We start from the raw sequence: 144,179 nt of genomic DNA, 5'->3' as shown, positions 1-144,179 counted from the left end.
AAATTGTCTAGAACCTTTCTTCACCTTTGCAATCATTGAAGGGGTGAAGGGATGAGTGGTCACGACATCACTTACTTTATCATGGTTGCCACCTTTGTAGCTGCCCGGGTGCTCAACTTTGCTTCACTTTATAAAAAAATAATTTTGTACTTGCCTTGATTTCTCCTCCCATGTATTATACAAGATTGCCTTGCACCTTCATGATTTGAGATCTCTTTCTATTCCTCAATTTAATTCTTTGCTTTGCACGCCTCTTTGCTTCGTAAATGCAGATGAGATGACGCAAACTACCATGTCCACTTCAAGCTCTGGCTCAGAGACTCATTGGTTCGAAAATGTAGTTGTGCTTGATCTGGATCTCGAGGGACAAGAGGTCAAAAAACAACCTGTTGTAAATGCTCCATCCACTCCATCCACTCCAGCTCGCACCACCCGTTCTCAATCTCTTACCCGCCTAGGCATCCAGCAGAAGTTCACGCACCCAAAGTCGCATTTGCAGACCACAGAAGCTGATGTTGTCGATTTTGATGGTTCTGATGATCCTGTAAGTGCTTCATTCCATGCTCGTGAAATAATGAACTTGGCAATGCTGATAGAAATAATTAGTATCAACCTCTGAATTGGCCATTCAGAAAGAAGCTGATCACTACATTTGTCTATGGCTTGTTCACTATGACTTCGACCTGGGCAAGTTCTGTATACAGTCCTGCTATTAACCAAGTTGCAGCTGAATTTAACGTTGCACCTGAGGTTTGTTACCCCTGGAACTATGAGAAGCTAAAGTGAATGCCATTAACAAAGAGTAGGTCAGTCTGCTGGGTGTAAGCTTCTTACTGCTGGGATTTGGATTTGGTGAGATATTCCTTCACTAGCATAAAGTGAATAATCAAGCTAACTGATCTTTGTGATGCAGGTCCTCTGCTATGGGCTCCTCTTTCTGAAATGTAAGTTATCGGAAAGTCAACTTCGGAGTCATGTGTGCTGTGCTGTACTGCTGCGATACCAACCAGGTCAATTCACCCATTTGTTTGTTACCAATACTAACAGCCGATTAGTTATGGCAGAAAGGCTGCAGTCTTAACCCCAGGTAAGTAATTCTGTTTTGCAAGTAGCCAAAAGCTTAGCCTGCACTCTTGTCCCTTCACCATACAGAACCACAACTAATGTGTCAAATAGTTTTCATCTCAGCATGCTTTTCATTTGGTTCTGCCACAGCAAAAGACATCCAGACGCTGCTCTTGACACGATTCTTTGCTGGTATCTTCGGAGCTGCTCCTGTAAGAAACCTCACCTCGAACTCAACAAACTCCTCTGACATCTTAATTAGGTAACAAATACTGGCGGCGTCCTGTCTGATATCTGGGCACCCCAATCACGCGGAACAGCTATAGTCGGATATGCATTTGCTGTTGTTGGTGGTGAGTACGTGCATCCTTTCCATATTTCCAATTCTCACCAATTCAAGGTCCAACCATGGGTCCCATTGTGGGAGGAGCCATTACATCAAGCTATCTAGGATGGAGATGGACAGAATACGTAAGTCCCCAGCCCCCTAAATTATGTACTTCTTGCCTCTAACTCCTTGAAAGATTACCGGAATCATGCAAATGGCAGTCTTACTCCTTGGTGCTCTTGTCCTTAACGAAACCTATCCAGACGCACTCCTGGTCGCCAAGGCTCGCCGTCTCCGTCACGATACTGGAAATTGGGCTTTACATGCCAGACACGAAGAGCGCAGTTTCAGCATTAAAGAGATGGTAAACAAGTTCTTGATGCGACCATTTCGCTTACTAGGGACCCCGATTTGTTTTCTTATGGTTTTGTATGCTTCATTTGTTTATGGCATTCTCTATTTGTAAGTCAGAACCGAGTATTGTTTTTGGACATCCGTTAATGGATTGCTAGGTGCCTGGCTGCGATTCCCGTACAATTTGCATTGGCTAGAGGTTATGGACCTGTAACTTCAGAGTAAGTTTGCCTCCGACTTGACGATAAACATATGGCAGATGTTATTCTAATCTCTTTCCTCACAACAGACTTCCATTTCTTGCACTTCTCCTAGGTACAATCTTCGGTGGCACTGCAAACATTCTGTAAGTTGTTGATCTATCTTCAAACCATATCTACTAACCAACGAACCCCAGCAACAACAAGTTCTATACCCGCAAGTTTAAAGCAAATGATAACCGACCCGTCCCCGAAGCTCGCCTGCCTCCAATGATGATCGGAAGTGTATTCTTCGCAGCAGGCCTCTTCGTCTTCGGCTGGACGTCCGCCCCAAGCATCCATTGGGTAGCTCCATGCATCGGCCTCATATTCATGGGATTTGGCTTCTTTACCATTTTCCAATCTGCGCTCAACTATCTCATCGACACTTTCTCCTCGTGTGCAGCAAGTGCGGTTGCGGCCCAAACATTTGTACGAGCCATCTTTGCTGCCTTGTTTCCCCTGTTTGTTACTCCCATGTTTCAGGGTTTGGGTATTGAATGGGGAAGTAGTGTGTTAGGTTTTGTAGCAACTGTGCTTATACCCATCCCGTTCTTGTTTTATGTCTATGGTAAGAGAATTAGAATGAAGGGTAAATTCACCACCAAGTAGCTAGTGTGAATGCATTCACTATACTACGATGACGGAGAATAATTGCTCGGAAATCGTCACTACCTGATTGATTATAGTTGAGAATTCGGTGTCCTATGGATACTTGATTCATTTTAGATAGGTTCCTAGACAGCTTGACCGATTATGGTTGATAGTCTAGCGCTCTATAGATACTTGTCTCATCAATATGGAGAAAGCTTGATTGCACATCAGCAACGTAAGCATAGAATCTCCGGGATATAAGAATGTAACTCATAAAGTCATCCAAGCTCGTTCCTGAATATGTACTTGTGCAGAATGCTCCTCGCATGTGCTCTCTACTAAACACAACAAGTCAGCCGGGTGTCGCGAACATGTATGACAAAAGACTCAAACCATCACATAATACTGAAGCGTCAGAGCCAAAGCCAACGCTCGTGAGGAGTGAAATTAGTCATTGATCCCAAGGTCATAACTATACAGACATATCAACATAACCACTTTAAGCCCATCCAAGCTTGCCCATAACTCCAATCCCATGCGTAAGCTGTTCGCAGCATATTATACATATCTAAACCGCTCCATTTAAAGTTCCAATCCACAATTTCCACCCTCCAAATATCTCCTTAATCCCCATCACTCGGCCTTCTCATATAACTATCAATCGCCAAACTAAAAGCCGCGAACCCCGCACACCCGACTGCGGCAGCTTGTGGTCCCGCCGGGGCCGCCAGCACTCCTCCGGTAATACATCCTGCAATAACCCCATTCTTCAGATCATTCTTTGCTCTGAAACCTTCAACACAACACTCTGTGCCTGCAAAGATAGCGCCTACTTTGCCGAAATTCTTGGCCGAAGAATAGGAGCGATTACCCATGTCTTTGAGACCTCGTTTGAGTTGTTCGCGCAAGGGAAGCGATGTGATTTCTGCAGCTGTGGAGGATGTGTGAATGGGAGTGTCATATTGCATCTGTGTGGGAAGGTTAGTCATTGACGTAGGAAGAAAGGTAGACAAGGCGGGGCAAAACATACAGATGCCATGAAGAGACCAAAGGCACCACCGAGGGCAAATCCCATTACACCCGAGACGACAGTCTTACCCGGACAGGACTCCATGATTATTTGCATCTATCAGACATTATCAGTATTCATTCAATTCACTTTGACAGTTTCCCATGGCAAGGCTCTGCTTGTTCCATGCAGCAATGCTAAATATAACCGGAGAGCAAACATACATTTTTAACAGCAGCAGCGGTCGAAGGGTCAACACCCTGCTGGCCCCCTCCTGGAGGATTAAATGCTGGTCCATTCATTTTGAACGATAGTAGTTGCGATATTCTTCGTCAAGGGAAAAGGCAGAATACAAAGATGGGTTTCCTTGAGATGTAATCCACCGAGAATTTTTTTTGGCGAGGCTGACGGTTGGCCTTGCACAGTCTGAAGCCTTGCGTTCTGCACAAGTACCCGAGTCTTGCCAAGTAGACTGTATGATTTCGTCTCGCGAAAAGGGGGATGTCTAGAGATATTCATTACATCATTTTGGTTATTTTTAGGATTAATTAGGACCATGGGCTAAGCTAGCTTTTAGTTGTCGGTATAATTTGCTAGGCTCTTTAGACACAAGGGCGACCCTAGGTACCTAGAGATTTCACATCAGAACAAGTATAATCCTTTACTTCATTACTGCTTTCCATAAGCTATCTATCGATACGGGCTTTGAGTATTCATATAAAATCTCATCTTAACCTCAACATGAAGACAGCATTATCGCTCCTGTAAACGCGATTTTCCTGGTTTAATCCCGTCTATTCCTATCCCAATTGCGATTTCCCGTCAAACAACTTTTCCAATACCAATATGCTCTCAAAGCAATTGTATCACATCCGTTCCCATGAACATCACGCTTTCATCTTCACCCAAGATTGGAATTCGAAGATTGTGAAGCTTGGTATACAGTGAAGTTATTGAATTGCCAGTAAGCATCAGCGAATGCCGTTGCGTTGTTAGCGACGTAGTCAGTGCAGGTACCGGGACCTATTGTATGATTAGTATGGAAATATCAAAAGATGCCAGAGGAGAGCGTACAATCAACATCATATACACTTGGGGCACCTGCCCAATTTCCGCACAAATCTATGTTGACAATGATACTTTGATTCTTGAAGTGATTGCCAATGTTGCAATCCGTGCTGGGGAAATCGGCAGCAGCTTCCGACCAAGTCGATGGATCTGGGCTACCAGATGAAATATCGTTTGGAATAGCATCTCGTCCGAATTGCCACATTCTGATACCCGCAGTACGTAGTTCCATCGCCATAACTCCACCTCCATTTGAATTGAAATCCGCACCGAAGGTTCCTGCAGAGTCATGCACACCACATCCAGCGTTGAAATTCGTGCTATTCAAGCATGAAGATTGAATGGGTTTTCCAGTCTCTTTGCGCTTGACGTCCATGGAGCACCCTGACGTAGTATGGAGGGTCATTTGATTTTTTTTAGAGCTCACAACGTTGACCGCCTCCATGATATCGATCTCTCCATTTGTTGGCCAATTGTTTGAATCAGTTAGCCACAGTGCAGGCCATGTAGCACAGCCAATGGGTGTGTGGACAATATCGAAGATGAATAGACCGTCAGTGTATTGTGTCTTGGACTCAATTCGAACAGAGAAGCGGCCAGTAGATGCATTTGGGTTACTGTCAGCTGTAACAGATGTGTCGACTCTGATAACTGCAGAACTTGACGAAGCATATGTCAAATTGTATTGAGCGGCAACTTCGGAATCAACATAATGAACGAAACCGACTGTTGGGTCGTCGGTATTGAAGTAATCGAAGTTATCGAAAAAGGTAGTCCCTGAGTCTTTGGTGGATGTTAGCAAGATGCACTATGCCAGGGCCATCTCGTTCAATCTCCAGTCACACAATCATAGGGATAGGTCTAGAACAACCACCGCTAACTCCACTTGGAGGTGATGAAGCCTTACTTCTCGGGTATCAAAAGTGTTGGTGGATCTGAAGTTGTTGGGTGTGCAACATCACACAAAAGAAGACAACTTACAAGTATCCTTCAGTGTATAGTTCAATTGTGAGTAATTTGGATAAGCATTCTTTTTTGAACCTTCCACAGCAGCCACCACGATGATAATGATTACTACAATGATTCCTGCACCAAAAATTGCCCACTTCTTCTTACTCCACGCTCTCATATCCCACCATCTTGGTGCCAAGGAACTTGGATCATCAACCTCATCTTTGGGTGGTGAGCCTGACGGGACATTCGTATTTCTCATCTTCCCAACTGTAGCGACTGATATTGACTTTCTATCCAACGATCGTTTATCTTCCTTTGATTCCGGAAGTGATCCTTCGACGTCCAGTCTGAATGTTTTGTTTCCAAGAGGAGGAAATCAAAAACTACTTTTTATGTCGGATATGCTTGACTAGCTTGAGTGGTTTCTAAAAATGCAAAATCAAAAAGCCGTAATAAGTTTATGATGAGCGACACACTTGTATATGTACCTTGTCTGAACAGCCTACTTTGTCTTATCTAACCAACTCCAAAAAGGCCGGATAATTATGGAGATTAGAGCTGTGAAAGATACTCGTAGGCTGAGCCGGTGAGAAAATTAGGTCTCCCCGCTTTGGGACCTGTAACCTGTACCAACTTGGCAGGATGTTTTGGTCGCAATCAGGTAGGTACCTAGAAGGGATACGATGGCGAGGGTGGTTGGGAAAAGAAGGTTTGATGGATATGCAGGCCGACGTGTAGTGAGTGAAGCATGGGGCGACGCGGACAAAGCGAACGTAGCGAACATCCGAACTTAAGCTTGTAGAGTAGCTAGCAAGCTTAGAGAAGGAGTAATCCGATGGAAGTAAGGAACGTCAAGTTGATCAGATTCGAACAGGAAAGAAGCATATCACCTAGCTTTTGAATTAAGCTAAACTAGCGGATGGACTGTATTGTAAGATAAAGATCGATCACAGCTACACAACTCAACATGAGAGTTATTGATCTCCAATGCCAAAACTGTTGTTGTCTCGACCGTCCCAAAATAACAAACCTTTCTAACATGTGCCGCCAACAAACAACTCGGTACTTTCCAATGTCTGTCAACCCACTCCTTCCCTCGTCAGGACTCACTCAGTACAGGGCTCTCCCCTCCAACGACGAATTATCTGTTCATACTACTCGAGAACTGTGGGGGGTTCATGAACTTCAATCAAGAATCATGATGTTGCCATGTTGGAAGACGAAGATCATCAAGTCCGTTCGGCCAATATAAATGTTGATAGAGAACATAAGTCGGGATAAATATTGAGTATTGTTTCAATGTAAGACGAAATGCGAACTCAGACTTCAATTGGGTTTAAAGTCGGAGATATAATACGAATACTTTGTTTTCCTTAATAATTCAGATACGCAAAGATCTAATCATGTTTTTCTCTTCTTCAGTTGAATGGAGTAGGTCCAGTTTTGGTGGTTCTAGCTCTAGCTCCATCCAGACCCTATTTTTAGTGAGTTGTGAAAAGTCTTGGCAGGTAAGAGTTCTGGAACCTACTCACCGCACATATAACACTTTTCCGGCTAAAATATACAATTATTCAGCTTTTTATACCCTGATTTATTTAAAAATATATAAAATTAAATTGAATATAGTAATACAAAAAGATTCAGAATTACTTAAATTATCTAAAAAAAATATGTCATTTATTTTTAAATATTTTCATAATAATATTTTTGAAGAATTAAAATTGAAAATTCGAAAAAATTCAAAAAATTCACTTATTTTGTATAAGAAAAACATTACAAATTAAAATTCTGAATTTTTTTAATTAAAAGCTTATATAACTTTCAATTAAAATATTTAAAAATAAATTAGAAATTTTTTATATATAAAAAATGATTCATATTATTTATTGAAAAGTTTTGTAATTCAATATTAATAATTATATTAATTATATAATATTTTAATTTATATAAATTAATATGAAATTTGCAGGGATTATATCACAAACATTACGGTGTGCGATGAGTATGTTCGATAACTCTTACGAGTCTGATAGAGTGAGCAGGGAAGGGCAAGGAAGGGCAGGGCAAAGAAGGAGAAAAGAAAGAATTACTATTAGTTGAATCATCTGGTTGGGAAATGTCTGTATATATGTATAGCAAAACCTCTCTATAAAGATTCTCTTTATATGGATAATCTCTTTATAAGAATATTCTTATATTTCTTAGTTCTAGGATTATATGTATTTTATTAGATTAGTAAGATTATCAGAATTTGAATTATTATACGATATAAAGAATTTAGTTATATTTTGTAAAAATAGAAAAAATCGAAATTATTATAGAATATGATCTGATTGGAACCAATCGGAAGGAAATTATTATTATATTAAGATTCAGTAGAATCTCTATATAAAGATATCTCTATATATCCTCAAAAAAGACTACAAAAACCGGTATCCTTATAGAGAGGTTTTGCTGTATGCATTACTTCAAGACTCAAGAGAGATACCCTGCTTGCTATCGAACTACCGGCTGTCATACGGAGGTTGATGGGATATAAGTCGTATAAGCCCAATTTTTAATAAAAGTTACTGTTTTACGAAATTCCAATGCTGCTTTTACTAATTTTATTAGATATTCAGTTATTCCCCCTAGATTTCGAATTTGAATCCCTTTTATTCGAATTTTTAACTCTTATAATTTTGAAGCTTTTAAAGTATTCAATAAATTCTAAATAAAGAAAGAATAATATTTCTAAAAAGAAAAGTATGAATTTTAATAAATTTGAATGATTTTGCAAGAATTAGAATAAATTTACAATACTTTCATTACCTAAAGTTCACCATATAAATTTTCAATCAGCATAATGATATGATTGGTCCCAAATGATAAAAATAGGGAAAAGCTCGGTTGCTTTTTTGGTGTGTTTTACAATACTTACACCGTCAACCTCCGTAGTGACATTCCGAGGCCAACGACTAACTATCCACTATTTTTGGGGAATAGAAAAAGCGTTTTAACGATTCATATAACACGCGTATAATGTTACCCAGTAATTGAGTCTACGGGGAAATGTAAATTAGAGATACGTAAGTCGGTACAGTACAATAGAGAAAGACGTATGGGTACAACAAAGCTTTAATGCAAGGATCTCGGATTCTGTATGATAAATGTCCTCCATCGAAGTGTAGGTGAAATGAAAGCTTGGGTGTAGTTGGGAGATTTGGGGTATATGAGCAAGAATTCATTATATACGAATATGGTCCGCTTGAAGTTGGGCTAACACATCTGACTACTCGAAGTTGGATGATGCTTCTGAGAGATCTTGCATGCTGTAGTATGACAGACCAATGTGCTTGGAAATCTTATTATTGAGAAAGTAGATTCATCAACAAACTCTCTACCAAAGGTGCAAAATAAAACACAAAAGACAATCTAGAATCAATTAAACACGGACATCCATTTGTCAATGTACGAATATCAAGGCCATGCTTTATACACGGATTGCCCCAATCGTATAGATTATCTATAAATACAATGCTGTCCATGCATTCCCATGATTGTCCATCCATTTAATCATCGTCCTCATCCACTCTTGCCCGTTTGTTGGACCTTCCCTCGCCTTCCTGTAACCCATACTCTCTTTTATTAGAACTTTCACCGACCTTGCTCAGAAAATCGTCGACATTGAAAACATCGCCAGCATCCTTTTCAAACTGCACCGGTCCCTCCCTCGCCTGTTCACCCCTCAAATTAGCTGCATCCCCACTCGTGACCAAGGGGAAATTTCTTACCTCAACATCTGCTGCACCTTGAAAGGTTCCCTTTCCAAGGGCATCCGCAAACCTGTTACTTTTCTGAATCTTCGCCATCTCACCCTCAGCTGCTGCTTCATCATCATCGTCATCCATATTTTGCCGTGGTCGATAAATGCTACTAATAGCATCTTGGGCCGCAAAAAGAGGTTTATCATAGGCTTGATCCTCGTTGAATCCACTATCAAACCCACTTGTCCGGTTGAACAATCTGGAATCAAACATAGTTTCGGTTGATTGCGTAGGTTTTGCTAAGCCTAAAGCGACCTTTTCTGAGATATCTCGATTCTGCTCTCGCGCCATCATTTGAATCCTCCTCTCTGTGCCCATGCGCGACTGTCGTAATTTTCGTTCTTCATCCCTTCGTTTCTCTTGGCGCATCTTTTCTCGCTCTCTGAATTCTTCATCGTCGCTGTTGGATCGATCAGACTCGGATTCACTATAGCTTCCAGAACGTGATCTTGACGATCTCGAGTCTCGCCTTCGGGAGCCAGCGCCGGCTCCAGCCCTCTCTTCTCGTGCCTTCTGTGCTAACATACGAAGATGATCTTCTTTTTGTGCCTTCTCTTTCTCTGCTAGCCTTTGTTGCATTAATGCTCTCTGCTTGACTTCTTCTCGTGCGTGCCTATCTGCCGTGAAGAGAGCTTCTGCAAACTGTGCGAATTTATCATTAATAGTAACGTCCTGTAATCCTCGTCCATCTGCAGCCAATCTTTTGTCAAGTGGAACCGTGTAACCCTTAGGATTCTTCCAGTTCGATACAGGAGGTGGAATTTTCCAAGCTTCTTGATCCTCTGCAGTCAATTTTCGTGGAGGCGAATGCATGACCGGAGCCGGAGGGCTTGGAGGACCACGGGGAATCTTCTTATGCTTGAATTTGGGAGGCTCCATAGGGTCCTGCTGTCTTTCCACAATCTTCATGATTCGATCATTTTTCCTCGAGTTATCCCCCATCTGATTCGCCGGGGTATATCTGACATAAGTAGGGTCCTTTCTTGCTCCGACATTTACGTTCTTAGGTTTTTGTGCAGCTACCGCACCGCTGACCAGAGTTGCCAAGGCATTCTTCGTTCGCTCGGTAGAAGCCGCAACCTCTTCTTCACTTGGTCTATCTAAATTAATGTCGCCGGCATCAGCTCGCTGTCGAAGAGGTATAAGGTCCTTGAAAGAGGCGTGTACTATTCGTTTATCATTATGGCCTTGCCGTGCTATAGCGTCGTACTTGACTTTCCCCTCGCCGTCGACTTGAAGGGCCAGCGCATTATTCGATGAAGTAGATTTGCATCCCATGTCTAAAGGATACTGTGCGACTGGAATTTCTGGGAAAGCACCTCCATCTCCAAAGTCTTCTTGTCCTCGTGGCCGCCATCCTGTTCGATTACCATATGGTGGAGGTCCGGTTTTCTGTGAATGTGATGTATTGTTAGAAGAAACCTCTAGTTGCTCAAGATTTAAAAGACCAACCTTTAACACAATTTGGGTATCATCCAAAGCGCCTGCGCCTAGGATTCGAGGGCCTCTCTGTTGCGCATGTTGTGGAATATCCTCTTCGTCACCTGTATATTTTGGTTTTGGCAATGCCCGTGATAAAGAAGCTGCCATTGATGCGAGAATATGTAGACAGGCAGGATCTGATCGTGTTGAGGTGGTTTGGAAGATACAAAAACACGAGATTGAATTGGTTTTATAAGCTTGTGCCTATCGTGAATCGATAAATGTCAAATTGTCGCGATTCTCATCCATGCTACGTCACGCTAACCTAATTGACACTAGTTTATACATGTGTGTGAGATAGAGGTTATACAATCCTATATATATAAAATGCCTAAAAAGTAGCTAATGAATAGTAAAATGATAAATGATACATGATTGACTTGCATATCTAGCTAAATTGGTACGATAGCTTACCTATTTAGTATTGTCGAGTACTGTCGAAATGTTCAAAAGTCTTGTGTGTTTAGACAAGGCATTGGAGACTATGAATTAATTCACACATACTTCTAATAGACATTGGGATGGAGTAATACAATCAATTAACTTGACTTTAATCATATTGAGCGTCAATTTTGTTAAGTGTTTTTAGTACACAGAACCCCTCTTCGGACCCAGAATCATTTCAACCATCTTCAAAGCCATCCCAGACCCAATTCGTTCAAACATAACCCTTTCTGGCACCCTAATCCCTATCGTTAGAATCTCTCTGTGTATATTGAAGTTAGGAATGCGTACCTGGAAGAAGAATCGAACAATAAAGACTTGTAGCGCAGCCATGCACATCATCATCAAGCTTTCAATAACACTAAAGTTGAAAATCCTCCTCTCAGTACTTCTCACTGTGCTAAAGTTGCGGTTTTCTCTTGTGCGGAAGTATTTTTGGTTTCTTGTAATGGTAGAGAGCTGGCCTGAGAGCTTAAAGATAGATTCTTCCAATGCCGACGTTTGTTCGGGAGTTGTGCCTTGTTTCGAAGGTATCGAAGCTCGAGGTTCGTTCTCAACCTATAGCAGTAATGGACATGTCAGTGATAGTTTCTGGATTCGCAATTCGCGGAGTGTAAACGTACAGCAATTTCGAAGTCGACAAACTTTTCTGCGAAAGTACTCATTTGATTGTTGAAGCAAAACCTGTATTCTCCGACCTCTGTGGCAGTGAAGACGAAGTCGCCTTGTCGCTCTTTCTCTTCCTTCATGATAACTCTTTCGTTTGGACCTACAACCTCATAATCCACATCAAAAGATCCTCCAGCTTGAACCTATATAATATCAAATGTCAGAGATGTTCATCTAAATATCAGAGGCCAGGCGCATCGTACAGCGAAGTAAAAGGCTATTTTGGCACCTTGTTTGTCGACGTTGGAGTAAAAGCATGCCTTTTCATTGGCGCTAAGCTTGTATGTAAGGGCAGTGGCAGACACAAGAGGAGAAATGCATGCCAAAAGGCTACACCAGATCAAAGATGGCTTCATGATTTAATATTGTGTAGTTGCAAAAGTAATAGACCCTTGACATTGACGCGCTTTTGGAGATATGTTGCTATCTGTCAGTCGGATAATCCTCGGGCGCAGTGAATCTAGCGAGTAACTCCTCCTTTCCTCCAAGCCAGGGGTTAACCGATATCCCTACATCTTGCACAACCCTGTATCTTGCATACTTTTACTTCTTTTTATATCAATATTCTAAATTCAATTTATAATTAACAAATTATTATAATTTTTTAAATTTTATAAAATAAATAAAATAATATATATTCTTTATTATAAGTTAATTAAAATATTAAATATATTAATATATAAATTTAAATCTTAATTTTAAAAATAATTATATAAAACTCTTTATATTGATTTATTTAATATTATAAATAAAAAGAATATCTATTTTTTAAAAAATTATAAATTCTAATATATTTCAATATATATAATTAAGAAAAGTAATCTTTTTTATTAAAAATTCGAAATTATATTAATATATATTTTAAGTATAACTCTCTACAGGGAATAAGATGGAAAGCATAGGGTAGAAAGTGATGGTATTAGAAGGATTAGTGTATTAAGTATATTCTTTTACTTTCGAGAGGAAAAGCTTTATATAGGATAGAGCTCTTATTAGTATTAATTGGGGCTAGCTCCCCCTACTCTATGATTACATGAATCACACCTTTCAATACTCCCTCTTAGGTCAATTGTAATAATCTATCATTCTCAGCATTTTTATGAACTTCTTGAATACATTCTTAGTTAATAATTTTATTAATCCATCTATTATCATTTTATTTATAAAAATATAGTTAATATTGATCTTTCCTTTTTACTTGAGATCCTGTATATAATGATATACAATATCAATATATTTTAATCTGTTAATTAGTTGTATATTCTTGATTAGGGCTATAGCTCTTTAATTATTTCTCTTCATATCAATAGTGGATCTGTTCTTTGTAATAAACTTTCTGTATCCCATATCTCGAAGTATTTGGGCTAATTACTAGCTTTGCTTTGCTGTAATTGATTGAGCTATATATTTTGATTTAGTTGTTGATATTGATATAGAGTTCTGTTTTCAACTTATTCAGAATACTAATCCTTCTCCCAAAAGTGCAATTACTCTTAATATGCTTTTTCTATTAATCATATTACTAGTATAATCTGTATCGGAATAGATTATTAGATTTTGAACTTCCCCTGGTTCGAAATACAGTTTATAACTGATTGTTATTTATAAATAGTGTATTACTCTTTGTAATTAATTTATATAGAACTCTACTAAATCTTTTATATATTAACTAAACTTTTTTAAACCAAAAACTATATCAGATCTTAAGTATACCATTATGTATATCAATTCCTCGATTATATAGTTATATTTAATAGGATCTGCTCGTTTGTTATCCTTTTAAGCCGATCGAAGTACTTTGTAACCATCCATTAATATTGAAATAGATCTAGATATTCTCTTTGTGAATTTATATTTACTTAATATTTTCTCGAAATATTGTTTTTGGTTAATATACAAAGTTCTGTTCTTTTTGTTTCTAATAATTCTTATGTCTAAAAGCTTTGAGTTCTCGATCTCCTCTAGATTCTTGGTATTAAAGATAGAAGTAAGTTATTTGCTGAATTATAATATATTATCTAAATTCCGTATTGTAACGGAAAGATTATCGATATATAGCAATATCATAATCCCTTTGTCAGAATGGGTGAACAAGCATGGATCAATTAGGCTTTGTACAAAATTTCATTTAATAAATCGTTTCTTTATAAGATCATTCCAATCACGAGCTACTTGCTTTAGTCTATATAAACTACAAAGGACTTCAAGAATATATCCTTGTTTGATGTTAACTCCTTATAGTACAAATAGAAAAATCTTTTCTTTTAGCTCTACCTCAATGAATACATTCTTTATATCAAAGTAATATACCTCAAGATCCTGTAATACTACAATGAATAGAAATGAACAAACTATTACTGATTATACCATAGATACAAATATATCGAAGAAGTCCACTTCGTACTTTTATATAAAGCCTCTTACTATTAGTCTAGCCTTAAATTATTCTAATGATTTATTTACATTCAGTTTTGTTATGAATATCCATTTTATACTAACTAAATTGTTTATTCCATTATTATAGATTTGTTGTTATATTTTATTCTTTTCCAATTCCTTGATCTCCTGATCGATAGCTGCTTGCCACTATTCGCTATAGATTGGATTGCTTATTGCCTCTTTATATATTTTCGGGATCGGTATATCCCTTGCTATTATATTTATAATGATTATCTTTAAAATAAATACATAGTTTTTGCTTTGTTGTTTTATGAAAAACTCTTGATTCGGTTTCAAGTTTGTAATAATAATAAGGAATACATATAAACACTTAGTATTTTGAAAATCAGTTTTATTATCTTATTCTCTTAATCTCTTTCTTGTTATTAATCCGATATCCTCTTCGATCTCTATGATCATATCCATTAGATCGACATCCAATGATTATATTATACGCGGAATAACGACTTGTGGAATAGTTTCTGATCTTGATATAAATATTTTAGTAAGATTTGGGACTTTATCCTCTGAATTACGTTCAACTGATTCAATAAATACAGGTTCCGTAGATACTATGCCTGTAGTTTCAATTGTGGTCTTGCAAGGTCTTCCTATTAGTCGTCGTTCCAATAAGATATTTTATACTCCCTATCCTTTTACAAATTCTCCCCCTAAAGTGATAGAGTATAGTTTCAGATTTATTTTATCTCTTAGTGATTCTTTAAAGAATATACAATTACTTGTTTTTATTATTGTGTGTCTATTCGGGGTATATATCTATAATTGCTTTATTATATAATCATTATATTCAATAAATACATCTATTCTTGCCCTATCTACTAACTTGTTTTGATAAGCATCATTAGGGTGAGATACTGGATCAACATGAGAGTAGCACTTCGATTCCTATATCTTGATATATACTATTAATAATACTATTCCGGTTTATACCTTATATAACAACACTTGCTTTTTCTTTGCTTATATAGTCATATCCCACTATTAGCTGATAGATATCTCTTTACATCTTTATTTAACCTCGAATTTATCCACCCATAATTCTATATATATTCTGTTTCTAGTATATATATCTGTCTTTACTATATAATCCCAGAATTCAATTAGCATTTCTGAGTCTTTAAGTATTATACAAATATTCGATTAAATAATTTGAATTGCCTATTCAGCTGTACCATTTTGATTTGAAATATATATGTATATCGATTATTATTGTATGCCCAGCTTGTTTTGCTATTCCTGTAATACCTTTTCGATCTCTAGAGTATTATTGATATATATTATTCCAATCAGGAATCTATTCTCTCATTTTATATCAACTCTTTATTTCTCGAGTTCTTCAATAATATCACTTTTCTTTTCCAGATATATTATCTAAATCTTTTTTGTTTAGCTATAGATTATCTCTACAAAGTATTACTTCTTTCAAAATGATGCTGGAAATGGTCCTGATACATTTAGTGATATGAAAACTAATAATCGTTTTTTATATTTTAAAAGAATTGTATTATAATACTTCTTTATTTTTGTTATTATATATACCTTACAAGATTCTAGATCTACAGATAACTTGATATTCTTCTCCAGAATTATAATAAGATATAGTTTATTCAAAACTTTATATTTTATATATCCAAAGCAACAATACTATAGTCAATACCGATTTAGGCAGTTTTGTTATTAAGTATCTGTTTTATCTGTTTTATTTTTATTATAAATAATATTCTTAACTTCTAATAGAATTTCTTTATCCTCCTCTATAACTAAAAGTATAATATCAAAGTCACTAATAATAATATTAAACAAAAAGACCATTGTTCTCCGTAAGGAGTGGCTGGCTCAATGGTAAAGTGATTGGTGCCCACTTCTGCTCAGAGCCATATCCCGATCGATATCTATCTTTTCGAAGCCTAGTCACCTACGAATCCACAGCTTATCATCTGTATATGATCAAAGAAGGGCGTTGTGCCCTCTTCCTGATCTTCTAGCCCCAATATGGAGGAGCCTCCGCTCCACCGCTATCTCATCTCCCCACTAGAAAAAGTGGTTCCACCCGTACCCGAGCGGTCACAATATATCTCCCTCTCTCGACAATAATGATCGCCTGCTTACAGCAGCCTACAATCGCCTTAGCCTTCAACAGTCCGATCACTCCGGCCTTACCAGCCTATGATCACCCCAGCCCTTACCGGCTGACATCCCCTGCCTTTTCACAAAGGCCCCGAACAACCCCTGGACTCTTCAACATGAAGTGAGTTGGACAGCTCGAACTTGTAAGTTGGAGTGGAGCGGCAAGAGTGCTCGTAGCGTGGCCGCCCTGCTCGCCACTAGCATCACAGCCGTAGAAGAACGGAACGCTTGGCTATACCAGCAATTGTATGTATATAGAATTGTTAGTTTAGTCCATCCCTAGTACCCCCTGGGAGGTCGTGGCGAGCCCCTGTGGCTTGCCCCCCGGATGTAAAATAATAAATAAATAAATAAATAAATAATAACAATATTAACAATTATATAAATTCCATGAAAATTGTTTGCAAATAGTAGGACTTTTCCGTTTCTATAAAAATATATCTTTTTATCATTGAAGGCTCTCTTAGCATTGAATTCCTTGCAAAACGATTTTACAAATAATAAGCTTGCTTCTAATCCTGGAATATATAATACCTTCAATTTATATACTTTTTCATTTTATTTTATCTCTATCATTCCATACTTTCTCACAATCAATTCTCCCCCTTTAACCTTTATCTGTCTTAACCTAGAAAGTGGCTTTAAGCTAGATAAAAGGTAGGATTGATCAGTTATATACGACAAACAGTCAGTATCTACAATCCATTCTCTAGTATTGCTGTAGAAGGATATATATGCAGACTCATTTGAATAATAATAAGGCTCTTCCTCATTCGAGGTCTCAACTATAATGTAATTGCAATCACATATAAAGCGAAAAGTTAAATTGCTAAGGAAAGATTTACAGCTTCTCCAATTTAAGCTTGCTTGATATCTTAGTAGAGATAATGACTTCTTAATCGGATTATTCTTAATATAAATTTAAATACCTTTTTTATATAAACAATTTCATACAATATAATCTGATTCATTATAATAAAAGTATTCTTTTCCTTTGCTTGAATTATAGGATCTTCTCTCAAAACTTCAGCGACGGCCTTTATTATATCATCCACAATCTTGGTGGTTTTATATAATCATTGCCATACTTATATCTCTGTCCTTATCCATTAAGATAGCATTTCTGAAAACAGCTGTTTTGTTTATAGCTTGAATCTTCTCAAACTTGATTATAAAATCAAGATTTTAAATATCAATTGCTTCGATAATGATATTGAAATGCTCCGGTAATCCTTAAATAAAGAATCCTAAAACAACATTCTTAATCAACAAATCCTTTTGTACTACCTCTACTTTAACTATTTCCTTTTGGATAGAATATATCTCGCCCCAGCCTTCTTTGACTGTAGCACTCTCCTTCAACTTCTATATTGTCAATTGTATAAACTTGTTTCACAATTCTTAAGGAATAATGCATTTGTACTTTGCCTTCAGTTTGACCCACTTATTGTTAAACTCGCCAGTATCTTCGATAAGTTCGTTATCTACATTATTAATATACTAAACAACGAAAAGCTCTACACCAGCTTGAACCTTCTCCATCTTGTATATCGCATTTATCAATTCAATAAAATCTGTATAGAATACTCTATACATAGCCATATTATTTATAATAATATAACCCCATCCTTTCTTTACAAGATATAGCTTTATTGTCTTAAACCAATAATACCAATTCTTTCTGTTCAATATTGGGATCTTTGACTATCTACTATCGGAATCATCTTCTATAATTACAAGTGTTATTGTTAGTCTTAATTTTAATATATTACAATATAAGGATATTTATTTGCTTTCTCCCTTAATATGATTTGAGTTTTCATATAGAATAAATATATCTTTTTTAGGAATTTCGATTTTATATTGATAAGAAGCCTTTGTTATAATTCTTTCGATTTGATTTAAGCCTTTACTTTTCTCTTATACCTTTACAATTTATTCTCTTTATTATATAAGTGTGTGAACAAGGGAATTCACTTCAAAAGAATGACTTCAATATAATGGCTACTGTATCAAAGGTATTTAGGCGAATGCGAAGGAGACTAGCTCTTTCAGTAGTGCCTATATAAGGCCTACTACTTCCCCTCATTAGCTAGCTCTTTAGACAGAATACAATACAGACATTTAGGGGCCTACTAATGATAGTGGGAACCACGTCTCCCGTATTCCTGATCTCATTATTGAACCAACAATAAGCCTCTACCTCTCTCTTGATTATATAAACCTTTGCCTTTTCTCTTACATCTCTATATATTCCTTTTTATCAATAATTTCTAACCCAAATGCAAATCCGGGCTTATAATCTGTTTTAAGTATAACTCTTTATAGGAAATAAGATGGAAAGCATAGGATAGAAAGTGATAGCATTAGGAGGATTAGTATATTAAGTATATTCTTCCACTTCCGAGAGGAAGAGCTCTGTATAGAATAGAGCTTTTACTAGTACTAATTGGGGCTAGCTCCCCCTGCTCCATGATCACGTGAACCACACCTTTCAACAATATATAGGATATATAAATGAATTAAATAAATAGTTTTAGTAATTATAAGAATGGGTATTCCAAAGGAATATTAGGATTAATATTGTAGGGTTATATTATATAATGAATTCTGTGATATATTTTTCAAATTGCTTAATACTTTAATAATTATATTAAAGAATTTTATATAATAAATAAAGGAAAAAAAAATTTTGATTATAAATAATATAAGTATTGATAAATACTTTGTTTAAGTAATTACTGTGATTTTATTTGTTGAAAGACTTATTTATTAGATAAAGGAGTATGAGGTGTATAAAATATATAATTTTTTAAGAAAAAGAAAGAGTGAGTTGTTTTGTTATTTTGGAAAGTTGTAGAGAGTAATAATTTTGAATAAGGGATTTTAATTTATAGGATTGCTATACCAAATGGTTTGGATTGTATTGATTGTTATGTGGTTGAATGTTTGTATTAATTGATTTAAAAGATTTATAACATAACGTATGGGGAACTCGGACATATGAGGAATTCGGATACTTTTTCAATTATTCTATACGCGATCTTGTTCTACGAGCCACACAATCCTCCAATTCCAATCTGAATCACTTGAACTATTCTCTAGTTTTTCTTTTTCAATTTCTTTTCTGATTTTTCAATTTAGATATTTGTATAACCATTTTTATAGCTTTTTCTTCTTCGGTTTTTCCTTCACTTTATATATTATTTTCAATATTTCTTTAATACTAAAAACAAATTAACCTTATAATTTAACTCTTTTGTCTTTAGTTCTCTTCTTTCGAATCTCAATTACTTTCTGAATATTAGAAAACTATTTCCGAAATAGAGTTATCTCAGTATTTTGAGATTCTACAAATCTAGTTACAAAAGATATCGATTATACAGGTTATATAAGCTATACTACACTTCATTATAATATATTCTAGAAATAGCCCAAGGGGCTTATTATGATATCGTCAATATGCGGTTATAAGCATCCTGTCACATCACCGAGCATGCCGGGTTGCAACCCCGATCGCTCCTATAACGATGATGATAACCATAACAATAATTAATATGGGAGGAGATGATATATATAATTTATTTATAAAGTAATAATCGATCAATTTTATAAGGAGGACAAAAAGCAATAAGTGATCTTAAAAATCGTGAGTGTGATTGATATATATATTAAAAACTTAAGTAAAATGGAATTGAATTATATTAACAAATTAAGATCTATATATATCAATAGTATAATCAAAATTACAGAATAAGCTGGATCTTTATAAAAGGTTTTTATATCAATTATAAAAGTAATTATAAAGAGATCTATTAAATCCTATATTAATACACTCAAGATTGGGGAAGCGCCTTAGATATTAAAAAGTATTAAGGCGAGTATACTTAAGATAATAAAGATATTATAGAAATAAAACAATTATATAATTCTTATAAAAATAGGAAATAGATAATAATGATTGCTAACAACCCCTTCGAATTATACTAAAAATAAAAAAAGCAATTCCTAGGCTAATGTCACAGTCAATCCGCGTAAGGGCTGGCGAGAACATGTGAGTAGCCCTGCGGGCCTACTCCGGGCCAACACCAATCTGCGCACAATTATAAATTGTAGAATTTTTATAGTTTAAAGGAATTAATAAAAAGTCTTTATACTACATTACACCTAATTGATTTATTATTATTATCTATTTTAATAATTCTTTTCATTCTATATATAAAGTAATCCATCAACTATTTTTTAGTTGAGTAACTATCAGTACCATTATAATTTTAATAAGAAAAACATCTATCCCAAGGGGAGAGTAGGATATTTACAGTACAATTCAAGATCAATCTGATGAAATTGTTGATCAATTTCTGTAGGGTATTAATAGCAATACTCATTCAATTTCATTACGCCCCTTTAGTAATAGCGAGGATATATTGTTAACCCAATAATTTCGAGAAATGAAAAAAGAAATAGTAGTTATAAGAGAAGCTTATAGAGTGGCTATAAACTGTATCTTATATATAATCATTTTGATTGAGTATAACCAACCTGCAATTATATTGAATGTAATCTATCAGATTATTAATTTCAATTCGAGAAAACTATTGAAGTTGTAGAGATTAAAACAATATAAAAAAAGAATATCGAGAAAGCTAAGAACTTCTTTTTCCAGACAGAAATTATATTTCAAAACAATAATGGATATTATTTCCCTACTAATACAAAAAAGATAGAACATATTATTCAATATTTCGAAAGACAGTCTCTAGCGATTTGGTATTGATATATAAGCAAATCGAATTATAAAAAAATAAACTAGAAAAACTTTAGGGAATATATATATAATATTATTATAGACAAAGGAACTAGATAGCAATGAGTAATTCAAAAGATTGTATATATAAGGCAAAGGGAAGAAGAAATTGTAAATATATTTGTAACCTATCTAAAAGGCTTTGAAGAAGATATCGAGCAGGAAGCAGAGAATATTCGGGTTGAGAGGCTTTTAGCAGATCTATTACCCAGTATAGTCAGAAAAATCTCGGAATCCCTACAACAACCTGAATTATATAGTGAGCTTATAAGATAAGCCTATAAATTAGAAAGTATAGAGAAATTGTTTCGAGGAAAAGACACAAGGGAGCCATAGCGACCCTGTAAATATAATCAATTACCCTTTCGATATCGAAATCTTTTTAAATACCTCTATTTAGAAAACAATCTAACCCTAACTGCTAAATCAAAAGCTCAAGAATTCAATCAACCCTTTCGAGGGGAACTCTTTAAAGCCCTAAAATATCCCGTTGAAGTACTATATACAGATTGTATTTAGAATGCTATATATTATAGATACTAATAAAAGGAGTACTATGCTACAACCTATTGGAACAATATTATATATAAATATTGTAAAGAGAGATATAAAGAAACCCGATTGTCAAAGTAACTCATCTGAGACTATCCATATGGGAAACGCCTAGACCCAGTAATTATAATAAGTGTCCTATTGATATTGGGTTTATATAAGGAAGGGTGGATAATCTTTATAATTATAATAATCTTAATAACAATAGTAAACCGATAACGCTTCAGTATCTCATTGACTCAAGAGCACAAGCCAATATTATATAGCAAAGCAAGTGTATTGAGTGAAACTGGATTTTTATTAAGAAAAGCACTTCCTTTGTATTAGCAAATGATATTGCAATTATATTGTATAAGGATCACGAATTTCCCATTGAAGTAAAAAATGAAAAAGAGGAAAAGAGAATCTACACTCATAGTTTTATATTAATAATACTAGACCTATTATGGATAAATACTATCCTAGGTTTTCTATAGTTACAAATAATCAATCTCGATATCGATTAGAAATCGATATCACTTTAATATCGTTATACCTTAAATAAATTTGAAATCATTCTTACAAAAGAATTTTATTAGAAAATAAAAGAAAGCAAAGCAATCTTTATAATCTTCCCGAATAAAATGATATTGTATCTAAAGATAAAAAAAGCCGCCTAATACTTGTATTAACCTTATATGAGATATTAAAGGAATTCCAAGAATACAAAAAAGCTTTCTCTGAAAAAGAAAATAGCCTTTTGTCTGAATACTATCCTATAGAGTATCGCATTAATCTCAAACCCAATTCAACCCCTTTGTGAGGCCCAATTTATTTCTTATTAAAGAAAGAGTCAGTAATATTACAAGAATATTTAGATAAGTATCAAAAGAAAAAATAAATAAAAAGATCTATCAGCTTGGTAAAAGCTCCTATCATATTTATTCCAAAGAAAGAAAAAGGTTATTGATTATATATCGATTATCAAGAGCTTAATTAGATTACAAAAAAGAATCGAATTCCCTTATTTTTTATTAATAAATCTCTAAATCGATTCTGATAAGATACTATATTCACTAAATTAGATCTGAAAAATACATACCATCGCATCCATATAAGAGTGAGCAACGAATGGAAGATAGTGTTTCGCATATAATATAGCTAATATGAGTATAAGATAATGCTTTTCAGTCTTACTAATGCCCCTACAACATTTCAGATATATATCAATTAAATACTAGCAGGGTTAGTGGATAATATATATATAGTATACCTCGACAATATCCTAATCTATTCTAAAAATAGAACTATATATATAGTGGATATCCGATAGGTACTTGCACATCTTATTGAATATAAGCTTTTTGCGAAGTTAAAGAAATGTATTTTCTATATCAACAAAATCGAATTCCTAGGATTCGTTATTTCAGCTGAAAGGGTTATAATGGAATCCGGGTGTGTTCAAACTATTACAGAATAGTTAACACCTAGTAGTCTGAGGGATATACAAATATTCCTTGGCTTTGCGAATTTTTATCAATAATTTATTAAGGTCTATTCAGCAATGGCCTATGGTATAACCACATTGATGAAAGAAATACAAAAAGGGAAAACAATGGTCGAGTTTAAATGAACTAATAAAGTATAAAAGGTGTTCGAAGTATTGAAAAGAGCTTTTATATCGACACCTATTCTCTGGTATTTCGACCCTTTACTCCACATAATAATCGAAATCGATACTTTGATCTTTATATTAGATTATATATTATTATAGCTTTTCTTGAAAAAGATTAAAGATGTATTAATCCAACAATAACATTCTATTACATTCTATTCAAGAAAACTAAACCCAATGGAATAATGATATTTCATTTATGATTAAGAATTATTAGCAATATATACTGCTTTTGTATAGTGGTGCCACTATGCGATAGAGAGTCGATATACTATTGTAATTAAATCGGATTATAACAGTCTCCAGCATTTTATAACAAAAAAAAGCCTGAATAATCAATAAGTAAGGTGGATAGAGATTTTGGCTATATATAATTTCGAGATAGTATATAGAATAGGAAAATTGAATCCTATAAATAGACCATTGCGTCATCCCGATTATACTATCGATATAGAGGGTATTAATGATATACTTTTGATTCTTTAGAATAAACTAAAAAATAAATCAATAATTATGAAATTGTTTCAAAGTTTCCTTATTAAGAAAACGAAGCCTCTGCATAACATCATAGGCCTCTTATAAAGAGAAGGGTATAGCCTACTGTTCCATGAATAATCGAGTTCACTAGTTAAAGCTGATTATAAACAATTAATACTATATCGAATAGCTTACATTTTAGTAAAAAACGAAATAGTATTTGAGCTAATATCGGAGATAATGAGAAATGCTTTATTATAACTTTAAGTGAATAACGATTTTATAAAGAATAAAGAGTATTTAAATCAAAGACTATATTCTATTAGAATTGCCTTACTTTAATAGATAAATGCCGATAGGCTTTTTAAATATAATAAAAACACCTACATACCACCAGATTCTGTTTTGAGAGTAGAAATCCTGAAAGCTTATTACGATGATCCTATAAGTGAACATTGGAGTGTTTCTAAAACTCTAGAAATCTTAAGATCTAAATACTTTTAGCCTTCAATAAGAAAAGATATGAAAACACATATTAAAACATATATAATATACTAGTGGATTGCTATTAAAAAATATAAACCTTATAGCGAGTTGCAAATCCTTTTTATATCCCGTAAACCTTAAAAAGAAATAACTATGGATTTTATTATAAATCTACCCCTATCGAAATTAGATAAGAATATTTACAATATAGTTTTAGTAATTATTAATAGATTTATGAAAATTGCCCGATATATATCCATTAACAAAATAATCACTTCGCCAAAGCTCGTATAAATACTAATACAAAATATATTCAAAGACTTTGGAGTACCAGAAAATATTGTTTTGAATAAGGGATTGTAATTTGCAAACAAGTTTTGAAGTAGCTTTCTATTTTATTTCAGAATATAATATAAGCTCTCTATTGCATTCTATTTTCAGACTGATGGGCAAATGGAATAGCAAAATCAGAATCTGATTTACTATATTAATTGTTATTCTAATTATTGATAGAACAATTAGGTTTCACTATTATTATTTATAGAATTCATTTATAATACTATATGGTATAGTATAATAAATACAAGTTCATTCCAAGCAATATATGGATTCCTATTAATATTCCACAATATCAGCAAAAACACTGATACCACAAGAAAAGCACCAGCTATATACAAGTAAATCGTTTTCTTTAATAAAGAAAAGAATAAATTGAAAGAATTGTGGTAAGCAGTTATAAATTGAAAATCGAAGAATACAGAGAGTATAATATCTTAGTGATATAATATCGGGAATAAAGTGATATTAAGTATTCGAAATATCAAGCAACTTTAATCCAAAAAGAAGTTTTCGAACAGATTTATAGGTTCTTTTCGAGTAATAGATATAAAAACTAGTGGTTAAGTATATGAATTTAAGTTATTATCTATTTATAAGATTTACAATGTCTTTTACGTTTTTTTACTGGAATTATAGCATGAACGATAGGGTATCGCTGACCTACTACTATCAAAGGAGATAGACGATTATTTGGAATACGAAGTAGAGAAAATCATAGTATATAAAAAAAAGGATAGAAGTATTTAGTATCTAGTTCGATAGAAGGGCTACTAGCTAGTGGAAGATATATGAAAAGCCTCCTGCAATCTGGATAATACGAAAAAAGTATTAGAGGAATATAATAAAAAGGGGAAACTATTAATACAGAATTCGAAAGAAAAAAGGAAAAAGCTACAAAACAATAGGGTTACGCTGTGTATTTATAAGCAAACCATCAGCAAATCAAAGCTGTTTACAATATTCCTTTCTTTATTATTTTCTATTCTAATAAAAACAAAAATACAACCCTTTACTTATTGGTATACTATATATTACTACTAAGTGTACTAATTCATTTTGATATTTTTTAAATACTTCAGACTTCAACTCGTAGATATCAGAATCAATATTAACTAAATCCTTATTGGTACTCGGCATATGGGATTGTTGCTATTCCTTCTATAAAGCCTTATTTCTTATAAGGATACGCCTTTGATTAGTATGAGAACGCCATTGTAAAGGTATTGTTACATTAGCGTATTGAAAGGGTTCTATAACAAGAATTAATCCTTTCACTCTATATATTAAAAGGATTTGGTATAGAAAGAAGAATACCAAAAATAGTATTATCTATATTGCTATTATTATACTCACCCTTTCCATTAAAAACATATTAACTTTATTTTTATCCTTACTTTCCTTTTCCTTTATTTTTATAGGGGTTTTGCTGGGCAATCAACTCTTTGTCAGCTAGTTGTCAGTAATCTGCTAATATTTACAGGATTAAATACTTTTAGGAGAATCTATATAAATATCAGACTTTTCAATATAGATATTATGATTTATAAAGGGAATCTTAGATTTTTGTAAAATATTAAGATTCCGATATTAAGAATTAAATAGAGAATCGGTAGTAGCCAATACTGTCTTTTACTTTAGAATTATTTGGGAAGCTTTGCGAGGAGGGAGGATAGTTTGAGGGATCAACCTTTTGGTTATAGATCGATAAATAGAAGCTGTCGAATTCTCAGAAACACGCTTCTTTATTTAAGGGATGATAATATTAATATTGTTTTTGAAGATACAGGGAATATTGGAGTGTTGAGGGGTATCAATAGTTTGGTGAAGAAAAGCAGTGCTATTACTACTACTAATATTATCCTTATTATTCTTATTAGAATTGAAAAGGGACTCCTTGGGGTATCTAATTCGATCTTTCTTATATATCGAGAAATAAATATGGGTATAAGGATGAGACAACAATTTAGTATTGGTACAAGGGGGTTGACAGCCTTTCGAATCAATTATTATATTCACAGCACCCAAAGCCTTACCCCTTGTGGGAGTAGGGAGTAGGGTGGGAGTGATAAAAATGTGAGGGTGAATAATCGGGGTAAGGAACTCGCTTTTATTATTCGAATCCATTATGAATATTAATTTCAGAATGGAACCCGGAACAGCAATATTCAATACAGACAAATTATTCTAGAATTCAGGATATTAGCAAAAAACAACTCTATAAAGGAATGAGGGGTAATCAATAATAGCTTGATAGAAGTCTACAAAATGCTCTATAAGATCACCTATTCGATTTAGTTTTTTTACAATAAATAAAGATAATACCTCTACTGACTTTAGCTTTTTAATATTACTCTATTTATCTTTTTTCTACAAAAAGGCCTTTATATTCTTGATATAGTATTCACTCTAATACTTTAGTACATTTTCAGTATTCTGTTTCTCTTGACTATTGATAGAAGTAGTTAGCCAAAAAGCTTGAGTTTGATATATAAGATTGATATTGGGAATATATCGCAAAGGTATTGGCTAGCAGACTTTCTTTTGGACATGGCAATAACTATAAAGGGAGTTAGGATTCTTGTTATAGTGACAGAAATCTTTAGGGGTAGAGATTGTAATACATTTAAAGCAATGAAGATATATAGGAATAATTAGATTAGCAGGGTCTGCTGTGGATCGAGCTGCAATCGCCTGAGGATTAACGGATTGAGGAGCGGCCATAATAAGATAAGAACTAGAAAAAGAATAAATAAAAGAATGATTTATTGAAAGGAAAAATGCACTCAGAAAAGTAAAGGGAATTTATAGGGCTTTTAGTAATCTATTGACGAGAATGGTGAATATATTGGAATGTTGTTTATTGATTATTTGTGACTTTATAGCATTCTTATTTTCTTTTGAAATACAGCCCGAACGTAATCACACAACACCTCATTTTCTTGTGTTACATAAACCGATTTCGGAGGTAAATATATACATTTTGAGGCGCGACATGCAAAATAGGGAGCTCTATCACAGTCAATCCGCATAAGGGCTAGCAAGGACACGTGAGTAGCCCTGCAGGCCTACCCCGAGCCGACGCCAACCCGCACACAATTATAAATTGTAGAATTTTCATAGTTTAGAGGAATTAATGAAAAGTCTTTGTGCTACATTACACCTAGTTGATTCATTGCTATTATCTACTTTAACAGCTAAGGCTTAAACTGATCCTCTTGTTTTATTGCAATAGGACAGGGTGAACTCTGGAATGCAAGGTATTAGAGAACTGTAAAAATCTCTTATAAGATAATAATTGTATAAGATTAATCATTATGCTCGATGTAGATAATGCTCAAGCCACGAAAATCTAGTATAATTATATTATATCTCAGATCCCTTATAATATATTAGATACATTTATAATACTTCCTGATACAGTTATTCAAAAAGAAATCAAGGTATAAACAGGAAAGGATCCGATTCAATATAGAACCTCTAAGTATAGAGTGAATCCTTTTATAAAAAAAGCTAACTGAATTATTAGCTTCAGAAAGCTAGTAAAACTATTTTGATTATTTAATATCAATAAATACTTAAAGCCTTTTGATAGATCGCAATACCCCCAATCACAATAGCACTCTAATAAGTGTTAGTTATATTGCAATCTGTATATATGCTATTGTCTGATATACTGTTCTAGGTGTAGCGAATTGGCTACTAAATATATCAACAGAAAGATTCATAAGCAATACTAAAACGATGCTTAATGTGCAGAATGCCTTGGACCCTTTTGATCCGCACACAGCAACTGCCCAGCAATATCGTGATTAGTTAATGGAAAACTGATTAGGCTTATATATTGATAAGTGAGAGAAGTCAGAATCACTGGCTAAAGGAAGATCTAGGAAATATATAAGGGAAAGGTGCCTGCTATAATGCTAGATAAACAGCTTCAAGTGATTATCCTTAGATCTTCTATATTGGGAGCCTGTATCACTGTTTATAAAAACGAATAGCAATTAGTAGATCGATTATCTAAACAGGCCTGACCAGGGGAAGGCTTCTTTAATAGTCCGATTTATATTCTGGGCTATAATCCTCCATACTGTGCTAATAAAAGGGTAAACTATAATATAATAGTTATAACTGAAAAGCCCTTTTCACTTTCCGATTCTGAAATAAGCAAAAGAAGTGAGTCAAACACTAACAAAGCTGCCACCATCTTTGTATGAGTTGTACAATTAGTGTGAATTTAATAGAAGAGAGAGGGCTCATGATTATATAAGCGAATATAAAGTACAAACACTTCAATCATATTATTCTTCTATAGGTTGCTGGAGAAGCTGATATGGATATCATTTGTATCCAAGAACCCCGACTATATGATAACTCGGTAACCCAAAATCATATTACATATAATCGATATTAGCCGATCGATATTTAGGGGGCAGCTGATAATTCTAAATATAGATCATAAGTGATTATCTATATATGAAAAGGAGACGACTTGAAGATCAAATAAATAAGGCAGATCGGAAACAGGGATCTACTTTGGATTAATGTTAATAGATACTCGATTCTCAATATCTATTATATCCTGTTTAATCTACTAATAATAAAATATATATTCGGACTAGAGATTGCCCCAGGGATTGGTATAGTTATTGAAAGTGACTTTAATGCTAAATATAATCTGTGGAAATTTGGAATAACAATTACTAACCAAAACAATATGCTTATACAATAAACTGCTGAATAGGGAATAGAGTATATCAGGATTCTCGGTGCCCCTATGTATACAAAGGGATATATTCTGGACCTAACCTTTTCCAATCTGGCTACTATTACGATAGTAATCGATAACAATCTGTATAATGATTTCGATTATATTATTTAAGTTACTATTATTTCGGATAGAGAAATCTCTAAATACAAGTAAGCGTATATCCGGATATGTAATTCAGATTTACTTTGTTTAGTAGATATAATGGCTAATTGCTTAGCAAACCTTTAAAACCCGAATCTTTGGTTTATCTATAATGTTAACAGACTGATTGTTAGACTTACAAGCACACTGAGTGTCTCTATAAAAGCTATGGGGCAGAAAGACTATAAACCCTATCGATCATTCTTATAGTAAATCGATAAGTATAAGAAGGCATATTGAATATATATACAAATCAGGAAAATTAAAACTGCTAATAGAATAGTAATTGTTTAGCAGGATTTATAAAGGGTTGTGTGAATATCAAAACGAGCTTATTGGATTAAGCATCTGGATGATATATAGGATAATTAGGAATTATACAAAGTTATGAATTAGTACAAACTGATCCTAAAAGCAAGCCTTAAGGTTTCTCCTCTAATAATCAAAGACTAAGAGATTATTGATATTAAAGAAAAAGCTGAAACACTTTTTATAATGATATTTGATTATTTCAAAATATTGGATAATTTATAATATAACCTTTTACAGAAATAGAATAGCTAGATAATTTTATTATAAAAAAGAACAACTATTATAAAGAAAATGGAAAAATATATAATAGGAGTTAGGAGCATATTATCTGAAGTTGATTAGGCAATTATTTGTTTTCTTAAGATATATTAGTTTAATATGAAGAGTATAATATATAAGATTTTTGTAATCTACCTTAAACTCAATTATTATTCTAACAAATAAAAACTTGCTGAAATAATTATACTATTTAAGATTAATAAAAAGAATAGAATGTTCTCGAGATTATAAAGACTAATTGTATTGATATTATATATCAGAAAAGGATTAGAAAGATATATCACCAATCAAATTATATAAACGGCTATGAGATATAATATTATCAGCCCTTAGCATTATAAAGCACTACCAAAAAAAGCCAATATTAATCTTATAGCTGTCTTTATTTATAATATTAAGCTTGCTTTAGCAACTAACAAAATAGTTATATTGATAATAATAGATATATAAAACGCCTATAATATACTCCTTAAAAGATAGTTTTTATAATATATAAAGAAATAAAGTTGATCTATAGTATTCTTACGATTTGTTGATTTATTCCTGATTAAGAGATATATGCATATAAGACTTGAGAAAATTATAATATAGGATTTTCTGATTATATATAGTATTTCTTAGAAATTATTATTCTTCCTAATTCTATATACTCTCTATTTTGCTAAGCTTTTCAATCAAAATAAAGTATAGTATTTCGAATATACTAATGATATAGTTATATATTATATATCTAAGGATCTATTCATAAATACATGTATACTCCGCCGAATTGTTTAATACATTTTATAATAAGAAGATTAAAATAAGATCTTTTTCGCTTTAAAAAAGTTTAAGCTTTTTTATATATCGAGAAAGTATGAAATTGCAAATCCAGTTATAAGGATAAGTCAGGATCTAATTATTATATCAATCCTTTTAGAATTTATCAACAAAGTATAATCAATCTTATATTGACTTGGTGTCTTTTTTAATTGGTATTTAATATTCTTATAATATATCAAAATGCATATTACAAAAGCTATACATATTGTATTCCATATTTAATCAATAGTTTATATAGCTTATGGACTATCTATAGCCTGCCTGCAAAAAGCAATCATTATTTATATACTCCTTATTACTCTTTTCGGCTTTGAAATATAATTCGATGGACTATATAAATAATACTCAAATACAGGTTATGTTTCAATCAGTATTGGGATTAAGAAATATATCGATTTAATCAGCAAGACAATTCACAATATAGCACAGGGAGCTTTACTTGTTTACAAAACAATCTCGATAACTATACTCCTTATAGAAATTAGTCTTCTAATTAGAATTATTGTATTAAAGCAAGCCAGATTAAGGTTTGTATTTCGGCTTTAGATAGTAGATATATAATACCTATTTGTAAACTGATTGAAGCTATATATTAGAAAAAGAGAATAAGATATTTTTATTTATTTATTTATTTATTTATTTTAATTTATATCCAGGGGGCAAGCTGCAGGGGCTTGCCACAATCTCCCAGAGAGTACTAGAAATGGATTATGCTAACAAAGGTGCTGGTATAGCCATACATTCCGTTTTTTTATAGCTATAATAAAGACTGGGAGAGAAGTGGCTAGGAATACTGCACATACTCCTGCTGTTTATTTTCTGCTTGTAATATCAATACTATTCAATTCACTTTATACTGAGTAGTTCAGATTTGCAGCTGGCCAAAGAGCTCTATATTGTTAGTTTTTGTTTAATACAATTTGTATACAGCGATAAAGAGGGGAAAGTGATTCTAAAAGGGGTATAGCCCCAATTGGCAATATGAAAATAGAAGATCAAAGGATTTCTAAAGAGACTGAATATAATTATTCAAAGTGATTAGTGATTATTAAAAAAATTACAAAGTTTATTAAAGTTTTCAAAAAAAAAGAGAGATAATCAATTGCACTTTTTATATCTTGTAGAATTAAGCTAGATTTGTTTGGCTAATTATCGAATTGGATACAAAAGTGTTGGCAAAGCATTAGGTATTCAGGCTCTTTGCTATATTCACAAAAGCATTCTGAGGTAGTATTGTTATATTGAAAGCATTGATAATAGAACACAAAGTCCTTATATCCAGTTCTAAATATTACTAATCGCTGAAGAATAGAATGGAGGAGAGCAAGTTCCTTAGATTCCTTGACTTGATAATTGAAATGCTAATAACGATATCGGCTGGCAAGAGTAATCTTATTTCGCTTCCATCATTTCTATTCTACCCCTTATCTAAGAGTTCTGGCTGTTGAGCTTATCCTATTGATAATAAGGAATGATAAGTTATCGTTTTTGATATGATCATTACAAACACCCAGATTGGCAAGCTAATCGGCCTTCTTGTTTCCAAGGATTTCAGTATATCCAGACAACCATCGGATCGCTACTTGCCTATTCCTTATAATCTTATAACAATACAGAAACACCCATTAGAATAAATCAGAAACATTACCCCTAATATACCAGATAACTGAGGTACTATCGATACACATAATGATCTGCTCAGCCAGCTCTAGTCGGATAGTACACTCCAAACCTTTTAGAGCACCCATTACCTCAATGTTGAAAACATACGAGAGCAGGTTGATCGCTTCATGGCTAGATGCTACTGGAAATTGTTCCCGGTAGATCGTGTAGCTGTAGCCAACTATCTTTTGCCTTTAGTAGTATTGTTCAGTGCTGTCCGAGAAGACTGTAATATAGCTGTCAGGCAGATAGTTTCATTATTATATGAATTCAAATACAACTGCTTCTTTTTTTATACCTTCTATAGGGTTGTTACAGCTCCCTACAAAAAAGTGCGGTGGGGAGAGTATTAGTCTTAATGCTTTTGAAATCAATCCAGTTAGTCTATGGAGATTAATATTATTTATCTTACATTAAGATGCTTGTACTAAATGAATTACTAATAAGTAATTTTCGTTTACCTTGCAAAATCGAAGCGCGAATCTTATTCGTACCTGTTCGAATACTAGCTCGTCGGGCGGTAGTCTAGAGTCTCTCAGAATCACAATAATTGGAGTTGTACACCAAGCGGGTAGAATTCCTCTTGCTATTAAAACAATTACTCAATTGATCTTGGTAATGTAACTGCCCAGTCTTGTGCTTATTATTATGCTACAAACAACTTTTCCCACCCGGTTTGGCTTTATTCGATTTGTATACTATATCTCAAATCTATAAAGAATAATAGGGAGGATATAGGTAATTACCACCTTGCATAATGCTACAGTTAGCGGGCTGTATTATATTTGTATAAGCTTTTTGATATACCTTACAATCTTGTAGACTTTTGCTTTTTGTTTTACTATATATCTTTTAAAAGAAAACTTCCAATCAAATCAGACTTCTAATTAATATAAAACTGATTGAATAGTTTTGTTGCTCATCTTATTGATTAAATAAATTATTATTTTATTGTTTACCTTCAGGTACAGGATATACACCTTTCTCCTTTAAAAGAGATATATTATTTCTAGCTTTTCCAATATAAATATTATACAGTTTCGTTTATTCCACTAGAAAATCTGGTGGAGATCATATTTGAGGAAATTAATGTTTTTGTAAATATTCTTGAATGTACAATAGATACAAATATTGTTAATATACCCGAAGTACAGCTTAATATTTTGATTTAAAAGCTCAATAAGGTATAGAATATATAATATAAATAAAAATAAAGAGCCCTACAGGATACTACACTTAACACAACTATATTCTATAGTTACGTTTTCTAGCCGAATTCTCACTAAACAGTCGCTTAGAAAGGCTTGGACTAGTTGCAGGAGGGAGCGGGGCCACCCTTACTGGCGCATGCGTTCCAGTAGCCTGTTCGGCAGGCAGAAATGAATTATATTATAACTACTTTCTAGAATATATTATAATACAAAGTAGGTTCGCTATACCTATAAATGCTTTCCTGGCTTATTTATGATAAAGCCACTAGTACTAGGCTTCTGTAGAATCTTCTGATTATGTTAAACCACTTATTGTATAATTACTTTCGGAAGTTCCGGCTAGGACCAAAACTATTTCTTTATACCTCTATTCCTGTTTGCTCCTTAAGCCTATCTAATACCTCTATCATGCCCTCTACCCTATAGTATCCGATTATAGATTGACATATACATCCGTTCTTTTGAGCTATATAGACAGTATTATTATTACTATTATTATATACTATACCTCATAGCTAATAGCTATTTTGTATTACCTTGTCGGATCTCTCCTACACAACAAAACTGACTATATCTCGCAGACTTACTATTTCAAATCTCTAGCTAGATAATCCTTTTATAATATTCCCAATCTATTAATTAAAGCTCTACTTGTAAAATCCATTTCCTTAATATATAATTTATAATCGAAAATAAAATACTAGGAATATATTGTATATATATATTATAGGATTAGCCTTTACCTGAAATCCTCCACCACCATAATACCGATCGAGCATTATCGAATATGGCTTACTAAAAGCATCCTTCCTATACTAAAGCTCCTCCACCACCATACCACTCCCATACACTTGAAAATAAAATACTAAAAACATCCCTCCTTCTATTTTATATATACTTCTACCAGCCCTAATAAATATTATCCTAGTCTTTATATACTTCCTATTACTTTTCTTATTATTTATAAATATTCAATCTAATATACTTACAGATCATATATATTATTAGATTGTGAAAACTCTACACACTAACATCTCAGAAATATTCTATCGATTTTTGTTTATCAAGTTAAAGATATCAACCCTACTCCCAATATAAGCTTCAGTCAAACTCAATTATATTATAAAAACTTCATTATCTACTATTTCAAAAGCTAATTCCGTTTTGCAAACACTCTACCACAATATACTCTGACTCTACTCCCCACACAGATTCGTAAAGGTATAATTCCATATCAATCCCATTCTCATCTTCCTTCCACCATTAAATGGTTTTTATTTTTGTTTTACTAATAGTTCTCTATTCCAAGCATTTTTACAATCACCCTCTAATAATCAGCTACATATATCTTCACTCCCAATACAGCCTCCGATTAGTATACAACCACCACCCGATTCCAGCTGATTCTACTTAGCTCTCCGATCGCATGATCGAAGGTTTGTAGGATACACCACATACAGGTGAGAGTCATCGTATCCCAGAGAATAAGATATAAGTATACTGAAAGATTCTATTATTAGATTGTAGAGAATGGGATAAGCAATCCCTATAACCAAATGTTCTAGACTCCTACAACTACACTTCTCCTCTGAGTGCTATACTAATCCAACTAATAGTATAAGCAAAAAGAATGTTACAAAAGTATTTAAAGATTGATAAGATCTAATTCCCTAAGAAAACTATTCTGTATTTTCAGATGGATCCGAATAATACAATAAATATAATCACCACATAGAATACAGTTTTGCGATTTACTATAATAAGCAATAGATTAATAATGGCTATGGCTGTGTATACAAACAATTATATATCTTTAATACCGAGGCGATCGGCGTATGACGGGGATTAGAGTGCCTCCTGAATATTATCAAATGTTTTTATCAAGGCTGAATATGGCTATATATTGATAGTACCTCAGTGATCTAGGGAATACAAAGGAATACTACTGATTCCTTCTAATGGGCTTATTATAAATATTATCAAGCAATGCGATATTATAATATTATAATCAAATAGTTCTTTGGGTATACCGAGATAGAGGGCAACGAGGCAGCCGATTGCTTTACCGATCAGGGTACAATTGGATCATTTGATCCTAGCCTATTGTGCCTCCCTATTATCAATAACTCTCGTTTTGTTTTATATATCAAATATCGGTATTTAAAGAATAAATAATGGAATATGAAAAGAAATCTGATTTTCGAAATATATAATGTATAAAAGCCAGTATATAATATTTCGAAGTCGGGGAGCCTCAAGCTTTTTTGCAAAGTATTATACAGACTTATAGCGATATGGATTGAATATAATGATTTTGCAGCTTATTATACTAAATTCAATTATTTATTTATTTATTTATTTATTTATAGTGATTAACATCTAGTGGAGGACCTCCCGAGGGGTATGAAAGACGTGACTAGATCTAGAATTACAAATACAGAAAGGCACTAATACGCACACTAATAAAACCTCATAGGGTAAACCCAGTTCCTTCTATATATCCTAAACAAACCAGTGTAATGATCGCAAATAAGACCGTTTTTTGATTGACCCCATATTCCTAGCGCTTCCTTCTGCTCATAGAGAGGAGCGCTCTGATTGTACAATTACTTCTGTCATAGAACCATATTTTATAGACAGGAGCAATGTGTACAGGTGTACCGCTTCAAAGAAGCGGGTGTGTGTATAGTGGTGCTCTAGAGGAGCAAAAGGTTCGGCTATTAGGCCGCTCAAAAGGAGCAACCGGAACAATAGTTCTGCTTGATAGCGGAGTAGCACATAAGCGCAATAGTAATAGCTAGAAAGGGGATCACTAGTTCCTTCTCAGCACTTGATCGATCGCTTTTGCAGCCTATAATAGAGAAGCTCTATTAGGGTTAGCAGTAGATTATCGAAGCTCAGAGGAGCTGTGTTATGAGGTCCACACTAAGGTGACCTATGAGGCAATATATAGAGTGGATCCATATAGATCCCAAAGATAGGGATTAGTCTATATATATGAAAATTTCGTTGCTATAGCCTTAAGTCGTAGAATAGTGGGAGAGTGGCCCGATCACTTTACCACTGAATCAGCCAGGCTCCTTGCGGAGGACAATAGTCTTTTTGTCCTAAATTCAATTATGAAAATAGTATAAATATTTGTATATATAGAATCGAGAAAAGCTCATTATACTTTTTTCGATGTTTAATCAATAATCAGATATGTAATAATTGACTACTTATATTAAACCGATTACAATCCGAATAAAATATAATAGTATATATCAATTGTATTCTATAATTACAATATAGCTTTACTGACCTTCTTACTAGATCCAGATTCTATATTAGAATATGCCCAAACTATATATAATCATATAGATATCAATCTGTTTTAGTATTTCGAAAATAAGTTTTTTATTTCAATTAATCTAAGATCTGCACTAACTAGTTATAAATGCTCCAAGCACTCTCCCGATCAATAGCGGTTAATCTAATTATCCGCTAATATCTAAACGATATACAAAACAAGGCCTTTTAGAATAGAATTACAAATCTTTAGATAGAATAGCTACAGGATTGCTATAAGCAATATTGAATAGGGAAATACTAGAGGCAACAAGCTCCTGATTAGCTAACATTATATTACTATAAGCGGCTGGAATGCTAGTGGCCTGTAGGCCCGCTCCTTAGTACATCTAGAATACCCCTTGGGAGATCAGATATTAGACATTAATCACTATAAATAAATAAATACAAATCTAGTTATTCTCTTAGTATATCAATAAATTGGTGATACAAAAAAATTACTATTTATTAGAATTATATTAAAGATTTAATTTGCTTATCTTAGTTTTGTTTTATTTAGAGAAGAACTTTTGAATATAAATAAGTTTAGGTTTTGATTAGGGATTCTCATTTATAGAATAGAAGATTACTAGAAGGAATTAAATAATAATGAATTGAGTACTTTTTGTAGAGTAAAAGGTATTAAATTAGTTTCTCTTCAATTAGCTTTAATATTAAAAGAATTCAATACTTTTTTTCTAATATTTTGAAAAAGTTCTATCCATTCAGCTCTCTAGATTTGTTTTATATCAGCTCGAGAATATCGATCGACCTTTAAAGTATAATATCGTTTTATTAGTTTATATACCATAATATCAAATAACTAAAGCAAATAAAAACAATAAAAAGATAATATAAATAAATCGATATCTTTCTTTATATAAAAAGCAATAAAGCTACTTATAATATAACTTGAATAACCATCTATAATCAAAAGTCGAGATCGATTATCTAACACTTTCTTGGATTTTGGTTTGAAAATCCTTTTTAGCTATTCTAATCTATAATTATTTGAGGTTTATCTATTCATATTAATAAAGAACTATCAGCTTTAAAGCATATCCTTTGAAATCCATATAGAATTCGTATTCTAAGCCTTGAAAATAATTATAAGTGATAAAGCCTTTCTAATTATATTAATATATTCAATTACAGTTATTTATTCTTGCTTATTAGTTGTAACTTTTCAATTCGATTTCTGAATAAAATCGATTATAATACATATACTTTGAATACTTCCAACTCCAAATCCGGTTTCGTTTATATTATATATATCATCTAATTCATACTTTTATTCAATAAGATATATATAAAATATATCAAACCAAACCTGAATATTCTTTGAAGTTACCTTTTTAATCCGATTAGACTCTAATTAATATAAATAGTATATTTTAAGTTCTGGATATTGTTTTTGGAATTTATAGATTCATTTGTAATCTATAAATAGAATTTCTATTGAGATAGGAATTCGAAATAATACAACCTAAATATATCGAAAACGAATTTCGTTGATTATTTTCTTCATTAATATAGGTATAGCAGGGAATCCAGTAATAATAAGTTGTGAAATCCATTATATAAAAGTATTTTCTTCTGTATTTGAAAGAATTTGAGCCATTTTATAGGTTTGAGAATGTGTTTTCTTTTCAACTAGTTTATCAGCTAAAATAGATTTAAAAACTTCAAAATGCTTTGCAGCCTTTTTAATTGATTTAAATTCTTTTAATTGAAGTGAAATTATAGTCTTTTGAAGTTTCTCTTTAATTTGAGCAAGTATAAAAAATAATTGGATATATATAATAAAAGTTATTACAGTTTCAAATTAGTGATAGGCTAAAAGTGTCTGAGTTCCTCATATATCCGAGTTCCCCATACGTTACGTTATATATAATGCTTTATAGTAGTGATAGATTTAAATGAAATATAATAGAATTCTGGGAAAACTTATTTAATTAATATAAATATAAGAAAAGGATAATTCTCTTTTTTTAGATTTATATTTAATATTTTCATGACTTTATTATTTACTAAATACATTAAAAGACTCGAATCATTCCACAATTATCAAAAACAAAAGTCGGATACTAGCTATATTATAACAAATCATATTGAAGGAATCTTACAATATCATAATATCGTTAATATGTGGTTGTGAGTGATCTGTTGCGTTGCCGAGTGTATCGGGTTGCGATTCAATTGCTTCAATGACGACGACGACGATTATATCGATAACTGAAGCAAATGGAGATAACGATATACAGTTTATTTATAAAGCAATAACTAATCAATTCTATAAGGAGGATGGAAAGCAATGAGTAACCCTAAAGATCACGAGCGCGATCGATGTGTGTATTAAAATTTTGAGCAAAATGGAATTGAGTTATGCTGATATACTGAGGTCTGTATATATCAATAATATAATCAAGACTATAAGATAAATTGGGTTTATATAGAGAACCCTTATATTAATTACAAAAACAACCCTAAAGGGAATTACTAAATCCTATATTGATATACTCAAGACTAAGGGAGTGTCTTAGGTATCGAAAGGCGTTAAAATAAGCATACCCAAAACGATGAAGATGATATAGAAATGTGAATGATGGGAGCGAAATAACTGTACAATTCTTATAAAGATAGGAAGTGGATAATAGATAATTACTAATAATCTTTTCGAATTGTAATTGAAGATTATAAAAGCAATTTCTAAATTAAGACTCAAACTAATCCCCTTGCTTTATTGTAGCAGAATAAGGTGAACCCTAGAATACAAGATACTAGAGGAATATAAAAACCTTTTGTAAAACGAAAATCGTATACGGCTAATCACTACGTTTAGTATGGATAATACTCAAGCCACGGAGACCTGGTACAATTATATTATGCTTCAGATCTCTTACAATATACTGGACATGTTTATAATACTTTTAGACATAATCATCCAAAAAAAGATCAAGGTGTAGGCAGGAGAGAAACCAATATAATACAGAATCTCTAAGTACGGGGTGAACCCTTTTATAGGGAGGGCCAATTGAATTATTAATTTCAAAAAGACAATAAAATTATTCCGATTATTTAATGTCAGTAAATACTCGAAGTCTTTTAATAAATCACAATGCCCTTAACCATAATAGTACTCCAACAAATATTAGCTATACTGTAACCTGTATATGTATTATTACCCGGCTTATTGTTCTAAATACAGTAAACTAACTACTAAATATATTAACAAAAAGATTTATGAGCAATACCAAAACAATATTCAATGTGCGGGATGCCTAGAACCCTTCCGATCCGCGTACAGTAATTGCTCTATAGCATTATAATCAATCAATAGAAAACTGATTAGGCTTACCTACTGATAAATAAAAAAAGTCAGGACCACTGGCCGAAGGGAGACTCAAGAAGTATGTAAAGGAAAGGCATCTGCTCCAATACTAGCCAAACAGCCTCAAGTAATCATTCTTAGATCCCCTATACCAGAAGCCTGCATTACTATCTACAAGAACGAATAACAACTAATAAACCGATTATTCAAACAGGCCTGATCAGGGGAGGGCCCCTCCAACAATCCGATTTACACCCCGGGTTGTAACTCTTTATACCGTGTTAATAAAGGGATAAACTATAATATAGCAGCTATAGCTAAAAAAGCCTTCTTATTTTCTGATTCTGAAATGAGTAAAGAGAATGAGTCAAACACCAACAAAACCACCACCACCCCTGTATGAGTTATATAATCAATACAAACTTAACAGGGGGAAAAGGGCTCACAATTGTATAGGCAAATATAAAACACGAATACTTTAATCATATTACCCTTTTACAGATTGCTAGAGAGGCTAATATGGATATTATCTGTATTCAAGAACCCCGATTGTACGATAATTCGGCAACCCAAAATCATATTACATATAACCAATACCAGCCAATTAATACCTGGGGAACGGCTGATGGCCCTGAGTATGGGCTACAAGTAATCATCTATATATGAAAAGAAAGCAACTTGAAGATCAGATAAATAAGGCAGACTGGAAGTAGGAACTTACTTTAAATCAATATTAATGGATATTTAATTCTTAATACTTATTATATTCTATTTGATTTACTAATAATAGAATATATATTTGGATTAGAGATTGTTTTAGGAATTAGTATAATTATTGAAGATAACTTCAATGCTAAATATGATCTATGAGAATTTGGAATAGCAATTGTTAATCAAGGTGATATGCTTATATAATAAACTGCCAAATAGGGAATAAAGTATATCAGGATTTCTAGTATCCTTATATATACAAGAAAACATATTCTGGATCTAATCTTTTCTAATTTGATTATTGTTATAATAATAATCGATGATAATCTGTACAACAGCTCTAATTATACTATTTAAATTACTACCATTTTGGATAAAGGAATTTCTAAATATAAGCAAGTGTATATCCGGATATGCAATTCAGATTTATCTTGTTTAATAGATATAATAGCTAATTGTTTAGCGAACCTTCAGAACTCGGACCTCTAATCTATCTATAATATCAATAGACTGATCATTAGACTTACAAGTGTATTGAGCGCCTTTGTAATAGTTGTAGGGCAAAAAGGCTATAAACCTTATCGATTATTTTTATAATAAATCGATAAGTGTAAGAAGGCATACCGAATATATACACAAACTAGAAGAACTGGAATTGCTGATAGAATAGCAACGGCTCAGTAGGATTTACAAAGAGTTATACGAGTATCGAAACAAATCTATTAGATTAAACGCTTGGATAATATATAGGATAATTAGGAATTATATAAAGTTATAAACTAATACAAACTAATCTCAAAAGCAAGTTTCAAGGCCTCTTTTCTAATAATCAAAGACTAAAAGATTATTAATATTAGAAAAAAAGCCAAAGCATTCTTTACAATAATATTCGATCGCTTCAAAGCATTGAATGATTTACAGTACAACTCTTTATAGGAATAGGACTGCTAGACAATCTTATTATAGAAAAGAACAATCATTGTAAAAAAAATGGAAAAATATATAATAAGAGTTAGAAGTATATCATCCAAAGTCGATCGGATAATTGTTTATCTTTTCAAGGCGTACTGATCTAACACGAAGAGTATAATACATAAGATTTTCGTAACCTGCCTTAGGCTCAACTATTATTTTAATGAATAGAAACTCACTGAAGTAGTTATACTGTTCAAGGTTGGTAAAAAGGACAGAATATTTCCGAGATTGTGGAGGCTGATTGTATTGATATTGTGTATTAGAAAAGGATTAGAAAGGTATATCGCTAATCAAATTGTATGAATGGCTATGAGATACAATATTATCAGCCCTTAGTATTACAGAGCATTGCCGAAAAGAATCGGTATTGATCTTACAGCTATTTTTACTTATAATGCTAAGCTTGCTTTAACAGTTAGCAAAATAATTATACTAGTAACAATAAATGTATAAGGCGTTTATAATATATTCCTTAAAAGATAGCTTCTATAATATATAAAGAAATAGAATTAACCTATAGTGTTTTTACAATTCATTGATTCATTTCTGACTGGGAGATATATATGTGTAAGGCTTGAGGGGATCACAATACAGAATTTCCCGGTTGTATATAATATTCCCTAGGGATTGCTACTCTCCCCTATCCTATATACCCTTTATCTTACTGAGCTTTTCAATCAAGATAGAGTATAGTGCTTTGGATATGCTAATAATATAGCTATATATTATATATCTAAGAATCTATCCATAAATATATATATACTTTGCTGAACCATTTAACACATCCTATAATAGGAAGATCAGAATAAGGTCTTTTTCGCTTTGGAAAAGTTTGAGCTATTTTATATATTAAGGAAACATGAAATTGCAAATCCAATTATAAGAATAAGTCAGGATTTAATTATTACACCAATCCTTTTAAAGCTCATCAATAAAGCACAACCGACTTTATACTAACTTAATGTCTTTTTTGATCGATACCTAATATTCCTATAGCATATCAAAACGTACATTGTGAAAGTTATGCGTATTGTATTCCATATCCAATTAATAGCTTATATAGCTTATAGACTATCTATAGCCTGCTTGCGAAAAGTAATCATTACCTATATACTCTTTATTGTCCTTTTTAACTTCAAAGTATAATTCAATAAGCTATATAAATAATGCTCAAATACAGGCTATATTCCAGTTGGCATTAAGATCAAGAAATATATCGATCTAGTTAGCAAGACGATTTATAATGTAATATAAAGAGCTTTATCTATCTACAAAATAACCCCGATAACTACATTCCTTATAAAAGCTAGTCTCCCAGCTGGAATTGTTGCATTAAAGCAAGCCAAACTGAGGTTCGCGTTTTGGCTTTAGATAGTAAATGTACAATACCTATTTGTAAATTGATTAAAGCTATATATCAGAAAGAAAGAATAAAATACAGATACTCTGAAAGGTTCCAATATAAAACTATAAAGAATAGAATAGGCAATCCCTATCACCAAGTGCCCCAGACTTTTATAGCCTCACTTCTCTCCCAAATACTATACCAATCCAACGAATAATATGGACAAAGAGGATATTGCAAAAGTATTCAAGGAATAATGGGATTTAATCCCTCAAAAAGATTATTCTATATTTTCAGATAGATCTGAACAATATAACAAACATAATCATCATATAGAATATAGCTTTACAATCTATTGCAGCAAGTAATAAATCGATAGTGGCTATAGCCGTATATACAAACAATTGCATATTTTTGATATTAAGGTAATTAGTATATGGCGGAGACTAGAATGCCTCCTGAATATCATTGATTGCTTCTATCAGGAACGAATATAGTTATATATTAATAATATCTTAGTAATCTGAAAAATATGAGGAAACGCCACTGCCTCCTTTCAATAGGTATACTACAAGTGCTATCAAGCAATACAACACTATAATATTATAATCAAGTGATCCCCTAGGTATACTGAGATTGAAAGTAACAAAACAGTCAATCGCCTTGCTGATCAGGGCACAGCTAGGCCGCTTGACCCTGGCTTATTCTGTTTCCTTATAATCAATAGCTCTTGCTCTATTCTATATATCAAATATTGGCGCTCCGAGAGTAGATAATGGAAGGAAAAAAGGGGTCTGATCTTCGAAATGTATAATGTATAAAAACCAATATATAATATCTCAAAGCCAGAAAGCCTCAAGTTTCCTTACAGGGTATTATACAGACTTATAGCAATATGAATCAAATATGATGACTTTACAGCCTATCATATCAGATTCAATCACAAAAATAGCACGAATATCTATATATATAGAATTGAGAAAAGCCTATTATATTTCTTTCAATATTTAATCAATAATCAGATGCGTGGTGACTAACCACTTGCATCAAATCGACTTCGATCCGAATAGAATGCAATAGTATATATCAATTGTATTCTGTAAATACAATATAGCTTTACTGACCTTCTCGCTAAATTCAGATTCTATATTAGGATATACTCAAACTATACGGAACTATACGAATTCCAATCTATTTCAATATTCTGAGGATAAGCTTTTCACTTTGATTAACCTAAAACCCGCACCAAACAGCTATAAGCACTTCGAACACTCTCCCGATCAATAATAATCGATCTGATTATCCGCCGATACCCGAATAGCATACAAAACAAGGCCCTCTAAAACAAAACCACAAACCCTTAGACAGAACAGTTACAGGATCGCTATGAGTAATATTAAGTAGGGGAATACTAAAGATAACAAGCCCCTGTTTAGCTAACATTATACTATTATGAGCAGCTGGAACACTAGTGGCCTGTAGGCCCGCTCCTTAGTACATCTAGAATACCCCTTGGGAGGTTAGATATTAGACGTTAATCACTATAAATAAATAAATAAATAAATAAATATTTAATATTTTCAATATATTTTTTTATTATACTTTTTTCTATTAGAAAGTTTTTTAACTTTATTAATTACTTTAAATATTATATAAATATTTCATTGTATATATTATTTAAGGGTAGTATTTAATTTGGTAAATCGAATATTTAATATGTTTATAGTAAATTGTTACCTTTAGCTAAAGTTCGATTAGTTTATTTCGAAAAACGGGTTTGTAGATGTAATTATTCTTTAATAAATATCAGCAAAATTTAGAAAGTAATTTTTTGAGAAAAGTTGAGAGTATTTGAATTTATCAAATTGATATTAAAAAAGTCCGCATAATAATTATTTTAATTGATTATAACAATCCTTTTATCAACAATAAAAGTAATAATCATTTTTCTGATATATCTTCAAATAACGAAAGTACCTTCTTTTCGGAATTATCTTCTTCTTTAAACAATTCTAATTCTACTTCTAGATCCGATAAACAACAAACTCCTACTCAACAAGTTTATTGAGAAAGCAAGCAGAAGGGTTCCAGGTATAATCTGAGAAATAAGAATGCAAAAAACACTGTTTCCTTATACAAAGTATATTTGTTTTTTTTTCTAATCAATATAAAAAATATAATAAATATTTCAAATAGAAAAATACTTTTTCTCTTTAATATTGGAAATATATAATTTATATTTATATTTCTTTTTTAATCTATTTAAGACTTTTAGCAACTCGATTATTAAAGCTATATAATTCTAAATTTATAATACTTTTTGAATAGGTATATATTAATCCTTATATAATTATAATCTACTGATATACCTTTTAGAAAATTGTCCTAAATTAAAAGTCAGTTTATATTACAATAATAATTATATTGATAATAACTAAAAAGAATAGCGAGTTTATTGATATCGATTTGTTCTTATTATCAATATAGATTATATCTCCTTTTTTTATTCAATTATTATAATCATCTATTTATCCTTTTTCTACTACAAGATTATTACCTCTTTTTTTGATTAGAAAACAAAAATCTTCTTTTACTTTTTAATTTTTGGTAATAAAATATATAAAGATTAATATAAGAATTCCTATAACAAATCCTAAGATTCAGTTATAGCCTATTTATATTGTTTTAAAGAATAAAAAGAAGAAGATTGAGTTTGATATGTATAATAATAGTGATCTTGATGATAAGTATAATACTATTAATAAAAAGAATATGATTGATTTTAGTAATAAGTTTGTTGAAAAAAAGTGAAAGTGTCACGGGGTGACACTAAGCCCTTTCTGTCCTGTCCTGTCCTGCTATATATGTGAGAGTAAGGTAGAACTTCCAGTTCTACCTCCTAGTCTTTTGGGCGTTTAGCTCAGCGGTAAAGCTTCTGAATACTCCCAGAGGTGATCCCGTGACAGAAAGTTTAAATTAATATAATTCGAAATTGAATTTGCTATAAAGAAATATACTTTTAAAGGAAAATATATTATTTGATCTTATTAATCCTAATGCTTATATTTTATAGATTTAGAAGAGATATAAAGTAATTGAACTTTTGTTGTAATAAGTTTTTAATTAATTTATTTATTATCATTTCTATTATAGGTAAATATATAAAATAGAAATTATTCTTTGAATATTCCTAATATAGTTATATATTCTGTATATCGATATATCTCAGTTTAATAGTGATTCTCTTGTTTTCATCAATTACTAATTTAATTATTTACTAATTATTATAGAAGATTGTAATAAATTATTTAATTATAAGATTTATTTCTTTAAAGAATTGAAGTATAGTTAATATCTCTTTTGATATATATTCAATATCTAGTAATTCAGCTTTGATTATAAAAGTAATAATAATATCTTATTTTGAAGCCTTTTATATTACAAATCCTTTAAATAAGGAAATCAAAAATCCTTAAGATAATTTTTATAATTCTTTATTGTTGGCAAATAAAATATCTAAGAATAATAAAAGCTATAGAATTTGTTCTTGATAATATCCGATTAAATAATATTTTGTATTCTAGAGATATTGAATACAATAATTAATTGCTTTTATATAATTTGGAGATGGATTAGTTAGAAAATAATTGAATTGCAATATTGTAAATATAATATCTACTTTAACTATAATTATAATATATTGATAAAAAGACCATTGTCCTCCGCAAGGAGCCCGGCTGGTTCAGTGGTAAAGTGATCGGGCCACTCTTCTATTGTTTTATAACTTAAGGCTATAGTGACGAAATCTTTGTATATATAGGCCAATCCTTATCTTTAGGATCTATATGGATATACCCTATATACTGCCTCATAGGCCATCTTAGTGTGGACCTTATAATACAGCTCCTCTAAACTTTAACAATCTATTACTAACCCTAATAGAGTTTCTTTCCTATAAGCTGCAAAAGCGATTGATTGAATACTGAGGAGGAACTAGTGATCTTCTCTTCAGTTATTATTATTATATTTATATACTATTCCGCTATTAAGCAGAATCACTATTCTGGTTGCTCCTTTTGAGTAGTCTAATAGCCGAATCCTTTGTTCCTTTGGAGCATTATTATATATACATTCGCTTCTTTAAAGCAGTATATCTATATATACCACTCCTATTTATAAAATATGATTTTATAATAGAAGTAATTATATAATCAAAGCGCTCCTTTTTATAAGTAGAAGGAAGTGCTAGGAATATAGGGCCAATCAAAAACGGCCCTATTTGTGATCATTACATTAGCTTATTTAGAATATATAGAAGGAACTAGGTTTATCCTATGAGGTTTTACTAGTATATGTATCAGCACCTTTCTGTATTTATAACTCTAAATCTAGTTACATCTTTTATACCCCTTGGGAGATCCTCTACAAGACATCAATCACTATAAATAAAAATAAATAAATAAAAAATAATTATAATATATAATACTAATTCTACCTTTTTTTAATAAATTTATATAAATATAATAATAGTATTTTTATTATATTTCATAAATTCTATAATTAATAACAATATATATACATTACTGCGGCTACGGCCGTGTACGCGAACAGTCGCATGTTTTTGACGCTGAGGCGATCGGCGCGTGGCGGGGACTAGAACGCCTCCTGAGCATCATTAATCGCCCCTATCAGGAACGAATATGGTTATATATTGATAGCACCTCAGTAATCTGGGGAATGCGAGGAAGTATTGCTGTTTCCTTTCAATAAGTATATTATAAATACTATCAAGCGATGTAATATTACGATATTGTAATCAAGTAGTTCTCTAAGCATATTAAGATTGAGGGCAACGAGGCAGCCGATCGCTTCGCTAATCAGGGCACGGCTGGGCTGCTTGACTCTAGCCTATCCTGTTTCCCTACAGTCAGCAGTTTCCGCTCTATCCTATATGCCAAATATTGGCATTTTGAGAGTAAATAGTGAAAGGAAAAAAGGAGCCTGATCTCCGAAACATACAATATATGAAAACCAGTATATAATATCTCAAAACCGAAAAGCCTTAAGCTTTTTTATAGAATACTACACAGACTTATAGCAATACAGACTGAATACAGTAACTTTATAGTCTATCATATCAAATTCAATTACAAAAATAGTATAAATATCTATATATATAGAATTAAAAAAAGCCTATTATATTTCTTTTAATGTTCAATCAATAATTAAATACATAGCGATTAGCTGCTTATATCAAATCGATTTCAATCCAAATAGAATACAATAGTATATATCAATCACATTCTGTGAACACAATATAGCTTTACTAACCTTCTTATTAGATTCAGATTTTATATTAGAATATATTCAAACTATATGAAACTATACGAATTTCAATCTACTTCAATATTCCAAAAATAAGCTCTTTATCTCAATTAACCTAAAACCCGCATCAAATAGTTATAAGCACTCCAAATACTTTCCCGATCAATAATAATCAATCTGATCATTTGCTAATATCCGAATAACATACAAAATAAGGCTCTTTAAAATAGGATTACAAATCCTTAGATAAAACAGTCATAGGATTATTATAAGCAATACTAAACAAGGAAATATCAGAGGCAACAAGCTCCTAATTAACTAACATTACACTACTATAAGCGGCTAGAACACTAGCGGCCCATAGGCCCGCTCCTTAGTACATCTAGAATACCCCTTGGGAGGTCAGATATTAGATGTTAATCACTATAAATAAATAAATAAATAAATAAAAATATATACATTACTATTATTAAGATTAAACTTCTTTATAATCTTTTCAATATAAATATTATATATTAATCAAAGTTTTTCTATTTTCTGATCGCGAATAATCCGAATATTCAAAAACCACCCTTTTTTAATTTAGATTTCTCAATTTATAGATTATCTTAATATTAGAAATAATATTATTAATTATTAATATATGCTTATAATAATATACAATCTATATATCATCCACAAAGAATAATATTAAAACAATTTGATCTGGATTTGTGAAAAGATAGGGTTCCTCTTTGTATTAATTTAGATCTAGATTTTTTAATATCTTATTAAAATCCTTAAATTATAATATAAGGGAATCTTAGAGATTATATAATACATGATTAAGAACTATATATTTATTTGGTTTTTTGAATTTATTTGGTAAATAGTAAATTATAGATATATCTGATAAATCCCTATAAATATTGATAAATACATTAACAATATCAAATTACTTTATTTCCAGATTATATTTTACTATTAATATTATTATAATTTTAAATGATTTTCCAGCAAATATTGCAATATAGATTAATTCAATCATATCTTTTGCTTAAAGATTATTACGAATAATTAGTTTAGCTTGATATTATATTAAGAATCCCTATTCATTATATTTATATATAAATATTTATTATAATAGTATAGGGGTAATTGATATATTTTCTATATTAATTTTATACTATATTTTGTAATTTTTTAGATTATTGATTTCAATCTTATATTTGTATTTAAATCATTTTCTTAGAAAGTAATCTTTAAATTGATAATAGTATTAAGATAATTTGAGTAATCCTAATAGATACAAATTGAATAGCTCTTCTAAGATTTCATTTTCAAATATATTAGAAGAACTAGATTTTGTTTATATAACAAAGGCGATTATATTATATATAATAACAAATAAGTATTCTTTCCCTTGTATATCCATATTTAAATAATTAAATCAAGATGTTGAATAGAAGTTTTTAATATAAAAGTTATCTTCTAATAACAAATTAATAATGAAAATACTTATAAGCATATAATTACTTATTAACAGATTGTTTTACAATCTCTTTTATTATCGAATTTAATAATAATAATCCATAGATATATTGATATTAGAAGTTATATCATCAAAATCAAAGGATTGATATTCAATTAGATTAAGAATTGAATAAAGAATTTCAATCTTTATAATCCTTTATCTTTTGGATTCTCGATTAGAAAGAAATAAAAATTGATCTTTTTTGAATTAATCGATTATATATATCAGAAAAGATAAACTTTTCAATAATATTACTTTCTTTATAATATAGGAGTTTATAGTATTAATAGAATAAATATCTGAATTATTCTTATATTTTTTGTATATAACTTAAATAATATTACCAGTATACTTATATTCTATACTTTCTAATTTCCCAATGGGCCTATCATAAATGCCATCAAGCAATGCGACACTACAATGTCACAGTCAAGTGGTCCCCTGGGCATACCGAGATAGAGAGCAACGAGGCAGCCGATCGCCTTGTCGATTAGAGTACGACTGGATCACTTGATCCTGGCCTATCGTGCCTCCTTATTGTTAGCAATTTTCGTTCTGTTTTATATACTAAATATTGATATTTAGAAAGTAAATAATAAAATATAAAAAGAAATCTGATTTTTGAAATATATAATATATAAAAGCCGATATATAATACCTTGGAACTAGAAAGCCTCAAGCTTTCCCACAAAATACTATATAGACTTATAATGATATAGATTGGATATAGTGATTTTACAATTTATTATATTAGATTCAATTACAAAAATAGTATAAATATTTATATATATAAAATTAAGAAAAGCTTATTATACTTTTTTCAATATCCAATCAATAATCAAACACGCAGTAACTGACTGTTTGTATCAAACCAATTACAATCTGAATAGAATATGATAGCATATATCAATTGTATTCTATAATTATAATATAGCTTTACTAACCTTCTTATTAGATTCAGATTTTATATTAGGATATATTCAAACTATATATAATTATATAGATATCAATCTGCTTTAGTACCCTAAGAACAAACTCTTTACTTTAATCAATCTAAGATCCGCATCAATCAGCTATAAGTGCTCTGAGTATTCTCCTGATTGATAATGGTCGACCCGATTATTTGCTAATATCTGAATAATATATAAAACAAGGTTCTTTAGAATAGGACTACAAACTCTTAGATAGAATAGCTATAGGATCGCTATGAGTGATATTGAGTAAGGGAATACTAGAAGCAACAAGCCCCTGATTAACTAACATTACACTACTATGAGCGGCTGGAATGCTAGTGGCCTGTAGGCCCGCTTCTTAGTACATCTAGAATACTCCTTGGGAGATTAGATATTAGACGTTAATCACTATAAATAAATAAATAAATATACTTTCTAATTGATTATTATAATTACTTGATAATATTGAAATAGAACTTTTAGATTCTTATATTTGATTAATAATAATTTATTTTTGAATTTGATTTTTTATTTCTAAAATCTTTTTAAAGTATAGAATCTTATACGTACTATTACTTTCAGTATTTATATATAAACTTCCATCCCCTAGAGATATTCCTAAATTCTACTTATCTTAAAGTATATCTGAAATATATATGATAATATTAATAGAATTAGTAATAGTATATATTGAAGTTATTATATTATCATTTTAATTAATAATAATATTATTAATATTAATTGTTTATTGAATATCAAAAGTTAATAAAAATTATTATAGCTCTTAATTTATATATATATATTAATGGTTTTATTTATTTAATTTATTTTATATATTCTTTTCTTAAAAAAAGTAATATTTCAAGTAATAATAATCTATTTAAGTTTGGGTATCTAGATATAATAGATTAGAAAATCTAATATATATCTGATAAAATATTTAATATTTGTTCTAAAGTTAGTTTTATAAATTCTCTTATTTATACCTAATTCTTATTTCTTATTCAAAGGATATGCTCTATACTTATATCGATATATTCTATTTCAATTTGAATGGAGATTGATAGTTAAGTGATTTGTGATTATTGAGGCAAATGATTATAGATATTCATGAAATCAAATATCTAGTATTTTATTTAGGGATTTGAATAATTGAGTTTTAAGAGAACTAATATTATATAAATAAATAGTAGTTTATATTATTTCAATCTATAAAAGATCCAGTATGCTTAAGAAGATCTATATCTTAATCTATTTGATAATTATCTTTTATTCTGTTTGTTTTAATTCTTTATTTAATTCATAAGTATTTAATAAAGATAACTTAAATTCTATACCTTCGATTTTGATTTATTTTTTGAATATAATATTTCCTATAATATTAATAACTAAAGTATTATTATTCTATTTAATTTATTTATTTATTTATTTATAGTGATTAACGTCTAATATCTGACCTCCCAAGGGGTATTCTAGATATACTAAGGAGCGAGTCTATGGGCCGCTAGCGTTCCAGCCATTTATAGTAATATAATGTTAGTTAATCAAAAGCTTGTTATCTCTAGTATTCTTTTGTTTAGTATTGTTTATAGCGATTCTATAGTTGTTCTGTTTAAAGGTTTGTGATTCTATTTTAAAGAGCCTTATTTTGTATATCGTCTAGATATTAACGAATAATCAGATCGACTATTATCAATCAAGAAAGCACTTGGGGTATTTATAACTAATCGATGCGAATCTTAGATTAATTGAAGTGAAAAGCTTATTCTTAAAATACTGAAGCAGGTTAGTATTTGTATGATTATATATAGTTTAAATATATTCTAATATAGAATCTGAATCTGATAAGAAGATTAGTAAAGCTATATTATGATTGCAGAATACAATTAATATATATTATTGCATTTTATTCGAATTGTAATCGATTTAATGTAAGCGATTAGTTACTGTATATCTGATTATTGATTGAATATTAAAAGAAATATAATAAGCTTTTCTCAATCCTATATATACAAATATTTATACTATTTTTGTAATTAAATCTAATACAATAAACTACAAAATCATTATATCCAATTTGTATTATTATAAATCTGTATAATACTTTACAAAAAAGCTTGAAGCTTTTTAACTCTAAGATGTTATATATTGATTTCTATATATTATATATTTCAAAAATCAGATCTCTTTTTATATTTTATTATTTATTCTTTGAATACTAATATTTAATATATAAAACAAAATAGGAATTGCTAATGATAAAAAAATACAATGAATCAGGATCAAGTAGTCTAGTCGTACCCTGATCGGCAAGGCGATCGGCTGCCTCGTTGCCCTCTATCTCGGTATGCCCAGGGGACCATTATTCTATTTAATATAGATTATTTTTTTTATTTTTTTTATAGTAATTAACATCTAATATCTGACCTCCCAAGGGGTATTCTAGATGTACTAAGAAGTGGATCTACAGGCCGCTAGCGTTCCAGCCGCTCATAGTAATGTAATATTAGCTAATCAAAGGCTTGTTGCTTTTAATATTCCCCTGCTCGATACTGCTTATAGCGATCCTGTAACTGTTCTGTCTAAAGGTTTGTAGTTCTATTTTAGAGAACCTTGTTTTATATACTATCCAGATATTGGTAGATAATCAGATCAATCGCTATCAATCAGGAGAGCACTCGGAGCACTTATAGTTATTTGATACGAGTCTTAAGTTGATTAGAGTGAAGAGCTTATCCTTGGGGTATTGGAGCAGATTGGAATTCGTATAATTTTGTATAGTTTGAGTATATTTTAGTATAGAATTTGGATTTAGCGAGAAGGTCAGTAAAGTTATATTGTGTTTGTAGGATATGGTTGATATATGTTATTGTATTCTATTCGGATCGAAATCGATTTGATACAAGCGATCAATCGCTATGCGTTTGATTATTGATTGAATATTGAAAGAAATATAATAAGCTTTTCTCAATCTCATATATATAGATATTTGTATTATTTTTGTAATTGAATCTGATATGATAAACTATAAAGTCATCATATTCGATTTATATCGCTATAAGTCTGTGTAATATTCTATAAAAGAACTTAAGGCTTTCTGACTTCAAGATATTATATATCGGTTTCCATATATTATATATTTCGGAGATCAGACCCCTTTTTTTCCTTCTATCATTTGTTCTCGAAGTACTGATATTTGATATATAGGATAGAGTAGGAATTACTGACTATAAAGAGACAAAATAAACCAAAATCAAGCAGCCCAGTCATACCCTAATCAACAAAACAATCGGCTATCTCGTTGCCCTTAATCTCAATATACCCAGAGAACCATTTGATTATAATATTATAATATTGTATCGCTTGATAGCACTTATAGTATACCCATTAAAAAAAAAACAACAATATTTCCTCACATTCCCCAGATTACTGAGATATTATTAATATATAACTATATTTATCCCTAATAAAAGCAATCAATAATGCTCAGGAGACATTCTAATCCCTGTTACGCGCTAATCGCTTTAACAGGGAGGTCGTGGCGAGCCCCTGTGGCTTGCCCCCCGGATGTAAATTAATATAAATAAATAAATAAATAATCGCTTTAACATTAAAAACATACGATTATTTGTGTATATAGCTATAGCTACTATCGATCTGTTGCTTGTTATAATAGATTGCAAAACTGTATTCTATGTAGTAATCATATTTATTGTATTATTTAGATCTGTCTGAAAATATAAAGTAATCTTCTTGGAGGATTAAATCCTATTATTTCTTAAATGCTTTTATAGTGTTCTCTTTGTTTATACTATTTGTTAAATCGATGCGATACTCAGGAGAGAAGTAAGGCTGTAAAAGTTTGGGGTGCTTGGTGGTAGGGATTGCTTATTCTATTCTTTGTAGTTTTGTATTGGGATCTTTTAGAGTATCTATATCTTGTTCTTTTTTCCTGATATATAGTTTCAATCAATTTACAAGTAGATATTGTATATCTATTATCTGAAGCTGAAACACGAATCTCAGTCTGGCTTGCTTTAATACAAACAATTCCAATTGGGAGACTAGTTTTTATAAGGAATGTAATTGTTGGGGTTGTCTTGTAGATAAATAAAGCTTCTTATATCACACTATGAATTGTTTTGCTGATTAGATTGATGTATTTCTTGATCCCAATACTGACTGGAGTATGGCCTGTATTTGGGTGTTATTTGTATAGCCTATCGAACTATACTTCAGAGCCGAAAAGAGTAATAGGGAGTATACAGGTAATAATCGCTTTTTGCAAGTAGACTATAGATAGTCTATAAGCTATATAAACTATTGATTGGATATAGGATACAATATACATAGCTTTTGTAATACACGTTTTGATATATTATAGGAATATTAGATACTGATCAAAAAAGATGTCAAGTTAGTATAAAATTGGTTGTATTTTGTTAATAAATTTTAAAGGGGTTAGTATAATGATTAAATCCCGATTTATTCTTATAGTCAGGTTTGCAATTTCATATTTCCTTGATATATAAAGTAACTCAAACTTTTCCAAAGCGAAAAAGATTTTATTCTGATTTCCCCATTATAGAATGCATCGAATAGTTTAATAGAGTATATATGTATTTGTAGATAGATCCTTAGATATATGATATATAGCTATATCATCAATATATCCGAAACACTATGCTCTATCTTAATTGAAAAGCTCAATAAGGTAAAGAATATATAGGATAGAGGAAAGTAGCAATCCCTGGGGGGGTACTGTATATGATCGGGAAATCCTGTATTGTAATCCCCTCAAGCTTTATATATATATGTCTTCTAATCAGGAATAAATCAATAAATCGCAAAAACGCTATAGGCCAATCCTGCTTCTTTATATATTATAGGAGCCATCTTTTAAGGAATATATTATAAGCGCCTTGTACATCCATTATTACTAGTATAACCACTTTGCCAACTGCTAAAGCAAGCTCAGCATCATGAGTGAAGGCAGCTGTGAGATCAATACCGGCTCTTTCGACAGCTAATATGGATTATTAAAGACTATATTTTCTGAATATTCAAACAAGAAAGTTCTAGATTGTATTGAACATTTCAAAATAAGTCTTTTGATATAATAAAAGATTAAAGATCTTTTTACTAAATATATCCTAATTATCAAGAGTTAAGACACTCCAATATATACATATAAAAAGTCGAATAAATCCTATTAGATTTTATAAAAAAAAAAAAGAATGTAGTGATCAGAATTCACTAGAAATTTATAATATTATTTGCTTAGTATATATATATAAGCAATTAATATATTCAGTTCTAATAAATCCTTTTATTCTTATATTTCTTATTAAAAAGATAAGATATTCAAAAGCTTTTTTATTCAAATATTTTGATCTTTTATATTAAAGTTTTACAAAGTTCTTTTGAGTTTTAGATAAATCCTTTAATTAGCGAAATGGTTATTTAATATTAATATTGATTATAGAATATATCAAAAGATTTGGATTTATAGATATTACGTTTAGATTGATTAAATAAAAGGAAAGTAATTTATATTCTAAAAACAAAAGATTATCTTTATGAATACAATAAGTAATAATATAATTATTCTTAAGATTATCCTTTTAGCTAACATTACACTACTATGAGCGGCTGGAACGCTAGCGGCCCGTAGGCCCGCTCCTTAGTACGTCTAGAATACCCCTTGGGAGGTCAGATATTAGACGTTAATCACTATAAATAAATAAATAAATTAAGATTATCCTTTTACAATATAGAGTTTATTTCTAAAAATTATATTTCTATATCTAAAAGTTTTATTTCCGAAATAATATTGATATAAAATCCAGGAATATATATAATATTTAAGAAAACCAGATTACCTTTTGAATTTTAAGGTTTTTAAAGAATATTCTTGATTATATAAATATCTCATTCAATAACCTGAATTTTTGTTATTTCTACCTCAATATAATCTAATATTAGTAAAGGTATATATTCATATTTATTAAGAAAATCAATATTATTAATAAAGTATATAGCATCATCATTATCAAATATAATATTATTAAAGAATTAATAGAATAAATTAAAGATAATAATATAAATCCTGTGATTTATAAATTCTTGGATAAAACAAGCTATTATTCTCAATCCAGAATCTTTTGAATTATATAATTGAGAAATACTATCCCTTGAATTAATTTATCCCTTTTACTCCCAGATTTTACATATATTCGACTATTGATTATTCTTAATCCTTTCTTATATATCATTACATTTCTTTTTTATTAATAAAATTGAATTCCGAGATTTGCACTTTCCGATAAATACAAATTTCATTAACTAGTATATTTTAGAATAGTAATTAACACTCACCTTTCCATTCTTCTAATCAAATTCTGATTTACAAAGGTATTCATATTAACCAATTACTTTTTGGAATCTTTTTTTCAAGTATTGTTTTGCTTTCCTTATGGATTTCTAGGGTTATACTTAGATTCAGAATTAATTGTTGAGAATATACCCTTGCTTTTGGATATTAAAAAGTTTTGATAAACTAAGCTATCAAAAATATTTCCGAATTACTTCAAAGAGTAATTGAGAATTCCAAGTTAATTATTAATCTTGATCTAAATAAATATAATGCTTATCTAAATAAAGAATATACATACTTTCACAATTTGTAGGAAATTGATAATTATTAATTTATTTATTTTTATTTATTTATAGTGATTAACATCTTGTGGAAGACCTCCCGAGGGGTATGAAAGATGTGGCTAAATCTAGAGTTACAAATACAGAAAGACGCTGATGCGTACACTAGTAAAACCTCATAGGGTAAATCTAGTTCCTTCTATATATCCTAAACAAGCTAGTGTAATAATCGCAAATAGAGCCGTTTGATTGATCCCATATTCCTAGCGCTTCCTTCTACTCATAAAGAGGAGCACTTTGATTATACAATTACTTTTATTATAAAACCATATTTTATGAACAGAAGTAGTATATACAAATGTACCGCTTCAAAGAAGCAGGTATATATATAATGGTACTCCAGAGGAGCAGAGGGTTCAACTATTAGGCCACTCAAAAGGAGTGGTCGGAATGGTGGTTTTACTTAATAGCAAAGTAGCGTATAGACACAGTAATGGTGGCTGGAGAGGGGATCACTAGTTCCTTTTTAGCACTCGATCGATCGCTTTTGCGGCTTATAGTAAAGAAACTCTATTAGGATTAGTAATAGATTATCGAAGTTTAGAGGAGCTATGTTATAAGGTCTATACTAAGGTGGTCTATAAGGCGGCATATAAAGTAAATCCATGTGGATCCTAAAAATAGGGATTGGCCTATATATACGAAGATTTCGTTATTATAGCCTTAAGTTGTAGAACAGTGGGAGAGTGGCCCGATCACTTTACCATTAAACCAGCCGGGCTCCTTGCGGAGGACAATGGTCTTTTTGTCTTTGATAATTATTAAGTTATCCTCTATTTTGATATAATACAATTTTGTAATAATATAAGCTTTAGTCTATTTATTATATTATTGAATTAGATTAATTCAATTTATAATTGTTTATTAAAAAAAAAACATTTCGATATTTTTAAGCAATAATAGATTTTGCTGTTATAATAATAGATACAAGCTTATCCTATAGCTTTTAAATGATTGTTTTGAATAATAAAGCTTTTCCATTATTATTATCAAGAGTAAATTTCATAAAATGGAATGAATTCACTGTTTTCGTAATCTATTTATAGATATTCTAATACAATTTATATATAATATTATATTTATCCCTTTGATAATAATACTTTCATCAACATTTAGCATATACTCCTTATTTATTTCCCCTACCCCGATAGGCTTAATCCTATCAAACCTTGTACTCACAGGAGGCTCCCATCACGCCGATGGCGATACGCACTCCTAGCGCACTGAGCGGTTTCTCAATTCAGGGGCGCTCTCTCCTTAAGCAATCATCAATACCTCAAGGGCTGATATATAGTCTCTACCAATTATAAGATCGTTTACAAACTCTGCTCTTAATGTAATCAAGGAATAATTCAAAAGAATTAATAAGATAAAGAGAAAGAGATGGGAGGTAATCAAGATATTCGTAATATTAATAGATAAGCTTGTATAAAGATTCCAAGGTCAATAATACAAACTTGTTATAAAGTTTAAGAATACGATTATCTCTACTTTGCTAGGAGTAACAAAAACTACCCTTAATCAAAGGAGAAAGCCTGTAATAGAGTAATTACAGTCAAAAAGTAATATACAGAAAACCTATACTAATGTATTGAAAACTTAAATGAGGCTTAAGGCAGCAAGCTTTATTACAGATTCCATTAATATAATACGCTCTGTTTCTAGTGAAAGCATAAATACTGAATATTCGGGAGCATGTAGATTTAAAAGGGAGAATAATCGAATCGAGAAAATAATTCTTATAATAACTGGCGGAAAAGCTTTGCTCTCAGAGACTAGCCCCTTCCTATTAAAACTCAAAATAAAAAAGGCAGTTGCTAGAATTATACTAGTAGAGATCCTCTTTCTTTAAAGGAATAATATAGATTGAACATTAAGGTACAATTCTGATACTAATTGGGAGGAGATTATGAAAACAGAAAATGTTGAGTGAGTATTTAAAACCTTTTATGCAATAAATATATATAGATTAGAAAAATGATTTATATATATAGTTCTATAAGTATTATACGATTTCTATTATATCAAAGGTACTTCTGTTTCTATATTTATTGAGCTTATCAAGGAGGAGATTATAGTTCAAATTAGCAAATAGTTAATCAATTATAGATTGACATATAGCAAGATCAATCTGATTATTAAAAAAGCCATCTGGATTATTGGCTTCAATATTGCAATACCGCGGTTCCGACTATTCAATAATAGCTTCTACTCGGTTCTTTTAGACAAACCCTGGGAAATTCAATTTCACAATACTAATTATCTAGAATACTATAACTCTTTTACCTATAATAAAACCTCAAAATGCTTGATATATAGTAAACTAAATACTAAGTATGAGGGTGTATTTATATATTAACAATATATTAGAACAGCTCAATATACTAATTGTTATAGGCCTTTCCATACTGGCTATTTCAATTACCCAGCTGCTTCTAGAGTCTATACTAAACGATAGATTATTCTGATTACAAAGAAACTGACTGTAATTAGAGTTGTTAATAGAAAAGATTATAAAATGCTATACAAAGCAGATACAAACAAAACAGTTTATATCTCTGAATTATCTTTGCTTTTTAGAGTAATAATCATAGAAACCCTGGTCACTCTGAGAGCGAGGATTACAGTGTATGAGAATGAACACCTCAGTAAATACTTGTGTAGACTCAATATAAGTCTGCTGATTGCATTAATCGTATTATGCATTTGTCTAGCTCATAGTCAAAGTCAACGGAATCTCAATATAGAAGCTTTAGCAAAAAAAGCCTTTATTTTAATAGATCTGGAGATGAATGATATAGAGACCTCTATAATGATAGATATTATATCTAAATCCTCTTTATAAATAATATAATCGATAATTATATTTAGAGGAATAAAGGTTTCATTATTACTTGGGCGAATATAGGCTAGGGATATATAAATTATATTACATTATTACAGTTAGTAGCTGAAGCTTAGTTGGATATAATCTGTTTATAGAAGCTAAGACTATATTGGAATTCAATTATACAAAATTATAATATATATAATCGATATCAGCCAATCAATAACTAGAATCTTCAGGAAGATTTGAAGGAGAATAAACAAGGCCCTCGGGTTATAATATATATACGAAAAGGTGTGTATTTGAAAGTAGAGCAAATGGGTCGACTCGAAAACAAAGACCTATTCTAGATACAAGTCAATGGATACTTGATCCTGAATATCTATAAAGCTTTATACATTTTGGATATTATTAATTATATTATACACTTAATTTTAAATGAATATACAATTATAGAAGGGAACTTTAATATAAAGCACAAGCTATAAGAATCAAGGGTAATTGTAGCCAATCAAAGAGTGCAGCTTATAATATAGATAAACAAATAGAATATAGAATTTATAGATACTCTAGATATACTCACTTATACAAAAGGGTATATACTAAATCTAACCTTCTCTAATATATTATTTGCTTATATAGAGATATTAGAAGAACTTCATTATAGATTTGATTATATTATTCAGATTATTAATCTAGTAAATCATGAAATAATAGAGTAAGACCAATACTATTACTAAATAAAGGAAACGGATCTATCGAGATTGGATAGATTGATGGTTAATCAGCTAGTCTATTTTAGTAATATAGATATCCAAACTATAATCGAGATTGAGATCTATATTAATAAGCTTGTGAAAGCACTAGACAAATCGATCCGAGTGGTTAGCAAGATTAATTGAAAGGCAGGGAAAGCCTTGTTATAGTAAACAGATAAGTGTAGAGAAGCTTATCGAGTATATATAGAAATATGGAGGGGAATGGACTTGGAAAGGAAGATTCATACTATACATTTTTTATAAAAAGTAGTGCGACAAGCTAAGAGATCCTATTAGGCTATATGTCTAGATGAGGTTAAGAATAATAAAAAACTCTATCGAATTATAGGATAATATAAGTTGATCTTCGAAAGTAATACAAAATCCCCTTTCTTAATAATCGATAAGCAGGAGATCTGTAATACAAGAGAAAAAGCGGATGCCCTATTTATAACAATTCTGAATCAATTCAAGGCAAACGATAATCTTCCAAACAATCCATTATACAATCAAACATATAAGGGGACCCTCCCCTGGAAAAAAACAATCTCGGCTAAAAAGGTAGAAAAGCACGTCATAGAAGCTTTGTATACTATACCAGAAGTGAATTGAGCCATTATACACTTTCTTAAAGTATGCTAATTGAGTATCAAATTACTAATCCGGGAGATATTTGTATTATATTTAGCTTTAAACTATTATCTAAAAGGATAGAAGCTAGTAAAGATAGTAATGATTCTCAAGGTAGGCAAGAAAGACAAAACGTCACCGCGGTCATAGCAATCAATAGCTCTAATCTCCTGTATCGAAAAGGGTTTCGAATAGTATATAGCTAGCTAAATATTTTGGATAGCTTTGAGATATAAAGTAATCAGCCTATAATACTGTAAAGCACTTCCCAGAAGATCAGGATAGATCTAGCAGCTACCTTTATTCATAACGTGGAGTTTGTATTAGCAATTAGCAATATGATTTTGATTGTTATTATAAATATATAAAGAGCTTTTGATACTCTCTTGAAGTATCGACCTCTTAAGCCAAATAATCAAACAAGGGTAGCCAACTTTGCTACTCAAGCTGATAGACTTATTCCTTACAAATAGAAAAGTTAGAATGAGATTCAAAGATATTATAATTAAAAAGTATCTAATAATATATAATATCCCTCAAAGGTCCCTACTATTACTTATACTCTATATACTCTATTTTGCTAAGCTTTTCAATCGAAATACGAAATTCCGTTTCGACTATACAAATGATATTACGATCTATCACTCTTTTAAGTATCTCTCTATAAATATTAGAATTCTATAACAATGAGTATAACAGATCATCAGATAGAACAAAGAGAACAGAATCCTATTTGCCTCTTGAGAAATTCGAATTACTTTATATTATTAGACAATATAATACTACTAATCCATTATTGATAATAATCCAGATCTGATAATCACTCTAATATCAATTGTAACAAGTAAAAGCATTCAGTTTATTCTAAGGTGACTGGGGTGTCTTTTTGATTGCTGATTCTTGTTTTTATAATATATTAAAATATATATAGTGAAAGCTATAAAAATAGCCTTGTATATTAAATCAATCGCTTGTATTATATATGAGCCATCAGCTTCCTTTCTAAGAAAAGCAGTGATTATCTATATTTTCCCAATAGTATTATTTGGTATGGAAGTATGATATACTAATAAATATAAGTCTAGTCTAGACTAAAGCAATCCAAATATAAATATAGGTATAAAGATTATTTTGTTATATTAATAGAATAATCAATATTACTATAAAAGAAGCAATCCCAGTATATAAGATTATACCGATTACAGCTCTTATCAAAGAAGCAGGCCTGCTATTAGAGATAATCGCGTTAGAATATATCAAATTGCGATTCGCACTTTGTTTAAAAACAATCGACAATCAATATTTGCTAATAAATCGTTTAAAGCTAGTAATACGAAAACGTGGATGAGGAGCAGGTATAGTAAGAGGGTCTTTTATAAGAATCCAATAGTTTAGTTATTTCATTTCAAAAATACAATACTCAAAACTACTTTATTTTATACTGTTGGGATAGGGATCATGTGACTGACCGCGCTAGCGCATGCGCTAGCGCCCCCGCACTATAGCATATACATTCGTAGCCTTTAGCTTTTAGAACCTCGAGCAATATTACAACAGTATAAATCATTAGTACTATATTACTTCACTATCTCTATGATGATACTAATACTGATTAGTGATATTACAGATCAGAAGCCTGGCACCTTAATTTCAAATGTAACATAGGTTTGTGACTAAGGTTGGTATTTTTCTGAAGAGGTATAAACTCTCGTATCAAAGCAATATGATTTGATACCTGTCCTTGTATGAATAAGAACCATCAACAACATGGCAGTAGTTCTTATGTTTAGTATTAATCCAATGTGGTTTAATACTAATAAATCAAGTTTAGTCGGCAACATGACAACGACTCTTACAATCAACCTTAGTTTATATTTTATTCTTCAAGGCAACGTATATTGAAGAATACGAATTAGTAGCTACCAGCTCAAACTAAGTACCATTTTCTACAACTAAATACAACTTTGCTAGATTTTGGCAAAATTATATTTATGCATCTCACCTTATTATTTACCTACTATCCATCAATATAGCAGGATTATATAAAGACAATTCCATAAAGTATAAGCTGAAATACAAAGATAAAAGATTGACTAAAAAATGGCCAGATCATTTTATCAATCTTGCTAAAGCGAATATAAAGGAGATTAAAGATTTCTATAGATATAAGCTATATGAATATTAGCAAAAAAACTATTTCAATAACAAATTATAATCAAATTATTTTCAAGTATTCAAATATTTCATATTAAAACATTTTCAAGCTTTTGGCATACATTTGCTATATAAGCTTTGGTATGAGCTATGTTTATATAATTTGTTTATTGTAAAGCATTGTATTTGTACAATATGATCTGTTTATAAAGCTTTAGTTGATACAATTCGATTATTATATAGAATATGGATAGATAAAGAGATTGCTGATGCACTTAAAGATAAAGAGTTTTCATTCCGATCTATAAGTATATTGAATAGAATAGCACCAGAACCCTCTCTTTTCGAAATATCTATTCAACAAATCAATTCAGAATCTCCTTTTTCCGAAAATTCACCACTACCGGAACCCCCTCTTTCCGAAAATCCAGCACCACTACCAAAACCCCCTCTTTCCGAAAATCCAGCACTACTATTAGATAGTGATTTGTCAGATAATAAGGATAGTTCGAATAAGGGTAGAGAAAAAGAAAATAAAGGTAGAGGAAGAGGTTTTTTATAAGGAGGATATAATGGAAATAGAAATGATAGCGGAAGAGGAGGTATAAGAGGAAATATAAAAGGAGGCGAAAAACAAGTATGCTTTTTAGCTTGTTTTTGCCCAGCTATTATGATATGGGAATTGGTTTATCTGAATAATAAAGATAGAGAAAACGGTTTTCCATAAATAGGAATAGGTTGATTGGGATAAGGATTATGTGAAAGATGGTTTTATAGAGAGAGAGAGGAAAAGGGAAAGGGAAAGAAAGAAAAAGAGAGAGTGTATAAAAGAGATTAGTGGCACAGATGGTTATATTGAGAAAGGGATATTAGCTAGAAAAGACACGATACAACGACTTTAGAGAGTCGCCAGTATTGGGATAGGGATCATGTGACTGACCGCGCTAGCGCATGCGCTAGCGCCCCCGCACTATAGCATATACGTTCGTAGCCTTTAGCTTTTAGAACCTCGAGCAATATTACAACAGTGTGAATCATTAGTACTATATTACTTCACCATCCCCATGGTGATACCAACATATACTTTTCAATTGATTACAGAACAGATTCAATAAAAGGATTAATCAAAGAAGAAACAGCTCAAACCTTTAAAGAATAATGGCGACAACTTTTATTCAAAGATTATATAATCTTCTCTAATAGATTAAAATAAACTATTAATTACAAATATTATATTAATTATAGATATACAATATATTATAATGGCACTCAAATAGCCTCTGGATTTAAACAGATTCGAAATGATTTATATATATTCGATATAAAAGCGATAGGAGTATGATACAGATTAGAGTATTTAATTATTATATTTGAAGATCCCTTGAACAATCGGATCTGGATATATATTGATAATACATTAGTTATCTAAAGTATATATAGAAATATACTATTCATAATACAATAAGTTTTCTATAAATATTATAAAGCAATAAAACAATTCAATATCAGAATAAAGTAGTTATCTGGATATATAAAAATCAAAGGTAATAAGAAAGCAAATCGCTTAATAAATACAAACGTAATTGGGCCTATAAACCAGATAATCGATAAACTATCAACAATTAGTAGAATCCAAACAATCATCTGTCAGAAGTATCTATACACAAAATCTATTTGATAGGAAAAGATGAACTCCTTTCTCTTCACTGGTTATAAAGAGTGATCTTTTAAATATAATATAAAAAAGCTAAAGAAATTAACTTTACTAAAAGCAATCTTATATTGACTGATAACTATAAAAACAGGTTATGGCGACTACACCGCTTACCATCAGCAATTTGGTTATCAAAACAACAAGCTGGACTACTTATATAACAATGTTAAGGAATTATATCGTTTTTTTAAATATACTATAAATAATCTAAAGTATTTAGATTAACCTCTTGCCTTTATAGAAATGCAATCTAATAAGCAGGTGATTACATATATCAAAAATTCTTATATATATCTAGCAAGCTTATTTAACTGATTACTGACTCAGAATTCTACATTCAGATTTGTTTTAATTATTAAAAGATCCTTAGAAAGCAATAATCTTTTCAATAAAACTTGCTATCTATCCCTTATAAACTCATTACTCAATTAATTACTTGAATATATTATACCTCTAAAAACCGCAAATCTAATATATAATATAAGAGCCCTATTGCTCAACTAAACAAATAGCAACCCATTCTCATTTCTTCTTCTTTATTATAGGAATCGAAGCCCACAACAAGTCTATTTATTCGGGAATCAAGCTCTATTTCAATAACAATCTGAATTAAACGTTTCCTTCTGGAAACAAAAGCGGATTGTATCCGCAGAAAAGCGAATAGCCCCTGGCATTGAAGTTAAATTGCTAAATTCGGTTGCGATGATTACACTGCTCAAATAGTTCCTTATCTTAGCACGTCTAAATACCCTTAGGGAGGTCCAAAACAGATGTTAATTAATATAAATAAATAAATAAATAAATAAATAATAATACTTTCCTTAAAATATAAATTGTTTTATTAAGATATTTTAAAAGATATTTGCTTTAAATTTTATAGATTTAAATATTAGCTTTTTAAAGAATTATAATAAAATTATTTTAATATCTCCTTCTAAATCCTTCTATTGAGATTATTTATAAACATTAAAATCAGCAAGGTACTTTGTATTATTATTTAAATTATATTTTCTTATAAGATTAATAATTATAATAAGCTCAAATGAATTCTTAATAAATCAATCTTTTTTATTGATAAAAATCAATTAATAAAGAGTTTTTTCATTTTCTAAGAATTCTCCAAAACTAATCGGAATAATCGAAATGGTCTTGGAATTAGATGATTTGATATTCTTTTAAATATCTTTCAATATATAGAGATATTATAGATTTAAAAATCATTTTAATTAATATTTACAAATAATAAGTTGGGTAACTTCTAAGGAATTGAATTTAGATATAATAAGTTTTGTAAAAATAAATAAAAAAAAGTACATATAAATCAAATGATTAAAAGATATATATAAATAATAAAGGTATAGTATAAATGTCAACTAGACTTATAACTATTATGGAGATAATAACTATATCTAATAATCACTTTAATCAGGAAATAGATATATAAAATAATAATAAATTAGATTGACTTGAAGTATGATTATAAGGATTATACCTATTTTATATACCCTGATCAGGCGATGGAGTTGCCTAATTAAGTATATAGAGTATACAAATAAACTGAATGAAATAGTTTTAATAATTATGAGAATAGATACTCCGGAGGAGTACTCGGATTAATACTGTAGGGTTACACTATACGGTGAATTCCGTGACATATATATATATATATATATAATTATTTAACGTAACTTATGGTGAACCGGGTCATATGGGGAACCGGGTCAGGTACCTTTACACCAAAATTTGTATGTAAAGGTACTTAGAGCGATTTTTTATAACTCTATAAATACTAAAGATATAGTTTCGATATTTTGAAGTATGATATATTCAATATAAATATTTAATATAACAAAATTTGATAGAGATATAATCTTTTTTAATAAAGATATTGAAGTTTCTTTCAAATTGTTGTTTTTGCCTAACAAAACTTACTATGGGAATTTTTAAAATCGTATTAATTCAAGAACAATATTACTAAAAAGTGTTCTATAACTTTAATACTACATTTTTATTAGATGTTAAGCCTAATTATCCAAAAAAATTAAAATTATCTTTATGTCAAGGTACGGGTAAAGACTTATATTGTACTATAAGGGTAGAAGAGCTATGAAAAAGTGAAATCCTATTTATAGAAAATAGAGCGTGCTAGTATACTATACTTGAAGTATAAAGGCAACTACAGATTATATAGTTAGCACTGTAACAATATCCTCTGTTTAAAACGATCAATCTATAATCGCAATATCAATTAATCTTTTAGAAAACAAAATAATATTAAAATACTCTAATTTCTATTATTAGATTAAAATGAACTTTCTTGGGAGTAATAATTAATTGCCAGAGCTTTTTAAATCTACCTTAGCCTCGATTTAAGGATATACTTGATATAAATATTAACAGGGAATCGGAAATAATAAATCTTTTGAAGTTTATCTAAATAGATGATTCTGACTTATCTGGATTTGCTAAATGGAAAGCAATAATTGTGTCTTTCTAATCACAAAGATCTTTAACAAATTATCAAGATGCTAGGTAATATTTCCATTTAACTTGATAATGAAATTCGTTCTTGTTATAGTAATTAAATAGTTTATTGAATTCCTATTGCTTGATTTCCTTGTTTGTTTTATTATCTCTTTTTAGAATACAGCCTTGATTTCAATAAAATTCGGCTTCATTAATCGCTTCTTAACCGGCTAATCCAAATAAGCAGTAGAATAATCAAAATAATGAATTATAGAATACTAGAAAGATCTTAAAACTAATAAGAAACTAAAGTAGATAGACTTATTTATAAACTTTTAGAATCTTATAGGAGCTATTCTATTTGTTATTATCTTTTTTTATTAAGCAATTAGTTTTTATATTCTTAATACTAATCTATAATTTATTATTTTCTTTATATAAAAAGATATCAATACAAGTCTTATTAGTATAATCTTCATATCTCTAAATAGATTAAACAACTAAAGCTTTCAATTTTGTTAGAATAATATCAAATCGATTTGTAATCTCATTAACCTTTAGAAATTTGTGTTTGTATTGATATAATAAGTTTAAGAAAATAAATAAAGAGAATTCAATACCAAAGCATAAATGAAAACTATAATTAACAAAAAATAGGGATATATTAATAATCTCTAAAATAATATTATTAAGTACAAACTCTACAAATAAAAACCAATCATACCAATCATCTTAATAAAAGTTTATAAAAGCCCAAAGATATTATTTTACTATAACATTAATCCTCTCTATTTATCTATCAAACTCAAAATAGAACAAGGAGGATTATTTCAAAATGATTAATAAATACTCGAATAAATGCTTTTAGAATTCTGATATAAATTGTAAACCTTTATCAAATATTATATTGTTAGATGTATTATATAGATAATAGACTTTTTCAATAAACCAATTAGTAAACTCCTTTACAAACAATCCTATAACCGAAATGAAATAATATATTTTCATTAGGCAATAAACAACTATAACAATATATTGATACTTTTTATTATAGTATTCACTAATCAATAATGGTATAATATAATCAATAGAGATATTGAACCAGAGATGGAATGGTACTGGTAGGGGTTCTAGAAATCCGAGTGTAGCAAGATGGGAGGTTTTGATTCGAAAGCAGAGTTAATAGGCTTATATATAAGTTTTGATTTCCCTCGATATATTGGATTATCAGTATGTATAGGAAATAAGATCAATAGTTTTAATTCGATCAAGATATCCTGTCGGACCAATAAAATGCATTCGATATATAATCTAAGTGCGAAGTTCAGTAAAGAAAAAAACAAAAAGGTAATCATAATAGAAAATTTTATTATTAATTAATCTACAGTCTTAAAGAGCGATTCGAAGATCTTTTCGAATTGATAACAGTCAATAACGAACAATTGGATTCTAAAGTGTTTTATATATAATAATGATTAATTCGGATAATTCGTATACTTTATTGATAAGATTATCGATTGGCTTCTCAATATCAAGAATGATTATATCTATAAATATCACAATAAAGTTAATATTGTTATTTGTTTATTAAATAAAATCCTTAAATATAACAATATTAAATACTCTTTTTAAAAGGATTGTTTATAAGTGATTCTTAATTCGGTTGTTATTAGGGTTAGTGTGTATAAAATGATCTTCTACTTTTCTATTCAATATATTAAGGCAAACTACTTTAAGATCTAATCTGTATATAATATGAAAATTGAAATCAGTTAGGAATTTAGTTTATCTAATTTATTTTTGATTCAATATCTTTATTAATATAAAGTACTCTAGATTCTTATAATCAGTAATAATCTCAAACGGCTTTTAAGTTTTATATAGTTCAGGTTTTTATTCTTTTAAGAATTTGATAATAATTAATAGTTCCTTATTATAGATTTTATAGTTGTATTTAGTAGTACTATATTTTAAGGAGAAATATACAATTGGGTATAGTTGGCCCTTATTGTTATATTGAAAAAGTATTCCGCTTATAGCTTAATTGAAAGTATTTATCTCAATAACTATGTAGCGGTGGTAATCAAATATTACAAGAACTGAAGTAAAGGCAAAGGTATATTTCAGGTTTTTAAAGGTATTTTTTTAATTAATAGTTTAATTTTATATATTCTTTTTTTTTAATAGATAGTTTAAAGATTCCGTAATTTTAGAAAAGTTATAAATAAAATATTAATAGAAATTAATAAACTTTAGAAAATATTGGAGGTTTTTTAGTTTAGTTAACGATTTCTATTTGAGAATAGTCTTAATCTTATTAAGATTTATCTTGATATTATTAGGAGTAATAATTAGATTAAAGTATTTTGTTCTTTTTATTTCGAATTTATATTTATTAATATCAATTTGTAATCCAGTATCAATAAGTCTCTAAACAACTTTGCAAACTTACTTTCAATAATCTATAACATTTTTAAAGTAAATCAAAATATTATTTAGATATACTATACAATTCTTATTTAGAAAATCAAAAAGAATATAATTGATATAATTCTGAAATGAAACAGAAGTATTACAAAAGCCGAAAAGCATTACCAAGAATTCGAATAAACTAAAACAAATTGTAAAAGTGGTTTTCTATTTGTGATTTTTCATAATCCATAATTTATTAAATATAGCGATAATATTTAATTTGATATAAACTTTAGTATAGTATAAAGCATCAAGGGTTTCTTTGATTAGTAATAATGGATAACGATTTTTAATAGTAATATTGTTCAATCTATAATAATCCTAGCAAATTCGAATACCCTTTTTGGGCTTTATAGTTAAAAGAAATAAAGTAGCTAATCAAGAATAGGATTTATAGATAAATCCTTTATTTAGGTTATTATCAAGTTATTTATAAATAATTTAAAGCTTGATTAAAGATATTAAGCAATCTTTATTGTATAGGGGCTCTTTGTCTGGTATAATCTCGATCTTGTAATCTCAAGAGTGTTGTAGTAAGAGCTTGTTGGTAAGAGAGGGTAAGAACTCAGCAAATAGATTATAAAGCCAGAATAATAACTTGCTCTAAATCTCTATTATAGATGGTATAAGTTGATTGGTTTTTTTTATAAACTTTTTGATATTGTTTTTTATAATATTGTAATATAATTGAATAGGATTATTTGTTATTATATAATGTAACTTATAAGCTCTATCTAATTCATTTCAGATTACTTTTGTAATATAAATTTCCTAATCTTTATAGAATTAAATAAAGCTATTAGTTATAAGGAACTTTATATTGTTTATTTTCTATTAGATATTTTGTAAGGTATTAATTGGTTTCTCAAAGAGCTTCTATAGCGATAGAAAGTTTAATAGGGATAAAATGTTTTGGTTTTGTGATAATCTTTTGTGTATCCTAGAGCCTGCAATGATTCATATTAGAATTAGTTTTAAAATCGGTCAATTTAATATCATCTTGGCACAGGTTTCTGTTTTTCTATTGATTCGGTGAGTATAGTAATAATTTGAATCGGATAGCATTAAATCAACAGGATTTATATTCTAGAGGTTTTTATTAGTATTCTTCTTTATAACTGGAGTCGGAGGATTGTATTCCAAAAGTATCGATTAATCTTGAAATGAGAAGAAAGGAATTTGAAGATTTTTATTAATAACTTCTTCAACAAAAGCATAATATAAGGTTAAGATAGATTTCTTTAAAATAGATTTCAAAATAGATTTCCTAACGGGTATACATGGTATTGGATTGAATACTATATCTACTGAGATTAGCATATTGTTATAATTGGGAATAATAATTATAATAGAGTTAATTAGATAGCAATATCTAGAGTAATATATGGACGTAAACTTAAGAGTTATTGTTACCCAATTAATAATAGGGTTATAGTATTAAAGCTATAGAAGACTGAGGATTATAGGGTCTGTATCAGAAAGATTGATAATATAGAATAAGCCAATTTCTTTATAATTGTTAATCCATAGATCTAATAGTGTATATTGAGATAGAATATCAAAAATCCTTCTATCTGCAAGTAATAGGTTGCGGGTAGTAGGGAGGGGATGTATAGGGATATCAAGCTTGGATATAAGGGTTTTATTTATAAATCTATATCTTGCGGTTTTATTATTTATTAAGCTAATAAATAGAATAATCATATTAGATATAAGAAAAATTTCCATTGAGATTTTAAGAGATTTATTATTCATTATTCTAAGATATAAAGAATCTCTAGATATAATTAATCTCTTAATCTACAAAAACAAACTTTCTATAAAAAACCTTGATTTGTAATTATAAATCAAGATTAGTCTTTTAATATACTTAATTAAGAAATTGAATTTCTATTATTATTCAAATATACAAAGCTTTTAATAAATCTACCCAAATCTTTATTATCAATAAGAACTAGAAAAGTATATCAAAATAATATTGCAATAATCGGAAAACGATTAGCAGGCGGGAATGTATTCTAATAAATAGGACTATAAACATTGTGATAGGATTTGGGATTGTGATGATAATTGGTAATAGGAAAACAATGGATATTTGAAGTATGTTGGTTTATAATAGAAAGATGATCGGGGTATTGTATAGTTTTTGAGTTAGTATTATATTTTATATCATTACATTGCTTTTCTTTGCAATTGAATTTGATATAACCAGGTTTTTTGTAATAAAAATAGAGATCAAGATTTAGATATTGTTCTTTATTGTAATATAATAAGAGTTGCTGGCCTTGGCGAGCAGTATCTAATTGTATAGAATTTCTAGAGGGATTAGGTATAGATATTACAATAGTGATAGCAGGCTTCTTTTTATTGGGTTTTTTCTAATCACTGAAATTGGTGCTTTGGTTTTTATATTGATTATCAAGATAAATCTTTTTCTTTAAATTATTATAAATATCTTATCACTAGATTATCTATATATCGATATTAATAGCAGAAAGTTTATTAGAGTAATTAACTGAAATATCGATTAATTCTTATAAGACTTTGAATTTAAAATCAGTAATTTATTATTTAATAGTCTTCTTGCATTTAATAGCGAACTGTTTGAATTTAGTAATAAAGTTATTAAATAGAGTCTTCTTTATTTTATATTTATTATAATTTATAGAAACTTTGTATAAAAGATCTAGAGTCTAGTATTACTTATTTAATTCATGTCAGATACCTGCTATAATATGCTATTTAAAGGGCTAAAGATCGGAATTATATGTATTGTCTATAATTATATCAAAGTATATCTGATTATTTGTATAAACAAGACCAAAAAGTAGGCTAGCAAGAAATGTGATTTTCTGAAACTCTAATTCATTTTTGTAATCCGTAGTTAAGTAATAATTAACTATATTATGAAAAGTTGTGTATTGATTTTAGTACTTTGTGATATCTTACTTATTATTACTAAACTTTTTGGGGGTAATGAAATATTTGTGATAAGGTAAAGCTTGTAAATTATTGTAAATAGTAATCTTCAATATCTTAATTATGTTTTTTAATTCAATAATCTTTGATTAAGCATTGATGGTTTAGATCTAAATAATAGCAGCTTGGGTTTATAATAAGTCTGTAATCAATTCAATCAATTCAAATACAGTTTAAGCAATAGTGAAGTATGTAGTGTTTGAATTATTAAATAGATTTGTAAAAAAAAAGATATCGGTTTTAGCGGAATTGAGAATATGATTCAAGAAAAGGAATTACGAAGGTAAGCCAAATACAAGTGCTTCTAGTATAAATACTTGTTTATCTATCTTCAGCACTTTTTGAGGTTCAAAATATTGGTGGTAGGATATATAATAGATCAATAGTGAGTGCGATTAGTACGATCAGGATAAGGCGTTGGTGGGGCTTTGGAAATAAAATAAGAAATAAAGCTGTGATAGTTTATTTGAAGATAATATAAACTATCAAGGTATAGATAAAGACTTATATTGTATCATAAGGATAGAAAAGCTATAAAAAAGTGAAGCCCTACTTATAGGAAATAGGGCGTGCTAGTATGCTGTGCCTGAGGCACGAAGGCAACTACAGATCATGTAGTTGGCGCCGTGACACTTTAATATCCATAGAGATATAAAAAGTCGCTCTAAGTACCTTTACATACAAATTTTGGTGTAAAGGTACCTGACCCGGTTCCCCATATGACCCGGTTCACCATAAGTTACGTTATAAGAAAAACACTAATAAATAAAATATAAGATAATATAATATTCAAGAGATATTTTTGAAAATTTAATTTTTTAATATAGTATTCTAGAGATATAATTATTATTTATATTAACATTGATAAATTAACTTATAATATCAATTTATAATCGAATTTAAAATTCAAAATTATTGAGAATATTATAGAATTTGAACATATTTTCTAATAAAAAATTCTTTTTAAAAAGTATACCAAATAATTATATTCAAATATTTTAATAATATGTTTTATTTATATTATTCTTCCTTTTTATTAATTTTTAATAAAATTAAATATCATTTTTAATTAAAATTATATTATATATTTTCTATTATTAAAATATTTCATTTTATAAATAAAATTTAAAAAATCATTTTCTATTTTTAAATTTTATCAAAATATATAAATATATTTTAAAAAAATCTTTCAATTATTTTTTATCTTCAAAAAAATCATATATATTTTTAAAACTTTTATAAAACTTTAATTTCAATATTTTTTGAAATTTTAAATTTTATCTCGATAATATTATATAAAATAATTCAATAAATTAATTCTAAAATCTTATAAACGAATTCTAATATAAGCTTTTATTAAATTATTAATATTTTAAATTAATATCATTTTAAATCAATCAATATTTTATTCGTTTTTTAAATTTTTCAAAACTTCATTATTATATTACAATAATATCAAAGTTCTCATTAAATAATTTTAAAATGATTATAATAATATTTCGATTTATAATCTATTTTTGTTTTGATAAATAAAAGTGTGCAAGATACAGGATTGTGCAAGATGTAGGGATATCGGTTACAGGTGGCCTGTGTAATTCTTTACTCTACTATCAATATCAATCTCAATCACTACCGCTCACCATTTTATTCATAAGGCTATGTCAAGTGAGGCTTCGTAGTAAACAATTTCGCGCTTGTTATTTAGGTTACAAAGTGGCTAACATCATACTAGAAGGATATCTGCATCATAGTTACCATTGGTCTTCCCATCGTCCTCGATCATTTATCGCTAGGAATGAAGTTTTCTGGTGACCTATTATGTTGTTTAGAAGAAATCGACTTCGCTACCATGCCCGTTGTCTACATCATCGCGTTGTCTTTATCAAAGACCGTGCCTATTTTCCCGCCAACCAATAGCGCCATGCAGAAAACCTCTCATAAGCAATGCCAAAATCTACTTCAAGAACAAGTCTCCCATGCCAGTCCTTGTGTTTCGTACCTTATCAACGTGATCTAATCCGAGTTGGTCGTCATCATCCCCAAGCATATCCCATAATGTATCGTCTACGAGATGTTTAGTTAGGGCAGATGAAATTTGTCATAGGTCATAACTCACCATCATTCAAGTATATAGGTTTGGTGTAAGAGCTCCTCTTGACAATGGCAAATTTGACCTTCTCAAGGTTTTTGCCTTTTATACCAGTCCGCTTCTCCAGTCGCTTCTTAGTGTCGGAAAATATTTCATCCTGGAGCTGTCAGTTGTAGACCTCAAGATTGAGAAAACGGCGACTTACTTGGAAGATGAGAAATTTGAACGGAATTGAGTGCGCTTTGGTTGGATCACTGTGGAAGTGAAAGGCATGAATATACTGACTGCCATTCGGTTGCGCAAGCTCTTCTTCCGGTATTCGCTCTAGTATAATCGAAATGTAATCGGTAAGATCCTTGATTGGATGACCACGGGAAAGTTCTCTGTGAATTTTGTTGCTGTGTGTTTCATATACTCGGATAGGTCCACCCTTTTCTTCGTCTTCTAATCGTGCTTTCTTAATCACCGAGGACACTATATCATCCACAGTTCCAGTTTTAGGCACCAGTATATCCAGTGGTTCCTGCGATCAATTAATACCCTTCCCGGATTTACACCAATAAATTAGACAGGCTTACTTCTTTTGTGACACCTTCGCTGATCCAGCTAACCTTCATAGGTTTCTTGGTATCCAATTCCGCGAGACTGATGTCAAGGACTTCGAAAAATAAAGCATCTGACCTAATAGTGGTGCCAGCAAATGACGCGTAACTACTGCTGACCATGTTGACCAAAGTATGATTCGACGTGCGTCTGATCGCGGTTTTGGGATTACCTGTATTCAAAGCAATAGTCCAAAATCTGATATGAGTCGGTTCCACATTCAGCTTCTCTCCAACCTTGGCAGCTACCTGATCATAAGTGTGCTTTGCACTTAATACCAGAGTGAATGATTCGCAATTGTCTATATTAAATTCTTTGCTTCCTCTGGTTGGATGGCAATGGAAAGTAATGAGTCTTCGATGACGGAGGAAGTCGTAGTATAGTCGCGCATCATCTATGATGTCAGATGATTTGAGAGGCTGCTGGCGAGGGTTTAAGCCATTGGAGACCACGGTAGTAGAATCCGAGCCACTGCTGCAGTTAGCATCATTCTACTTTCTCACATATTCAATCAAGGAACTTACTCGCTTCCAACACTTCCTTCCAAAGCTCTCTGGAAACAAACAATATCGCCATCTTGGAGTTCTGCTGCCTTGAGTGATTGTTTCGCTTTCATAGGTTCGATCATGTCCGGTTTTATCTCCTATGCGATGTCAGAAAAATACGATAAAATGTAAAAAGCACCAATCATACCTCGTAGAGCTTCAATCTAGTGTCCTCTGGCCAATTCATACGTTTCAAGATGAACGGGGCCAATTCTTCAACTTTACTCTGGCTACTGATATAAATGTGACCGCATCCAACTAAAGACTGGGTATCAACATTGAACCATTTGAGAAATATGACAATTTCATCAGATCTACTTGGAGACGACCCTTCCTTCACTAACGGATGAGCTGGCCACACCGCATCGCCGTTAGAATCAACTGTTTCGGCTGTTTCGGCCCAAAGCCTCAGCTCCTGTGTTTTACTACCAGCCAATTTCAGGTGAGCTTCTTCAATGGTTTGATCGTAGTCCAGAACAGGCGTGTCAGGTCTTGTTGTTTTGTTTTGACGATTGACCATGAACCAGACTCGTAGTCTTCTCGGATCAGTTCCAGTATCCTTACCAATCACTTTGATGAGCTCTCTTATAGTACACTTCTTGAGGAGTTTATAGGATTTAGCAGCCGCAGGATCTTCGTCATGACTTCTGTCAAACACTGTAAGATCATGTCCACCATGGGCTGCGTAAGTCTCCTGGGTAATCACCCTGACAGTAAGGTACAAGTGCTGTTCTTCTCGTTCCCTCCGTCGTGCTTCTTTGAAAGCGGCCTCCTCTTCAAGTTTTCTTTCTAAATGGTATTAGTTCAGTTCCAGGCCGGCTAGAATGTAATAACTTACGGAGATGAGCCGGCGTATCGGCGTTCGTTACGGGGAGCAATACCTCATCGAGTCTTGCCTCGCGAATGTAGACAAGCATGTATGCGCTGTTGTGTCGTATGATAGGTTTTTGTGACGCATCATAAACTTGACCATTCAAAAGGGGCATCTCTCCTCCATAATTATCCTCCAAAACTTCTCGCATTGTGGCTTTTGTTACTTTATCGTCATCATATTTGTAGAACCACCCATCCTTTTCGGGCTTGATGAATGCATAATAATGTCCTGCATTGAGGTCGCCGCTGTGTACAAGGACCCCATGCAGCTTATAAATCCAAGATTCGGATCTATCTGCGTCATCTGATAGATATGGTGCGGCATCAAAAGTATCTGGAATTCGTAAACGATCATTGACCTTCATCATGGAATCTCGCTCAATATCATATTCAAATCTCTTGAGCTGCAAATGAAGAACTTCGGGAAATGATTCAAAGATGACACCTTTCTTCGCATCTTGAAGTTTGTGGGTTTCGCCTGCGAAGTATTGGTTGTCGCCATTCCATTGTCCTCGACTTGAATATAATCCCGGAAACTCGCTTCAATGTCCTTGTTACCGCTAACATTCAATTGAACGTCCCAAAAATCTTCTACTCGGCGAGATTCGTAGTCAACATTGATGCAAGAGATATAGGTTCGCACTTTTCCGCAAAACAATTTAGGGAGAACATTTTCAGCTTCAGTCCCCTTCATTCTCTTTTCCATAACCTCCATCAGTTTCCTAGAAAGCTCTTGAACATCTTGCTGTTCAAAAATCTGTTTTGTGTCCCAGCCAAAAGACTTGGTGAGTTCGTTGGTACTCACAGCTGCAGAAGATGACTGCAGCTGATAAAAGAGGCGTTGTAAAGTATATGCGCTGTTTGTGGTGGTGTCCTCGTCTTGTGTTGGAATTTGATATACTGCCTGCAAATTGGGTTTAATTTTTGACCCTCCAGGTAGCTAGTTGCCAATACATACCTTCCGGAAGGCATTAGTAAAATATAGAGACTGAATGAGCGAATTCAAATAACATGTTGCTCCCTGATTTTTTAAGCCGACAAATCCAGTTTCTTTCTTCGAATCATAGTTGTTGAAGTTATGCCATAACACGCCTGTTTCGTCCTCGACTATTTTTACATATGCCGTCATATTTGCTTCTCCGCTCTCAACCAACGGCCTTGGGGGGTTGGATCCAGGCCATACATGAGCATGAAGCTTGCGGGTTTCAACGAATCGAGTAAAGCCCCAGTCCCCTTCCTCTTTGGTAAATCGATGATGCGCAGTGTGGTAAGTGTAAAGAGTTGGATCGTTCGGATTCCATAGAACGAGACCGAATTGCAAACAGCATACAAAGTCGTCCGGAGGCCCGTCTTCAAATCCGTGCTCCAGGTAGAAGGACACATTATCGCTATTATTTCCGTATGGGAACATTAGAATACGCCTAATCTCATCAGCACTCATTGCGCACAAGTTTGGTATATTCCAGGTGGTTACCATGGGTATCCTCCAGCATGAAAGATTGGGCCATGTTCTCTCTTTTGGAGCCCTTGCCAATTTTTAATTTCCCAAGTATGATGAACCGTCTCTATGATCGGGGGCTGTTGATCCAGCGGTGGCAATACCAGCTCTGCTATAGCTTCATCTGTTGTGCACATGTTAGCTCAGTATCCTGACCCTCCATGGTTGGTTTCTTGTACAATCATCAGCAGGCGTTGGCCTAGGTTCATCCGGATCTATGATGGCGATGTCATCCTTCTCATTATCCGATGGCTCGACATACTCGTCCGGATCAACAATCATATTCTCGGGTGATTGTATGTCTGCATCGATAGACTGTTTGCAAGAGATTGAATCAGTACGAGGGTCAGGTACCATGTTGGCGCAAGCAGTACTTGCTACATAAAAGTAGATATGGGATGTTGGAATCATGCGAGGGGTGGAAGTGGGGAATGCTCAGAATCTTTGCTTACAGGATCCATGGTCGCGGTCGACAAAAGGTACAACCAGCTTCTAAACTTTTCCAACGACCTTCTCCGAAGCAGAATAACAAAACCAATGGAAAAGAAACAAAGATAGAAGGAGGGGGGAAGGTAGGAAAGAGGTGGGGGTGCTGAGCAGAGCAAAAGAGAGGAGAGGATGGTAAATTCAAATCAAGCGATGGTATCTCGAAATATTGCTGCAAAATTGTACACTTTGGATAGACTTTTGATAGAGTCTCGATAGTGAATTGGTGTGATGGAAGTTTGAAGGGTTTGAAGTAGTAGTGGGAGCTAGGTGTTGTTTAAATCCTAGTGAGTGTAGTGAGCGTAGTGTAGTGTAGTGTGTGGTATTGTATTGTATTGTATTGTAGGGAAGTGTAGAGTACTGTAGCATAAGTGTAGTGTATGTACTTGGTAGGGCAATCATGAGTTCCTTCCTTCGTTCGGTGTTGTTCTTACCTGGCTTCAATAGCGGGAGATTGTAGCATTCTAATAATTCCAAAGTACTCTTTGTACTAGGTAGGTGAATCGGTGATATAATAATTTAGTCACCTCTCTGGTAGGTAGTTCCAACTTTCTTCCGAATCCGAATTGTGATGCACGCTTGGAGTGGGTTCATTCACGGTGGAGTGGGTTAGCCAGTACGATTTACGATGTGCGCCGTACGGGATTATTTGATTGATGGATGTGAAGGAGAGAATCGCTTGGGTGGTCACAATGAAGTGTGGCGTAAATGCTAATGACGTTTTGCTGATGATTAATGATGTTAATGATGGGGAGGTAGGTAGGAAAGAGCAGGAGGGCGTGCTTGTTTGGAATAAGTTGGATACGGCATGAGATATTAGGTAGCCGGAGGTACTTGATACTCGATTACTCCAGACAGTATCTACTACCTGCTATTTACTGCTACTTATACTACCTAGTTACCTACTGATATTTGCGTGCTTGTTTCATGAGCAACTCATTTTATCTCTAGACATCTAGACATCGACATCGACATCGAGACATCGAGACATTCAGACATTCAGACATTCAGACATTCAGACATTCAGACATTCAGACATTCAGACATCTAGACATCCCAGCCATCCAGCCATTCAGGCATAAGATATTGCGACCTTTTAACCATACCGTCCTCGAGAATCAACATCAGAGTAGTGAGTGTAGTGAGGGATTCATATGTACCTAGTATGTACGATTACCATACCAAGATTCTTGTAGCAAAGTTCTATCAAATGATTCACTCTGCCCCCCCCCCCAAAAATACAAGCAAAAATAACGACTGACTTAAACATCGAAGCTTCAGCAGTGTATAACCTTGGAATACTTAAAAATAAGTACCCAAGCTCCAAATGATTAACATTTGCTCGAGCTCAAAGTTAGAACAGCCCTGATGGGTTTCTTTTATCAACAGCCTAACTGAGACAAGGCTGAGTACTAGGTTGGTATGTAGGTAGATAGGTAGATAGGTAGACCGGCGGTAGATCGGTAGGTCCGCCTTGTAACAATTCTTAGGTATGCACATGATACTCAAGAAGGCAAAGAATTCATAATATTATCTATCTGTCAATATGTCAAATGCAATAAGATGAATTAATCTGATTGCGAATTTGGTCGTATGTTAAATAGCCGGTGGCCCCCTCATGAATGCCGTTGAATTCGAATCCATCCTTACTCAGTCAGCAGAACCTAAGAACTTTTATCACAAACCCACAAAGTCAAAGTACTTACAGCAAAATGATTTGGATGGCGAATTGTACAAAAGAAAACAATGAAATATGATAATTGTTGCTCTCTTCTCAGATGAAGAGGCAATGCATGCTGCGTATGTATCGAGTGTCTATGCAGAGGCGACAAATGTTTACACGACTCAAACTATATCATAGTCATTATATTATATTATAGTTTCTTTGCTATATATGGTATCAGATGAAGCTTATAAACTTCGATGAGCAACTACAAAGCAATGGATATATTGAACGCCCCAATTTAAAACGAATAGTTCCTCCTCAGAACATTAGCCACCCTTGACATTACATCCTCTCGAATTAGACCATAGATCGTGCCATTGATTTACTCTTTCTATGCGGAGTTCGAGGCTTCTCCCTCAGCATATTTGACTGTGAGACCACTCTTCAGTTCTTCCCCCTTTCCTCCGTACTCCTTTGGTAACTTTTCAGCAACATGAGGAATCTCACTGCCAAGATTGGATCCGTAGCTGAGCGGATGGAACTTCTTGATTGTATCGGCGCTCAAAAAGATTTTCATTGCCGCGAAAACCCAACCCATCACCAAGGGAACGTTAACAAAGAACTTCTCCTTCAAAAGCTCAGGATACGCCATGCTGAATGTTTGGATGGTCTCTTTGGATGCAGCACGGATACTGGGGTCCATTCGTAGGAAACTGACATTGAGATAGTCGTGGACTTGGATCATGCGATATGGATCAGGGCCGTTTTCGGGTATCTTCTCCGTTGCTGAGGCAAGATCTAATTCCTTAATGGATAATTCCATAAGTGCTGCTCTCCATTTAAGAAATCTAAGTCATAAAATCAGTACTATATCGACCCACATCTAACGCGTTACTCACTCAGGAACGTCACTGAACGTCTTCTTAACATTTTTGACTGCCCCATAGATGTTCCAAGTGATAACTTCTTTGCCGCCGTCGCTGTTATTATAAGACGTTACATATCCCAGATTACCGAACTTGACCGTGTCGAACTCGGTACTTTCCAAGAGCTTCTGTGGTTGCATGGTCTTTCGCCATTTCAAAGCCTCAATCAATTGAGCCTTGGCTTTAGGAACGTCTTTTGTGTTTGCTCGCAAGAATTTCTCGAGAACTATACTTGTTTGAACGTGAGTTTCCGATGGATCAAGTACAATGCCCCACATCTCATTGTATTCAGCTGCCTCGAGGATTGCCGGCAATTCTGAATAGAATTTTGACAATGGCGAGCCATCATGTGTCTTGGTAGTCTTGTCGAATGAGACTGAGTGTTGAGAGGTTGAAGCTGCTTTCTCCACATCAGCATCTTTGGTAGCTTCTAGTTTAGCGGCTGCTTCCGCGTCGGCTTCTTTGACAGATTCTAGCTTGACGGCTGCTTCCTGGGGTTGTTCCGTAGTGGGCTCCGCGGCTACTGATTCAGTTGTTGATGGCTCTGCGATTGTAGGTTTTGGTTCTTCGGGCGTGATTTGTGGAATTGGAGTTGAGTCATCGATCTTGACTGGTGGTGATTCCGTTGTTGTAGGCTTTGGATCTTGCTCAATTGTAGATTTCGATTCCTCCACCGTTGTAGATTTTGGTTCCACCACTTCCTCTGGGACATCGGCCTTTGCCTGGTTGTTATTGGGTTCCGCACTCATCTTCGCGGTCGTTATTCGACAATGAACTGTTTGTACAGATCAGAAAGTACAGTATCTCCTTCACAAGCTCGGAGCTGCGAATTTATTTCTGTTTGATTTTATTAATCTTGGGCAGGGGACGATTGATTGACATAGTAATTTAAAATCTTTTGATGAACGCAATTCTACTTTCCCTCCCCTCGCCTCTGCTCTAATTATTTTATTTTATAAATCCCGACTCGCCGACGCTAAACGGCCCAGCCCAGCCAAGAGCCAAGCACCGATTAGTAGCATTGAAGTTGACTGCCCTCGAGCTGCCCTCGAGAGTTGGAGCTGACCCAGATCAATTGTGCCAAACGCTTTCGAAGCCTCGAGGGTCAAAATCGAGGGTCAAAATCCCAAGCCAGCCCAGCCTTCTCTTCTTCTTTATCTACCAAGCACGTGGGTGTACGAGCACCTAGGAAGTGGATGAGTAAGTGAGGCTGTGTTTGGATACATGGAAAAGAAACAACCACAACTCAATTTGCCCAAGACTCCAGCTCAAAGAGATACTCGGTAACAAGTCACAACTTTGTATACGACTTTGGTCCACCCACCAACCTCTTCATTAATTTCTTTTTTTCCTTCAATTCAAGTTGTCCAACAAATGATGACGCTTGATTTGAAGGTCCATGTGGAATTTTGCTATACAGTGTATCATCTTCTTTCTAGAACTAATCGCATCCTTGTTTATAGGTCCATTGGTCCCTGACATATATCCAAATGTACAAACGATAATGAGGTGGCTGGAAATGTATATACATACATACTTATCTCCTGCAGCCTCATATATCCATATACCCACACGAGTAGGTGCATGAAACGGTTGATTTTCCATATTCACTTCCATTTAAGGGTACTCACCGATACATTTGTCACATCTTTCTTTGAAAATATTCTGGACGCAGGTATCTGGAGCTCTTCTCGACAATCGAACTTCGGCCTTCAAGAAGATCACTGATCTCGGCCGTTGTACGACATTCAGTTGACTTTCTGCGACTTGCCTTCTCGCCTTTAATATCTTCTACTTGAAGATGTTTCCCAAACTTCTTCTCACCGCTACAACGGCATTGTTGTCTGCTAAATCAACCTTTGCTCAGACTTACAGTTCTTGTAACCCATTATTCACAAGTCAGTGGCTTGCTTCGTTTCCTTATCTTGTTGAAGCTTTGCTGACCTCACACTAGCTGGCTGTCCTGCGAATACTGCCCTGGGAAAATCTATCGATGTCGACTTCACTTCAGGATCAGTTAATTCCTTTACTGGCTCTGGCGATATTTCATACAACTCCAATGGCGCTTCCTTCACAGTATCCAAATCAGGCGATGCACCAACACTCTCTAGTATCTTCTATATCATGTTTGGAAAGGTGCAAATCACAATGAAGGCAGCCCCTGGCGCGGGTATTGTTAGCACACTAGTTTTACAATCCGACGACCTAGATGAGATTGATATGGAATGGCTTGGAGCGGATGATACTGAAGTACAAACCAACTATTTCGGTAAAGGCAAAGTTACAGACTACAATCGCGGAGCTTTCAATCCAGCGGCGAACAACCAAGGCAAATTCATTACCTACACTATTGAGTGGACTTCAGAGCAGGTCGTTTGGTCCGTAGGTTCTACTGTAGTAAGAGTCCTTACACCCGCAACGGCCGATACCGATCAATACCCACAATCGCCAATGCAAATCAAGTTTGGGGCCTGGTCAGGAGGAGATTCATCGAATGCGCCAGGGACAATTTCTTGGGCGCGTGGTCCAACCGATTACTCCAATGGTCCATTCTCTATGGTCGTTCAGTCAATTGACGTGAGTGATTATTCCACTGGTACTCAATACAAATATGGAGATCAATCTGGAGACTGGACATCAATCGAAGCTGTCGGTGGATCGGTTAACGGTAATGTGCCAGCGTCGGCTTCATCGATTCAAACTGCTGGCGCTGCTGCTGTTACATCTAGCTCCCCAACTATCCCCGCTGGTATCAACAATGGCAATTCGGCCACTCGAACTGGATATCCTTGGGTTGCTGGAACGCAAACTGTATCGGAGGTAACATGGAGCACTGGGCCAAGCATTCCTTCAGGTTGGGAAATTTCTTCTGAGGGGAAAATTGTCCCTGTAAGTGCTTCACCAATAAGTACGTGTCAATCTACTCCCAATATCTTTTACCTTTCCCACATGCTGACTTTGTGTTTAGACATCAACAGGATTAACCCCCTCCTTTTATGTGGACCCTTCACCTTCTTTTTCTTCGCCGCTATCAGGAGATGGCCTTGAAACGATCACGGGCTGGGACTCTAGAGGTTTCGCTGTAACAAGCACAATTTTTGTAGGATGCAGTACGGCAAAAAGCTATGATCAGCAAGGGTTTCTGGTGACTGGAATAGCGGCATGTACGACTGGGGCTGACCAAGGAGGCCTCGGGACAAATGCTGCCGGTGCTATTGGCGGAAAAGTCAGGAGCACAAATAAAGCCGGAAATGTCCATAAAGCTTTGCCTACAGTCTTGGGGATAGTGGCGGCTGCCGTTGGGGGGTTGTGGATTTAAGGAAATTCGATGTGCGATATGGGTTAGGCAGGTTGGATTGGAAATAGGAACGGAGTTTAATGAGACATGAAAAATTTATGGGATTGGCCATTCGAAGCTCAAGGAAATGGAGCTTGGAGCGCAAGTTTCCTTGAAGGAAAAAGCGGCTATGCGAATACACATACAAGGAAATGAGCTAATGATGGATGATGGGCAAGAATTCTAAGATTAATGATAATGATAAAGATGCCTGATACATGGTTCCGTACATATTTGATTCTACTTTGGAACAAAGTCAAAGAACGTGAGATTTTAGAGTCTAAATCTGGGCTCGGTTTGGTAAGTCTGGCGTAATGTGAGGGAGTTTTGAGCGAGAAGTCTTTTGCATGAATCTGAGGGAGAATTTCAGGCAAATTTCTTCCTCTTGCAGTGACGCATAGGAGCAAGTGAGGACATGGGAAGAGAAACGGGGAATGGAATGCGGGATCGAAACCTTTTGTCCTGTAGGATGGGGGTGGGGAGGTTTAGGGGAGAGGAAGCGAGGGGTGGAAATAAGCGAGAGGGTGTATGCGGATGGTTAGTTGAAAAGTAGGTAGTGAAGGCGTGATGCGAAATGGCTAGAACATGAGTGAAAATAGAAGAGTGAATGCTTATTTGGTATTTCTATACATAGGATCTTCTAATCTCTTTCTCTGTGTAAGTATCAAGCTCTTCTCCAAGTGTTGCGATAATATATGTTTAGCGTGTCTTATCATGTAAGAGAATATACACTCCAATATACCTTCAAGGTGTACTCTCTCGATATGTGTTCTCAGAGTGGCCTGGGTTGTAACAAGAAGTGCGTATATTCGTTCCATATTTCATGTTCCAAGGTCATATAATCTAGACTCAAGACTAAATATCAGCAGTAGCAAGTATTCGACCTGTCCTCGAGCGGATTAGTGAAAAAGACAACATGTATCACAAGTTGCCGATTTCATTTACTTTTTGATTTCCTACCGACATCATGCTGCATCTTCATCTGGATCGGAGCTTATCCATTCATTATTATCTTGGGCGTCAGCGATTTTGATAAAGAGTTTGTAACTACCGTGGAGTCTTTCTTCATTGGGAGCTTTGGGCCATAATTGACTTTTGTGGAAACCTCCTCCCACCCAGTGTTATGCTGTACCACTCAATAGAAATCCCAACAGACAAGTATGTGAAACAGATGGACCCGCGCTGGACACGTTTGGTGTAACAATCCCAAAGTTACTCGAGTCCCCCGCAGTCATATCTAATGGTTGTAGCAAGTGCCCTAGATAGTCCGATGGTAACTATTGAGTATCTGCACTGCTACCTCCCGTGAGTAATCTAAGCCCGAGTCTCCAATGATTTTGTTGCACATCTAATTCTTGTACGGCTACACTAATACCTAGTGCTTACACCCCACTTTTATATGTTGGCTCAGCTCGAGGCCAGCGGAACAATGCTTCGTGGTACTTTAGCGACCTTGTGCCAATGCATTCTCATTGGGTATTGAGTGCATTACACACGAAACATTACAGTACATGGGATAGGTAGTTACAGATAACGGGCAGACCCCCAAGGTTTCTTGGGTCCCAGAAGAAGAAGGTGATTGAGCTGTGCTCAAGTGCCAATCACGAAATATATCCAACAACATTCAATCTTCATATAACGATATGTTTCTTAATTCTTACTAATACTCTACTCATTCGAATTTCAAGTGTGAATAGGATATCTAAGGGCTTGAGACGGCGGTGCCGTGGTAAAAATGTTAGAAAAGAGGAAATCTACACCAATGATGAAGAAAACAACAAGGCGGGATGAAGACAGAAAGAAGCATGTATGATCGATGCATAGTAGAGCAAATGTACGACTTTTAACTCTTAAACACAGGTGGAACTCTAAATCCAAAGCTATTTACTTTTACAGTAAAAGCATTTGTAAAGATTCCACGAATATCGAAGCATACGACAAAGGCTTGGAGACAAGGGTGCCAGTTCATAACCAATTCAGGATCACAAGCTCTGAGAGTCCTACTTAGGAATGAACAATTGTATCTGCTGCGTTATATACGAAAAATATGCCTGCAATGCTGATCTGCTCTTGAGACAACTTCAATGATTTACTGCAACCGTAAATTCGTGAGCAATTCCGAGCAACGAATCTACTTCTTCAAGTGTTGCGAGAAGAATTCCGCACACTGTTGATACCTGTAGTTCACGAGATCTCATCAGTAGAGATCATTCATGGGAATTGGGAAAGAGAAAGAAGTACGTACCCTCTAACATATTCCTTGACATTGTCTTCATTTCAACTATCGTAGCATGTTAATCAGTAGCTCTAAATTTAGTCACAGGTCAAGAATTAGAAATACTTACAGTTAGCCCTAGCTCCCATCCATCCATGATGCATGGTTGAATAAGTCTCGACGACCCCGTTCCCTGCTTCAAGAACATCTTTGTATTCTTGCACGGCTTTAGCATCCTCGCCATTTGAGGCAAGCACAATATGTGGAATTGTGATTCTCTCGGCATCCTCCTTCGTCAATCGACTAACAAACATCAGATCAATAATGTCCCAGTATTCTAAGAAACAAAGAGAATGCGTACCTTGGATGGACTTGACCGGATACTGTCCATGGAGTCCCTTTGCGTGAAGTGGCTGCGGCAACCTACTCAAACTTTGAGAACCATGATAACACATCGGATTAGTTGAACTGAAAATAACCTACTTTACCACCCCAGCACAAACCCAGGCATGCCCAGGCGTTTACGCCGTCCCATTTCTTTCCACAATCGGCGACAACTTCCCCAACAAGCTTTTCCCATCTGTCAATCGCAGATATAAATTCCATAAACGCAGCTTTGGCGACTCTGGCCTCTTCGCTCGGATCCTTGAACCACTCCGCTTGAGCTTTTTTCCCATCGAAGAGATCCGGGACGATAACAACGATATTCAAGGGCTCAAGAGCAGCGGCTAATAAATCGGCACCTTGTAGCGTTTGAGGTGCGGCACCAAATACATCGTAGATGACCATAAGGGCGTTTGTGGGTTTAGATGCTCCTAGAACGTTTGGTTGAGATTCATGGATTTTGAAGATGAAGAGGTGAAATGAGTGAGGCTATTTAGGAGTGATTGCAGTTGAAGACAGAAATCAAGCAAAACACAAACGAAAAACATAATGAGCGAATAGCTAGAAAATAATTTGACCCACCTGAAACGTACACAGGTATTCCAGCAATTGTCTCCCATGCACCTTTTATTTTGTAGTCAACTTTAGTCACTGGTGGAATAGTGTCGCAGGCATTCTGTGTAGCCATGTTGAGTGACTTGAGTCTGAACTCTTTGAAGCTTTAGGGTAAAGATATAAGGGAGAAAAGTAGACGATATTTGTGATGAAGGTTGACTATCGAAATGAAGGCTTGGAATGAAGAACATAAACAGTGATAAGAACATTATTTAGGTAGGTATGAACGCATCTGTCAAGGTTTATATATCCAATCTTCCAAAGTGGTCGGAGGATGTGAGATGGGATACCGACGGTGATAACGGGGAATCGTAATGTTAATTGCGAATTCGATGTCACGGCTTCGCTATCCCCTAGACTGCCAACTAGTAGCGCCGATATAGTCCGTATAATTTAGCTTATATAAAGAAGCCTAATTGATTAGATTGACTTTTATAATACTTTTTAATTGTTATATTTAAAAGAAAGAATCTTGATTTCGAATTTTGATTTTTTGAATATTATAAAAAGAAGAAAGATTAAATATAAATATATAATTAATTTTCAAGAATACTAATAATCTAATTAATTGATAAGTTTCTTTTAAGCGACGACGTCGATATTATTAATTGAAATATTTAATACATATTAATTAAGTATTATAATATATTATATTAAAAGATTATTTAAAAACTCTAATTTTGAAAATGAGAACTATAATATTATATCTTTGTATTAAATGATTTTAGTAGAAAAAACTAAATTAAATTATTAAACTCTTGTTTTAAAAACTTATAATTTGAAATTTAAATCATATAAAATTATTATACTTTTTTAAAATCGATTTCATTTTTGAAAAGACTAAATAAAGTTTTGAATTATAATCGAATTATTAAAATCTGTATTTTTGGTGTAAAATTATACTTTACTTATAAGTCTTACGATTCGTATACTTACTAGTATTTTCATTTAATAAAATGACGGAAATCGGGATTGTAATACTACTACGCGATTTAGACACTGGCTTACCCTTTTCGGATCGAATCCGGTTGAGTATGAGAAGAAGCTTCCTTTATTTCCCCCCTTTGTTTCCTTTGTTGTTTGTTTCCCCCGAAACTATAAGCGAAAGCTTTAACTTCAATAGAGTAAATTTTCAAGAACAATGCGGCTTTGCTATGGGAAAAGAGAGTTTCTACCACGTCTTTACTCTTTGGAGGTAGGTTTCCCGCATCCGGGGGCCTATCCTTTCATGATTTTACCGAAGGGTAGACAATTCGAGGGTGGACAAAGAGCATCAAGATCATATCTTTGTCGATAATGACATGGCGAATACAATGTTGTTTCCAAATCTCTTCCGAAACCTCAACAGCTCTCAATTCACCTTTCTAAATTCTCTCTACTGCCAGTCATTAAGATGCCTCCTCCGCCAGATAGACGAAAACTGAGCCATGCGGAACGCGTGGCCCATGCTCAGGAAGAATGGCGTCAATGGTTGAGTTTAAGGAAATTGAGACTTAAGTTTGTTTCTGAAGAAACCGTCGATGAAGGCGGCTTTGATGTTTATGAGTTTGGAGAAAATTGTTTCGCGAAAGAAGCAAAGTTGGAAAGACTTTTACTGCTTTCTGAAAATACTCCACATCGAAGGCAGATACGAAGTTACGTAGAATCGAGCAGCAAAGCAGCCAACTTGTTTACCGACAAAGGCTTGCTTCGCAAAGAGGGTGGTTCAAAAGATACTCTAGGGCTTTTGGGAATGCTAGCCGCTGCAAATGTTGGTGACGAGTACATAGACAGCTTTGTCGAAGATCTGACGGCTTATGGGAGTGCATGGCTTTACAGCGAAGAGTTTGAAGGCCATAAGGCGGATTGGCCTCCGTGGGTAACAGGACAGGACGATGATTCGTTGAAGCTTCAACGATTCCATAATATGGTGCATGCTCTTGCGAGTGACAGAAACGCGCCATCACCCTGGAAACATCTCAATGCAATGTTTCGCCTCAACGGCTACTTGATGAGAATTTTAAGATTCGTCGATGAGCGAAATGCTCACTTGGGAGGGCGACCAGCATTACCCGATGGATCAAACATAGCGGATCCGGCGATAAAGGCAGCATGGGTACTACATAGGGCATGGATAAGATTGCTTCATCATCGATCGTTAAGTTTGGGAGCGCAGGCTCGTGGAATAGATTCACTAAAAAATATCCTCATTATTGGTAGAGCACAACTAGAGCAGGAGACACGTTCCGTTCCTGTCGAGAGTAGAAAGATTTATGAATCGCTTCTAGAGTTTGTAACTACACTACAGACTCTGACCACGTTCTTACAAGCACTCGCAAATGAATTTAGCCAAGACTCTATTCCCAAACCAGGCTCCCGAGAACCTTATGTTATATCGGATTTTAACATAGATTCCGATCGTGTAAGTGCGGCATGGGCTCAGGTATGTATCGTGGCAATTATCAATCAAAGATGAATGAAACTGACAGGAATTGAATAGATCACCCACCCTTCAAAACCTGATCCACAAGGGAGAACTATCAATCCATTTGGACCTATGCTCCTCTGGTCACAATTACTTGATCGTGCTGCCGATTTCGAAGCTAAGAACAACAGGTACTATGTCGAAGATCATTTATACGACAATCGTGTCATTGCAGAAGATGAACACTGGGAGATTACAAAACTTATATCCCAAGCTAACTACGATCCTGATTTCGTGAAAGATCGTATTCCCGATGTTGCACAAGCAAGGGAGGTTAGAGCATTGACGAAGAAAGTATCACAAGTCAATACGCATCGGCGCAATTACCTACTTTTAAGAGACTGGTCCAAGAAACGACCTTGGTAAGTTACACAATAGCCTTTTGGTTCATCTACTAAGACAATTGCTAACATCTATAGGAAACAACTGTATTTTGTATTCGATACCGTTACAACCGATACCTGGCGTGGACTTATTGACGACTTTTACAACACTATGGAACTACTTAAAGTATTACCCGAGACACCTGGGAAGGAGCAAGATGCATTGGACTACAGAGCAAGTATAGAAGCAGATCCAGAATCTGAACCAAATCTATTTGGCAATGTTTTCTCCATACACCCTCTTCCAAGCCATGACCCCTGTAAGTACGCTGGTTCTTACTTTGGTAATTGCGTATATTGCCTCGAAGACTACGCACCCAGAGAGTTGTGGGTGCAATTTTTCTGCAATCATATGGTGCATTACGATTGTGGTCGCGACTATGTAAGTACTCTCAATAACTTGATCATCTCTAAGTAGAATGGATAGACATTAACCTTGCGCTTCTTTAGTGGGATAACCCTGGAAATCCTGACTTCAGGTGTCCTCTTTGTAGGCATACACAGTCGTGGGAACTCCACAAAGTTGCAGGAATTGTTCCAGAGGCTGTAGACTTATGGGATAACGTGGATCTCGTGGATGCCGCAGAAGTATCTAGACACCCTATTGTCCAAATGGAGGGTACTCCGGCGGATGTTGAGGGATTCAAAGAGCTTTACTGGGAGAGTGAGGCCGCGCATCTGGCTGAAAGTGAGTCGGTAAGTCTTGACTTTGGAGATCCGATGCATCAGTGACAGCAGCTAATTTATTGGCAATAGTGGGAGTTTCGTAATTATCATGGTGAGAGGGCTAGAGAGCTTCACCACGAGATGGCACAAATGAGAAATGCAAGAAGAAGACGTGTTCTGGCTGCAAGAAATGAAAGACTCGAGATAGAGAAAGAGTTTCCTACATTGGCAGAAGATTAGTTAGGCTCTATGATCTCTACCTTCTTATCCTGGCCCTATACTTACTCGACGGAGCCAAATTTGGTAGCAGGGAGTATGCGACCGTCTTTTTCTCTTTGATTGGAGCGGTCGATACATCGCCAGCAACCCGGCTGGCTTTGTGTACTAGTATCTTTCATCCGAAGATCCTTTTTCGTCATGCATCTAATTAGTCAACCGTGTATCTGGAACAATATGTTGGAATGTAATTTCGTAGGAATATACTTGAGTGATACTGCTAGTTGTTATCTTTGTATCACTGTATAATGTAACTCCTTACATTCACATTTACGTCGCGAAAAACTCTACCATGTCAAAAAGCTTGCCGTGTCTAAAATTTGAGATCTCTACAAGATTCTTCATTTCCGCAAGTACGATGTTGAGATCAAACCTGACTCAAACTATTCACTTGACAAGGATGACAGAAGACAAAGATTACACCCATAACAAAAGTCTTGCTTGCATCATAACCGGTAGCGTGATTATGGTATTTGCAAGAATTCGAAGAAATTGAGTTTGAATTTGTTTGGATGCTTATACTATGTTGACAAAATGAGCGTACATTCTTGCTATGCGAGTGAATATAACACTGTTAGTTCCCAAATAAATGTTATAATTTCAATGTAAAAACCTTTCCACGCCAAATTTTTCATCTTGACATAGTGTTTATCACTGCTTATCCGATTCCGAACCAACTAATTTACTAACTTCAAGTTCATCCTATTCAACATCAGTACTACTCCAACCATATTTCCTCAACAAATCCTGTTTCAGCCACATCTTCAAAGGATCAAACTTACCTCGAAATCCCCGGGCCAAATTAAGCCTCTTACTCCCCAACTTTCCCACCCCTGATCCTTCTTCATATCTCCTCTTATGAACTCTCTATACTCCGGTGCCCCCGGCCTGACCACATTATCCGCTACAACCACGGCTCCCCTTTTCAGCACACCCGATGCCTCCACAACTTTAAAGTCCTGCTCATACAAATCCTCCACATGGTCTAGGAACAAGAAATCGACATTCGTGATTTTCTTCTCTTTGACTAGATTGGTAATCGAGGAAGCGGCTGTGCCTTCAACAACCTCGATAATGTGACCGAGTCCTGCTATTTGAGCGATTTGGCGAGCAATAGCTGCAAAGGCAGGATCGAGTTCGAGGGAATAAATCTTTAGCCCCGAATCACCTGTCATATCGTGATTAACCTAGCCATTTTAAAAACAAGCATGAATTACAAGTTTAAGAAAAAGCTAAACAAACCTCCATGCACCTTCACCATCGCATCCGCAAAAAGCACAGCACTATATCCCAAATATCCGCCTAGTTCCAACAGCACTTTCGGTTTCTCCCGCGTAACGAGATCTCGCAAAATTTCAGCTTTTTTGGGACCAACACTGATGAGGAAGTCTTCGCGCAGGGAAAATTCATCGATAGTGGAGAGGACGTCTAAGGGATTGGTGGGACTGTGAGATAAGATGTAAGCGAGGAGTTGAGCTTCACGGCCGTCATGGGACTGATGGTTATTAGTGAGAATTCATGCGTAGAAAAAGTAATTGAAGATGAGAATAGAATAAGGAAAAATAGTGGAGAAAAATACTTCAACTCCGGACTCCATTGCTTTGCCAAGGGTAGGCCATTTTTTGACGAATTCTGCGTCGTTTTCCATTGTAATTTTGTAGGTGTTTCCGACAGTGAAATGTGAAATGATTATTAATGCAATTATCCGTAGCTAGTATTGTGTTATATGACGTGAGAATAGTGTTCCGATGTACTTAGCACTATGATACCCAAAAAAGTCCAAATAATGAACTCAAAGCAAAGGAAAAGCTAGAGAAGACGGAAACAAAACAGACTATATATACATAATCTCAATCTGATCACCCCACTCTCAGGTCCAGCTGCAACAGTATCTCGTATCTTCCATTCTCAAGCGCTATCTCCTACTGGCTAAACCCGCACACACACCCCCATCACAAATTATTTTCTTGTAATTTGCAGTTCCGACGCGCCATTAAAAGGCTAGTGCTTATCTATCCACGTAATCGCATTTTCTTATAATGAAAAGAAAACCAAGTTCTCACCGCCGAAAAAAAGCATCGAGTAATTACATCGAAGAATCATCCAAAAACACTTGCGAAAATAAGCTCAAAAGAATGTCAATATGTGATTGTGCGATATGAAAAAATGTTAGAAAATTAAATGAAGAAAGTAAGAGTATTTTAACAACAGTAATAAGGTGAATCAATAGATGAATTGAGTTTTTCTTCTTCAGAAATTGTCGAGGAAGATGGTCGGTAATAAAAGGGGTTCGCTTGTACAGAAGTGGAACGAGAAAACTTTTTCCACCTCAATTCGCAGAACTTTCCGTTGAATCCGGCCCAATGGTTAGCTGTGACAACATATTGAATATCGCGAATAATATCCATATTTTGAATGCTCACGACTCCAAAAAAAGATGGTGCTTCTCATTCACTATGTTATGATGAAAGTGGCCGTCGAATGATCGATGGTTCAGGCTTCAGCAAGGTAACCATTTTCTTGCATCAAGTCCCAGTGACACTAAAATCATTCCAAACAAAAACAGCAGGTGCTATCTCTCATAACGATCAAAAGCATAAGTGGGATCGGTACTTATTAGGGAACATGGACGTGGTGACTCGAATATTCAATGCAGTAGTTTTGGATTGAAATTAACAATCGTTGACACAAAATAAATGTTCACGTTTTTGCTATTTATTGTATGTTCATCTTTTCTATTATACATTCAGTTGACTAAAAGCTGCGTAAGAAACTTCTCAACTTACTCCATAATTTTGTTTCAAAGATTTATTGGGGTTTATTGTTCTCGTTTGATCATTTTCTCCCACCATTTTTGTTCAGTGAATTTTTCCAGTCCCGTTACATCATTACCACGTGCAACATCGCCTGCCACGACTTTGGCAGCCTTGATGCAATCATTTACGCCCACGCCAGTGTATGAATTTCCAGCCACTGCCAGTTTTCCCTTGTATGCGCTTAACAACTCATAATGCGCTTGTTTCAGTCTCTGCTCATGGCCCACAGTATATTGAGGAATACAATCTTTCTGCAAAGATGCATGTACCATTTCTGGTTCTTGATCGATCTTCAGATGTCGTTTGAGAACGGCTTTTGCCATAGCAGCACCCTCTTCCTCACTAGGATATGTTTCGAAGTCGTTCCACCAATGGCCACCTAGCATAACGGTGAATTTGGTCCCTGGAACAGTATCTTGACCAACTGTTGCGTCTGAATCAAAAATTACACCAAGAGCAAATTCTGGATTCTGGTCAAAAGGAATGGATCGTGGGATTAGGTATCCAAAGCCGCGCTCCGGAATGAGATCTTCTTCCCGGTAGAAGAGATTAACAACCATGACCGTCACAGCCTCTGTTTTCGCAAGTGAAGGGAGTAAAGAATCATCTGAAGAGGTAGTTAGTGTAGAGAGAGTGCGGCCTGACAAGGTAGAAATAACGTAAGAATGGTTGGTGGATGATTCGCCAGCCTGAGTTGTGTAGATCTAGGTACTTCAGCCATTAGTCAGAGATGTGAAGTGAATAGATTCATACCTTGATGCCTTCACTTTGACCATCGTACTCGATTTTCTTTACGTCCTCGCCCAGCTTGATTTTTACATTAGGATTATTCCTTAGAGAGGAGTCCAGTGCTTCAGATAGTGTACCAATCCCTCTGCGAAAAGTATAGACACTTGTTTCTTTGACAATTGCCCTCTCGTTGTCCGTAAATGAACTCTTCTCCTTTTCCTCCAAATCTGCATCTTCAGCTGTCGCATTCTTGACTTTTGCTATTCGAGATATTCCTGCACTGATACTTCCAAATGCCCCCTCCATTCCCCACTGGGTGGGCATTATACTTTTTGCACTCAGTTTGTAGATATCACCAGCATAGATACCATGAAATACGGCTGACACTAGATTGTCTGGAATGTCTGTTCCTCCTGTTCGCCTGGCCAGAAATGATCCTACAGATTCATCATCCAATTCTGTTGGTCTTCGTGGCCTCTTATATTCGAAAAGCAACCTGTACATTCCTTTGAAAACTGGTTCTGTCAACAGTTTCCAGGTAATGGCGTAAACCCCTTGGCTGGGCTCGGGCATGCAAACAAGCCGATCGGGATAATAGATAAAGCGATTCAAGGCAGCGGCAGACATTTTGTTGGTTTTAATCACCTGGTCAGACAGCCCAAGGTCTCTGATCTAGAATCGCGAATTAGAATACTTCAAGCAAATAGCTAGAAAGCAGATCCTACCAAGTTTAGAGCAACAAATCCCGCAGGCGTGTTCGGTCTTAAAGTCCTCGGCCCTTGTTCAAACACAACTTCACCATCTCCCACGTCAATATATTTTGTCCGTAGCCACCCTCCCAGCCTCTGACTACTCTCATACAGTGTGACTTTCAGATGCGGTGCCATCTGGGTGAGATAGTATGCTGTTGCTAGACCCGTAATTCCACCGCCAAGAACTGCGACACTGGGTTCCTTCCATTCTTCTGAGCTACTATTTTTTGATATAACTTTCGCAGACTTCCTGGTTGGAGTATCGGAGGGAACATGGCTACTATAGTATTTCAACAGAGACTTTGATCGTTCGCGAATGTGTAATTGTGGGCGTGCTTGGTAGCTACATGCTCTAGTACAAGACCCCAGAATGTTTCGCCGACGTAGACGTACGATTTGACATTGAGGACTATTATAGCATCGCATCAGAGGAGCCAACAAAGGAGACTCGGGCAGACGCATCCTCGTTATAATTATTTGTCAATGCTGTGTAGTAACAGCATGAAATTACCAGTGATATTTGGATGAATCGTCGCGGAGTTGTTTTGCTTAGTATGGTGCTGTACGTTAAAAGCTTAGGTATTATTTACTTACCCCTCCCCCCACAAAGCGCTATGCTTCGGTATCAATTTATGTACACGGCAGAAAACATAGGTGGAAGTTTTAATAATACATATTAATAAATTGTATAATAAGTATTTCATGATATAAGTATTCTCCTCATAGTCTTGAATCTATTGAACGCCGTTTATTCTGAATAACGAATCAATATGCTCATCTAACTAGATACTCAAAGACTGCTTTTCTTTTGTTTCTGTAGAATGCGAATCAGTTGTGGTAAGCTTTAGAAGAGTTCAACGATAAGTGTAAAGTCATAAATTCATAGATTCACATCAAAAGCAAGAGAAGAGATGTGAGAGCTTTCTGTTTGGCTAAGCCCCAAAGTCTTTTTGCTTTGGGGTGCCGAGGATGCAACAATCCATTCTACCTAGAGATGCTTTGGCTGTGACCAGGTATTCATTATGAGAGCCCAACCAAGATATATCCCGAGAATCCAGTCACGATCCTCTTGTCCATAAAACGCCAGATTATAATCTCCTTCCCACGCATCCCTATGCATGTTGTACATTTTTCTTAAACTAAACATTCTCTCCGTAGCTCATGTAAGTATTCAATCCATCTATTCGGCAATCTCTGCATCGCCACTTCCTCCTGCTCCCGTGCCTGCTGATGCTCCTCCTCCAGGTAGAATCAGCTCCTCATTCCCATCCTCGTCCACGAACTTCCGCTCACTGACATGCTCCTTTGAACCATCTGCCACCCATACTTTATCATCGAATTTTCCTCTCTTCTGGCCCTCTTCATGCTTGAATGCACATGTCGGATTTAAGCAAGGGTTGAATTTGCACATGGTTTTGACGTGTGTGAACTTGCAGTCTGGTGTTGTACAATCGGCGCCATTTCGACATAATGGCATTGTTGGATGTCGGAAGGGGCAGTTGGTATTCTTACAATTTGGGAAATATATGCAATCTTGAGTGGTTTGATGTGCAATCTTCTGGGCGGGGGATGGGTGTCGCCCAACGCATTTTCGATTTTTGCAGGCTGCACCAAAGGTACAAACATCTGCAACGTCAATAGCCGTTCCTGGAGGAGCTGCAGGAGATTGATGTGCGAATTTGCAGTCTTTATTCGTGCAAGACAAGTTAAATCTGCATGTAGTGTCTGGAGAAAGACTATCAACCTTGTCACTAGAATTCATCTCAACATCCATCGAGTTGTCATTTTGAGATTGTGGTTGCTGCTCGTGGCGCTTCTGGAAGTTGTTGTTTTGGGATCGACTGGGATGTTGCATTCGCTCATGTAAAGGTCTGCCTTGTCCCGGGAATCCTGAGCCAATGCCGTTAACCCCTCGTTGCATCATTTGTTGCTGTTGTGGAGTGAACATTTGTGCCATCAATCTCGATTGCTGCTCAAGCATAGCATATAGTTCGAGTTGTTGTTGTGGAGACATGCCCATAATATTTTGCGCTGCACCATGTTGCGTCGGCATGCTCCCCATACCGCCATGCCCACGCCCGTTTTGCGTGCGAGCAGTACCTCGGATATTTACGGGTCCCCTTGGCCCTGTTGGGGGTCCTCGCGCATGTGTATTTATTCGTTCATTCCCCGATTGTGGTCGTACTCGATGGAGAGCGGCATCATGCGTGCGATCCATTGCCTTCGTCAGATGATTCAGCATACGTTTATCCCGCGGACGACTAATACCACCACTTCCATTTCGCATTGATTTGGGGCCTGTTGGTCTGTAATATGTTAGTTTTTGGTCTCGAGAAAGAATGTTTCTGATTTTGAAGATAATTAAGGGACTGATTGCATACACATTTATATCGCCTGCCTCTGAAGCATCATTCATATCCGCATCTTGCGATACATTTGAATCTCCAAATTGACCCTGCTCAGTCTCTGCGCCAGTCTCTGGATATCCTCCACCGCTAATCTGTGAATTCAATAATCCAACCTGGTTGAACAACCACTGTGAAAAATCTCTTGCTCCGGGATCATCATCGCCAAGGTTTAAAAGATCGCCTGATAATTCCGCGGCGATTTGTTCCTGCGTCTTTCCATTCACCAGCATGAGGATAATATATTCCGAAAGCGCAGAGTCATCAGCGCCACCTGTACTCCATCCTACTTCTACAAGCTTTGGTTGAATGGAAGCATTGAGCGCATGAGCCAGAGGCGAATCTAAGACGACTTCGACCGACATTTTAAAATTTCGTTGATCTCTTTGTTTATCAAAAGTCAGGCTTTCAAGTACTTGAGCTGCGGTAGCTCTTGACTGAAATAAGGGTGACGGTGAACTGTGGTAATCTATTCACCAGTGACAATCTTGTTAACAGTCGCAACAAATGGGGAATTGTTTTTGGTGATGGTTCGAATCTTGTAATGTTTGTTCGGTGGTTGTGATTAGTTCAAAAAAACGATGGTAGGTGTTTGATAGAATAAAGATCTTGAAAGACCAAGAAGCTTAAAGAGCCCTGGCGACATGTTTGCCTTAGGATGACATATTATTTTGAGCCGCAAAAGGCTAGTCACGATCACGTGTTATATGTGGCTTATGAAGTGGCTCATGTCTACTGATAACCTCCACCTGGGCTGGAACCTCCAGTTTTGGAAGCCAAAAAAAACTAAACCCCTCAGAATTCAGGTTGATTATTATTTTAGAGTGGCTCAGTGGTTCAGTCTCGTCGCGTGAACCCCCCGGCCGCCACTCTTCCCAGCCACTTGCAGATATTCCAGATCCATATGGATATTATTTCTCGAAGGATCATTTGACCATCACCATTTTTGACTAGAATTGTTGGTCGGTCAGTCATGCCACGCAGTCTGGTAACAACGCACCACCCACCATGCATCACTTACCATATTATACAACGCGCTTCATACATTGCATCCTTTGAGTCAGTCAAATGGGAATTTTGGGCTCAAGAAGCCTTAGCCTTGATCAGCTCTTTGGTCGCATGTATCAACTCCTCAGAAATACCTTCAGGGCGCTAGCTCAGGTACTCGACCCTCCCCTTTGAAAGCGGGAGAACGGCCACTTGCACATCGACCGAGCGAGCCGACTTAATAGATAACTTAAAATTGAGCTCATACAGCTATCTACCGGTGTCTATCAGCTCATCCGATAATGGCGATCTGAGCCACCAAGATACAGAACCAATACTTCGTACATACATCCAGATGTTGGTATTACGGCACTGCAAACCAACAGCACACTAAGAGTCTAGGACACACAAACATCATCTTACTCCTATGCTGTTGGAATATGAAACAGTCTTGGATTTTATATATGTTGTGTCATGTCCAACAAATCTCACAGCCTCCAAGTGCTGACATGTTATTTCGTATTTCCCATGATCGACTCCATCCTTTCACATATCCAGATACCATTTTTAAACCATCGCTTCCATCGAGCCTTGTGAACGCCGCAGTGCCGCACCAAAGAAATTGACGGCAATTCAAGAGAACCAGGAACCAGGGGATATCAAAGCCAGCTACCCACTTTTAGTATTCTTGGGTCGTTTATGACTGAGTGCCAGGTATAGTGTACATTTTCTTCGTGTCCCTACGAGCTTCTGAGTTCTGAGTTCTGAGTTCTGAGTTCTGAGTTCTGAGTTCTGAGTAAGCAAGTTTGACTTTGTCCCTTCCCCCGATGCACATCACAATCTCAATATCATGAGATTCGTAACCTTAAAATTCTCAACCCCCGACCTAGATCCATCCTCAAATCCATTGCTACCCAGACACATCCATTTTGGTGTCCACCCGTTTCCCAGCATATCCACTCACACCCACTCACACCCACCCATCCATATCAATTCTCCCTCCTCGCGCAGATGCATCAATCCGACAATCCGACCTACAGGGCGACGTGAACAGATAACAAATCAATCGGGCATCCTATTAGCTTAAACTGCTACTCTTCTACTACTACCTACAGTCAGTCAAAGGTACTTCATCACGTCGTACTTTTTCTCACCGGCTTCTGGAGGCGCTTGTCGTAACGTTACGGCAGCTGGATTGGTAGTCTCGCATAGACTTCTCCGCACCAAGTGACAATTATTACTACAACAGGACAACCAGTTGGAACATCGGATTTGGCTACCTGCATATTCATTTATCGTCATATCCAAGCCCTGGGAAAAATTAATTTGATTGCTTTTCAACTCTATTCTGGGATTTGCGCAGTCCAATCACTGGGTTCATATTCCTGCGGCACTCCTGAATCCTGGTGAATTTACCACAGCCAATACTGCAAAGCATTCGTGAATCCTGAGCCACACGGCTGTGAATCAATTAAGTAATTGGCCAGAGCACTTGACATACTCTTGTTCATGAAGCTATATAGTCTACATATCCCCGTCTGTTTATTTCATTCCCACTTCTTTCGTTACATCTAATTTACACATACAAATACTACATTGGCACTTCTCATAATGCGTTCTTCTACCTTTCTAATATCTGCTTTGGTCTCCTCTGCGTTGGCTATTTGGCCTCAGCCTGTTTCGTATACAAATGGTACCGGTGTTTTGTGGTTGGATAAGAACGTTAAGGTTACTTATGATGGCGGCGCTGTACGATCATTCCCTCCCATTTTTTATGTTGATATGAATACTGAGAAATTGCTCGCTGTACAGTCTACAGGATATTCTAGTAGTGGAACTGGAAATATAACAAGCAGCAAGACGATTGTTTCTAAGGCCGTAACTCGAGCTATGAACAAGATCTTCTATCAAGGTTTGACACCATGGAAATTATATCCACGAAACACCCTGCCCCTAGTTGAGCCATCGGCCACCTCAAACAAGAACTACATCAGCGAAATTCTCATCACCCAGACCGGACAAGATAACTCCTCCACATTCAAGCCTACAGATGGTCAGGTTGACGAGTCATACAACCTCATAATCACTACTGATGGAAAGGCCTCCATCAGCGCCCCATCATCTATTGGCATCCTTCATGCACTGACCACGTTCACACAACTCTTCTATACACATTCTGTTGCTAAAGCTGGTGTCTACACCAAATTAGCTCCCGTGACAATTTACGATGCACCAAAGTTTGCACACCGCGGACTTAACATGGATGTATCCCGAAATTGGTATCCTGTTGAGGATATCAAGAGAACGATGTTAGCAATGCATTATACTAAATGTAGTGTTATTCATTTACACATCACCGACGCTCAGTCGTGGCCTTTGGATATTCCAGCACTTCCTGAATTGTCAAAGTTGGGTGCTTATGCGACCGGATTGTCCTATACCCCTGCAGACCTCAAGGAAATTCAAGAGTATGGCGTTGAGCTTGGTATCGAGGTTATCTTGGAGATTGATATGCCTGGTCACACAAGCTCCATTGGATATTCTCACCCTGAGCTCATGGCAGCCTTGTTCGCCGAACCTTGGGATACCTACTGTGCTGAACCTCCTTGTGGATCATTGAGACTTAATGATTCAGCCGTACCAGCATTCCTTGAGAAATTGTTTGATGATCTTCTTCCCAGAGTCTCCCCATACTCATCGTACTTTCACACTGGCGGAGATGAAGTTAATGTTAATACCTATTTGTTGGATCCCACTGTTCAATCAAATGATACCGCCGTTCTTCAACCGTTAATCCAAGCATTCGTGGACAGAAACCACAAACAAGTTAGAGCTGCTGGACTTACCCCAATGGTCTGGGAAGAAATGATCACAACATGGAACCTCACCTTAGGATCTGATGTTCTTGTTCAATCATGGCTCAGTGATGCCTCTGTCGCTCAAATTGTCGCGGCTGGACATAAAGCTATTGCTGGCAATTATAACTTCTGGGTAAGCATTTTACAATGTATCCGCATAAATTAATTCACGTACTGACAAACTTTTAGTATCTCGATTGTGGCAAAGGACAGTGGCTCAATTTCGAGCCAGGTGCATCCTCTGAGAAGTACTTCCCCTACAATGATTATTGTTCGCCTACCAAGAGTTGGCGCTTAGTCTACTCCTACGATCCTCTCGCCGGAGTACCCAAAAACTCTACTCATTTGGTCGTTGGCGGAGAATTTCACATTTGGTCTGAGCAAACCGATCCAATCAACCTTGACGATATGGTATGGCCAAGAGGAGCTGCCGCCGCAGAAGTATTGTGGTCAGGAGCCAAGGACCCAGTCACTGGACAGAACAGAAGTCAAATCGACGCAGGCAGCAGATTGCCAGAATTCAATGAACACTTGAGAACTTTGGGAATCAGATCGGGACCTGTACAAATGATTTACTGTACACAACTCAACTCGACAACATGCGCATTGTAGGTTGGGAAATTGGGATAATTACTAGGAAGCTATGGATATCGGCGGAATCGCATTTGGGAAAGGAGTTCCTTGGGGGCATCGGATATGATATTACATTTATATCTCTACTTAGACTTACTTTCCACATGTACATAGATTAGATCTTGAGAGGGATTTACACAACGATGAAGATTTGACCAATGGTTTGTCTATTTGCCTGTCCCAATGAGTATGTGAAACCTCGAGAGTGTAGGTATCTCGGTAGATTTCTGGTATCAACTGTAAATTGTTAATCGACCAGGTTGCCTGAACATAAAAATACCTTGGGCATCTACCTGGTATCTGGTATGTAGTGAGCGAGTAGTGTTTACAGTAGACGAAGTCCTTCGTGCATTTCTTCATTTTTTACAGAATTGATGCTCCCACCAGCTCCTACTGACCCCAACTGACTTATTTACCTACCTACTTACCAGGTATGTGTTAGACAGAATTTCTATCAATAATGCGTAATCATCGTAAATGTGGAAACGGCAGGCGCAGTCATACCTTACCCCGGATTTGTCCACATCTTGTTTCTTTTACATGTGGAGCCTCGGTACTCGGTCCTCCTCGCAAACCATGTTTCCCTTCCTTCTCCTCTGAAACGCCCCCGATGTGCACAACACATATGTACTCGTATGTTCGTATGCTCGTATGTTCGTATGTTCGTAAAATTGACCAAGGAAATCCTCAAGCCATCATTTCCAATTCGAGCAAAGGTAAAGATCACAAGGGGCCCCTCTTGCCATTCCTCGAGAAAACCCCACCTTACTGTACAAACGAAACTTGAAGATTGCGACAAGGCCTAATAATTCATCCGATTCTTAAAGATATAAGAAAGACGACAATCTGTGCAAATATGATAAGTACAATTGAAAACAACGCCTGGTTTCAGACTTGGTTATATAAGTCTTCTTTCTCTTATTTCTGAATGTTACTCATTCATTTATTTCTTCATTGATTCATCATTTCTCATTCCCATATACATAAACGAGCACATTGATATATAAAGCAAAACACATCCTGCATCATGTTGGAAAGCATATCAATAAAGTCTCTCATCTTACCATTTGTCGTGATTTTCGTCTTGTTTAAAGTCACACAATTTGTTCAGAGAGAGCTTAAGATTCGATCACTGGGTGGTCATGCCAGAAGAGCGAAGACATGGATTCCATTCGGTACAGATTAAGACTACAATTGCTTTTGCAAAGAAGCTTGCTAATGATCTTCAGATCTCGACCTCGTTGCGCGTTCGGTCAGCTATGGCATGCATGACAAGAATCTCGAAGCTTGGATGGTATTCTTCTCCGGTTACAAAGACATACGTTATACAGTAGAGGCAAATCCAGGAGGACAGCGTACGCTATTCACTGCGGAACCAGAAAATATTAAAGCTATACTCGCGACTCAATTCACAGACTACGGCAAAGGGGAACCATTTCACAATGATTGGAAAGATTTCCTTGGTGACAGCATCTTCACGACAGATCTTGACCAATGGCATGATTCTCGTCAATTGATTCGTCCACAATTTATCAAGGATCGAGTCAGTGATTTGGATACTTTCGAGAGACATATTCAGATTTTAATCCGGAAGGTCAAAGAAGAAGGCAGAAAATGGGATGGCACTCAGGGTCGGGAGATTGATATTAGTGATTTGTTCTTCAGATATACTCTAGATGCTGCGACAGACTTTTTGCTAGGACGCAGTGTGGAAAGTTTAGAGAAACCAGGAGAATTTGCAGATGCTTTCGCAGAGGTTCAGCGGGTACAGTGTATTATCGCGAGAGCTGGGTATGTATTCCTGTCTTCATTTTTTAAAACGATCGCTAATATTGTTATCAGACCTTTGAATGGATTAGTTCCAAGAAAATCATTCTACGAAGGTCTCAAGGTTATAAATGAATTTGTTACCCCCTTCATTGAAGATACGCTTCGACTTTCTCCCGAGGAACTAGCAACCAAAACGAAAACAGAGGAAGGGTATACATTTCTCCATGCATTAGCTTCCTACACCCGTGATAGAAATGTACTCCGAGATCAACTCGTAGCAGTCTTACTTGCCGGTCGCGATACAACAGCTTCCACTCTCTCGTGGACATTTTACGAATTAGCTCGTCACCCTGAAGTTTTCAGGAAATTGCGTGAGGAAATCATCTCGAAAGTTGGTCTAGAGACACCCCCAACTTATCAACATTTGAAAGATATGAAATATCTACAGGTACGTCCTTCATTATTTATTACAGCACAAATCTCTTGCTTACAGCTGCAGAATGTTATGAACGAAACCCTTCGTCTTTACCCCGTCGTTCCTTTCAATGTCCGTCTCGCTCTCAAAGATACCACACTGCCCGTCGGTGGCGGACCAGATGGCCTCTCTCCTATGGGAATTCTCAAAGACACTCCAATCGGCTACTCCACTCTCGTTATGCAACGCCGCGAAGATCTTACTCCAGACGTCATGTCCTTCAATCCCGACCGATGGTTTACATGGCAGCCTAAACCTTGGCAATATATTCCTTTCAACGGCGGTCCTCGAATTTGTATTGGTCAACAATTTGCACTCACCGAAATGGGTTATACGATTGTTAGACTCTTGCAAAACTTTGATGGCCTTGAGGGATTTATGCATGAAATTGATGGAGGAAACCCACAATTGAAAGCGGATATTGTTTTACAGCCTGGACAGGGTGTACACGTGGGATTTTTGGAAGGGCAAAGCGGAACTGTCAAAGAAAAGGTCTAGGATGGTGAAAATGATGTCTCTAGGAATGATGATCCGGCGTTGATTGCTTACTTGGCTGCTCTAGGAGATGGGCAAAGGAAACAAATGCTAACGATTGATGAAAGTGCTTATTTCAGCTCAACTCATTATGTAAAAATAAGAAATTGGGTTCTTCTATCTGTTTTTACAATAATCTGAATGTCGTTGTACTCGAGTATGAAAATGAATAGTGAGCCAAGGTTCTCGTCACAATCATTCTATCATATGCGATAATTTGAGTTTAATTATTCCATCACATACAAGCATCCTGTAGTCTCAATTTGTTTGTCGTCTTAACAGCTGACATGTTTATCATGCCCGAATCTGCGAATCTACAACGCAATATAAGCCTATTCTTTCTAATTCACAACAATTCAAGGCTTGATTATAATATTGAAGGTCATGCGAACTGAGTATTGGAGAAAAGATGATAGGGTAAGCAGAAGTCAAATCACTGGATTTGAAGCGATGTAAAGTGAGAGTATAAATATCCGGTCGGGATGACTGTCTCTGGATTTTGGTATACTACGCGATACAACAGTGCAACGCAGCAACAAGGCGCAAAGGCTGTTGAGATAAACTAGTGTGATGTGGTTGTTGGGATGATATCTTGTATGTATGGTGAGATAGAATGAGGTGGGATGGTATCGTATACGGACTGAACTGTGAGTACTGTCTCGATGACAACGCTCTAGAATCCGGCTATGGTTATTGTGTTGTCGGTTGTTTAATACTAACAAATAATTCTGTTGTTGTTATTTGCACGTTTTATATGCTAGATTTCTTTTTGGTGTACTTTGTTTCGTCGTGGAGGATGGGCGGTATGTGTTGGGCTGAAGTGGATTGGTCTATATTATGGATCCTGAACCTGAAGGAGAACGAGAAGTTAGCTTAAGATGTGCTTGGGATGAAAGAAAATTTGTGGATTTGCTTTTATACTGTGGATGGAGGTGAGGATCGTGGGGGTGGTGTGGAGTATGGGGATGGGGGGTTGGAGGGTGAGACGTGTGAGATGTGGTTTGCTGATGGGAGTTGTAAATGTTGCCCATTCTTCTGATTATGATTTCTTATCTGGTTGATTGATTAATTGATTTTCGTGGCTGGTTGTAGTACTAGACCTGGCGAGGGAAATGTATAAGAGAGATTTATACGATCTAGACAACTTCTTCCTAGGTGTCAAGTTCGCATATCCCAACGATTATGCTGGATCCGGTGGAATACTCGTCGTTCTATCTTCTCCGCGTTTCCTTATTTATTTTTGCGATGCTATGTAGACAGGGAAAATCGGAATTGGAAGGTGCGTGTATTTACTACGTGTTCTGGTGAATATTCATGATCAAGTTTACTAGAGCATTGTCATATTGAGTACTTTCTGTCGTCTATCCGCAATATGTTGTCAACAGCGATCGAGTATTGTACATAATCTCAAAGTTTCCATCAATGCCATCATTCAACAATAATCGTCATACTTTTTCGCGCCGCTTATAGTCAAGCTATGGACATCCTAATAGTATGATACTTATACATCGAGTGTATCTGCCAAACCATTGATATATTTACATCGTTGAAACAGTTTTTCTTGCTCAATCAACCTCTTCCTTTCAGCTTCCTTCGCCGAGCCCATCGATCTAAACTCATCTGCTCCAGACAACACTTGTTGCCATGTCCCAATATTCTCATTTTCCAGATTCCGCTTCATGCTGTCAGAGTTATTTTCGTCGGTCAAGATAACAGGTCCTGTGCCATGTGGTCCTCCAATGACTTGAATCTTCAAGCTCTCGAGTTGTGTATCTTCCATGTCAGCTTTGTCATACGATCCAGGCCATTCGGCAAATTGTTTTTGTGATAGAGATGTATTGATCGGATTCCCAGTATAAGCAAAGTTGACAAGACTTCTAGCCATCATCTCTGGCATTTCGTTGTCTACTTCAGTGAGTTGACCTTCGGGGAATACGCCGTTGAATAAGTAGTTGTTGTCAGATCCGTGAGATACTTTAACATAAGGCATTTCAGCGCCTTTCCATAGCGGAGTCAATGCACTCTGATTCAAGTCATAGAGCCTTACTCCCGTGAATGTAGGGTCCATCGTTCGTTGTGTCCATTTAATCATGTGGTATCCAAAATCAATCGATGAACAGGTAAAAAGTAGATCTCTCAAGATGCGGGAAACTCGAAAATAATGAACTGAAATATCAGGATCCTCAGAATCTTTTTGTGATACGTAGTTGGTCAATTCTTCTTCAAAGTCTGATGCCGAGTATAGATCAAATAGTTCTGTATATTGTTCTGTAGTCATGGCATGCGCGAATGATTTCATAGAGGTTATCATATCTTCCTCGGATTGTATGAGATGTCCAGGGCCAACATTCATGGCACCATCATCTTGAGTCCACCCAAACATCATATTAGTGCCTAGACTGAGTTAGAATACACGATGCCTTGTGATTGTTGACGCAAATAATAGACAACCTACTTTTTACAAATCTACCCTCACGCATCATAGTCGAGTACCGATCAGGTAGAAAATCATCATCAACCGAAGGAATAAAGGTAAAGAGACCGGAAGGCGGATGATTTGACACGGAATACTCCATTGCAGAATCAATGAGATCTTGCATAGGAATATTCCGCAAGCATGAAAGAATCTCCGAATCCACAAGTCCTCCACAACCGACTCTATCTGCCACAACTCTAGTGTGATGTTCAGTTGCATCACTGGTCATGTTTAGAGAAGTGCCAGGCGGTCCAGACATAATCCATGCTTGCTGAAAGGGTACACCTTTCTGACCACTATATGCCATTATCTGAAGCGAGGTCATAGTACCACCGGCACTCAAGCCATAGGCGGTTATACGATTTGGATCACCGCCGAATTCTTGGATGTGATCTCTAATCCATTTGAACGCCTCACGTTGATCTCGCATACCAAGATTGAGAGACTTCTCGTCTTTTAATATAGGTAGTCGTGGGAATCCAAAAATACTCAGACGGGAATTCAGAGCTACAAAGATTATAGGATTTCCGTCGGTGACGGATAGTGAGATGAGTTTGTTGGGGGAGATGTGGTCATCATGGTTAGAGCCTTTGATGACTCCTCCCTCGGCATTGTATACAACGACTGGGAGATTGCTTTTTGAGCTTATATCTAATCCACTTGGTCGAGCAATGTGGAGGTGTAAACAATCTTCACTGATTTCTTCAACTGCAGAGAAGAAAGGCGGCATAGGATCTTTGATTTGAGGACATGCTGGACCGGGTAAAGAAGCATCTATTATGGTACCAGGAGGGGGCGTAAACGGGTTTGGAGGCGCGAAACGGTTAGGTCCGGATGTATCCGCAGCATATTTAACATTGTGGAAGTGTTCGATATTGTTTGAGATGATTCCCCGGTAGGTTACTTGAGATTCTGAGAAAATTGCTTCGGGGGTGGATGAAGATTTTATCGCGGAGGTGATCGAAAGGAAGCCTAAGATCAGGGACGCGGGGATGCGCCAAGTAAACTGCGATGATTGATTCATGATGATATGAAGGGAGAAAGAGTAACACTTTCGAGAGATTGATTTGGGTGAAGTGCGACATAAATGAGTGTAGATTCCTCGGTGATGTGCAACTGTTGTAATCTGACATTTAACCAACAGTCTACCAACAGCTTGTCCAATATATCCACTTTCTTGCATTTGACTTCATTTTCGCTCCTCTAATACATCTTCGTTCTTCGCTTCATGAACGATAACAACATATCGCAGAAACTCGCCTTATACTCTCCAGCCAATTTTCGTTCCACCCTCGAGAGGTATTAAGGACCTTTTCAAGCACAGATTTTAACTATATATAAAGGACACAGCACTCCTGAGACTCTGTTAAAGTGTTTCGTCACAGTGATATAGTCTTGTAATCATTCAAGCTTTGCTCGAAAATCTTAAGTCAGAGCACCGGAAATCATACCGGATGAGTAGACACCGAGGATGGAAATCTTGTCGTCATTGTGCAGTTTCGTTGCCATTAAAGAAACGTAGGTACCACTAATATTTTTTATAATATTGCTTGATTTACGACCTTGTCGATATTGTAAATTCCAATCTTGGTCAAGTGAGCCATCTTGGAATGAATTTTCCCTTCGAACTTACTTCAAGTCCATAAGCTAAAGCGGAAGTGAAGTCAACCCATATAAAAGCATTCAATTTATTTTCATATTTTGGGATTCTGACTCTGATCACAAATACGAGGTGAGAGAGCAGACCCGTAAGATTCAGCACAAATACCTTAATTCCTCCCACATCACACAATATAAAGAGCTCCCCAATCCACACTCCCTTCTACATAATCAAAAATCTCAGGTCAAGGTTCCCAACGCCTTCATGGCATCCCCACTAAGCCAAACCCATTCCCAACATTCAAGAAGCAGAATCATGTACAAGAAAAGGCCAGGAAAGACAGAGAAGTTGAAATAACACTCTAATTTAACGCTATACTTGACAGCAAGATTTAAAAATTTATCATTATCAATTCTCTCAATCGCCACTGGGCAGTGTTTGTTGTCGTGTCTAACAAGGAACCTTGATTCATACTAAATACACATTGCTATTCGCGTATAGTTTCAAAGACTCCAGGAGGTTGATATATTGAGACAGAACAAGTTTGCGCGGCTTTCCGCTCCTCGACCTCGGTTCAGAATTCCGCATGGACTCCCCGATTCTCTTGTATCTCTTCAACAAAGAGCGAGGTGCAGTTGAGAGATAGATTAATATAGAGGAAAATAGAGAATGAGGTATAAATTACAGATTCACTCTGCGAAAGGGTCATAATTTTGAAATATAGGCTGAACTTTATGTCCAGGATCATCTTGATTCGAGAAAGCCTTAATAAGATACTGTACAACATACTAGTTCTTCCTGTAAAATTTCATGCCTCTAAAACTTGTGTTCAAAATCATCCCGTTATCTCGCAACAGATTGTCTAACCCGATTTAATATCAACGCCTTGCAACTATGCAATCAAAATGCACCCCCTTATTCAATGCCAAAACTGTTTCTAACAGCCACTCCGAATCTCTCAATAGCCTCTGTCATCTTTTCCTCAGATGCAGCAGCGAATGTGGCGCGGAAAAACATATCTACTGGTACAAAGCCGTCTTTCTCAGCTGTGAACCAACTACCTGGACAAATGAGAACTCCTTGGTCAATGCCGGAGAGGAAAATTTCTTGCTCGATATCTCCGATTGACTTGGTTTTGGCAGCCGGGTGTTTATGCCAATCTACCGAGAGCCAGAGCTGAAATTCGTTAGTCAATTCCTATCAAATTTGGGTTCATGAAATACTTACGAACATGCCGGCAGATGGTGGGTTCCAGCTTACGATATCCTTGGGCAAGTATTTTTCACATGCGGCAAGAATAACATTTCGGCGCTTAGTGTATTCTAATCGAAGGTTGATCAACCATTGAAGATAACCACCATGTCCCCAGCTTTCATCAAGAATTTTGTAAAGAACCATTTGAGAGATTCCACTTGGGTTTTGGTTGGAGTTCTCATTGGATCTAATAAATCTCTCGACGATTTGCTCGGAAGCAGTGATCCATCCTACTCTAGTACCAGGTGCAATTACTTTGGAGAAAGAATCCATTCGCATTACTCTTCCATCAGTATCAATGCTTAGGTAGGTTGGAATGAGAGCTTTCAAAAATTCATCATTATTAGCGGGTGGAGGGACGTCGGGAGCATCTGGTCCTGTGTATGGTTGCATTTGGAGGAAATAGTAGGGTTCATCTTCTATGATGTATAAATCGTGCTTTTGAGCAATTTTGTAGATAGCATGCCGCCTCTCGGTACCTTGAGTTGCACCGGTAGGGTTTTGCCCGGAAGGTACAGTGTAAAGAACGAATGGCTTTCTAGCCCCCCTTGCCTGTTCATCCCAGTTGCTCAAAATTTCATCCAAGGGTTCTGGTAAAAGACCTTCAGCATCCATTTTGACACCCAAGAATTTTACACCAAGAGGAGCGGCAGTCTCGACAGCAGAAGCAAAAGTATATTCTTCAGATAACACAAAGTCGCCTCTTTCACAGAAGATGCGGAATGTCTGCTCCAAAGCTGAGGTATTTCCGACAGTGAGGGAACAGCCCCAATCTGCATAAGGTGGGTTGCAAACGATTTCGGTATGTTCTGTTACCCATCGAAGCATCTGGGCAGATCCTGAACCTTGTCCATAGTTGAGTGCGATAGATAGATCATATGCTCCCTTGCCCTCAGACACATCATATTTCCCAGCAGTTAAGATGGTTCCAGATTCTTTTGTTTGTGCTTCCGAGAAGTGAGGTACTGTAGGAACCTTGATGGATAGCTCTTCGATTGGGAAATAGTCGGGACATGGTAAACCTCCACCAAGAGAAATCATTCCAGGGCCCAAGTATTTAGCGGCGCTTTTTAAGTTCGATGGTTTTCTTGATCTGCTCTCGAGGGAGATACGATCTGCGAGTAATTAGTCAAAGTGCATGTAGATATACAGATTGAAAGGGTGACATACGATCAAATCTTTTCGCCTTTGGTTTCCATGTTGACTGTGACTCATTAGGAAATGACCAATATCTCTGGGGTAGAATGTACCAACCGGACTTTTGAAATGATCACTGGTAGTAAATGCTGCGACACCCGCAACAAATTTCCCAGCCTTTGCCCTTCTTGCAGAAACTCCATTGACAGTCAATGGATCAGGAAGGACGATAGCTTCAGTGTCGACTACACCCTCAACATCAATTGCAGTTGGAGGGGCCATCTTCTCTTATCTGACTTGATCTGAGTTGTAAAAGTATGTGGAGGAAAGTAAATGGAAAGGAAAGATATGTTGAAGAGGTAAAGACTGAAAAGATCTTTGAGGAATGACAGAGAAATACGGTGAGTTTATACTTGATGCGACTTCCCGTTGTTGAGTATGTAGTTTGCAAGGGTCGAGACAGTTGTTCAACGGGTGTCAAATCGAAGGGCGTAACTCTCCTTCGTAATCTTATGGAGGAAAATAACTTACAAGAAAAGGATGTGGAGACGGAGGACGGGAGACGGGAAAGTTGAGACGTAAACGAAGTGAGAAAGATAACAATGTGACTACCATTCGCATTATATGTATCATGTATACCTGAAGATCATAGAAATTATCATGTAATTATCAAGTCATCAAGTAATGTTTCCACCTTGAAAAGAGTCAGAGAGTTATCGTAGAGAGTTAGAGAGTTTTACTCGAGCAGAGGGGCAGAAGGGAAATGTTCAGATTGCCGGTATCGCTGGGTATTTGAGGAAGGTTTAAAAGACGCTTATCGCGATAGAAGCCGTAGATAAGCGATACGACCTTTCCTTTTTTGGATTAGCCTACGCGGGTCAATTCCATATTGTGGCATATCACTGATCAGTGATGACTGGAATGAAATAAGGGAAGGAAAGATTGGAGGCTCGGAAGGAGGAAGGAGGAAGGGAAATGTCACCGTTGCTTGCATGTGTTGGCTTGCGAAGATTGGCCAATAATGAAACCTTGGCTTTAGGGCTGCTGATTGATTCGTCGACCGACTGCCTGGTAAGGGAGAAAGAAAGGAAGGAAAGAAGGAAGAAAGGAAGTGTAAAACAGTCTTGGTGGAATCAGTACCTAATAATTTTATGTAACCCGAGTGTTTAAACATTGGGGTCAGACAGCATTGGGGAATATTGGCACATCAAGCAGTGTATCCAGCAGATATCCATTTATAACCCATGAATCCATAGCAAAAATGGATGTGGATAGAACACAGCATGTTGACCATATCCAATAGAACATCAAGGACCGCGAATTTGATGTCACCTCTTAGAAGTATCGTCATTCCCCTTGCATATGACTACATGTAGTTAAAAAGTCCTGAAAACCGTGTGTATTTTCTCCCTTTCTACTGACGGAGGTCGAGCAAAGAGTGTTACGGAGAAGAAAGATCAAGATCAATCAATTATTAGTAGAGTGATTAATACATGTAACTGACTACCTAGTGATTGACTGACATGCGCAAAAAAAATGCAAAAAGAAACGATTTGTAGGGAATTGAGCCCAACGCGGGGGTCGAACCCGCAACCTTGTGATCGACCTAGAACATCTTTCAATGGATAAGAGTCACACGCTCTACCGATTGAGCTAGCCGGGCAGGCTGTTTGCTCCATTTGTTGGAAACAATTGACGGTGTGACAATATATTACCTTGACACGGAAAAAAACTTTTCGTGCGTCAATAGAATTACTCGCTCTCCGTAAGCGAGTCTTTCTACAGTGCTTGACAGTTTCGCAGCTTATATCTTCCAATAAGTTGACAAAAGTCGAGAATATTGTCAAACAAACATTTAATACGTCCCTATTCGTTTATCAGAGTATTTGTGTTCATTTCCTGTTGATTCTTAATCAATTCAAATCGCTCATTGAAACCAACTAAAGACTCCGGTCACCATTTTCGCTACATGCGGGTGTTGTGCACGAGTGGCGGGGAGCTTTGAGATGTCTTCCTCAAACATTATTGCGCTTTGAAAGTCTGATTTTAAAAATTCGCATGTTCTTAATGGCTGCGACGTTTTGATACTTTTCAGAGCATTGATATTCGCACTATTGTGTGTGAATGACTGAACGGATTTGGATATAAGCCTTATACTTTAGTGGAGTAATGAGCTTCTAGTACTCATAATTTTTTTGCCTCTCAAAGAGTGTTGACAGTTAACACACAAACAATCTCATCAATCTAGATTGCGGGAGTTGGCGGCTACAGTACAAGAGGTCAACCATGAAGTTCAAGTTGGACAATGGATACTTCAAGATGGTGCCTATCACTTTCTTCTATCATACAGTCTAGATCACTAAATTCAATCTCATCCTCTCCGGTGCTTAATAGATGCAACCTCAACGGTAAACCCGCGCCTGGAACCAATTATTGCCAGTTATTGATATTTTCGCGTGTTTATACCTCTTTTCTTTGTATTGTTTTTTGAATTGCTCTACCGAAACTGATATCCACTTAATATGCATTCAGGGTCAGTGGGTCCGCACGTGTATTCCAATTCAGCTGGGTGTGGTACCCAGGAACATTCCATTTCGAGGTTCTTTACCCATGCAAATGCTCCGTTGCCGAGGCAAATGTTCCCTTTTATATTCGAGTATGGGGAAACTGTTCTAGAAAAGTTAATGGGCTGAGTATATAGACCACCTTCAATAATACTAGCTCCATACTAGCTCCTCCGAAAGTATAATTTTTGGGACAGTGACCACGAATGCACCAGGGGTATCTATCCTTACGATTGAAGAGTTCACTTTTTTGACAGCATCAGCATCAGACTTCAGCTCTCTGAATATCCTTCTTCGAAGTCTCATATCCTGATATGTATCTTTGGACCGAGTCTAGAGAGACAAGCTTATCCAAATCCGAACTCGGACAACAAAAGTATTTCTTCAATTTTCCTCATTTCGGCGACTTAGACCGCTGCGTTAGCTGCTATTAGGATACGGTGGTACTGTGGCTTGCGTTCAAAGAATTGTCGACTGGAAATCACTCATGTGTGATCATGGAATCCAGGAGTATAAATAGGGCGCCGGCTTTATCTGTTCTGTAGAGTTCAGCAGGCGCCTCATTCTTCTTTTGTTTTGCTTCCACAGAGATTGAACGCACGAATAGCTCTGCCATTATACAATTATAAACTATCATGTTGTCTCTATCTCAGAATTGGCGCTCTTGTATAGCAGCGTTTGCTCTCACGTTTTTGGTTATCAACGCCTCTCCTGTACCTGGTCAGACTTCTAGTGTCTTAAGTGTTGTTTCAGCATACAATGGAGCCACAACTATTACCGCAAGCACTCAAGTAAACTCATGATACCTCATCGCCACCTTTCATTGCTAATTCATCTTGTAGGTCGTCACTTACGCCGCTACCACGACTTCGACTAGTGGTACGTTGACCTGCACGAAAGCTGGAACCTACAGTATTGGAACGAGCACAACGGTTGTCTCGAAACCCACAAACATTCCATGGACGGCACAGGAAGTAATCTACGAGTATTGTCCATTTTCCGTATTTACTCTTTTTAGCTGCGCTGCATGTCCGCGCCTCATTACTGTCGAGAAGTGCTATCTTGGTTATTGTGAAGTCAGTATCGAACTACGAACTCCTTCTAAGGGTGTTACCAGCACCAGCACCTCGAGTGCCAGTTCAACAAGTTTCGTTATTGGTATTGGGTATTTGGAGCCAACAGTAACGACCACTAAGGCTCTTTCTGCTTATGCTACGGGATACACATCAATTATCCCAGCTAAATTGCTTGCAGCTGGAACTGTTATTGTTGGATCTCCAGTTCCTTACGTCACTTCGACGACTTACCTTGATGATGGATCGCAAGCTTATACTTCAACCATTGGTGGTACCATTTTGGATGCCATATCAGTTACAACCATCACTTATACCACTACTGTATCAGCCTATGACTCGGCTTATACCTCCACAATCTCCGCAAAAAAACTCAACGCCTGGAACTGTAATTGTGGCAACTCCGGCACCATTTGTTACTTCAACTATCTACCTCGACAATGGGGAATCTGCTTACACTTCAACTATTGGTGGAGATGTCAATATCGGAGTTCCTGTAGGCACTGTTACAACCACCACATTTCTTCCTACTGGTGGTATAGCTTTCACCTCTACAGTCCCCGCAGCTGGACCTACTTCGGGAACAGTCCTTGTTGGATATGTCCAGAGTGATGTTACTACTACTATCACTGGATCCGTGGCTGCCACGAGTACTATAGCTCCCTCTGGCACAATTCCAGGTACTATAATTATTACGGTACCTACACCCGATGTAAACTGCAACAACATTGGTGTACAATTCGCAGCTTTTGCTGAAACTCCCCAAATCATCAACTCTGCCGGAACATACGCGAATTTTAATCCCGCCATTTATAAAACCCAGACTGCAGAGATTACTGGCAACACCACTGCTGTCAGTTATAGCGTCACAACCTACACAAACACTGCTGTATCTGTTTATGGTAGCACCCAAAAGCTCAACGACTTCTATCTCGTCATTGATAATCGTGGATACCTCTTCGCTCAGATGACTGGTACATATACCTTCTCCACGACATCAGCCGATGATATTTTCTTCCTTTGGGTTGGAGCTAATGCATATTCCGGTTGGACTCGTGCTAATGCCGATTTGATTGCAACATTGACTTATCCATCACAAACATTCACAATCGATTTGGTTGAAGGGGAATACTATCCGATGAGATTCTTGTGGGCAAATGGTGATGGACCTGGTCTCTTTGCTTTCTCGGTTACCGCCCCTGATGGAACTATTATCTTGGATGGTAACACCGTTGCTAGTCCTTATGTAGTACAGTTTTCGTGTGATGGTACTTCAGCACCTGAGTATCCTGCTTGGGGCGCTGAGAGTTAGTTGTGCTTGAATTATCATTTATGTTTTGAATGAGGGCTTCTACTTTTGATGTGGAATGATAGGATGGAAGAGTTATGGCTGATGAGAACTGTACTCAATTTTGGGGGATAATTAGAACAGGAACTCATGAACTTTGAAGACTAATCTATCCTTGTTAATTTTATACTCATATTGACAACACTTAGAAAAATTGACTTCCCTCGAATCGTAAGTATCACTATCTGATACTTATATTTACTAGTATTTTACTTCCTTCAGACCTGATCGACCATATGAATTGGTTGGCTTGAGGTTGGGTTGATCGATAGACCTTGCCACTAGCTTTACGCACAGACCACCAATTGACAGACATGCTCTCATTCATTTCATCATCGACATCCAAACATTAAAATAACAGACTCTAATTGACTTCATCAACTTCATCAATTTATGATATTCAAGTTCTCTTTCAACATTTGCTTTCGATTATTCATTGCATACTTGCATTAATGTGCCGATAATTGATAATCTCGAGACGTGGCATCATGCACTTGGGCGTACTTAGCTCTTAGGTGTTGATATCGACATTCGAGATGACAACAACCAATACATCGGATCTACGTGTGGTAAAATGAGATGAGACCATATCATCTATACTATCAAGCTGTGGTAACAAGTTCGAACGATACTTCTGGGAATACTTTGCCATCATGCTCCTTCTGTCCATTAGGCCGTCGGTCATATCGCTGGAGCGGTCACCCAAGAGACAACACGACTACATGACGACTACAATCGGGTTCTTCCCGTGTACCTTGAGCTATTGACATTCGGACTCGATACAAGCTAGTAAGAGATCAACCAACGAGGAAGGTATACAAGTGTTCTACCAAATTCTCGAAAGCTGCCTCTTCGTCATGATCTATCTGTTCAATTGTTCCTGAATGATGGCGATATCCCCACATTTAAGCACCATTGTGGGTCCCTGGCATATCATACCCACACGACATCAGATTGTCAAAAGAGACCACCAAAAGGGAGGCCGCTGAAATGAACTGGAAGTATTTTGGGTTCATGTTGGAAATATGGCAATCCATTTTCAAAATGGTTACCAGTCTAGATACCAAGTGGATGATAATGGATGTTTCTGAAGATTCCAACCAGCAATCTTATCTGGTCCAACGTTCAAGTGATATTGGAGAGCTCGGACGGTCTACATCCACCCATGGACTTTCCTTCTTCTATCCCCACGCTTTAGCAAGCTAGATTATCTTTCTGAATAGCAAAAACTCTCACAACAAAAACCGGCCGGATGGTGTAGTTGGTTATCACGTGTCCTTAACAATTAACAGTTGTTAAAATACGGACAAGGTCCTGGGATCGTGCCCCAGTCTGGTCATAATTTTTGCATTTTTTCCCTTACTCTTTTTCCTAGTTGTGGTTGATAGCCAGAACGAAGAGAAGCCTTTTGTCACTTCCATTGAACTCACTTAAAGTGGGTTATTCGTAGGCCGTCCAAGAAATATCCGGAGTGAGCTTCAGACGAACAATTGGAAAATACCATCATTCTCTTATTAATATGCGTTGATAAGTTTTGACTACGGAGGGTTCTCGTCAGATAGAAATATACAGAAGGAATTACATCACCATGAAAATTAGTAGTTTTGCCAATGGGATTTTCGAGTTCGGAATAATAAAAGCAGGCCCTCTTTCGTTTGTTTCAGAATGATGTCGGCTTTGAGTTGTAATAAAGATGGATATTTCATCGGGACCACCACAAAATCATAAGATTTCCCTGCTGGCGCAATGGTAGCGCGCAAGACTTCTATAAGTAACTTCTGTATCTTAAAGATTATCTTGAGGCTACAGGTTCGAGACCTGTGTAGGGAGTTACCTACCCTGAGTACCATTGGTTTGAGTCCGATGAAGACACCTTTATTTTTTGCGTTTTTTACTACGTTTTTATTTTTTCACCATAGACGAAGAAACTTTATGGAAAACACAAAAATCTGCACTCGGAATAGCTGCTATCTCCAAAGAGCAAAAACAGCTTTCGAAGTTTCACACCCTTTCTTTGCTTAAAAATTGAACATCTTAAGAGCTTCAACATTAAACTCATTTTGTAGAAGCCTTGAATCTTCCGCAGTTTTGGCTTCAGTTATTTGGATACAAAGTAGCTTCTGAGGAAGAGCGGCCGGAACAGCTTTTTACAGCCAACATTAATCCTCTCTTCACGCCATAGTCAATTCTGTTAAACACTGGCGACTGTAAAATGAACCTCCAATCCACATGACCGTTTGTTCTCAAGTCGGATGTACATTCATTGTCCAAGTCGCCGGGTGCTTACCATCTGGTATGAGGATAAGGTCTCCGTCGTGTTCTAGTAGTCAACTACAATATAACCATTTTTGCAATCTAGAAATATCAATTCGGTGTGATAAACGCATTGAATCATGGCGGATCTTACGATCCACTCAATCAAGAAGTAGCTTGTTCGTGTGCGCGATGAGTGTTGGGTAGTGGTCAAGTGGGAGAGGGCCCATGCGGACAAATTGCTTTTTCGACGCTAGTCAGAAATTTTCTTCACTTTCCCCACCGCATTCAAGTAGAATCAAATATGAGCCAAATCAACTGAGAACACTTCAACAAATATAACAAAGCCCGCCCGGCTAGCTCAATCGGTAGAGCGTGTGACTCTTACGATTCAATATCTATGAGTTCTTCTGAAATCACAAGGTTGGGGGTTCGACCCCCCGTTGGGCTCAATTCCCTTCGATAGTTTTTTGCCATTTTGATCTCTCCTCCTCTTTTCGGGGTGCATATCGGGCAACAATGCTTACTTAGTGTCTGTATATCCTTCTTATCCGTCAGGATTAGGTATGTTTGGGACTTGAGTGTGCTTCTAGTTTTTGCACTTGGTATATGATCATTTTCCGTCCCCGCTTGGTCGATCATGGAATAGACATTTACTTTGGGGAGCAGGTATCGACCAAGGTGGGTTTAAAGATGAGTGGGAAGGAAGAGAAGGTTTATCCTTTTTGGCCTTGCGACATTGTATTTGTTACGATTATTCTCCATCCCCTCGAGCCCATCCACTCGAGCTGCGACGACTCTGTGCCACTATCTGATAAAAACCCCACAGAGTTTCAAATATATACCTTGTAATCGAAATAGCCTCCAATAATAAGCAAATATCTTGATGGTCTAACGGTCATGATTTCCGCTTGTCAATAACATTGCAAGTCGCGGGAGACCGGGGTTCGACTCCCCGTCGAAGAGTTCATTCATTGCAGAATTCCCGAATCTCATGTTCAAATTTCTTTTTAGCTTTATTTTGTTCGTGGAATTTTCCTTTTTTTTCTCAAGCGCAAGTTTTTAATATGTGACAAGATATCTTTGGATAACGTGTGCTTTGTTTTTTTTATGATAGTGCTATGTACACTTTTAACTTCCGGGACCGAATGTCCTTGGTTTATTTTGCTTTTTGTCCGAGTTTTTGCTTGCAACGCTAGGACAATGAAGGCCGATTCACAAGCTTGAGACGTAGCCCACAACCAAATTATTCTATGAGGGGATCATAGCGTTTGGCTGTACTACTTATCCTCCCAAAAGTCCTCCATTCACATACAACAAGCAATCCGGCATGGTGTAGTGGCTAGCATTTCCGCCTCTCAATCGAAGCTTCATTACTTCAATCAGGTCGCGGGAGACCGGGGTTCAATTCCCCGTACCGGAATTTCCTTTTGCCATCGTGAGAAGTATGTTTTTGGCAGGCTTTTGTCAATTTCTGAGTAACTACTCGTTGACCAATAATAAAAGTATTCAAATGAGATCTTTGAAGACCTATGTTATTGGTCTTGGTGGAAGAAGTCTTCTTCTTTCCCAACTTTTCCTACATGCTAATTTCTTATCTTGACGAGTTTTCTAGCGCCAAAACGTTTTTGCCCAAGTGGGGACATGGCTGGCGTACGTGGTCCACATGCAAAAAGAATACTATGTTTCAGGGCCTAATCCGGGATTGAACCGGAGACCTCTTACAATTTAGATTGGACAACCCAAAGCAAGAATTCTACCACTGAACTATCAGGCCTGTTGATATAATGTGGCGATGATAGGTATTGATATGTACGATAGAACAAGTTGGAGCGCCCTATTAGAGATGGGATCCACACTAGGGCCCTGTAGCAACATGTTCAAATGCTTGGGAACACTTCAGCACACATACAGTTTACTTGAAACATATTGATCTAGCATTCCGCTAGCAGTTGATAAGGAGCTAATAACTACCCTTTTCCAGCTGAGTAATTTCTGGATTCGAATTAAACCTAGTCTCTTGTATAATGAAATTCAATCTTCTGGTTATACTACTACTCATATCTTACCGTCTGCTGTTACTCTTTGAACTTGCTTCTGAATCTATTAAAGATATAGCGAAAAGGTAAAAGATATAAGGTTAGAATTTAGAAACGAAATTTATTATATGTGCTAGTCTGGTGTATAAAGAAGCTTCCGATCGTTGCAATCAGTCTGGGTATCTGTCTATATACACGATTTCAACTATATTGAGTTGTTTATAAAGATTGATTTGAATACAAAAGCGAGATCTCTATCTCTGGTTCATTGAAATATGTATGGTGAGTCGTCCTGGAATTCCAAGGGGCTGAAAGCACGCTTGATATATTTACATAAAAGGCACGCACACATGTAAACAGGTGTTGTGGTTTAGTGGTATAATTCTTGCTTAGGGATCTATCAGTCTTCATAGATTGATTCTCCATGTAAGAGGTCCCCGGTTCAATCCCGGGCAACGCCCATTACTTTTTTTATGGTGACAAGCTCCATCTGCGATTGTAATGTTCTTTGGGATGCGAGGGATGGTTGGGGAAGTCGTGTTTCGTGACATGTGGCGCACCGCCTGAACAGCCATCGGGATTACCTCGGGATTGTTAGCTCTCGGTGGAGGCAGACTCCACTGACGTAATACTGCCGACACCTTGCCCCCTCAAACTCCATCCTCGCTGCATCAGCTCCTCGTATGTCATTGCCACCCCTCAAGCTCAAGCTCCTCTTGTTCTCGTATACAAAGGCTGCAGGAGCCGTGGTCCAAGTGCAAGAGCATATGCTCCCCATCTTCAATGCTGTCCACTCCTCGATGGGATTTTTTTTCAGCTTGAACAACGGCATGTTGCTCTTTCCCGCAAGAATGCCCAACAACACTCACCTCTACCATGGAACACATACACCCAATGAGTAAAGGGCGTGGAATGGCTTGCATCGAGATCGAACATGCAGAGATGTTCGCTCGAGCTTTCCCAGGCGGACGACCTGGGAGGGCGCATGGAAAACCTGGGGATCATGAGCGACTAGAACGTCCCGGCGAACCTGGAGTTAACCTGGGCAGAGACTGTGGATGGGATACAAAACATGGATGACAACAACGATGTACCAGACTTTTCGAGATACTACCTTCACAATCTACCGGGAGACCCGACCTCTTACCAATCTGGTTTATATAGATGGGAGATGACCACGATGGGAACTCTTGATACACAAGATTATATTCTGCGTAATATGACGGACGGCGATGATAGTCAAAGACCTCTGTGATCTTGAAGCGAAATGGGAAATTGAGGGGTTTGTGAGAATGGAGATGGGGTTTGAAATCATTTTCTGCGAGGTCAGTGATGGGTTGGTTCTCGAAAGTGCCCATGAGGGACCAAGTAGCAAGTACCAAAGCTTCGAGAGGATGCCCCAGCTCGAGGTGCTAAGGGAGAGTTGATCAGGTATCCAGGCATAAGTTCAGCTTGATGACAGGATCTTATAATACCTTCCTCGCATTCTTTGGCCTTACAAACCTTATCACACTCGCTTCCACGAACAACTTCACGGGACTGCCAAACTATGCTTCTAGCATGGTGTTCGAGCTTTTTTCCGAGTCCGACTCGAGTTCTAGAGCGTTCCCTGCCGCTGAGAATCTCAATGTCAGATTCTTATTCCGAAATGGCATCGATTCTAATAATGGACCACCGAGTTCAACACAATGATGGAGGGGCGTGCTGTCATGAGTCCAAAGGCCTGGTGCTCTGCTTGTGGACAGACCAATGGATTCTGTTCTCAGAAGGAGTTTGCTCCTGGAGACGCGGAAGTAGTAACTGGAAGTTCCGGTAGCAGCGGTTCTGGCATGAGTCTCGCGGTAGCGGGTGTGATTGGAGCTTTTGTAGCTGAGGTGTTGTCGCTATTATTGGAGCCGTGCTATATCTTGTAATGAGAAGGAAGAAGTTGACCGCGGCTGCACCAGTGATTGCTAGGAAGTCGAGTAAGGATGGAGCAAGTTCGACGGATACCCCTGTTTGATTTATGCAAAGTAGACTTTCGATAGTGATAGGGCTTCCATCCAGAAGCACAAAGGGGTGGTTCGGGTAAAACGTGGCTGATGTGTAGTTGAAGTTGCTCCTCCGTGGACCAATATATATACAGATTTTGCGCACTTTATTTAAGCATTCATTCTCTTTGGGCGACAATATTATGTGGACGATCCGGGCTTGGTTCCCTAGTATTAGTTTTCACTTCCCCCATTCAAACATTAGAAGATTGAGGCTTTCAATCTCCCCAACCTGTATTAGCTGCGGTCGAATAAGGCCAGCTACCCCCCATGTATTATTGTTAGAAGCCTACAAAGCTCCTAGCCGTCTTAGATAGTCATAGACTCAGTGTAGACGTTAATTTAATCAATCAAGGACGAAGCGATATCATTCTCCCGCATTGCATTCCCCAAATAGATGCCTAGACGTAAGAACAATATGTTTGATTTGATGGAAGGCGAGAAAGGAAACAAAAAAAAATTTAAAAAAAGAGTAAGTCGCATTGAAAGTATACAGGAGTAAGGAGGTAGGAGAGTAAAGACACAGAGTTGCCATTCACACTATATTTCTTGCTCGCTTAGACATATTGCTGTCAGTTTCCAAATCATCCCGTTTTCGAGAACCTGGCCCGCTGGTATCTCCACTAATGTTTCTTTTCGACTTGCCAAATTCAGTCCATACCCGAACAACACAAACACTTCTCTGACGAATGTACTCGGCTTTGTCATTTCCAGAGTGCAGGGCGAAATTGCGAGCAACGCTACCTAACTTCACGAAATCATTTATCAAGAGCGAGTTGATCTCGGCATTATAGTGAAATGTGTTAGTCTATTTAATCAGCTTGATAATATCTGAAATGAGCTATTGGTTTTTTTCCTTCTATAATCCGAAAGTGTTGTCGGAATCGAACGGATTGTAGAGCAATATGGTGGAACACTAAGGTTTAGTAGTGTCAAATATTCGAGTATTGGATGTATGAATATAATTCTCAAGAATTGATAATTTAGTTATTAAGTGTTTATGGTTGTTAACCTTTGGGTTTATTATTATTGTTTTGGTTATCCAATCTATAAACTTCGATTCGAGCATTTTTGAAATTGCCAAATCATCTTTGAGTTGCTGATTTGGTTCTTGGGAATTCAAGTTGGCAAGAAGTGCTTCATTCGAGCCTATGTCAAGGGTCATGTTGATGCATCTCGAGTCCCCCTCGACATCCCTCAAGTCCACTCCGTCACTCGACGACTCTCCAGCGCCAGGAGAGATAATGCCATGCAATACCGGTGCAGGATCTGAGTTAACTGGAGTTTGATTCGGTGTCTCTGCAATTACCATTTCGACAGTGTTGTATGGTAGCTTTTCCATTTCGAGTGTGATCGGTGGTGACCGAGGAACCTGCACTTTCGATACTGGTCGAGCAGGATTATCGGTATATGGTGGCGGTTGTACGTCTTGTCGATCATGATATTTAACTTTATCCCATTCCGCCAATATAGACCCTTGTTGAAGGTACATTTCCTTCATGTCAGTTTTGTGTGTGGCGGCACCAGTGTTGCTTAAGCGCTTGCAAAGTTCTTTCAAACCCTCCCGCGCATAATCACTCGGTCTGATGCATACATTGAAGATGGACGTGTTAGATAGAGATTCGAGGCTACGAATCAATTGGTTTGTGCTGCCGCTGCAGGGCCTAAGGGCTAGTTTGGATGTACAAATCCGCGTTGAATCCGCTGAATATTCCGTTCTTTTTGAAAACGGATTTTGAATTTATATTTGGATATCAAATCGCGGATTCCATCAAATAATCCGCATTTCAATGAATTTAGTATATTTCAAGATAGAAAAGAAATGGATCATTCTAAAATAATACTAAATAATTTGTGTTTTTCACTAAATTTGTATGGGAAAACAAGGATGCGAATTGAAAACGAGGATTAGAAAAAGTAATCCTTGTTTTCAATTTGATAAATAATCTGTATTTTTATAGATTCTTATAGGCTTTTCACTTTATATCCATATAATATTATAATAATATTAGTACTTTAAATATCTAAATTTATAGAGTATCTTTATTTTTCTTCAAATCATTTCTGATTTCGATTTAGATTACTTTATATTTCTATTCTCTATATACTAGAATATATATAGCTTAGTTTAAAAGTAGATTCTTCAATATTCTTTTTATTATAGTTTTAGATTCTATTAATAATTTAGATTATAAACTGCCTTTTTCTTATTCACAATAAACAACAATAAGGTTAATAATTCTAAATAATTTATTTCTATTTTGATTTATAATTTAGCTACTGTTATTAGCTCTTTTTATTATACTCCAATTTCAAAAAAAAGAATTGGTATTCCTAATGAATTTAAAACACAATCTCTTTTTAATTCTAAATACCCTTAATATTATCAAGAATAATTGTATATGTCTCTATATACTTTTCGATTTTTGATTAAGTTTTGTTATAAAAAAACAAAGCTATAACACTTTCAATATATTTCAATTAATCAAAAGCTATATGTGTTTCTCTATATTGTAGATTAGTGTAGAACTATATATAATATAGCTGAAGCCTTTTTTTATTTTAAAGAAACAATTTATAGATATAAAAAACATTTTATATAAATCTATTTATTAGTTTATTCTAATATATTTTAAAATGATTTTATTAAGTTTTAGATATTATAATAATATTATACCTATTAGTAATAAAGCTACCAAATCTAACTATACAATTCGCTCTTTCTCGAATAGTAGAAGATAAAAAATATTGTATATATTTTGCGAATTGCCTAAGAGCTCTCGATAGTATCTTTATTCCAGTAATAATATCTTTCGAAGATCGATCTGCTTATTTCAATTAAAAAGAATATATTGTATAGAATGTTCTTATAATAGTTATTTTTAATTTATAATTCTGCTATATATTAATTAATTGAAAAGATTCTGTAAATAATCAAAAAATGCTTTCAAATACTTTGATTTCAAAAGGTTTATAAATTCCAGAAGGTTATTATTATTTAGGTAATACAGGATATATAAATACTGGGCAGATTCTTATTTTATTCAAAGAAATAAGATATTATCTATAAGAGTAATTGGAATCCAATAAAACATTTAAAATATTAAAAGAGCTTTTCAACCTTCGATATTTTTCTTTATTATTATTTATTTATTTATTTATTTATTTATAGTGATTAACGTCTAATATCTGACCTCCCTAGGGGTATTCTAGATGTACTAAGGAGCGGGCCTACAGGCCACTAGCATTCCAGCTGCTTATAATAGTGTAATATTAATTAATCAAAAGCTTATTGCCTCTAGTATTCCCCCACTCAGTATCACTCATAGCGATCCTGCAGTTGTTCTGTCTAAAGGTTTGTAGTTCTATTTCAGAAAGCCTTGTTTCGTATATCATCCAAATATCAGCAAATAATCAGATCGATCACTATCGATCAGAAAAATACTCAGAACGCTTATAGCTATTCGGTACAGATCTTAGATTGATTGGAATGGAAAACTTATTCTCGAAGTATTAGAGCAAATTGGAATTCGTATAGTTTCGTATAGTTTGAGTATATTCTAATATAGAATCTGGATCTAGTGAGAAGATCAATAAAACTATATTATATTCACAGGACACAATTAATATATACTATCACATCCCATTTGGATTGAAGTCGATTTGGTACAAGCAGTTAGTCGCCATGCATTCGATTATTGATTGAACATTGAAAGAAATGCAGTGAGCTTTTCTCAATCCTATATATACAGATATTCGTGCTATTTTCGTAATTGAATCTGATGTAATAGGCTGCAAAGTCACTATATCCGGTTCGCATCGCTATGAGTCTGTGTAGTACCCCGCGAGAGAGCTTGAGGCTTTCCGGCTCCGAGGTATCATATACCGGTTTCCATGCATTGTACGTTTCGGAGATCAGGCCCCTCTTTATTATTATTATTATTATTATTATTATTAGTAATTTTCAACCGGGCCGTATAGGCGAACCTCCCAGGGGGCATTACAGTTGGGCTAACTGCGGGATGATCTCTAATTTACATGATTCCCCTCTCCTAAGAGTGGGGTCTCAATACCCTTAGTAGCCTTCCAAGCGATAGCTAGCACACTTGCGCTTTTGTCTCCAATCCTTTGAACACCTTCATACATGCTTTCCGATCTTTTATATAATGTTTTAATTGAAAGCTGCTTTATCCTGTAAGGATAGCTTTTGTATATATTCTAGTGCAACACAGTATATTGCATATATCGATTTTGTTCTTTATAGCCTTGCTATATCGGTCGCCTCCTATTCTATATTTGTGTTTACCCGAATCGGTCGATCCATTTCCATTTCCTCTTTCTATTCTTCTGATAATGTTCTAGGGCATATACTTTTGTAGAAGTCTATTATAGTAATAAATTCAGTAAACTTGGCTGGTGTATGTATTAGCTGTTTCAATAGTCGTTCTTGAGCCACCCGGTTGCAGAGTGGGTATTTGGGCCTGATATCTGGGGGCCAGGTTTTGTAGATCGCGAGGACTTTGCGGCAGTGCACGATGTGCTCGGGGGATTTGTATGCGCCACATATATTTTTCTTTATAAAATGAGGTTGAGAGAATTTTTGGAATATTCAAAATGCACTTTCTATTTCTAATATAATAATAAAAATATCTATATACAATTCAAATATATATAGTTTATGCTTTGTATACTTTATATAACTTTATTTGACAAAATAGCTTTAAAGAAGATTTATTTGAAATTCAATTTGATTATATTATCGATTGTATTCCAAGTACTATGAATAATATAATAATGAATTCAAATAATAACAAATTAAACTCTATTTTATTACAATCTATGGACTACTTTCGATAAAGAATTGCAAAGGCTATATAAAAAGATTATTATAAGATAAAAAGAATTCGAAAAGTATAAGAAAAAGAAAAGCAATATTGTATTGAAATAGAATTTGATAAGTACATGTAATTAGAATAGAAAGTAATTATCAGGGTTTCTTTATTTATTATTATCTTCTACTATAGCTTTTAGTGTTTCTTTAAATTCTTTAAAGAATTGAAAGAGATCTTTTTTCCATTCTATATAATAAAATAGATTCCAAGTTCGCTTATATCTTATCCCATCTTTAGAAATCCAAAATCCATATCTTTTTGGATTATAGCTTTTATTAGAGATTTACCATTCTTTAGATCTAGGAAGCTTAATATTACTTCTCCCTTTAGCTTTAAAATATTAAAACTCCAAAAAGCAAGAGTTCTTTAAAGAGTATATTCAACAACGGAATATTTTAGGAAAAAGTTTATTAGGAGACAAATCTATGTTATTAATATATTAAATAATTTAATATAATAATAAATAAGGGATAGTAAATAAGAAATGATTAGGGAGAAAGAGTTAATAAGAAAAAAGTCAAAATAAATCTATTTAAACAAATCTTTTATCCATAAAAAATCCAAAAATTCTTTATCAATTTTTTCAATTTAAACTCTTTAAATTAATTATAAATTATTCTATATTAGGTTTTCAAATTCTAATCCAAATCAAAATCCCAAAAAGTCCAATTATTTAAATTTATATATTAGCATTTATAAAACCAATAAATATTATATCTTTATACTTATTTTAATTCTTAATTATATTCAAATCTTTCAAATTAATCTTTTCAAGTTTTTTAACTTTATTATTCTTTTTTTTATTATTAGATTCCTCTTTTCCTTTTTTTTTTTCTTATCAATATCGATTTTTCAATTCTCAAAATCTATTTCGGAATTATCTAATTCAGACTCTGATATAAAGTTATTGTTATTTTGAATAAAGTTTTTTGCCTTTAATACTTTTCTAAATAAAGTTAATTAAAATCAGATTTTTATTTAGATCTATATACTAGAATTATTATATTTCGATATTCAATCGAGTTTATACAATTATTTCATCTTATTTATTCTTTAATGTTTTTAAAAAATCAGAAGTTTTGTAAAGCACTTCAAAGTGTAGAAAATCTGATGCTTTTTCCTATCTTTCTTTTTTTCAACTTTTAACTCTTTAAATATCATTCTTGTTTTTCGATTATATACATTTCTAGCTTTTTGTTTTTACAAATATTCTTCTTACTTTCCCTATAGCTTTTTCTTATTAGATTTAGTTATTATTGGTATCTTTTTGATTTTTTAAAGCTTAAAAAAGATTCAATATTATAAATATAATGCTTATTATTGTTATTATTATTGTTATTTCTAAAAGTATGTTATTTATACTGTTTATAATATTTTTATATTCAAAATAATTATATTTTATAAGAAATAAATAGTATAATCAATTGAATTATACAATATATAATATATTAATTTACAAACACATATTTCTAAATATTTAATTTTTCAATATTTATTCCTTTCACTCTTATTCTTAAAGCTTTTTAGATATATATCCCTTAAATATTTGAAACCTTTTTTATAATAAATTGAAATAATTCAAATCTAGGTTTTGAAAGTACTATATTCCAGGAAATCCTATAGCTATAATATAAACTATAAATATACTACATAGAGAAACTATATTATATACTAATATCAGAAAGAGATTAACAAATAAATAAGAGTTAGATGTAGATGAAAGGTTACTTTTTTTTAAAAATAAGAGTATAAAGAAAGCTTTGAAAACAAAAATTCAAAGTATAAAAAAGTAATTTAAAAAAGGAAAAGCAAAAGTTACTAAAAGAGCTTATTAATAAAAAGCAAGGAGTAAATAAATCTTTTCTTGATTTCTAAGCTTTTTTCTTATTAATTAAATATAATGGTTATATTATAAAAAATTAAAAAGTATTAAAATCAATTGAATTATTTTTGAAAAAAGCCCCTTTTTAATATTTAGTTAAAAAGGTTTTGAATTAATTTACATTTAATAAAAAGTATTGGAGATAGAATACTACTGTTTTTATAGTAATTCAAGAAGTAGCTGAATCCTTTATGGTTATTCATTTTGAAGGGATACGATGACTCTCACCTGTATGTGGTGTATCCTACAAACCTTCGATTGTGCGATCGGAGAGCTAAGTAGAGTTAGCTGGAGCTGGGTGGTGGTTGTATATTAATTGGAGGCTGTATTGGGAGCGAAGGTATATACAATTGATTACCAGAAGGTAATCACAAAGATACTCGGAATAGAGGATTACCAGTAAAACGGAGATAAAAACTATTCGATGATGGAAGGGAGATAAGAGTGGGATTGATATGGAATCATGTCTTTACAAATCTGTATAGGGAGTAAAGTCAGAGTATATTATAATAGAATATTTATAAAGTAGAATTAGTTCTTAAAATAGCAAATAATGAAGCTTTTATAATATAGCTGAGTCTGATTGAAGTCTGTATTGGGAGTAGGGCCGATATTCTTAATTTGATAAACGAAAATCGATAGAACACTTTTGGAGTATTAATGTGTAGAGTTTTCACAATCTAATAATATATATAATCTGCAAGTATATCGGATCGGATATTTATAAATAGTGAGGGGAATAGTAGAAAGTATATAAAGACTAGAATAATGTCTATTGGGGCTGATAGAAACATATATAGAATAAAAGGAGGGACATTTTTAGCACCTTACCTCCAAGTGTGTAGGAGCGGTATGGCGGCGGAGGAGCTCCGGTATAGAAAGAACGCTTTTAGCAAGCCACATTCAACAATACTCGATTGGTATTATAGCGATAGAGGATCTCAAGCAGAGGCCAATCCTACGATATATATGTACAACACACTTCTAGTACTCTACTTTCGACTACAAACTATATATTGAAGGAATAGATTTTATAAATAGAGCTTTGATTAATGAATTAGAAACACTATAGAAGGACTGTTTAACTAAAGATCTGAAATAGTAAGCCTGTGAGATATAGTCAGCCTTGTTGTACAGAAGAGATTTGGTAAGATAATACAAAACGATTATTAGCTGCAAGATGTAGTATATAATAATAGCGATAGCGATATTGTCTATATGGCTCGAGAGAACGGATGCGTATATCAGTCTATAATCGGATACTATAGGGCAGAGGGTATAATGGAGGTATTAGATAGGTTTAAGGAGTAAACAGGAATAGAGGTGTGAAGGAATGGTTTTGGTTCTGATTGGAACTTCTAAAGGTAATTATATAATAGATGATTTAATATAGTCAGAAGATTTTATAGAAATCTAGTACTAGTGGTTTTATTATAAGTGAGCTGGAAAAGTGTTTATAGGTATAGTGAACCTACTTTATATTATAATATATTCTAGAAAGTAGTTATAATATAATTCATTTCTGCCCACTGGCGATTCGTCTAGCACGGGCACCTCAACGCAAGATGAACAACACCAACCTCCGCAGACTAGCCGGATTGATCCCGAAAGCACTAAGATCAATACTCTCCCCGTCACACTTCTTTGCAGGGAGCTGCAACGACCCTATAGGAGGCGTGAAGAAAGAAGCAGCCGCGCTTGAATTCATATAATGGTGGAACTGTTTATCTGATAGTTATATCACAGTCTTTTCAGATGGCACTAAACAGTACTACCGAGGGCAAAAGATAGTTGGCTATGGCTATACAATCTACCAGGGACAATTTCCAGTGGCATCTGGTTATAAGGCGATCAATCCGTTTTCGCATGTTTTCGATGTCGAGGTAGTAGGCGTTCTAAAAGGTCTGGAGTGTACTGTCCAACTGAAGCCGGCTGAACAGATTACTATATATATCGACAGCATCTTAGTTATTTAATATATCAGAAGTAATGCCTTTGATTTATCCCAATAAGCATTTCTATACTATTATAAGATTATAAGAAACAGGTAAGTGGTAATTTGATGATTGCCTGGATATACTGGAATCCTTAGAAACGAGAAGGCCGATCGGCTTGCCGATCTGAATACTTGTAGTGGTTGTATCGAAACAACAACTTATCGCTTCCCATTATTAGTGGGATAAGCTTAATAGCCAGAACCCTCAGATAAGGAACAGAACAAAAATGGTGGAAGCGAAATAAGGTTACCCTTGCTAGCTGATATTGTTGTTAGCACTTTAGCTATCAAGTCAAGGAACCTGAAGAACTTGCTCTCCCCCTACTCTATTCTTCAGCAACTAGTAGCACTCAGAACCAGACACAAGGACTTTGTATCCTACCATCAACACTTTCAGTACAACAATATTATCTCAAAATACTTCTGCGGATATAATAAAGAGCCTGAGCACCTGATACTCTGCAACACTTTTGTATTCAATTCGATAACTAGCTAAATAAATTTGATTCAATTCTGTGAATATAAAGATATAATCAATTATTTCTTTCTTCTTTGAAAATCCTAATAGACTTTGCAATCTTTCTAACAATTATCAATTACTTCAACAATTATATTTAATCTCTCCAAAGATCCTCTAATTTCCTATTTTCATATTATCAATTAGAACTGTATTTTTCCTTTAAAGTCATTTCCTTCCTCCACTATTGTATATAAATTGTACTAAACAAAACTGATAATATAGAGCCTTTAGCCAACTATAAACCTAAGCTACCTAATATAAAATGAATTGAACAGTATCGATATTATAAGCGAGAAACAAACGGCAAGAGTATATACAGCACTCCTGGCTGCTTTTTTCTCCCGGCCTATATCATAGCCATAGAAAAACAGAACACATGGCTATACCGGCACCCCCACTAGCATAGTCATCCCTAGTACCCCCCTGGGAGGTCGGTGGCGACCCCTGCGGCTTGCCCCCTGAATGTAAATTTAAAATAAATAAATAAATAAAATAAATTCATTTTGAAAATATATTTTCTATCTTTTTATTATTAATAAATAGATTATTATTAATTATAATATTATAATATTATACATTTATACAAAACGACAAACTATTAAAGACATAATTATAAATAGGGCATTTTTCTTTAAAGAATTAATAAAGCTACCATCTCTATTATTAAAGATATTATATCTTAAAAGACTAAACTTTACAGGTTTTCTTAGTAGCCATTTCTTATTATCGTTTCTCACCACCATTTCTCACTGCCATTTCTCATTAGCCAGCCACCTATATAACTTATATCTTTATTTTATATATTTAGAACTAGTGAATAAATATTATCGTATTTATATATTATTAATATCAAATAAGACCAAAGGTATTGAAAAATATAATATTAATATTTAATTGAATAAATATAAAGGTTATATTAATAAAATATTAAGAATAAAGAGAATAGAGTAAATAGAATTATTAAATCAAAACTATTAGAATTTGAAAGCTACTTTTTATTTAAAAGCGTGTTATAAAGGAATAAATATAGAGATATTTTATTATTTTCCTGTTTTGTATTGTCTTTTAAGCTTTTTTATAAATCTTATTTACAAACTCTGCTTGAAATGGGCTTATACACATAAATATTAGTAGTTTTACTATAAAGATTAACAAATATTAGACATTAGATATGATAAAAAATCAATAAGCTTGAAAGCAATATTAGTCCTTAGGGACTTATATTTACTAGAATAGTTTTGTATAATTTATAGTATACTTGATGTTAAAGAGGGCAGTAGGTTGTCGATTTAAATATATAAGACGGCTAAAGTAGTTTTCTCGATTTATTAAAATCTCTAAAGATTTATTAATATAAAATAAACTATCTACAATTTTAGAAAAACAGTTGTTCGAGGCCTTTTCGATAAGTGTGTAGTTTGTAATAAGGATTTATATCGCTGTGTTCTAATTATAAATTAGTTAATAATAAAATACATTTCAAAAATATAAATTCCTTATTTTATATATCCTAAAGCTATATTTATTCCACCTTTTAAATACTTTTATCTAAAAAAGATATAAATATATTGAATCAACAAGATTAATCTCCTCATTCAAAGAAATAATTGTTTATTATATTAACGCTATAGAATAATATACAAATTTACTACTAGCTATATAAATTTCAAATAAAAATTGAAGAATCGATTAGTTTTCTATATAATGACTTCAATACTAATAATATTTTCAATTATTAGCTTCGCTTACTTGTAAAAGCATTTTCCATAGATAATCAGGTGCATAAGGTTATATAATATCATTCTTTTCATTAAATCTAATATTTCAACCAAATAGATTAAAAAGATATCAAGTATTCTATATAACATTCCCTTAATCTAAATCAAATCAATTAGATTAAATAAATAATAAAAAAAGAGAATATTTATATTAAATTGATTTTCTTTTTAATTTGATTATCAATTAGATTCTTATTATTATTAATATAATATTTTATGCTCTAAAGCAATAGCTTATATAAATTAATTATAATAAAGTATTTTCTATTTAGTAAATTAATTTGATCATTATTAATCTTTTATAAATAACTTTATATTAAGTTTAAAAAAACTTTTTATAAGATTTCTATTTAAATTGATTTATAGATTTTTTTGAAATATATTTAGTTTCAATTTCCGGATTTACTAATTTATCTTTCTTTCAATAATATCAAAATAAAGAGATTCTTTTTACTTTTTGAATTACTATAGATATGATATTTTGAGTCTTGATTAGTATTATAGCTATTATTGATATCCCTCTTGTTATTATTATTCTCATTACTATCTATATCAATATTATTGAGAGCCTCTTATCGATTTTGGAATCCTATTATATATTATAAATTAATATAATTAAAATAAGCTTTATTTGAATCAAATATCTGTATATAGCTTTTCTTTTTTGTAGAGAGTATTTTCTTTTGATTAAAGATAATATTGTTATTGTAGAAAGAGCTGGATAGTGAATCTCTAATAGGAGAAGAGGAGGAGGTATCATGATCTCAAAGTTGGCTTTAAGATTTGGTTACTTTTACTGTAGGTTTAGGTTTTCGTTTGGAATATTTATTTATTTATTTATTTTAATTTACATCCAGGGGGCAAGCTGCAGGGGCTCGCCACAATCTCCCAGGGGGTACTAGGGATGGACTATGCTAGCGGGAGTGCTGGCATAACTATACATTCTGTTTTTCTATAGCTGTAATACAGATTGAGAGAGAAGTGATTAGGAGTACTATGTATGCTCCTGCCGTTTATCTTTTACTTGTAATATCGATATTGTTCAATCTACTTTATACTAAGTAGTTTAGATTTGTGGTTAATTAGAGAGCTCTATATTATCAGTTTTTGTTTGATATAGTTTATATATAGCGATAAAAAAGGGGAAAGCAGCTCTAGAGAGGATACAGCCCTAATTAACAATGTGAAAGTAAGAGATCAGAGGATCTCTGAAAAGATTAAGTGTAATTGCTTGAAGTGATTAATAATTGTTAGAAAGATTATAAGTTTGTTAGGGTTTTTAGAAAAAGAGAGAGATAGTCGATTGTATTCTTTATATCTTATAGGATTAAGCCGGGTTTATTTGGCCAGTTATTGAATTGAATACAAGAGTATTAGCAGAGTATTAGGTGCTTAAGCTCTTTACTATATCTGCAAAAGCATTTGAAGTAGTGTTATTATATTAAAAGCATTAGTGATAGAATGTAAAGTCTCTATATCCGATTCTGAATACCACTAATCGCTAAAGAATAAAATAGAGAAAGATAAGTTTTTTAGGTTTCTTGACTTAATAACCTGAAGTGCTAATAACGATATTAGTCGATAAGGGTACCTCATTTTGCTTTCACTATTCTATTCTACTCTTTATCTGAGGATTCTGATTGTTAAGCTTATCCCATTAATAATAGAGAGCGATGAGTTATCGTCTTGATACGATTACTATGAGTATCTAGATCGGCAAGCCGATCGGCCTTCTCGTTTCCAAAGATTCCAATATATCCAGATAACCATCGGATTGCTACTTACCTGTTCCTTATAATCTCATAATAATATAGAAATATCCATTGGAATGAATCAGAGGTATTACCCCTGATATACTAGATAACTGAGATACTGTCGATTACACATAGTGATCTGTTTCAGCCGGCTTCAGTCGGACAGCACGCTTTAATAACCTTTTAGAGCACCTACTACCTCGGCGTCGAAGATATGTACAGAAATGAATTATATTATAATTACTTTCTAGAATATATTATAATACAAAGTAGATTCGCTATATCTATAAACACTTTCCTGGCTCACTTATAATAAAGCTATTAGTACTAGACTTCTATAGAATTTTTTGATTATGTTAAACTACTTATTATATAATTACCTTTGAAAATTCTGGTTAGAATCAAAATCATTCCTTTATGTCTCTATTCCTGTTTACTTCTTAAACTTATCTGATACCTTTATCATACCCTCTGCCTTATAGTATTTGATTATAGATCGACATATGTATTTGTCCTTTTGAGCTATATAAACAATATCATTATCGCTGTCATTATATACTATGCCTTATAGCTAATAGTTGTTTCGTATTATTTTGCCGAATCTCTTTTATATAATAAGGCTGACTATGTTTTGTAGACTTGCTATTTTAAACCTCTAATCAGATAGCCCTTCTATAATGTTTCCAATTTATTAATCAAAGCTCTGCTTGTAAAATCCATTTCCCTAATGTATAGTTTATAATCGAAAGTAGAATGCTAGAAGCGCATTGTATATATATATTATAGGATTAACCTTTACCTGAAATCCTTTGCTGTTGTAATATCAATCGAGTATTGTCGAGTGTAGCTTGTTAAAAGTATCTTTTCTATATTAAAGCTCTTTCGCCGTTATACCGCTTTTGTATACTTGGAAATAAGATATTAAAAATGTTCCTCCTTCTATTTCATATATACTCCCACTAGCCTTAGTAGATACTATTCTAGTCTTTATATATTTCCTATTATTTCTTTTACTATTTGTAAATATCTGATTTAATATATTTACAGATCGTATATATTATTGGGTTGTGAAAACTCTACATACTAGTATTCTAGAGATGTTTTATCGATTTTTGTTTGTCAAGTTAAGGATATCGACTTTGCTTTTAATACAGACTTTAGTCAGACTTAGTTATATTATAAAAGCTTTATTATTCACTATTTCAAGAACTAATTCTGTTTTACAAACATTTTACTATAATATGCTTTAATTCTGTTCCTTATATAGATTTGTAAAGATATAGTTTTGTATCAATCCTATTTTTATTTTTCTTTCATCATCAAATAGTTTTCATTTTTGTTTTATTAATAATCCTTTATTTCAAGTATCTTTACAATTACCTTTTGGTAATCAGTTATATATATCTTTGCTCCCAATACAGCTTCTGATTAGTATATAACCACTACTCGGCTCCAGCTGACTCTATTTAGCTTTCCGATTATACAATTGAAGGTTTGTAGAATATACCACGTACAGGTGAGAGTTATCGTATCCCTTTTTCTTTAATAAGAATTGTAATATAAAGGGATTATTTGTTATAATAATGATATTATTATTGAAGAATATAGTTGTTATTGTAATAACTGGCCCTTTGATTCTGATCTTTTGAAAGGCTTTATTTATTTTGTTTCGAATAATTAAAAGGGAAAAGGAGGTAGGGTTTGGAAAATCTGGCTTGATTAAGATAATTCGTTTTTGGATGAGATTAGATTTCTTTTTTATATTAATAGATGTAATGTTTTTCTCTTTGGAAACTAAATTCCATTCTCCTTTTTTTGAAATATCAGTGTATATTGGTTTCAATATAGTGGTAGTAGTAGTAGTGGGCAAAAGAGGTTTAGCTAATACTTTTGCTTATAATTCGATTTTGTGTATAGTGATTTGAGAGGTGATGATATTAGAAGCTGTAGTAAGCTTTCCCTTTTTAGTATATTCTCTAAAGATCTTTAGGAGATCTAAGAGCTTGGATTATTCTTTGTGTGATTGGGAGAGAGAGGAAGCTAGTATTATAAGGTCTCTAGCTTTCAAAATAGCTTCCTTGGGTGTATTTGGGTTGTTTTGGATTCTAGATTGTTTGTTCTGATTGCTAAGGGGTATTGTAGAGTACCGTTTCTTATTCTGATTGAATATATAGATAGTATTGATTATATTTTGAGTAATGAAGGGGTTATTAAGTAGATTGAATTCTTCAATTCTTTTTTCAGAATTAATTGACTGATTGGTTGATAGAATAGGGCTAGAGATTTCGAATTGAAGGTTTTCAGAAGGCGGAAGAGGGCTTGAAGGTATTGGAATATTTAGAACAATAGTAGGATAAGTGTTTAGTATAATAGAGACTTTAGAAAAAGCCTCTATTATAGCTGTATCTCTAAGTGTTGATGGATTATCAAGACAATTTATATTAAGGATCTTATTCTTATTTTGATAATTTGAGGTGAAAATTTTATGCGAATTTTCGTATACGTTTTGTGTTTGGAATGCCGATAACAGTATTACAACAACTACTGATCAGAATCACTTGGGGGCAATTGTAATCAATTTGGTTTAATAACTATGATCTAAATCAATCGCGAAAGGGTCGTATTTCGAAGAAAAAGTTTCCTTCGAAATTTGTTGTGTGTAGTCAATTTGATTGAGCTATACATCTAGATAGGGTTAAGAACAATAAAGAATTCTATCGAATCATAGGATGGTATAAATTAATCCCTGAAAGTAATACGAAATCCCCCTCTCTAATAATCGGTAAACAAAAGATCTGCAATATATAAAAAAAAGCGAATACTCTATTTACAGCGGTTCTAGATCGATTCAAGGCGGACAATGATCTTCCAAACGATCCACTATGCAATCAAATATATAAGGGGACCTTTTCCTGGAAAAGAATAATCTTGGCTAAAGAGGTAGAAAAGTATGTTATAAAAGCTTTGTATACTGCACCAAAAGTGGATCGAGCTACTGTGCGCTTCCTTAAGGTATACTGGCTGAGTGTCAAGTTACTAATCCGGGAGATATTTATATTATACCTAGTTCTAAACTATTATTCAGAAGGATGGAAATTAGTAAAGATAATAATAATTCCTAAGGTAAATAAGAAAGATAAAATATCACTATAGTTATAGTGATTAATAGCTCTGATCTTCTATATCGAAAAGGATCTCGAATAGTATATAGCCAGCTAAATATCTTGAATAGCTTTGAGATATAAAATAATCAGTCTACAATACTATAAAGCACTCCTCAGAAAATCAGGGACAGATCTAATAGCTGCCTTTATTCATAATGTGAAGCTTGTATTAGCAATTAGTAATATAGTTTCGATTGTTATTATAAATATATAAAAAGCTTTTGATACTCTCTTAAAACATCGACTCTTAAGCCGAATAATCAAACAAGAATAGCCAACTTTACTGCTCAAACTAATAAACTCATTCCTTACAAACAGAAAAGTCAGAATAAGATTTGAAAACATTACAATTAAGGAGTATCTAGTAATATACAGTACTCCTCAGGAGTTCCCATTATTATCTATACTCTATATACTCTATTTTGCTGAGCTCCTCAATTGAGATACAAAATTCCGTTTCGGCTATACAGATAATATTGCGATCTATCACTCTTTCAAACATTTCTTTACAAATACTAGGATCCTATAACAACGAGTACAGCAAATCATCAGATAGAACAAGAAGAACAGAATCCTATTCGCTTTTGAGAAGTTCGAACTACTTTATATTACTAAACAATATGATATTACTAATCTATTTTTGATAGTGAATCCAGATTTGATAATTACTTTAGTATTGATTACAACAAGTGAAAACATTCAGCCTACTCTGAGGTGGCTAGATGTCTTCTTTGATCGCTGGTTTTTGTTTTTATAATATATCAAAACATATATAGTGAAAGCTATAAAAGTAGTCTTGTATATCAGATCGATCGCCTGTACTATATATGAACCACTAGCTTCTTTTTTAAAAAAAGCAATGATTATCTGTATTCTTCTAGTAGTATTATTTAGTATAAAAGTATAGTATACTGGTAAATATAAGTCTAGCCTAGATTAAAGCGATTCAAGTATAAGTATAGATATAAAAGATTATTTCTGTTGTATTAATAGAGTAATCAATATTGTTGTAAGAGAAGTGATTCTAGTATATAAGACAATACTGATTATAGCTCTTATCAAAAAAGCAAGCCTGCTATCGAGAATAATCATATTAGAATATACCAAGCTGTAATTTATATTTCGATTAAAAACGATCGATAATCAATACTTACTAATAAATTGTTTGAAGCTAGTAATATAAAAATGCAAATAAGGAGCAGGTATAATAAGAAAGCCTTTTACAAGAATCCAGTGGTTCAGCCGTTTTATCTCAGAAACGCAATACTCAAAGCTACTCTATCTACACTTTTCGATTGGCTATAGAACAGATTTAACAAAGAGGATTAACCAAAGAAGAAGTAGCTCAAGCCTTAAAGAGTAATAGCAACAATTCCTATTTGAAGATTATACAATTTTCTCTAATAGATCAGAACAAATTATTGATTGTAAATATTATATTGGCTATAGATATACAATATATTATAATAATACTTAAATAGCCTCTGGATTTAAATAGATTCAAAGTGATTTATATATATTCGATATAAAAGCGATAGGAGCATAGCACCGGATTGGAGTATCTAATCATTATGCTTAAAGATCCCTTAAATAACCGGATCTGGATATATATTGATAGTATATCGGTTATCTGAAGTATATATGGAAATGCACTGCTCATAATATAATGGGCTTTTTATAAGTATTATAAAGCAATAAAACAATTCGATATCAGGATAAAATGGTTATCTGAATATATAGAGATTGAAGGTAATAAGAAATAGATCGTTTAATAAATATAAATATAATTGGGTTTATAGACTAGGCAATCAATAAGTTATTAATAATCAATGGGGTCTGAATGATTGTTTGTTAGAAGTGCCTATATATAGAATCTATCTGATAGGAAAAGATGAACTCTTTTTCTCTATTAGCTATAAGAAGTGGTTTCCTAAATACAATATAAAGGAGCTAAAGAAATTAACTTTATCAAAAGTAGTCTTATATTAACTAATAGCTATAAAAACAGGCTATAGCAACTACGCTGTTTATCATTAGCGATTTGATTATCAAAATAACAAGCTGGATTGTTTATATAATAGTACTAAGAAACTATATTACTTTTTTAAATATACTATAAACAATCTAAAGTATTTAGATTAGCCCCTTGCCCCTATAGAAATGCAATTAATAAGCAGATAATTATATATATCAAGAAACTCTTATATATATCTAGCAAGCTTATTTAGCTGATCAATCGATTTAGAGTTTTATATTCAGAATCTGTTCTAATTATTAAAGGATCCTTAGAAAGCATAATCTTTTCAACAAAGCTTATTGCTTATTCCCTTATAAATTTATTATTTAACTGATTATTCGAATATATTATACCTCTAAAAACTACAAACCCAATATATAACACAAGAGCCCTGCTGTTCGGCTAAACAAATAGCAATCTACTCTTGCTTTTTCTCTTTACTATAAAAATCGAAGTTTACAATAAGTCTATTCACTTGGGAACCAAGCTTTGTCTCAATAACAATCCGGATTAATATTCCTTTCTGAAAACAGAAACGGATTGTATCTACAGAGGAGCGAATAGCCCTAGCATTGAAGTTAAATTGCTAAATTCGATTGCGATGATCACGCTGTTCAAATAGTTCTTATCTTAATACATCTAAATACCCTTAGGGAGGTCCAAACAGATGTTAATTAATATAAATAATAAATAAAAATAGATCTGGATTTAGCGAGAAGGTTAGTAAAGCTATATTATATTTACAAATGCGGTTGATATATACTACACATTCTATTCAAATCGAAATCGATTTAGTATAAACAGTTAATTGCTGTATATCTAATTATTAATTAAATATTGAAAGAAATGTAAATGGGCTTTTCTCAATCCCACATATATAAATGTTTGTACTATTTCGTAATTGAATTTAATATAATAGACTATAAAGTTATTATAATCCAATCTGCATACTATAAATCTATATAATACCCTATAAAAAAACTTGAAGCTTTTAATTCCAAAATATCATATATTGGTTCCATATATTATATATTTCGGAAATCAGAACCTCTTTTTTTCCTTCCACCATCTACTCTCAGAACACTGATAGTTGATATATAGAACAAAGCGG

At 34.4% G+C, this 144,179-nt stretch overlaps 21 protein-coding genes across 21 annotated transcripts; 8 read left to right on the top strand and 13 right to left on the bottom strand.

Annotated features, from left to right (window-relative positions):
• Positions 1-277: 277 nt before the first annotated feature.
• Positions 278-2,598, top strand: EAF02_003911 (uncharacterized protein; the record flags this gene model as incomplete). Its single annotated transcript, XM_038899959.1, has 12 exons — positions 278-544; positions 607-750; positions 807-852; positions 914-944; positions 1,056-1,087; positions 1,177-1,277; positions 1,328-1,418; positions 1,466-1,536; positions 1,590-1,855; positions 1,906-1,968; positions 2,037-2,093; positions 2,145-2,598. The coding sequence occupies 12 exons, from the start codon at positions 278-280 to the stop codon at positions 2,596-2,598; spliced, it is 1,623 nt and encodes a 540-aa protein (XP_038760886.1).
• A 605-nt stretch (positions 2,599-3,203) lies between these two features.
• Positions 3,204-3,891, bottom strand: EAF02_003910 (uncharacterized protein; the record flags this gene model as incomplete). Its single annotated transcript, XM_038899958.1, has 3 exons — positions 3,204-3,548; positions 3,611-3,706; positions 3,814-3,891. 3 exons carry the CDS (start codon positions 3,889-3,891, stop codon positions 3,204-3,206), a joined length of 519 nt encoding a protein of 172 aa, XP_038760885.1.
• A 599-nt stretch (positions 3,892-4,490) lies between these two features.
• On the bottom strand, positions 4,491-5,870 carry EAF02_003909 (uncharacterized protein; the record flags this gene model as incomplete). Its single annotated transcript, XM_038899957.1, has 3 exons — positions 4,491-4,612; positions 4,664-5,440; positions 5,639-5,870. The coding sequence occupies 3 exons, from the start codon at positions 5,868-5,870 to the stop codon at positions 4,491-4,493; spliced, it is 1,131 nt and encodes a 376-aa protein (XP_038760884.1).
• A 3,292-nt stretch (positions 5,871-9,162) lies between these two features.
• Positions 9,163-11,007, bottom strand: EAF02_003908 (uncharacterized protein; the record flags this gene model as incomplete). Its single annotated transcript, XM_038899956.1, has 3 exons — positions 9,163-9,327; positions 9,385-10,809; positions 10,870-11,007. 3 exons carry the CDS (start codon positions 11,005-11,007, stop codon positions 9,163-9,165), a joined length of 1,728 nt encoding a protein of 575 aa, XP_038760883.1.
• Positions 11,008-11,557: 550 nt separating this feature from the next.
• On the bottom strand, positions 11,558-12,368 carry EAF02_003907 (uncharacterized protein; the record flags this gene model as incomplete). The annotated part of the gene is made up of 4 exons (XM_038899955.1): positions 11,558-11,581; positions 11,635-11,901; positions 11,967-12,155; positions 12,216-12,368. 4 exons carry the CDS (start codon positions 12,366-12,368, stop codon positions 11,558-11,560), a joined length of 633 nt encoding a protein of 210 aa, XP_038760882.1.
• A 63,892-nt stretch (positions 12,369-76,260) lies between these two features.
• On the bottom strand, positions 76,261-80,375 carry EAF02_003906 (uncharacterized protein; the record flags this gene model as incomplete). The annotated part of the gene is made up of 12 exons (XM_038899954.1): positions 76,261-76,370; positions 76,423-76,552; positions 76,601-76,918; positions 76,974-77,469; positions 77,523-77,641; positions 77,692-78,332; positions 78,382-78,894; positions 78,975-79,320; positions 79,375-79,837; positions 79,891-80,038; positions 80,094-80,229; positions 80,367-80,375. 12 exons carry the CDS (start codon positions 80,373-80,375, stop codon positions 76,261-76,263), a joined length of 3,429 nt encoding a protein of 1,142 aa, XP_038760881.1.
• Positions 80,376-82,457: 2,082 nt separating this feature from the next.
• EAF02_003905 (uncharacterized protein) lies at positions 82,458-83,741 on the bottom strand (the record flags this gene model as incomplete). The annotated part of the gene is made up of 2 exons (XM_038899953.1): positions 82,458-82,914; positions 82,966-83,741. 2 exons carry the CDS (start codon positions 83,739-83,741, stop codon positions 82,458-82,460), a joined length of 1,233 nt encoding a protein of 410 aa, XP_038760880.1.
• Positions 83,742-84,793: 1,052 nt separating this feature from the next.
• EAF02_003904 (uncharacterized protein) lies at positions 84,794-86,040 on the top strand (the record flags this gene model as incomplete). The annotated part of the gene is made up of 3 exons (XM_038899952.1): positions 84,794-84,890; positions 84,947-85,900; positions 85,961-86,040. The coding sequence occupies 3 exons, from the start codon at positions 84,794-84,796 to the stop codon at positions 86,038-86,040; spliced, it is 1,131 nt and encodes a 376-aa protein (XP_038760879.1).
• A 2,428-nt stretch (positions 86,041-88,468) lies between these two features.
• EAF02_003903 (uncharacterized protein) lies at positions 88,469-89,616 on the bottom strand (the record flags this gene model as incomplete). Its single annotated transcript, XM_038899951.1, has 6 exons — positions 88,469-88,506; positions 88,575-88,610; positions 88,675-88,847; positions 88,906-88,967; positions 89,028-89,359; positions 89,511-89,616. 6 exons carry the CDS (start codon positions 89,614-89,616, stop codon positions 88,469-88,471), a joined length of 747 nt encoding a protein of 248 aa, XP_038760878.1.
• Positions 89,617-90,936: 1,320 nt separating this feature from the next.
• EAF02_003902 (uncharacterized protein) lies at positions 90,937-93,296 on the top strand (the record flags this gene model as incomplete). The annotated part of the gene is made up of 5 exons (XM_038899950.1): positions 90,937-91,965; positions 92,023-92,369; positions 92,427-92,772; positions 92,841-93,086; positions 93,147-93,296. 5 exons carry the CDS (start codon positions 90,937-90,939, stop codon positions 93,294-93,296), a joined length of 2,118 nt encoding a protein of 705 aa, XP_038760877.1.
• A 687-nt stretch (positions 93,297-93,983) lies between these two features.
• EAF02_003901 (uncharacterized protein) lies at positions 93,984-94,980 on the bottom strand (the record flags this gene model as incomplete). Its single annotated transcript, XM_038899949.1, has 4 exons — positions 93,984-94,034; positions 94,115-94,500; positions 94,575-94,827; positions 94,912-94,980. The coding sequence occupies 4 exons, from the start codon at positions 94,978-94,980 to the stop codon at positions 93,984-93,986; spliced, it is 759 nt and encodes a 252-aa protein (XP_038760876.1).
• Positions 94,981-95,672: 692 nt separating this feature from the next.
• Positions 95,673-98,192, bottom strand: EAF02_003900 (uncharacterized protein). Its single transcript, XM_038899948.1, has 4 exons — positions 97,603-98,192; positions 96,902-97,549; positions 96,119-96,852; positions 95,673-96,067 (listed from the first exon to the last, which is right to left on the bottom strand). The coding sequence occupies exons 1-3, from the start codon at positions 98,089-98,091 to the stop codon at positions 96,151-96,153; spliced, it is 1,839 nt and encodes a 612-aa protein (XP_038760875.1). The 5' UTR covers positions 98,092-98,192; the 3' UTR covers positions 95,673-96,067; positions 96,119-96,150.
• Positions 98,193-98,208: 16 nt separating this feature from the next.
• Positions 98,209-100,714, bottom strand: EAF02_003899 (uncharacterized protein). The gene is made up of 2 exons (XM_038899947.1): positions 100,011-100,714; positions 98,209-99,935 (listed from the first exon to the last, which is right to left on the bottom strand). The coding sequence occupies exons 1-2, from the start codon at positions 100,397-100,399 to the stop codon at positions 98,810-98,812; spliced, it is 1,515 nt and encodes a 504-aa protein (XP_038760874.1). The 5' UTR covers positions 100,400-100,714; the 3' UTR covers positions 98,209-98,809.
• Positions 100,715-102,632: 1,918 nt separating this feature from the next.
• Positions 102,633-104,491, top strand: EAF02_003898 (uncharacterized protein; the record flags this gene model as incomplete). The annotated part of the gene is made up of 3 exons (XM_038899946.1): positions 102,633-102,770; positions 102,834-104,012; positions 104,069-104,491. 3 exons carry the CDS (start codon positions 102,633-102,635, stop codon positions 104,489-104,491), a joined length of 1,740 nt encoding a protein of 579 aa, XP_038760873.1.
• A 1,048-nt stretch (positions 104,492-105,539) lies between these two features.
• On the top strand, positions 105,540-107,255 carry EAF02_003897 (uncharacterized protein; the record flags this gene model as incomplete). Its single annotated transcript, XM_038899945.1, has 4 exons — positions 105,540-105,687; positions 105,742-106,303; positions 106,355-106,730; positions 106,782-107,255. 4 exons carry the CDS (start codon positions 105,540-105,542, stop codon positions 107,253-107,255), a joined length of 1,560 nt encoding a protein of 519 aa, XP_038760872.1.
• Positions 107,256-108,792: 1,537 nt separating this feature from the next.
• On the bottom strand, positions 108,793-110,791 carry EAF02_003896 (uncharacterized protein; the record flags this gene model as incomplete). Its single annotated transcript, XM_038899944.1, has 2 exons — positions 108,793-109,685; positions 109,747-110,791. 2 exons carry the CDS (start codon positions 110,789-110,791, stop codon positions 108,793-108,795), a joined length of 1,938 nt encoding a protein of 645 aa, XP_038760871.1.
• Positions 110,792-112,282: 1,491 nt separating this feature from the next.
• On the bottom strand, positions 112,283-114,040 carry EAF02_003895 (uncharacterized protein; the record flags this gene model as incomplete). Its single annotated transcript, XM_038899943.1, has 4 exons — positions 112,283-112,543; positions 112,595-113,736; positions 113,792-113,825; positions 113,876-114,040. The coding sequence occupies 4 exons, from the start codon at positions 114,038-114,040 to the stop codon at positions 112,283-112,285; spliced, it is 1,602 nt and encodes a 533-aa protein (XP_038760870.1).
• A 2,917-nt stretch (positions 114,041-116,957) lies between these two features.
• Positions 116,958-118,707, top strand: EAF02_003894 (uncharacterized protein; the record flags this gene model as incomplete). Its single annotated transcript, XM_038899942.1, has 3 exons — positions 116,958-117,113; positions 117,165-117,783; positions 117,896-118,707. The coding sequence occupies 3 exons, from the start codon at positions 116,958-116,960 to the stop codon at positions 118,705-118,707; spliced, it is 1,587 nt and encodes a 528-aa protein (XP_038760869.1).
• Positions 118,708-123,911: 5,204 nt separating this feature from the next.
• EAF02_003893 (uncharacterized protein) lies at positions 123,912-124,115 on the top strand (the record flags this gene model as incomplete). The annotated part of the gene is made up of 1 exon (XM_038899941.1): positions 123,912-124,115. The coding sequence occupies one exon, from the start codon at positions 123,912-123,914 to the stop codon at positions 124,113-124,115; it is 204 nt and encodes a 67-aa protein (XP_038760868.1).
• Positions 124,116-124,723: 608 nt separating this feature from the next.
• On the top strand, positions 124,724-124,948 carry EAF02_003892 (uncharacterized protein; the record flags this gene model as incomplete). The annotated part of the gene is made up of 1 exon (XM_038899940.1): positions 124,724-124,948. The coding sequence occupies one exon, from the start codon at positions 124,724-124,726 to the stop codon at positions 124,946-124,948; it is 225 nt and encodes a 74-aa protein (XP_038760867.1).
• A 652-nt stretch (positions 124,949-125,600) lies between these two features.
• EAF02_003891 (uncharacterized protein) lies at positions 125,601-126,566 on the bottom strand (the record flags this gene model as incomplete). The annotated part of the gene is made up of 2 exons (XM_038899939.1): positions 125,601-125,873; positions 126,078-126,566. The coding sequence occupies 2 exons, from the start codon at positions 126,564-126,566 to the stop codon at positions 125,601-125,603; spliced, it is 762 nt and encodes a 253-aa protein (XP_038760866.1).
• Positions 126,567-144,179: the final 17,613 nt, after the last annotated feature.

The sequence above is a fragment of the Botrytis sinoallii genome (assembly GCF_014898435.1).
Source record: "Botrytis sinoallii strain Bc 23 chromosome Unknown BSIN_005, whole genome shotgun sequence".
In the NCBI taxonomy this organism is placed as follows: domain Eukaryota; kingdom Fungi; phylum Ascomycota; class Leotiomycetes; order Helotiales; family Sclerotiniaceae; genus Botrytis; species Botrytis sinoallii.
The sequence above is the reverse complement of the archived record's forward strand: the minus strand, read 5'-3'. Positions and strand labels throughout refer to the sequence as shown.

Bases quoted from the DNA above. Each gene is read 5' to 3' on its own strand.
- EAF02_003899 (XM_038899947.1), bottom strand. From the start codon at position 100,399: ATGTCGGTCGAAGTCGTCTTAGATTCGCCTCTGGCTCATGCGCTCAAT. The intron at 99,936-100,010 runs GTATGCAATCAG...AACATATTACAG, and splicing joins GAGGCAGGCGATATAAATGT to ACCAACAGGCCCCAAATCAA.
- EAF02_003900 (XM_038899948.1), bottom strand. From the start codon at position 98,091: ATGCGTCTGCCCGAGTCTCCTTTGTTGGCTCCTCTGATGCGATGCTAT. The intron at 97,550-97,602 runs GTAGGATCTGCT...TCGCGATTCTAG, and splicing joins GATTTGTTGCTCTAAACTTG to ATCAGAGACCTTGGGCTGTC. The intron at 96,853-96,901 runs GTATGAATCTAT...TGAAGTACCTAG, and splicing joins GTCAAAGTGAAGGCATCAAG to ATCTACACAACTCAGGCTGG.